Source organism: Lotus japonicus, chromosome 4 (genome assembly GCF_012489685.1).
Source record: "Lotus japonicus ecotype B-129 chromosome 4, LjGifu_v1.2".
NCBI lineage: Eukaryota > Viridiplantae > Streptophyta > Magnoliopsida > Fabales > Fabaceae > Lotus > Lotus japonicus.
The window spans coordinates 55,414,544-55,557,928 of NC_080044.1; the positions used below are offsets into that span (position 1 = coordinate 55,414,544).

General features: G+C 36.1%; 13 protein-coding genes and 1 pseudogene across 15 annotated transcripts; 9 read left to right on the forward strand and 5 right to left on the reverse strand.

The window, feature by feature from the left end:
- The first annotated feature begins 5,671 nt into the window (after positions 1-5,671).
- On the forward strand, positions 5,672-10,463 carry LOC130711174 (calmodulin-binding protein 60 A). Its single transcript, XM_057560676.1, has 7 exons — positions 5,672-6,299; positions 6,656-6,734; positions 7,522-7,574; positions 7,754-8,241; positions 8,749-8,909; positions 9,290-9,493; positions 9,584-10,463. The coding sequence occupies exons 1-7, from the start codon at positions 6,226-6,228 to the stop codon at positions 10,160-10,162; spliced, it is 1,638 nt and encodes a 545-aa protein (XP_057416659.1). The 5' UTR covers positions 5,672-6,225; the 3' UTR covers positions 10,163-10,463.
- A 3,180-nt stretch (positions 10,464-13,643) lies between these two features.
- On the forward strand, positions 13,644-15,248 carry LOC130716190 (LIM domain-containing protein WLIM1-like). Its single transcript, XM_057566393.1, has 5 exons — positions 13,644-13,962; positions 14,289-14,385; positions 14,474-14,514; positions 14,607-14,696; positions 14,858-15,248. Exons 1-5 carry the CDS (start codon positions 13,825-13,827, stop codon positions 15,065-15,067), a joined length of 576 nt encoding a protein of 191 aa, XP_057422376.1. The 5' UTR covers positions 13,644-13,824; the 3' UTR covers positions 15,068-15,248.
- Positions 15,249-22,574: 7,326 nt separating this feature from the next.
- On the reverse strand, positions 22,575-24,194 carry LOC130715444 (uncharacterized). The gene is made up of 3 exons (XM_057565541.1): positions 23,814-24,194; positions 23,544-23,677; positions 22,575-22,983 (listed from the first exon to the last, which is right to left on the reverse strand). Exons 1-3 carry the CDS (start codon positions 24,106-24,108, stop codon positions 22,861-22,863), a joined length of 552 nt encoding a protein of 183 aa, XP_057421524.1. The 5' UTR covers positions 24,109-24,194; the 3' UTR covers positions 22,575-22,860.
- A 9,452-nt stretch (positions 24,195-33,646) lies between these two features.
- LOC130711178 (nucleobase-ascorbate transporter 6) lies at positions 33,647-39,154 on the reverse strand. The gene is made up of 15 exons (XM_057560681.1): positions 38,776-39,154; positions 38,553-38,687; positions 37,570-37,667; positions 37,231-37,407; positions 36,671-36,771; positions 36,320-36,395; positions 36,173-36,232; positions 35,903-36,087; positions 35,375-35,471; positions 35,048-35,134; positions 34,864-34,922; positions 34,678-34,769; positions 34,496-34,573; positions 34,230-34,390; positions 33,647-34,131 (listed from the first exon to the last, which is right to left on the reverse strand). Exons 2-15 carry the CDS (start codon positions 38,668-38,670, stop codon positions 33,913-33,915), a joined length of 1,608 nt encoding a protein of 535 aa, XP_057416664.1. The 5' UTR covers positions 38,671-38,687; positions 38,776-39,154; the 3' UTR covers positions 33,647-33,912.
- Positions 39,155-56,361: 17,207 nt separating this feature from the next.
- Positions 56,362-62,818, forward strand: LOC130710679 (protease Do-like 9). Its single transcript, XM_057560023.1, has 9 exons — positions 56,362-57,148; positions 58,996-59,195; positions 59,291-59,471; positions 59,595-59,786; positions 60,073-60,305; positions 61,836-61,937; positions 62,026-62,076; positions 62,172-62,276; positions 62,362-62,818. The coding sequence occupies exons 1-9, from the start codon at positions 56,554-56,556 to the stop codon at positions 62,458-62,460; spliced, it is 1,758 nt and encodes a 585-aa protein (XP_057416006.1). The 5' UTR covers positions 56,362-56,553; the 3' UTR covers positions 62,461-62,818.
- On the reverse strand, positions 62,707-65,108 carry LOC130710680 (WAT1-related protein At5g40240-like; annotated as a pseudogene).
- Positions 65,109-66,270: 1,162 nt separating this feature from the next.
- LOC130710432 (RING-H2 finger protein ATL48-like) lies at positions 66,271-67,912 on the forward strand. The gene is made up of 2 exons (XM_057559709.1): positions 66,271-66,456; positions 67,526-67,912. Exons 1-2 carry the CDS (start codon positions 66,381-66,383, stop codon positions 67,696-67,698), a joined length of 249 nt encoding a protein of 82 aa, XP_057415692.1. The 5' UTR covers positions 66,271-66,380; the 3' UTR covers positions 67,699-67,912.
- Positions 67,913-69,256: 1,344 nt separating this feature from the next.
- LOC130710430 (ubiquitin-conjugating enzyme E2 4-like) lies at positions 69,257-76,067 on the forward strand. 3 transcript variants are annotated; one of them, XM_057559706.1, is made up of 7 exons: positions 69,257-69,414; positions 70,988-71,063; positions 73,924-74,003; positions 74,296-74,410; positions 74,738-74,790; positions 75,033-75,161; positions 75,664-76,067. In XM_057559706.1, the coding sequence occupies exons 2-7, from the start codon at positions 71,020-71,022 to the stop codon at positions 75,801-75,803; spliced, it is 561 nt and encodes a 186-aa protein (XP_057415689.1). In that variant the 5' UTR covers positions 69,257-69,414; positions 70,988-71,019; the 3' UTR covers positions 75,804-76,067. The 3 variants fall into 3 exon arrangements, with proteins under 3 accessions (XP_057415689.1, XP_057415691.1, XP_057415690.1); XM_057559708.1 differs by lacking the exon at positions 75,664-76,067 and adding an exon at positions 75,446-75,657; XM_057559707.1 differs by having other exon boundaries at positions 69,268-69,414; positions 70,991-71,063.
- A 1,123-nt stretch (positions 76,068-77,190) lies between these two features.
- On the forward strand, positions 77,191-80,535 carry LOC130710428 (probable inactive receptor kinase At2g26730). Its single transcript, XM_057559704.1, has 2 exons — positions 77,191-78,930; positions 79,501-80,535. Exons 1-2 carry the CDS (start codon positions 77,637-77,639, stop codon positions 80,079-80,081), a joined length of 1,875 nt encoding a protein of 624 aa, XP_057415687.1. The 5' UTR covers positions 77,191-77,636; the 3' UTR covers positions 80,082-80,535.
- Positions 80,536-81,943: 1,408 nt separating this feature from the next.
- Positions 81,944-83,486, forward strand: LOC130710429 (RING-H2 finger protein ATL46-like). The gene has a single exon (XM_057559705.1). It carries the CDS (start codon positions 82,193-82,195, stop codon positions 83,180-83,182), a length of 990 nt encoding a protein of 329 aa, XP_057415688.1. The 5' UTR covers positions 81,944-82,192; the 3' UTR covers positions 83,183-83,486.
- Positions 83,487-90,208: 6,722 nt separating this feature from the next.
- On the forward strand, positions 90,209-95,226 carry LOC130711064 (RNA-dependent RNA polymerase 2). The gene is made up of 4 exons (XM_057560518.1): positions 90,209-90,846; positions 91,556-93,465; positions 94,088-94,238; positions 94,329-95,226. The coding sequence occupies exons 1-4, from the start codon at positions 90,304-90,306 to the stop codon at positions 95,091-95,093; spliced, it is 3,369 nt and encodes a 1,122-aa protein (XP_057416501.1). The 5' UTR covers positions 90,209-90,303; the 3' UTR covers positions 95,094-95,226.
- An 18,900-nt stretch (positions 95,227-114,126) lies between these two features.
- Positions 114,127-114,936, reverse strand: LOC130714906 (uncharacterized). Its single transcript, XM_057564883.1, has one exon. The coding sequence runs from the start codon at positions 114,812-114,814 to the stop codon at positions 114,380-114,382; it is 435 nt and encodes a 144-aa protein (XP_057420866.1). The 5' UTR covers positions 114,815-114,936; the 3' UTR covers positions 114,127-114,379.
- A 6,564-nt stretch (positions 114,937-121,500) lies between these two features.
- On the reverse strand, positions 121,501-122,537 carry LOC130715665 (protein NUCLEAR FUSION DEFECTIVE 2-like). Its single transcript, XM_057565781.1, has 3 exons — positions 122,342-122,537; positions 122,176-122,234; positions 121,501-122,093 (listed from the first exon to the last, which is right to left on the reverse strand). Exons 1-3 carry the CDS (start codon positions 122,411-122,413, stop codon positions 121,685-121,687), a joined length of 540 nt encoding a protein of 179 aa, XP_057421764.1. The 5' UTR covers positions 122,414-122,537; the 3' UTR covers positions 121,501-121,684.
- A 10,371-nt stretch (positions 122,538-132,908) lies between these two features.
- On the forward strand, positions 132,909-134,582 carry LOC130715507 (F-box/kelch-repeat protein At3g23880-like). The gene has a single exon (XM_057565614.1). The coding sequence runs from the start codon at positions 132,939-132,941 to the stop codon at positions 134,097-134,099; it is 1,161 nt and encodes a 386-aa protein (XP_057421597.1). The 5' UTR covers positions 132,909-132,938; the 3' UTR covers positions 134,100-134,582.
- The last annotated feature ends 8,803 nt before the right edge of the window (positions 134,583-143,385 follow it).

A 143,385-nucleotide genomic window follows, 5' to 3' on the forward strand; every position in this document is an offset into this window, starting at 1 on the left:
TTGATATATAAGGAATTAATTTGATGGATTTAATTACTACACTTCTAACTCCTCACATAAATTGGAAGAAAAGAGTTATACTTTAGGATATGAATAACCATATTAACTAACGGTAATGATTACATTTTAATTAAACACACTCTTTTTGTAACTGCAAGTTCGTACTAATTGTATTTTGTATTTTTTATTCTAAATAGTCATTCACACGCATGCCAAACATGCACAATATTTTGCCAGTTTTAGAGTATCTAACTTCGTGGCCTGTCCCTTTCAATTGAAAGATAGAAGACACAATCGGTGCATGCTTTAATGTTAGTGGGAGGTGTAAAATCTGAATAATCTGAAACACTTTTGTAACCACGAAGATTCCTCGCAAATGAAACTTAGATAAAAAAAAAAAGGTTGACAGGTACCTTCTTCCAATGTAGAAAATATGACAAATAGTATTTATTATCTGCACTATATATCTTCCTTCCTTCATCAATTTTAAATATGGAAAACGACATTAATTAAGTGTCTGGTTAAACTTTAATCAAGTATATAACTTGCATGTTAAATATATTATCACAGGATGTAAACGTTTTTTTTTTTTTTTGAAAGTGGATGTAAACGTAATTATTATCACAGAATGACGTGATTGCATTGGGTTTATTGGGTTGAAAAATTATAATAAAAAACAAGAAATAATTTTTTGCTACATTGCTATTCCTATTACCATTTTTGTGGTTTCTTGCTTGGTGTTTGTTATTGCTGCAGATCTAATATTAATGTGTTTTGATTAGTTATTAGAAATTTATTATTTGATAAATAATCTTTAAATGCTAACATATTTGTTGTCGGATGTTAAACTTTTTTCTAATGATGATCCGATATACTTTTCACGCTAAGAAATCCTGTTGACAATTCAGATAAATTTAATTTGTAATCGGCCGGCTTGGTAGGCTTGTGAACTAGGTTAGCCTAACCCTCTTCTTCTTTTTTTGAACATGTCCTAACCCTCTCCAATGTTCTAAGTTTTTTTTTTTTTACATTTCAACGAGTTGGTCGCACCACCATAATAAGCATTTTTAGTATCATACACCCTCATGTGCTCTTTTGATCAGTTGGTCATGGTATGAATCGAAGACCAATGTTTAGCGGTTGTTAGGGACTTCTACAATGATGATCTCTTTGGAGAAGGGCTGAAACTCTACGACTTCGTCTACAAGCGGTGCTCTTCATCACGCCACATTGTTCGATTCAAGGTTTCAACATGGGTTTGAAGACTTTGGTTCTGCTACATAACTCAACCAAGTTGGTCATAAATTCTTATAGCATGTCCTCCAATATTTCTCCTTGGAAAGGAGAATCTGAAGGTCCTCCATTACGTATTTGCACCATGGTTTCTCATCATGTAGTTGTGGGTTCAGGATGAGTCCTGGGGAAATTTTACCATGTCCAACAGTGGGCGTCAATTGTTCATGAAAGCAAGGTTGGCTGGTTAAATGAGTCTTTCTGGCCTGCTAGTTTAGTGTTTAGTGTTCATACATAGTTAATTACTAGACTTAGACCAGACCAGTCAGCCAATTTGACTGTGACATGAGAATGTGACCAGTCCGGTCATAAAGTTAAATCGGGCATGTTATTGAACCAGTCAAACTCATATTTAATTGGATAAAAAACTGGATAGGGTTCGAACACCCACCTTGTAGGTAAAGAAATATAGCAACCACTTGACCAATTAAGATTAAGTGTTGTAGATTATGTAATACTTGTAATCTTCGATTTAATCGGTTGAACCAATGACCCATCGACCCAGTACCTCAATCGAGTCAATTAGGGTTGTCCAACGGGTGGGTTCGAGCCCAAACACCGGTTTTGGTCGGGTGAAAATCCACCACACCACCAGGTCGCCACCGTCAGCTGCCAGGCGACAGTTTGCTCGGATTCGGGTTGAACAGTACATGCTTACCTCGGGTGAGTTTATTCGGTTTATACATCCAGAAAAAATTCAAAAAAATAAATGATGATGAGAGGATAGAAGACAGAACAGAGGTATGAAAAAACATCATATCTATAAAAATACATAAGATCTGCAAAGAGGCATGAAGGATGGAGGCAAAGAGGACATGAACTCGTTTCTCACCCATACCCTTCTTCACTCCGCCTTTCCTCGCCGTCTTCCAGCTACTCTTGCAGGGCTATGCTCCAATCTCGGTCCCTTCTTCACGAAATTCAACCCCTAACAACGAGAACAACGACGAGTATTGACAAATTCTAGAAGCAGAGCTTTCCAAAACATCACAAATTGTTGACATATATCAGTTATTTCACTACATAAATTCTTTAAAATTATGTATTCCATTAGTTGGATTTGTTTTCTTTAAATTATATTATTACAATTGAACTGCAAACCAAACATAGTAAAATTGCGCCATTTTGAAGATGGCAACAAAGGGACTAAAGTAATGAAGTGTTTGAAAAATGATGGTTTTAAAATTCAAATACCATAACTTTATAAAAAAAGAAAATCTATTTTACAAATTAAAACTATAAATTTATTTTAGATATTTGAAGATTACCAAATTTTCAATGACTGGCTGATCTGCATGTCGAGATAAGTTATGTGATAAGTTTAGTTGAGAATCATTTTATGTGAAATTTTTTTCATGTTAAAATTTGTATTTGTCTCTCTTCACAAGTATATTCACTAAATAGGTATTGAAGACCCTTTAAATGTTTATAAAATGAAAAAAATATACACAAAATTTTCAATATGAAAAAATTGAGAAATACATGAGAACATATAAATTCATAAGTTGCATTTCCCTTAGTAAGTTTCCACCTTTTACCGTTAACAATGAAATTGCATAAAATATTTACGAAAAATAATGGTTGAGAAAAACAGCATGGTTTTAAATAAACCTGAACGTATGGCTGTAAAATATTACAAAGCTCATGGTTAAGAAAGACAATATATATATTTTTATGTGGCTGAGAATGATGGAATATAGAGTGTACGTGAACGTCAGCTAAGGGGTCAAGTACAATGCAAAATTCACAGTTTTATTATCCGAATGCAAAATCACGTCGTCGAATCAACTGGGATTCCAACAGCAGAGTTTGTAGTTTTCCCTCTATCTGTGTGCTGCGAATCATTTTTCTTTGTGTTTCGTTTAATACCGGAGATAGAGACCATGGAAGAAAAGCTCTTTCAAAAAGTAATAATTTAGTCAAGGCTTAATAACGAATAATATTGTATTCACCTTCCATTTATACTTTCACCTTGAGCAAATAAAAAAATATATATGTGAGAAATAAATGATATATAATTTGTGATGTGACAGAAAATGCAACAAAATATGGAAAAAAAAAAAAAGTGTAAAAATGACATGAAAGAGAGAATGAAGTGTAAATAAATCATTACTCATTACATTTTTATTATCACTTTATGCGAATGTACAAATAGGGTCTTGAAACGTAAAAAATCCTTGTTATAGTCCCTATGTTTTCTATTGTTTGTAGTTTTGACCTACATGCAGTTTTCCGTATAGTAAACCGAAAACACGAGTGAATATTAATAATTATCTAATCCTAAATATCAATGTCTCACATGATTAAGAAAAAAAATTATATAAATTTTAGGTGTTTTAGCGATAAATTGAAGTTAACTCTATGTCTAGCAATTAAAATTCTTAGGTGATGATCGAACTCTAATTCAAATTCAATACAGCACGTTGTAACTTTCTCACAAGTCGAATCAAGTAAAATATCCTCGGAGATCAATCTAAAATATCACATGAAGATCAAGAGGAAATCATAAACAAGAAATATGATTTTATATTAAGGAGAATCACATGTTTCTCACTTATTATAAAGAGCTCAACCACAAAACTATCGTAAAGATATTACTTTTCTCGCAAATGTACCAAACATAAATTACATTACCTTAACTCTCATTTACAATACTCGTCAAATTCAATTGTAATGGAATCAATTTTGCTACGCTGGCATGGTTTGGAATATTTGTGTGTGTGAGTTTTTCTTATAGGCAAATGTTAGTCGTTAGTTAATTTATGGTGTTTGTGGTTCGGTTTGGACCGATTTTAGGTAAAATCGGAGATCAATCTAGCTAATTAAAATTCATTGGTTCAGTTTCAATTGGTTGTTAGTAAAAAAATTCAAAACCGAACCAAACCAAATCGATGATGAACGATTTTGATTGGTTGGGTTCATCATTTTCCCAATTTTTTTTTTTGTGTTCATTATCAATTCCACAACTTTAAATATATAGCAATTACATATGATTCACAACTTAACAATGCATAAAAATGACAAATCAATAACTCAATAATAACTTAATCACAAATCCAATTATAATTCATAATCCATATATAATACACAACTTAAGTACTTAATAATGCAGAAATGCTTAAAGTAGTGTTTAATATTAGTACCATTACAATATATATATATATATATATATATAGTTATTTGTATCTTTTTTTAATAAATAGACATAAAGAGCGTATCAAGTGAGAACAATGTTTATTGTGAGGGATGAGCGTATCAAATCGTGACCATTAAATCTTACATGAATGGTCAAGATTAAAACATAAAACATAAAGTCACGTGACTTTTTAAAAAAGTCACATGATCATTTAATGACATTAAATCTCAACCATCCATTTATAATTGTATGGTCATGATTTGATGCACCCATGCTCTCAAAATACAATGCACTTTGTATCTTTGCATATATAAAGTTAAACAACATAAAACTATTTATTAAGTATGCGGTTAGTTTTATATTATTTCTTATCATAATCACATGCATGAGCCAACATCGATGACAGATCCACTCTATTGCTCGTTTGGTACGCCGTATTAGACATGATAGTATAAACTTATATAATACATTATGAACTTACATATTGTTTGGTGCTCACATTATATTGTATAAGCTTATACATCAATCCTGATCCACCAAACATGCACCAACATTGCCGCCACCTCCATCACCATCACTACCGTCGTTGCTGCCACCACCACGTCGTCGCAGCCACCCTCCACTACCACTGCCACTGTCGTTGGCCGTCGCCATCACCACCACCCTACACCACCACTGCCACCGCCACCACCACTGTCGCCACCACCCTCCACCACTACCACCATCGCCACTACTACCACTACCACCACAACTGCAACCACCACTATCCCCACTGCAACCAACCACCACCATCACCTTCCAATACCACCACTGTTATCACTACCATTGTTGCCACCAAATTATACAGTGTATGACCAAACGTTGTATAGTATTAAAATTTTATCAAACCTTATACTATCAGACCTAATATAATTCAACCTTAAACTATACAACATACCAAACAGAGATGTTCGGTGTTTATTCCATAATTGAGCTTCAATCTCCAAAACTCAATTCAGACTAATGCCACTACCTTATGTAGCTTCTTCATTCACACTGACAAGAGTGAGCTCAACCACCAAACATCAATTACTTCACTTTAACTTAAGCTTACCATCTCAATTCTACCAAATTCAATTTTATCAGAATTGCTTCTGATAATCAAAGAGGGCGTGTTTGTTGCGTGTGCGGGTGGCCCCAGCAGTTTTACCAAGTCATAGGTAGAAGTATAACGCGTTTCTGCACGGCCCCACTACTCCCTGTCCCAGAGCCTAAGGCTGAGGTGTTCCCTTCTCATCTTCCTCACTTTCATAATTCATTCCTCTCCCCTCCTCCAACTCCAACTCCAACTCCAACTCCAACTCCAACAACAATCAAAGGTCATGGTGGCGCTTCTTCATCTCCCGTGTCGTTTCCACAATTGTCTGAATCCAAATCAAAAGGTAGTAGTAGCAGTAGACGACGAGAGAGGTTGAAGGAAGCAAGAAGCATCCCACACCGAACAAACTCAAAACATGACAACATGAGTGAAGCAAAAAAAGTAGAAACAACACAAACATAGAAAGAAAGAAAGAACCCTATTTATTAAATTGGTTTTTGGAGTTTTACACAGTGGTGGTTGGGCACTTGGGCTTGTTGTCGTTTACCCGTTACTTCCTCTTTTTGGCGTCACAATACGCAGACAGATACACACACCGTATAAATATGCTGTTATTGTTCTGCTGTTTTTGTTCCTATCTTCCGAAGCCGCATGCTGATTGCTGATATGCCCATCACCGCCGCATAGCCTCTTTCTTTTTGCTTCTGGTTCTTCGGTCATGTCGCTCAAAAGGGGTGCCGATGATGGCAAGAGTTCCGATGATAAGCGTAGAAAACCTCCACCTTTCTCCAGGTATTGTAATGGGGTTGTTTCATTTTTTTCTGCTTTTGTTGTGTTGGCTGTGTGATGAGGAAATGGGAGTGGAATGGGGGGGAGGGGGTGAGAAGAGTTTTTTGAATGAATGGGATTGCCAAGCAATGTGCTTTGTTTTTGTTGTGAATGATGATAGTTTGATCCAGGTGCTGAAATGCACGATGCCATGATTTTTCATTGGTACTAGTGAATTGGCTGTTGTTTCATATGAAAAAGGACCAATGCCATTGTGTATTGATTGAATGTCGTTCTCTTTATGCAGTATATTTGATTAGCAGACTATTGGGTTTTTTTTTTGTTGACATTTAATTTTGGTTATGGTGAATGATGTTTAGTGTGGTGCGGGAGGTGATGAAGTTACAATCAGTCAGGAATGTGCTGGAGCCAATTCTTGAGCCCTTGGTTCGGAGAGTGGTATGTATGAATTTCCTAGTCGCTCAATTCACTTTCATTACATTTATATTTCTGGGGTTCAATTCTTTTTCTTTGTTTATGTTGTTTCATGGAGATTGGTAATGCTTGCTTTTTGGTTTTCTTGATGGTTTATGGACCTAATTCTTGCGTCTCAGGATAAGTGGATGCATGTAATTAGACAAATGCAGTGTTGTTGTGGGTTTGCATGCTGCAGATTGCTTTTCTGTTGATCTGTTGAGTACTTGCATCCAATTTATGGTGGCTATGGTTTTGGTCTGATACTTGGCATTCTTCCACCTTGTGGACTAGTGCAGAGGGCTTTTCTAACTAATATTTTGCCCATATGATGCATCTCCTTGTTTGTCCTTCCTCGTCCTGTCACATACTACTTCTGTGACTGGACTTGGAGCATGTCATGTCATAGAAGACTCGCAAACAAAGGAGACACATACAAATTCTACTTCATTACTTATTTTGAACACCTTGCGGTGACTGGCTTCAATTATTTGATGCACTGGAACAAGTCTGGAAATGTATAATTAGATAAAAAGCGGTCTACTCTCCTTGTGATATTGTGAGATAAATGGACTAACTAGATGAAGTTACGTTCATATTGTGCTATGGGTGTTTAATAGGTTTAGAAGTGATTGGATGTGATTTTTGAATTAATACTGTATGATAGTTCTTTTAGTGGGTTAGCAGGTTTTTATTTTGGTCCAGTAAATGTTAGTACCACTTTTCGGATAGTTAATATGAGACACCAATCATTTATGTGACATCTTTGCAGGTTAGGGAGGAAGTTGAGTTGGCTCTTAAGAAGCATTTATCCAGCATGAAACAGTAAGATATAATCTTCTGCTGATAATTTTAATTCCCATGGCTTAAATGTGGGGGTGCTTATGAAAAAAACTGGAGTGGATTAGGAAAAAATGCTTTAGCTGAAGGGTTTGAAATTGCTTTGCTTGAATCAAGTTTCTCAATGCATCTTTTTTTTTTTTTTTTTTTTTCTCACTTTTCAGGGCCTATGGAAAGGAAATGAATATTACTGAATCAAGAACTTTGCAGCTACAGTTTGAAAACGGCATTTGTCTTCCAGTATTCACTGGAGCTCGAATCGAAGGAGAGGATGGCTCCAATTTAAGGATAAGTTTAGTTGATGCCGTAACAGGGAAGGTTGTGAGTACAGGACCTGAATCTTCAGCTAAGGTCGAAATTGTAGTCCTTGAGGGTGATTTTGAAGAAGAAGGTGGTATTTGGATGCCTGAAGAGTTCAAGAGCAATATTGTGAAAGAAAGGGAAGGAAAAAAGGCCCTCCTTACAGGAGATGTAATTTTTTATCTAAAAGATGGGGTTGGTGTGGTGGGTGAAATTTCATATACAGATAATTCAAGCTGGACAAGAAGTCGTAGGTTCAGGCTTGGGGCAAGAGTTGTGGACTACTTTGATGGTATTAGAATAAGAGAAGCAAAGACAGAGTCATTTATTGTCAGGGATCACAGAGGAGAATGTGAGTATTTGTCTATAAATACATAAAACCCTTTTTCTGCTTATATGCATGGAGATCTAATGTTTGCAGATGCTATTATAAATGAGTTTTTTAAGACTAAACCTTAGATGTCAGACAGGGAGTTTAGAACATGAAAGACTAAGAAGCAAAGAACAGTATAAAACAAATGTGATTCACATGAAAGTGACAGGGTTTTCTTGATTAGTATCTTTTTTTTGTGGAAATTATATTTACAAAAACCTGTATAAATATACTATATTACTGTTTACTGGTCCTTAACTTTTATGATCTCATCGTATCCATATGTGATTTTCTTGTTGGTGCAAATGAATGAATTATTTATCTTTTGATGTGTACTTTTGGGATTGCCTTTTTTTTGGAAAAAGTACTCAAAACTTGTGACATTTAATTACAGTAAATAATAAGAACATATTTGAGCTTTTCCAAGTCGTTTGTTAAAACGAGAGCGGCACTAGACGTAGTTTAACATTTAATTTTTGGCTGCAGTGTACAAGAAGCACCACCCTCCAAGTTTGTCTGATGAAGTTTGGAGACTGGAAAAGATAGGCAAGGATGGAGCTTTCCACAAGCGTTTGAGTCGGGAAAAGATCTATACTGTTAAAGATTTTCTCACACTTCTCAATCTGGATCCAGCAAAGCTGCGCAGTGTAATTATTAATTAAATCGTATTTGAATATCTCTATATTTATATTTGCAGCTACTAGTCAATAGACCTGTCATTTTGTCTCATTTACTTCCAAATGGTTTTTGATAGATTCTGTCTTTTGAAAAGAATTTTTAGGAAAAACTTTCAGGGGAAAGTTTAGTTGTTTACTAGTTGTATCAAACCATTTAGATTAGCTTTGCCAATATCAAGTTTAACACCTCCAAGATAATGAACTTACACATCGATGAGCATTCTGTATCACTCTTTTGGTTAACCAAAGTTTTGAATGCTAAGCATTCTGTGTCATTTCTGGAAATAGTGAACCACTGCTTGGTTTCTATCTGGGGCAAATGAATAAATTCTTTGCTTGGGAATATGCAGATACTTGGCACTGGGATGTCTGCAAAGATGTGGGAAGTGACTCTGGAACATGCTCGAACTTGTGTACTTGATATGACGAGGAACCTGTACTTCCCTGCTCATTCACAACAAACCGGTGTTGTCTTCAATGCAGTGGGACAAGTGACAGGACTGATCTCTGAAGGCGAGTATGCCGATGTAGATAAGCTGTCCGAAACTGAAAAGGCAATTATCCTCTGATCACCTATTACTTCTTTACTCTCCTTCATTTCTCATTTCTCCTTATAACTTACCAATTTGATTTTCCACCATCAGGCTGATGCTCAAAACTCAGTTATTTCTGCACTTAACCAAGGGGATTTTGCCTCTTTTGAAGATGAAGCCTCCCTCATCGATCGGTCTTCGCACTTAACTAATGCACTTTACTCCCCAAGCTCTCCCAGGACCGAGGGATCAAGTGCAAACAAACTTTTGGGTCCTCAAAAGCCTGGAGGGTTCGATTACACCCCAGCAAGTGCCTCTTCTCCAGATATCATGTCGTCCATTTATTCCGTTGCTGGAACTAGTGGCTTGGATGACTATGGCTTGTCTAGTTTTGACAGCATGAGCCTTAGATATGATCAAGCTCTTGGTTTTCCAGTCTCCAACTCTTTGATCTGTGACACAGATTCAATGGCCCATGTTTTTAGTGATGAAGATCATTTGCAGTTTTTCGATACTGATCTCCAATCACAGTTCCACATCCAAGCAGATTTACAGAGTGCTGTTGATAGCTTCATGGTGGCACGCACTACGACCGTGGCCAATGGTAAAGCTCAGAGGAGATGGCGAAAGCTGTTCAACGTTCTGAAATGGTTCATGGTGAGGAAACGACCAAACCAGAGATACAGGTAACTAGTTGTGAAGAACATGAAGGTCCAGTTAAGCTTGTAGATTGTGTTCATGAGTGCAGCCCAAAAGAATGTTTCTTTCAGTTGAATGAGAAAAGTTGTGGTTTCTTTTATATGTAAATACATCTTTTGTGCATTGGCTCTTATTAGCCAGAGATCTTAGAGTTGCTAGTCTCTTTTGCTGTCTAAAATTAAGTTGTAAATACTTGTCTTTCACAGTTAGGAGAGGATTTCTGGTTGATGGCAGATGCTTCATATTTTTGTAAGCATGGTTGGTCCAATAAAATCAATTCCCCCCTTGTGAATTTTGGTTCCCTTTTAAGTTTTAAGTATTGATCCGATGTCTCCGCGCTCCCCACCTACACAGTAAATATCTTACATTTGATTGTTTTAACTTTTAATCCAATAGCTTAAAATGTGTTTCTTTGCTGAAGAACGTGAAGTTTTTTAACAACAATTCGAGAGTTTTTACTTAGTGTCGGCTTAAGTACAAGTTTGCTGTGTGTATATGCATGTTTCGTCCGGGATTCAAACACACTCTTAGTGCCCTAAGTAGGTATGACCGTATGAGTACGATAAAGTCCATAACTACTCAATGGCAAAGAAGATACAAGGCACCCTACCTATGAGGGAATTAATCATGCCAAAGAAACCTAGGTAATCAGTCTTATCCATGATTACAAACTTTTCAAGATAAATGAAAACATTAATATATTTATGAAATGTTTAGGAGATTTAAAACTATCATCAATGAATTGAGGTCACTTCTTTGTAACTACAACAATTTGGAGTCACTTGGAAAGCATATAACTAGGAGGATCAAGTCTTGTGTAGTTTCCCCATATATCAGCATCCTAACCTAGTAAATAGTAATCTTTCTCCATTCCATTGTTGTTTTATTGTCACTTTTAAGTCATTCCAATGTATTTGTATGCTTTAGTTATGATGCTTCAGGATGTTGTTATGAGATAGTAAAAATTTGTGGCTTTACCATCACTTTTGAGGGTAAGCAATTGGAAGATCAATAGAAGAGTTGACGATGATTTTTGAGGTGTTGGATGCAATTCTAAGAATTAATGAAGTTCTGTCTAAAATGTTTGTGAATGTGGATCAAATTCATATTGATTGGAATTGTTATGTGGTGCTGGCAAAGTTATTGAATGGCGGTTTATTTATCTATGATCATTAAGCCTGGGATACTAAAAGGGGAACATAGTGAGGATGATTCAACATTCTTGCTTTCATAATATGGGCGGCGATCTGATTGAGCTCTCTTATTCGACATCACCGACGTCGTGGCAGAATTGAATGAGGTTAAGTTCATAATACATTAATATCTCACAACTGACAAATACATAATGCTGCAATATTAATGTAATTCTTTGTTGGGGGAGGTCGGAGGTATATGAGTCACATCTCTTATCAGCCCATTCATTCCTAATCAATGTAAAACTCATACTCACACTTAAATTCTTTAGCATTTTCCCAACTTTCGATACAATGAGTTGTTATCATGATCACACCAACCATCGGCTTTGATAGCACTTGTTAAGGAGTTAGGGGAGCCCAAAGCACCAATGAGTCAATGTCGAAGACTACCAAGAGATTTAGACATCACATCTCCAAAAATCTTAAGGCATGGATTTATGAGTTACATCTCTTCAAGTCTTCACTTCACTCAATCTTAACCAATGTAAGACTACAATTCGCACCTAAATTCTAAACATTCTTATGGTTGGATGTGATCTGATTGACACCTAGGATGAGGGGCTTGAGGTGGGAGTAGGTGATGATGTCGAAGGCGGCAACAACCACCGCCGCCATTATATGATGGGCGGGCTGAAGTCTACCGCCAAGGAGTTTGAGGGGGAAGGTAAAGAGGAGTTGATGATTGCAGGTGGTGGTCGGTGATGGTGGTGAAGGGGGTGAGAGGGAGATGGAGGGGGGGGGGGGGGGGTGGGGTGGAGAAGATGAAGGAATCATGATGGCGATGATGATATATGTGTGATGAAATGGTAACTGGGGAATAAATTGAGTTTTTTTTTTTTCTATTCTTAATATTGAAATTGAGATGAGGTCAAATCCTCTGTCCCCAATATAGTGTCCTCAAACCTATTCCCCCAATCAAAATCTGTCACATCAATTATTCAAACACAATTATGCAAAGTCAAACATAAAATGGAATAAGAAAGGCGACAAGATCCCAAACCTGAAATTAAAATAGAGATATCTGCGAATTGGTACGGGTAAAAGAAAGGGGACAACAATCAAATCGGGACTGAGCCAGAAGAAGAATCATCGACCAAGAGAAGAGGGCACAGGCTTATAAAAAAAACAGAGATATGGCACTAGCTATGAGAGAAGATGCTTCAAGGTCTAATGTGTTTCCATTTAATGGAAAGTGGGTAGCAGTGTTAGAATCCATAAATGATTATGTGTCAAAATAATTGATGTGACAATTTTTATTGGGGATTAGGGAGGGAGACATATAAATGGGACAAATGATTTGAGACCAACTAAGTATTGACTTGGAGACATAGAAAGAGAAAGAGTAGGGTTTGTGCGATTTAGTTTAATACAATGAAAATGGAAGAAGGACCCTTATGGGGTTCTCTCAGCTAATCGAGAATTCATAAGAGATGAGACAACCCAAGAAAAATTGATCCACTAAAAGAACATGTGAGCAACAAGTCGGCTAGCCGTTAGAGTTTATTTTCAGATGAATAATCACATGATTCTGTCCTTCACATTATTGTGATTACACGATCTTCTCCCTCGCATTAAACACCATTTATGAGACCCTAATTATATAAAGAAACCTCGTACATATTGTATAGCCATGTTTCTAGGGTTATTAAGGTAAAACAAACATTCATTTGGCTGACTTTGTTATTGAGACTTTTTTATGAACAAAAGAGAAGAAAGGTGTGGAAAATTTAGAGACGAAGAGTGTGACTGTGTAGTGTGTAGTAGTGTAAATATAATGTTTGTGAGAGTACTCTGGTTTGGAAGTAAATATGTCATAAAGGATTCTTCTATACTCATGGCAATGGTAATATTGTAAAAGAGATTAAAACCATAAAAATTAAAGGTGTGGACAAAAATATAATTTGAGTGTAAAATGAGAGACTAATAAGTCTCATGCTTATTAAAAAGCAACATAACTGATTTTTGAATTTAGGACGAGGAGGCGCCTCTAAGTGACTCTTTTCAATTAATTCGATGGGCCACAGTCATTGGCTTTGAATTTGTGAATTGTTCATGCATTGCACCCACCCTTCTTGCTTTTCTTTTTTGATAAAACAATCAAAGATCTTTCGGCTAAGCATTTTTTTTTTCAAAAAATTAATAAGATGTAATCATTGGTCAATAGAAAATTGCCTTCCTTTTTATTAAACTTCTCACATATTTTAAAATGTTAAATTTAAACTTGGATAAAAGAAAATCATTTTATAATCAAATCTCCAAACTGGCCATAATGAGTACAGGCTGTACAGCTAACATTTGTTGTTATTATTTGACTAAAAAGACCAATGAACATGATCACTAATTTGTGATACCTTAGCTGAGCTAATTTAAGTTTCTCCCTCCCATACACAATTTGGAAAAACAGGAAGAGAACCACAAAGAGAGAAATCAAGAGTCTTTTATCACTTGAGTTGAAAGATGGCATCATTTGCAGGCACTACCCAGAAATGTAAAGTGTGTGAAAAGAAAGTGTACTGGGTGGAACAGCTCACTGCAGACAACAAGGTGTACCATAAATCTTGCTTCAGATGTCACCACTGCAAGGGCACCCTCAAGGTGAGAGCAGAACAAACATATATACCAGCACAATTATGCATGCTTTTAGCTTTCTCTGATTTGATGAATGCTTCTTTGTTTGGATTTTCGTTGGGTTAATGCGATAGCACGTACATTTGCCTAATTCAGCAAGTGCGTTACATTGGGTGAATGTATCATTGAAAAATCGTGATCTCCATTTATGAGATTTTCAACTGAAAACTAGACAATTTCTTGCTAACCATTTTGAAGTGACTTATATCAAGACATGTGGAAAATTTCTAAAATGTGCCTTATAAATAGGAATGTATCATTGATATTCTTTATTCATTTATCTATCCCTGCAGCTGAGTAATTATTGTTCCTTTGAGGGTGTTCTGTACTGCAAGCCTCATTTTCACCAACTCTTGAAGATGACTGGCAGTTTGGACAAAAGTTTTGAAGGTGAATGAATAGCTGCAATGTAGTGGTTAATTGTTTCTTAGCTTTTAGTTTTCTTCTTTCATCAGATTGTTACATTCATTGCTTCTAGGTGTTGCCAGAATTGCTAGAGTGGAAAGATCTTCCGATCAGGTTTTTATACATTCTTAATACACAAAATATTCCTTCAATTTTCATCTTCAGGATTCTTATTTAGTTCTTGTAAATGTGGGATTGATCTGCAGGTCCAAACCAACAGTAAGATTTCAAAATTGTTTTCTGGAACTCAGGAAAAGTGTGTTGGTTGCAAGAAAACAGTGTACCCAATTGAGAAGGTATGAATATTTTTAGTGAACTTCATATCTATTAACTTTTTTTATTTGCAAAGCAAATACATGTATATCACTATAACTCTATAAGCATATCAAGTCTAAAAATATTGTAGATCGCAGCATTGGGATCCAAATGCTTACATTTGCCAATGATATTTTTTCAGGTGGCTGTTGATGGCAAATCTTACCATAAGTCTTGCTTCAAGTGCACCCATGGAGGTTGTGTAATCAGCCCATCAAATTATGTGGCTCATGAACATCGTCTTTATTGTAGACACCACCATACTCAGCTGTTCAAGCAGAAGGGTAACTTCAGTCAATTTGACAAGCCTGAAATTGTCCAAGAGATCACTGAGGACACACCATCTGAGTAATGCTATAGAACTTTCACCATACAGTGGCAATACAAGTCCAGATGATGACTCTTTTTAGGCATCAAGTGGCACCATTACAAATCCCCTGTTCAATTCATTTTATAACATATATATGTTACTATGTTTGTGAGGCAAGTTTGTAAAGAGGACTTTAATTTAATTTGTTGCAATTTATTTTTTATTTGTGGTGGAGAATTGCAAATAATTAAATTTTTGTGAGGCAAGTTTTTAAAGAGTACTTTTTTGTTTCCCAAAATATCTTTACAGCCGACGGCTATGAAACTAATATTTTTCCATATGCACCCCATGAATCGTTGATACAAATATTAAAATATATGGTACAACAAGAAATATATATGATAATTTTAACAAGGTACGTAATTGAACTGGTTTACATCAATTAAGTAATTTCTGATGTTTCAACTCTTAAACATCATTAACTATATAATAAAAAACAGTGAATTTAATTTCTATGAATTCAACAAATACAAAAAATAATTGGCTTGCCGGGGCGTTTACTATGGGCCACTTTTTTGCGGTCTATAGTTGTACCACCCCCCTTTTGACCTGCTACTGCAGGTTTTCCGGTTTTTTTTATAAATAAAAATACATATTTATTAATCACAAAAATTAATTTGAGATATTTAAGGGCCTGTTTGATAACTGTTTTCAAAACAGTTTTCAGTTTTTAAAAACTGAAAACTTGTTTGGTAAGACCTGTTTTCAAAAACAGTTCTCATTTTCAGTTTTTAAAACTAAAAAACCAAAACAGGTAAAAGATGTTTTCAGTTTCAGTTTTTAGTTTTCAGATATCAGTTTTCTAAATGTTCGAAAACATGTCATTCAAATTGTTTTTTTTTTTCTGAAAATTGTTTTTAAGAATTGTTTCTGAAAACTATTTTAAAAACTGAAAACTAAAACTGCTATCAAACATGCCCTTATTAATTAGTTTTAACCTCTTTCTTCTTCATGACCAAACCTTCAATTTTTTCTTGGCACCACCACTAGCGAACGGCGGCGAAGTCGCCGGAGAAGAACCAAGGGCTGGTACCTCTTCTCCTCGTGGTGGGGATCATCGTGGTGGTGTTCGTTTCTTCAAAGGACAAAAGAATCGGCTGGAAAAGCCATTTACAGGTGGCGGCGGCCGGCGGTGGTGGAACGGTGATCTGACATGTGGGTTTTGTTGCGGACGGCGAGGGGAGCATGATGGTGGTGGTGGTTCCTTCATATGGCTCGTGGTTTGGCCGGGATCGGAGAAAGAAAGTCGCGGTGGTGGTTGATGAAACAAGGCCTGCAACAACCAAATCTGAAGAAGAAGAAGCCATAAACTTGGTAATGCATATCTCATAAAGGGGTTGTGCTTCCTGTCCCTCCCTCTCCATCACGGTTCTACTCTATTCATTCTCTACCTTAGATCTGAACATGGGAATTGATGATTTGGGTCAATTATTCCATGGGAATGCAACTATAGAAGGTTTTATTGCCCCTTTGCTCCCCGTTCAATTTGATTTCATTGTTCGGTGTTAATTGTTGTTGTGACTTCTCGGTTGCTAATTTCAGAAGGCTTTGCTTTGTTGGTTATGGTTCTGGGTTTGGGGTTGTTTCGTGCTGGGTTTCTGTTAACGTTAAGGGTTATGGCTGGTTAGTGTTTTTTGAGAAATGGGTTTTGTTTTTCTGGATTAGTCACGATGGGAAGAAGGTGAAGCAGGTGGGTGGGTGTTGGGGTTGAAAACTACGCGAGGAATCGGATGTCTCTAAGGAAAATTGAATTGCAGCTTGCAGCCTTGGTTGGTTGTTTGAATTCAATAGTTAGTAGTCTGATTGATAGTGTTTAGGATTAATGTGTTTGACCATTTAGGTTAAAAGCTAATTCAATTAATCTCATAATTAATTAAAGATTAAAAAATATGTTTTTTTATTTTTTTTTAAAAACTAGCTATTGTAGGTCAAAAGGGGGTGGTGCAACTTTGGACCACACAAAAGTGGTCCATAATAAATTTTCCCTGGCTTCCCAACTGGATTTCAGGCGAGTTCAATATGAAACTGACTCATTGCAATTTCAGAATTGCATTAATCTTTGTCGTTATTTTGATCATGTTAATCTTTCTTTTATCCTTAGCGAGAGCAATGTTTGTGCTCATTACATGGTTCGGAATGCCTCATCACTCAATGATGTTGTTTAGGTGGAGGAAGGGCCTCTGGGTCTCTGTTGGATTTGCTTCACGCTGACTTATTGGCTTCATTGCCCGCTCATTAATAATATTTGATCCACGTTTAAGAAACGAATAATTGTTCATTTACACCTAAAAAATAAGGTGGAAAGAGGTGGAGGAGGAAAAAGATAGGAAGAAAAGAAAAAGTAAGAGAGAAAAAGTATAAGATAAGATAAACGATAGAAGGAGAAAGATATAAAAATAAAAATAATCGGAAATGAAGTGTATAAGAAGTGATGTGTGTATATATCATTATTCTTCAAGAAACAAATACAAAAAATGCTCAAGGAGTCCTTCGTGAAACTCTGTGAGACTAAATTTAATTTGATAGGTTTGTCTATTTCGAACATTCGACGAAAGTATGGATTCCTTACGACTGAGAATTGGTTTCAATAATGGAAAAGTTGTCCTTTTCAATCATTATAGCAATTAGAATGGAAGCTTTACCCTACAAAAGTAATGTTCACTTTTTTTTCGCTAATTGGGAAGGCAAACGCCCAAAAGTAATGTTCACAAAATATTAGTTAGAAATATGAAAGGGAAATGATACATTTATACGAAGCCTCACATTTGAGCATATAGAGGTTAATACAAGCATAAAAAATATATGTTGCTCCTCAAAGTGGTGGGGTTTTCTAAACGAGGTGTATTAACATTATAGGTGGGAATCGAAGTATGGAACGTTTTGGGATTCATCAATCAGCCCAAGCCAATTTATCTTGAAAGATTTTCTTTTGCTGTGAAATCTTTCTCTCTAAGAAGCTTCCTTATCCTGCATGGCTTCAGAATGTTTGATCAAACAACTACTACAAAACTTGAAAATCATTACTACTAAAAAAACCTTGTAATTACTGCGTATAATTTCCAAATCATTTTGCAAACTATCGTAAACACAGTATGTATAAAATCCGACTATCTATTTATAGTTCTTATCGCTGATGCAACCTCCAAAACTATAGTCATACACATATAATAAATCTTTGAAATCTAATTAGTTGATGGTATAAAAAAACTTTACACTATCAATGCATTAAAATTAAACTCTAAAAAAAACTTGCTGATTCAACCCAATTTAATAAACCAGCCTTCTCGCTTCCGGGGACCGTTCATGAGACACCATCCTACGGTTCCCATCGCCAAGTAAGCACATGCTGACTCATGCTCTTCACATATGGGCTTGAGGACAAGCCAAATTTTGAAAGAAGAAAATTGATAGGCCTAAAAGAATTAAAAATAAAGAGAAATTAAAGTAAATTAACAAAGTGTTGGATGAAGCTTATCACTTAGGAATTCGCATTTTGTTTGGGTTTATGTGTGGTTTTCTTTATCTTGGAGCGTGCTAGTTTGTTCTGTATTAGATATGCGTAGTGATATGTGGTAGTGTTTATATAGAGTTTGATTCTTTTATTTTGTAAGTGTCGTTTAACTTGACTTAGCCTTTAATCTTACTACCCAGTTTTTTTTTTTTGACAATACCTCCAAGGAAAATTAGTTAATGTTGTGCTAAACGCCAAGATAAGAGGTAATCTTGTTAGTGGATGAAAATTTTGGTAACTTCTGTGTATAGTATATGTAGAATTCACATTAAGTTAAGCAATACAAAGTAACTTTACCTTTTCTCAATTCAATCTTTTAACACTTGTCCTATATCAGATACTACAAGTCAACAAGCAACAAGCATAATTACTTGTTGCTCCTCAAAGTGGTGGGATTTTCTAAAGGAGGTGTATCAGCTAACATAGGTGGGAATCAAAGTATAGAATGTGCTGTGATTCATTAATTAGCCCAAGCTAATTTCATGGAGTTATTATTCATGCAAAGCGATGGGTCACTAGTTATACAAGAAGTTACCAATACTGGGTCTCAGACCCTCCAAATTATCAAAAAAAAAAAAAAAAGAAGTTACCAATACTAATGGCAGCTTTATTCTTGTTAGCTTGATTCTTAGCATTTTTGTCAGTGCTGTTTAGTTCCTAACTCAAATATGCACAGTTCCTATTAATTTTTTATAATATTGTCTTATCTAGTGCCATTTAGTTGTAGCTTAATAATAAGAAATTTCATGTTTTTATCTCATTATTAGGCCATGGAGTTGGTCACCGAGGGTTTAGAACTTTATATGCAATGGTCACATTTGATTTAACATTGTTGGCATTTTAAAGTTTTAGAAAGTATTTACTGTCAAGTTAAGTTGTGTACTCACGCAACAGTATTTGCATGCTCACGCAACCCATCAAAATGAAGTGTCATGCTGCTAAATCGCGTATCTCATGCACTAGGATTGTGTGGTCATGCAAACCATACTTTTAGAGGGTTTTTACTCATTTACAAACTTATCAAAGAAGCCGAGAAACGATTTCTCTCCTTCCCTTTCACTTTCCCACTCTCATAGGTGGTTGACGATCTCTTCTTAGAGGTATCAAAAAGTAATATTATCTTCTACAATGGAGTTCTTCTCAATTTTTATTTTTTTCTTAATTAAGTTTTTCGTTCCTATCTTTTGCCATAAATCTGGTTTTCGTTCTTCCCTTGCGTAAGGGTGGGGACTGATCCCTAGCTAACCTTTGTATTAATGTTTGGTTTTGGTTCCTCCAATCGGTTGAGTGAAAGCTGGAGCTCTGTTTTACCTGTGGCATGGCCACATCCTTTAATGAGTCCACGTGGCTTTTTTTCATTTTCATTTAAAAAAATAATAATGCCCACCCATAATCCCCAACCACCATACCCATCGAAACCCCCACCCCAAAACTCATAACCCCAACCCACCGCACTTGAGATCGCAGATTTGGGAGATTTGGGCTTTGATTTTGAATCACCATTTTATGTGTGTGGCTCCAATCTAAGGTGATTTCTTCTCTATGGGTTTTGGGTGGTGGAGGTTGTAGATATGGGAAATTCGGGTTCTAAGGGTTGTGGGTTATGGGTTGTGGAAATTGCAAATTTGGAAGATGGATGATGATGATAGGTGAAGGGGATGAAGGAGAGCATGGGAATGTATCTCATAGTCTCGGCAGTTATGTAACTAATCTTTCAAAACTCTAGATCACGTTAAATGAGTCTCCCAACAAATGTTTTTCTATATGCAACATTAAATGATCGAACCCTTGGCTCTGCTTAAGAAATCCAACTATCTACTAGCTATATTACACCTTGTGGTCTCGTTAGGGTTTTAGTGGCTTATTCATAGCATTTGAAACATAAATAAAAAAATCATACATTATCATTTATCAGTCAACTTTTGAAGGCGGTTTCTTTGTCTACTAGCTGTTGGTTTCTGCTGTTCTTATAATGACTGTCGTCTCCTCTTTCTGTACATATACAAACTTTCATCCTAAGCAATATATGGTTGAACTTGCTAGCAACAAAGATTATCTGATCTCTTTGGAACCCACAAAACAATTATTTTGAAAACAAAAGAGATAACGTTAACATACATATATGCTCTGTATATACACATACGTGCTTCTCTCTGGTATTCTTGTGAAAAAAGATAATATAAACTCATGGTACACATATATAGCTGCAATCTGGAAAGAAAAAAAGGCATGTTTTGCTCGAAAATCGATGCGTATCCTCCATGATTGTTCATCATACACAGTAGGAAAATAAAGGTATTAAAAAATAGACAAACAGAAAAGCAAGAAGAAAAGAGCACAGTGGGTGCTGTTATGCATTTTTTAAACACATTTGAAAGCACTTTGAGAAAAAGTTTAAAGAAGCCAAGGACTGGTGGGTCATGGTGGAAGGAATTCTATGTACTGTTTGATGGAATCTGAAGACCCCTCGTGCAGTGCAACTATATAACTTTCATGCGTAGGAAGTGCACGAGTGGTGAGCTGGTTGCAATTGTCCTGTTCTTTAGTTTTATTCACATGATTTGAATCAACATCTTTAATCGTTGTTTGTTTGAATCAGCATTTACCATAATTGATTTGGATAAAATTTATACCGGTAAAAGTGAAATGATTTATGTTTGGATATGTTTATGGTAAAATGATTTATGTAAAGTAATATTGTGAAATTCAGTTGTGAAATCTCATAAATGACTATTTCAACTGTAGACTTCTACGTATAAATGATTTTGGAACCAAAAATTTATTCTCTAAGTAAATTTTTAAAAATCTGTATATTAATCACTTATAAGTGATTCTGACTAATGAGAATTGATTTTAAAGCTCTCAAATATGGAATCAAACACATACTAAGTGGAAAAGAGAACAACTATGAAAGACAAATGAAAAGAAGAAAAGGATCTTTTGCTTTAAAAAGTTGAGGTTCGAATAATGTTATGATGGGCCATGAGAAAAATTCTTCTGCTTCTAATGCAACAAAAAATATCCCTGGAGTGTCATGGATGTCTCTAAAGGGATAATTGCACAGGCACATTGATTGCTAGTGTTTTAAAAATGAACCTCATGTTGTGTCCCATCTTCCTTTCCTTTCATTCTTTTACTTTTCATTTGGACTCCACTCGTTTATCTTAATTACTGATTATTATTATTTTTTCAAATTGATTAAGGGTCATTCTATTAAATCTAGAAATACACAAATAGTTGAAAGACAACCAACCTCTGTACCACTTGCACTAGATGCTCACAGAAATGGATCTCTGATGTTAAAATTTTATATGATCTTGTCCCATTTGAACTGATTTTGATGGAATTCCACCAATTTTATACCCATTCAGAGAGACACACACAATAATTTCATATAATCTTGTCAAGTTGTCATGTGAAATTTTACTGAGAGGATTTATTTTTGTTTGTTGATACATTAATTAACACTGTTCAAATAATATGCATTTTCTTTGCAACATGCCTTGTGTACTTTTTTGGCTTATTGAAGACAAGAGACTTTGTTAAGCTAAAGCTTCAACTAACGAAATTAATAGTGTAAAACAATATTTGAGCATCCATGTTCTTATCATTATCTTTTCACACAATTTTTCTACACACATGCTCATTGGACCATACTGCCTTTGGTGGAGTGAATAGATCACTATGTCAGTACTGTGTGTGTCAGATGTAGATCAGTAAAAAATGGAATCAAAGTTTTTCTAGTTTAACATCACCCTTGTTCCCAAGAAAAATTTCTTTAGTTTATAAGAGAACCTGTTCATGTTCTATTAGTCCTAAAATCCTTGAAGTTGAAAGCTACAAACATCTATTAACTGCTACATGACTTCAGTTTGATGAATTTATGTCCATAAATTTTCCTTGGTACTAATTATCTGTCTGATGTGGACCTATTACTTGTTTTGAGCCATATGCATCAGAAAAATCACACAAGAATAATGAAGTTGTAATGATGAAGCCTGATTTCACTGGACGGCAATATCTGAAATACATTAATTGATGTCCAAAATGTCAACCTTTACTATACACAATTATTAAGCATGAACCCAGATGCTCAACTTAAGGGAATTTTATCATCATCTCTCACTTGGTTCTGATTTTCCTGAATTAATGTACTATATTTAATTTTTCCACAGATCTAAGCAATCATGGAGAGGGATTTGGAGGTTAGGGTGCTGCTTCTCTGTCCTCTCAGGTCACATGTGAATAACATTGAAACCACAGATCAGCTTGTTGCTTCAGAGATGCTTTTTAATGAGGGTTGCCATGTTCTTGACTTAGCTGTTGTGATAGCAGCATTAGTAGTTGATGCTGTTGTCCTTGACCCATGTCTTTCATTTTTGGCTTCCTGAAAAATGATATGGAAAAGAAGAATTACAAGGGTGAAAGAACCAATTACAGCTTACTATTGACCAAACCTCTCTCTCTTTCCCTCTTGAACAAAATCCAGTAGCTTAATTTCATGGAAATTACTTTAAAACTCAATGTTCCATTGGTTCATGATGAAATTTGTGAAGTGACCAGTTCTTAAACAATCTAGTTTAATTGGTTAGTATAAAATAAATCTGAGTGCATGTTTGGAAACTAGTTTGAAAGTTCGGGTGAGAACAAAATCGTGGTGAACAAAAGTTTTGTGGAATTGCTTCTGTCCATGATGAATTTAGTTTTACCATAATTTTCGAACAAGTAACCGAACATTTACTGAATTGATTAGCAAATCAACCCTTTTGAAGAATACAATAATTAAATTTACTGTTCATAAAAAGATATTGTTTCATGAAAAGTTGATTGCAATAGGCAGAACAGAACTACTATGCATCAAGAACCAAATTTCCTGTTCATGAAGATTATCAATGATAAACAACTCAGAAGTATGGCTCAAAAATCCAAATCTTTATTGAGATTTACCTGGTTTTCCTCAGGCTCAGACCTCCTTGCTGGTTTGTCCATCATTTCCTTCTTCTGATTTATCTTTGGTGCTGATTCTGACTCGTTTCTCTTCATCTTGGCTTGTTTCTTAGCCAACAGACCCTTCATAACCTCTGTATCCAAGAAAAGCAAAAAGGCTCAAATTGGGAAGAAAGCTCAAAACTTTTCAAGGGGGAGGAACAAAGTAGAGAGAAAAAAAAAAAACAAAAGGGTCAAGTTCAAAGTTGCAAGCTTGCAATTGAAACTGACCTTGCGCTGAGATGAGTCTATATACTTGGCCAAGCACAAGGGTATCTGTTGGCTTGAGAAGTTTGATGCGGGTAAGGCGAACTGGGTTGGTGGTGTTGCTGTCACTCTTCTTATTAGGACAGTTTTCACTGTCCTTTGATGTGCACAATGTGGTGGAGATGAGGAGAGCAACATAGTGACCAGGGTTTGTCTTCATCACTTCACTAGCACTCACAGGCCAATACAACTTCTCTTCTTTCCCATTGGGTTGCTGTATCACTAGAGTTGCAGTATCAATGGCTTGGCAATTTCCCATGATCTCTCTCTCTCTCTCTATGAAAGAAGAATCACAAGGAAGCTAGGAGGGAATGTTCAAGAACTTGAATATAATACTTATAGCTGCCACTCAATTCCACCACCACAAGTTTTCAAAGGGAAAACAAATTAAAGTGATATACAATATAGTGGTAATATAATAGTAATGGTACTTAAACATTCAAATAATGTGTAAACATCTTATATACATCACTTTTTTATATCTTTCCCTTCTTATAACATATATTTTATATGACATTTATTAAATTTTTTTTTTGACTACCTATTGATGTGTCGAGCATATGCTATGCGAATATCTACAAATTATTTTAAATATGCTATGCACACATGGAGGCTTATAAATACTGGTGAATGATGTTTATATGTTTAATGTCCCAAAAACTTTATAACCAAAATAACAACTTGTAGAATAAAAAGGGCAGTAGAAAACAGACATTTTGGAAAAAAAGATGAAATGGTACCCAAAGTGGGGGTGCGCCAATTTAGCCCAAGACATGAAAGAAGAAGAAAAAAGTGAAACTGTTACCAAACATGGATGGAGGTGGGAAGCAAGGATTGGAGGGGTAAGGAAACAGAGTAATGTAGAGGGGGACCTTGGCAGCTGAGATGAGATGATGTGATGTGCAGCTCTATGGTGTTACATTCCATGGTGGTAAATGAACTGTCCCTGTTGGCATATTAAGGTAATTCCCATGGTTGTCACCCACTCACGCATGGTAGGGGTTTTTTTTTTTTTTTATAGGTCAAATGTTAATTGTTAATTGTTAGTAAATTAGTTCCTTCGTCAGGATTCGAACCTGGGCCCTTCACCCTGCAAATCTCTTCATTCCCTTAGCTCACCAACTGAGCTACCCTTCCCCCCCGACGCATGGTAGGGTATTCATCTAGTTTGAATGAGTTTTACTTGATCAGCCAAACTTTGATTTTGATTTGCGATAATTATTTAGATTCAGATCTGATTATAGATCTTACTATAGACATGAAGAAAGTGATGATATATGATTACAGATAATTACCTGCAACACTTATTTCAACATTCTTTTTTCAATATTTTTTCATTAATCGAGTGGATAAGAAATTTTCTTTAAAATTTAAATAATTTGATTTTAGATTTTCTGACTCGTTCATCTTTCAGGTCATCTTCCATGTGACGTGGCAAGTGATATTGAAGTGTCACATGACGCTTCACCAGACATGTAAGCAACTCAGACTCCTGTGATGATTAAAATCAGCAAATTCAAAAATTTTAGGGGTTCAAATACAATTTTATTCTAGTAGTGACAAGCTGAATTAGGTTGCCAATAAAGTTAGAATGACAAAAAATATATTGGAGTTCACGACTTAAAGTGTAAAAAATCAACATTCAACTTAAGATAATTAAAAACATTTTAAAAACAAAAACAAATTGATAAGCAAGAGTGCAACTTGTAGGGTGCCAGTAGGGTAGGTTGAGTCAAGTTAGACTTTGCATAAATAAGTCTGGTCGGCTTAAAATCTTTAGCTCTAAGTTTGGTATGTTACCTATTATAGGTTTTTTTTTAAGTTTGGTTGACCTTCCTGAAAGTTTGGTCTGACCTGATAGCCTATTTAAAAGCTTGTTTCATATTAAAATCTTAACCTCTGCCAACAAACTTATATGTAAAGAAGGTAATAATAACATAATTATTTCTATAAAGAGTCTAGTAAGATTATAAGACACTTGGTAGAGACGAAAATAATCTAGATCATGTTAGTTTTTATAGTTTGAGAGTATTTAAAATCATACTTCATAATAATTATTTATAAGGTATTTAAATATTATGATTTTAAATAGAACATAATATATTTCCTTTTGTTAGGCTAATATCATCAAATCATTATATAATCTAACTTTTTAACTAGTTTAAATCAAGATATTATAATGAATTTCTATTTTAGGAACGACCATCCCAGTCAAACTGGTAAAGTGTCTGAGCGGTCTCTTAAAGGGACGAGTTGAAACACTTAAAACATGACTACACCACTGAAGCTCCACTTAAGATTTTCCTTATACCTGTGGAGACATTGAACACATATACTAACCTTATAAATATTTGTTTTATCGTTTATTGACATAACATGTTATTCATTCTTCTAAGACTCATGGATTTTATCATTGCTCACAAATTGACTTGAACATCAGAGTCTCTTTTGTAGGTACTCCCCCTAACGTTCAAGGCCAGCACCACCACACTCTCAGACGAATCACGGCCGAGCACCGCCGTAGAGCTTAAAGAGAACGTATAGAGAATGATAAAGAATGATATAAAATTAAAATTAGAAATTCTAATAGGTTTGTACGGTGGAAATGCTCTTATTATTTTCATTCATCTCGCTTTTCCAAAATAAGTTATATTATGAAAAATATTTATTTATTCAACTTGTCGGGATAATTCGATGTTGGTTTTAGATAAACATGATCAATTTTTCTTGACAGATAGTGATCAATTTAAATAATTGTATAAATGATTTAAAAATTTAAATAAGTTCAAAACAACTTATTTAGTGGATTTAATATTTGTTTATAATTTTTCACAAACACTTATATCCACTAAACATTTATGTAACAGGGTGTTATCATATTCTAAAGAAAAGTAAGAAAATAAAATATATTTATAAATACTTTTTTAATTAGGTTAAATATTCATATATAATATATTCTTTTTTTTACGGTAACATATATAATATGTTCTATAGTCCTTAGATGTTTTCAGAAAAGAAAAAAGAAATTGCTTAGACGATAGTTTGGCATAGTAATTAACGGAAACCGGCCATGTGTTCTCTTCTCTCACTGACGAACCACGGCGATTATGCCAATGAGATCCAAACTTCGATCATTATCTCATTAATTAGTTCATATCTTTTGTTTCTATTAGCACGAATAAAAGAGAATTGAAGAATCAGGGCCGGCCCAAGGGCCAAGCCACCCTGACAAGGGCTTTAGGCCTCCAAATTTTGTTTTTATTTACCAAGTAAAAAAAGACCTCCAAATTACTAAGTAAAAAAGGTCTCAAAAATTTTAATAAATAAAGATTTCTATAGATAAAAAGACCTCACTTTTAAAGTTTGTTTTAGGTCTCATTTAGTATTGGGTCGGCCCTGTCAAGAACTTTACTGGAAGAGAAGACTATCGCTTGCTTCACTTGTGTATCCCTAAGTAGATGATATGATACATGTGATTTTTCAGTGATACAGTGTAATTATATTAGATATAAGATCACATAAATATTCATTCTTATTTATAATGCTATTTAATTTTGTTTATAAAAATTAGTAGAACAAAAAAAAAAACATATCTAATCTAATCTAAACTATCGAGTAGGAGTCACTGACATGGTTAGTGTTAATTTGGTATCACTTGCTGAGAATTAAGCAACAGTTACTAGAATGGATGGATTGATAAGATTAAATAAAAAAATAGATGCAATTAGTAGTGAAAGAGACATAAGCAGCAACATGCGTGACGACGCGTCCATGTTTCATGTTTGACAACTACGTATCAGTAGTCCACTTCCACTGCCAATGAGTATCGCCAAATATTGGATTGCATGAAATTTTCAATCACTTGTTAGTGGTTTTTAACTTTTAAGACTATTTTCCATGCATGTTCATGATTCATAAATCATAATCATGCAGGAATGAAAATGTGCATATAGTCAATGGACTAACAGATAAATGATGTTAACTTGGGATTGGCATATGATTTATTTCCTGGACCACATACAAGACTTGAGAGGGGGAAGTGCCCAAGAGGGTTAACGTTCTCATATCTTCAATTATCAATTATGAGTAAATTTTTGAATAGGAGAATTTTAAATGTTCTCCTCATTTAGATGAGTGGAGTAAAATGGATGAAGAATTCGAAAATTTCTCATTCACGTCCAATTGCATTCAATTCTGTTTGGTTTAGTTGAGAAAGAAGTGAAAAGGATTTTTTTAGTAAATTAATCCTCCTCAGGGTTCGAACCCTGAATCATTCACTCTTCATCTTACCCAACCCTTATATCCCTAACTTTTACCACTTGAGCTATCATTCGGGCACTTCAAAAGTTGCAGTGTTACAGATACTGTAATGAGTTGGTGGGGGTGATCAAGGACAGTATTGATATATCTGGGTATTGGCACCACACAACAATTCAACTTAGGGATTTGGTTCGTCAAAGGTGGGAGATCAAGCTTAATCATATACCACACGAGAGGAACATGGTGGCGGATGACAGATTTGGAACAAAGGTGCGATATGCAACCCAGGTTGGTTGTAGACGACAGATTTGGAAGTACCTTCCCTTCAATGTTGTGCCTCTACTGTGCCAGAATGTGTTAGTGTAGTTTGTTTGTTTCTTTCCCTTTATAACAAAAAAAAAGACTTTTAGGGAAAAAGAGGAAAGAATGTTAAAATAGTTTGCGTGCAAATTTTTTAATCCCTTCAAAATGAGGAGACCACTAAAAGGTGGTCGAACCCACCTTTAAGTAGTGTCCCTCTTCATTCCTATAGGAGTGAGTCAACAACGTAATAAATGATTTCTTAAACAAGAGATTACTCGAGTAATAGATTATGTTTTTTCGATACAGGTTTCTAAGACACTTCAAAAAAAATTGAGAGGTTAAAGGCAAGGTGGTTAAGTTTAACTAAGGTAATGGAGAAAAACAGATAAATAAACAATTGGAACATAGCTAAAAGACAGAGCATAAATATTAAAGTAAATGAAAGGAATAAATTAATGGTTAAAATAATTAGTAGAGAACTAAGGAAAATGAATAGAGAATGCAAGAAATTTGTATGTTTAATTGTGTTTTTACAAATAACTTTATTCATATTTATAGGGAGGCTTCAGCTAACTATATCCGGGTGTTATGACGCGAGCGAGAGCGGCCTTGGCTTTAGGGGTCCAACTTGGTTTGGCTTTTGATTGTTCTGAGGAGGCGGCCCTTCAAGGCTTTTCCGCTTTTATTAGGGATCGTGAGTTTATGGAGAGGTGATTGTTTGTTTTGTAATTAGTGCTGGCATTTCCTGGGTTTTTCTAGTCTAGTGTTTTATTTTGTTATGCTTCTGATGAGGGTCTTTTGAGCTTTAACTTTTTTGGGGGTTATGTACGTTGGTTAGCTTTTTGTTCCACTAATCATCGCATCCCCTTGTATCCTTTGGTCTCTGACCTCTTTTTGATCTTTTATATACATATATATATATATATATATGTTTCCTTTTGCTCTAAAAAGAAAAACTATAACTACTACTCAGACACCTAACAACTAACTCACGTCATCAATCACATGTAAGCCACTACAACCATAGGGTGTTAATGCCCTCTCACTCTTAGTTAGTCTGTTATACTACTCTTCTATATATTGGTTCCTTGTTACTAGTGTGTGTGGATTGGATTGGTTCGGTTTTGAAGGAAATATCATCTAATCCAATCTCATCGGTTTTATGATTTTATCATCCAATGAATTTGTCTCAAAATTTAAATCCGACCCAATCTATAACAATTTGGATTGATTGGATTTTTCGATTTTTGTTTAACTTTTTCCCTTTAATGTTATAGTGTATAAATATTAAAAGTGTATAATAAATAACAAGTGCAACAATACATAATTTAACATCTATAAATAATAATATAGTCAATATTTTTTTAATTTATAATTATATTTATTCACTTTGACACATATCTATGCAAATAATTACTTAAAACTCTTTTTATTCAAATATATTTTTATAAATATGCACGTGCCATATAATAAATATTAAACATGTAAGGATGAATAATATGATATATGTACAAATAAAATAATATTTAGTTGCAAATGCTTGGTTTGGATTTAATTGGTTCGGTTTTGAGAAACAAATCCGAAATCCAATCCAATACAATAAAATAATTTGGTTTTTTCAATTTTTAATATTTCCGGTTTTCGATTTGATTGAATTTCGATTGTTTTTGGATTCATTTTTGGATTTTATTTAGATTGAATCTGTTATGAACATCCTACTTGTTACAACTACTCATATTTTAAAGGAAATGATTTCACATCCAATATCCCCCTAAAAAAACCTAGATTTTGAAAACACCTTTCCTTTCAAACCTAGCTAATGCTTTCGTCCATAAAGAATCTCGTCCAAATACATATTTATTCTTCAAGCGGTTAATTTTCCCTTGCCAATTCAATAGTTACCCTAACGTTTAATCTAAAATCCCAATGGCTAACTATGCTCCAACTATCATGTCTTTTCGACTTACCTTTATAGTTGTTGCAAATTTTTTAGCATGCTTAAATTACTCACGAGAGGTCTGTCGTTGTCCATGGTCGACGATGCTCCAGCGCGTTGGGCTCCCCCTATTTTCGGTGAGTACAAAATGAATACAGATGGGGCGTTTAAGCATGATGATAATCGAATGGGAATGGGTGGCATTGTTCGTGATGCCCATGGTGCTTGGATATCCGGTTTCTATGCAGGTAGCCTCGGAGGAGATGCTCTTCGGGCGGAGATTGCAGCTCTAAAGCATGGTCTAACACTATTGTGGAATGCCAATATTAGGAGAGCTACTTGCGAAGTTGATTGTTTGGATATTGTGGAAGCTTTGGAGAATGATCGGTATCAGTTTCATGCCTTGGCGTCTGAGCTCCTGGATATTCGTCTTCTCCTGGATCGGGATTGGACTGTTATACTCTTGCCTATGTTCCTAGAGAGGCGAATGTCGCAGCTGATTGCCTCGCAGGACTTGGAGCTAGCCTCCTTTGCCCCCTGACTTGTCTTGAGAGCCCTCCTCAAGAGCTTCAGTCGATTGTGGCTAGAGATTTATTAACTTTGTAGTTTTTGTTTCTTGTCTGTTTAATTTTCTGATGTACCAAAAAAAAATTGTTTATGTAGTACATTTAAACCCGGAAGGAAAATAGAGTTGTGTAGTTGTTTACTGGTGAATTTGGTAAACAAATAAAAGAGAGCGATTGTGAAGTTCTTTGGTGAAAACGCTATCAGAAGTAAAAGTTCAAACGAAAAAGTAAAATTTAAGGACAGAATTGATTTAAACAAAACGTTGAAGGCAAAAGTGCAGTAAAACAAAAGCGATGAACTGGAAAATAAATTTCATTGATGTTGAATAAAAGTACAGAAACTGGATTGTCAAAGACAACATTGCGTCGAAATTTAAAGGTTGGTTCAAACAACTACATACTCAGTGGCAAACTCTTGTGGCTCATTAGGTCTCATTGATTCGGACATTGGAGCTTTTGAGTGTTTCTGAGTCATAAAAATTGCGAACCCCTTTTCCTTACCTGATCCACCTATTTATAAGCCCTTTGTCTCAACCAACCCTCTTCAGAAATGTCCCACGATCTCCATCCGGTTTCCCGCTCGTTTGCCACTAAGCCACTATCCCACATTCTGATGCCATGCTCGCGTTCTGCGGTCGTGTGATAGGGATAACTGCCGGTCGATTTATCCCATTCGAGAACTCTTGGTTTAAACGGTTGATGGTGAACTCCGGTTTTTGTCAACATATGGTTGTCGAGAATGTTGCTATTTTATACTTGGGCATTTTTGTGGCTGCTTGATATTTCGACTGCTTCGACATCGATTTTGCTCCGACTTTTCGCCCTTAGTGAAAAATCCTGACTAACAGTAGTAAACGTACTTATCTTACTATCTAGATGGTAGATCCTTTAAAAAAATCAGACCATAGATAATATTCAGTTTATATATTTAAAAAAAAAAAGGATTTAATAGTGGCAAATTATTTCCCCTAAAAATGCAAAAAGAGGTTTGCAGAGATAATCTACAGTTTTAATATATAGTATTTAAATTTTCTCTCCTACCTCGTACTTGAGGGTTTTTTTTTTAGATAGCACTATAGGGACTATAGGGACTATAGGGATAGGGATAAAGGTTCTCCACAAACTGAACTAAAGTGATGGATATTGTTTTTTTATTTTAATAGATGGATTGGTTTGTTTACCATTTACTTTCAAAGCTGCCTTAATTACAAGTTGCAATGCAAAAGAAGAATCATCCGTTTGTGAAATGGTCCCAACCAAAATATTGATTTATCTCAAAGTCCCCACCCATTCAAATTGGCCTCACCACCGCTATATTCTTAACTGTTAGCTCCTCCAAGAATATGTTCCTTTCCTTTTCACAATTTATTAAGTTCAATTCTTCTTATTTTACTTATTAAATAAATACAACTTTGCTGGTGCCTGTACCTTTCAATCAATACTCACCCCCATGGACTACGGGGTTTAATGTAGAATGGAAATTGAGAACTGACTTCGTGTCATGCCTTTTGCTATACAGATCAACTTGCATATCTTCATCATTCACATGAGAACTAGTCAATTTTAATATTGTCTGGAATCTAGATGTCAAATCATTCAAAACACTATTTTTATAGGGTAGGGGCTATTCCTTATTTTTATTTTTTGGTTACACTCAATGGCATTATTTTAATATTTTAAAAAATATATATGATTGAAGACTGTGTCATTCAAATGAAATTTTATTATAATTTAGTTTCTAAAATTTCAATTTCTTAATTTCTTTTTGTTTTTTATTTATTCATACTATTATCTTAAAAGTATTTTTATAACGGTAAAAGATATCTGACATATATTTAACTCGATCAATGTTCAAAATAAAAACTCAATCAATTGCTTGAAACAATGTTGCTTTCTACCTCTTGGATTCAAATCGTGCTGGTTACCAAATTCAGTTTTCTAGTTTTGCACACGGCTTGTGTGGACATGACCAATGTAGCCTTTAGGCCAATAAAGGGTTGAAGTAAAGTAGTTTAGTCATTCAGCCTAAGATTCTAAAGAATACAAAATTTCCAAGCTTTGAGCCTTCAAATGAATGAGGCTTGAAGTAAAGTGATTATTAGCATTCTGGTGCGAGTTGGTATAATTAATTTATGTTCACAGAAGAAGAAAACCACAAGTACAAAATCGGTCGACAAGTGTTCTACATACTGCAATAAAACTCTACGACCTAGATGGATGAGCAAAGAAACTTCTATGTATTATTCAAGTAATTCAGTGAACATACAATGGGTAAGGGAGGCCCATTTATATAGTAGGTGAGCCCCCTAAATGTAGATCTGGGTATATTGTAACTGGTCGATTGATTAACTTGCGAGATTGAGTGTAGTCGGGCAGGAGACGAATTACTTGATTACAATTATGCAGGAAGGAAATCGGGGCGGCCTACTAATGAGGTCAAAAGGGGGCCTTATCAAGACAGGGATCCCAATAGCCGCTAGGTGTCTCACAGCTCACAGTTCTCTCTTTGGGTTGGGCCAAAGTTTTTTGGATCGTTTCATAATATCTCAATCAGCTGAAAAGCCCTTAAGGGTCTGATTTACCTTTTGTGCAGAGAAAATGGCTCCAATGTCTCAGACCAACAAGCTTGAACCGTTAATGGTGTTTGTATTACATAAGTTGAATGTAACGCCAAACACACTAAATAATAGTGTTTTAAAAGAAGACAGAATGAAGCAAAAATAATGAAAATATACAGTGAAAGTGATATATACCAAATGAATGACAATAAAACATGCACTAATACCAGGGAATCCACATTGCAGGTTAGCATTTACAGAATGAAAAACAATAGAACAAATGTTTCAGAACAATCTATAGCAAAAAGAGCACTTCATATAAGTATAGCCTGTAATAAGATTCAATCTCATATTACAAGATCATCAGATCATGACCTTCCAGAGTTTCTGGTGAAGCAATATGTCATGAAATCAGCAATTAGTTTACCTGCTTTGCACAATTACACAGATGGGAAGTACTTGTTCAGATTGAAAGGCAGTGAATAGAACTCCTCACTTCTTGTGTCAGTCTTGAAGGACCGGTACTTGTCCCACCAATGTTTTCCTCTGTCTTTCCTAATAGCAGATTCCTTCTTATGCAGTGTGTTATCCAAGAAATACGCCACAACCCCAGCAACAAATGCTTTTGATTGGAATGGTACATTGACTATATCATTGAACTGCAACACACATAAAAATGCAGTGTAATGTAAGTGGACTCCTCACAAAAGCTAAGAACAACTCCAAGGTTCTATATATCATATTTATAGTTCCATACCCATCTTGCTCCTGTGTGAACTGGACCATAACCATTAATTGCTGTGTACTCGTTGAAGTACTGTGGAATAGACAAGCCCAGGAAGATAGAGAAACCTAAAACGAACTTTGTTCTGAAACTATTGAGGTTGCAGAATTGAAGAAAACTTAGACCTCCAGCTCCTAATGATGAATGAAAGCAAAATATTACATGCTGTGTATTGTAAATATCAAATTTAATCAAAAGTCTGAATATGTTTTCATGAATATAACTTAAACCAGACATACCAACATAACCAAAAAACAAGCAATACAGTGCAGCAATCATGGGAGGTGGAATGGAGGCAAAAACTGCTCCGAATTTCCCTACACAATGAAGAAAAAATCGGTGGTGTTGAACAGAAGAAATGTTAAGGCAAAGTAGATATTCAAATTACAAACATTGAACTTAGCTCCATACTTCAACTCACCTAGAATTGAAAAGAAGATCATAAACCCAGCAGCTATTTGCACCACTCTTCGACTGCCAACACGAGTCAAAGCCAAAAGACCAGCATTCTCTCTACAAGGAAACCAACCAAATACCTTTTATCAACATGGAAGTTGTTTCCTCTTAATAGAAGCAGAGTATAGAAACAGAATGATTTCAGTCTTACACAGATACAGAGGATCCATTGCCGGTTCCAAACAATCCTGATAACAGTATGCCAACTCCCTGAAGAACGAGACAATGCGCAGCCATTAGTATCATCGATTTTGGCTTTAAACCACTATTATTTATAAATTCAATAAATTTCAATCAAAGACATGCAAATTTAAAAGTACTAGCTATTATTGTACCTGCCAACCAATACCCCGACTAAGAATAGATGGGGGTAATGGTGTTGCACTTGCAAATCGGTAAACAGCAGTAAAAGCTCCACTGGACTGCTTGTAAAAAATAAAACATGAGTTTATAACTTAAATCTAGTGAAGTAGTACTACTAAATGAAAATACAAATGAGAAACTGCAGATCACACTACTTCTCAGTTCATGAACAAGTATAAAGGCCATAGCAACATTATTATGCGACAGGCTGAATTTCAGTATAATTACATATCAATTGCAGGAAAGAGTTCTCATTCAAACTTAAAAAGAAATAGAGAAGATCTAAAGAAAGAAATTACCTCTACAAGAGCAACAAAGGATGCCATCATCATGGCAAAGGCCTCACCTGCATCAAATGAAGGTGCTCCCCATTGGAATGGATACGGAACTCGTATCCTGCAAACCAAAAATCTCACTGAATAAGAAACTACTATCTTGACAACAGAATAGAGGAAGGAAAAAAAAGTAACCCAATGGGTGATGGACAAATCAAAGTCAAAGCATCAAGAGGTTCTTCACATTTGAAACTCAAATGTGAAATTTGATGGAATCAACTAAGATAAATCTCTCCATTAACCACATGTGACATGTCCACAAAGCATCACTCACAAAAACAGTATACTCCAATGGAATTCACAAGAAAAAAATCCCCATAATACCCCTCTATAAATTTTAAATTTTACGAATCAATTATTAAGACATAAAATGATAAAAAAACTCAAATCATAAAATGTTATAGTGAGATAGCATGCCACTATTTAAGGATATCAGGTATTTGTAATAAAAAAACCATTTGAGAGTAAACAGTCAATGAATTTCCAACTAACCATGGGGCAGCATCGATTAAGCCAGCACGATCAGTGCGGCAGGTTGTCTGTGTTTTACGTGCAGCATGGTTATAGGCACCCCCAACAGTGAGGATATAAGCATATAACCAGACAATCGCAATTGTAATTAGAACAGCAAAACGGTCAAAGACATGCTTTCCTGAATGTAGTGCATGGGGTACGTACTGCAGAACAACCATTAACTGTGAATAACAAACTCACTTCCACAGAAATCATCAGTCTGGGTTTGTGACAGCTTAAGAAATCTACCTGTGAAACAAATACTAGAATTATAAGCTCCGGCAGTCCTATCTCTACACATTTAGCAACCTGCACCCAAGCCAGGCATCAATAATGAATTATTTTTATCAATTAACTTTGAACACGAGCAACTTAAATTTGTAACATGAGGCTTACCCCAGGAAAGCCTAACTCGTACAGTCCAAAACCAACAAGAGATACCAAAGGAACCACTGAAAGTGGACTTAAGAACCTGAAGAAAGAAGTTGAACTTAGGTCACTTGGGAAAATTTATACTCAACCTTTTCAAATTCTGGAATTATAGTCAAATACAAACTCCATTGCATAAATCACTCAAGTGCATTAGATGAACTCTAAACATCACTTCAGATTGGAGTAACAACTGACAACGAGCATATGTGGCAAAGAGATTCATATAAAGTTTAAACTTTTGCTTAGACATTTTCATGCCATACATACAGACATGTGAAGTACAACACAACAACTTACTAAGAACTTGAGACCAACCTTGCAACATTGCGCCACAGACCACTAAAGCCCAGTACTATTTGAAGGGTTGAAGCAACAATAAGAGCACCTTGGGTTGCCCGCATTATCCTCTTGAATTTCTGATTACAAGGGAAAAAACAAAGCCAAAAAGAAGGAGAAGAAAGTGATCAAACAGTTCATGTACGCCAAAAAAAAGCAACTAATCAATTCCATCAAGTAACCAGAATCTAAGTCATATTCTGCTTCTTGAATTCAATTTCCCCCTCCCCTCTTAAATTGCCCCATTCCAAGGCCATTAGGTCAAGGCATGCTACAAGGAAACTAGGAATTCAACCCAAGACTTCTGCGTTGACATAGTTCTATCCTACCAATTAACCGAACCCTCATTGGTAAATCCATGCAATTGAAAGCATGGTTGTTAGTTTTTCTGATGACAATTAAAAATACAATGGCTGGATTGAAAGTAATAACAATTCATATGATAATCTTTGTTTAGCTTGCATCTCATTTTCTTACAATGTAAATTAACAGAGCAAGCATATGAACAATGCACAATTTATAGCAAGAACTGTTGTGACCTCTATAGGATCTGGCTCATCACTGAACCGACCAGCAAGAATAATTGAGATTGTTGTTGGAACATAGGTATATGACCCGCCAATTACAGCCGGCAAACGAGTTCCAAACATAGATTGCAGTAATGTGTTGATTCCAGCCACAAATAGTAGTGTCTGGATAACTTTGGCCTTCTCATCCTGCAAAACAATGGACTTTCAATTCTTCTATTTTTTTAATAAAAAATAATTTTTGGCAGGAGAAAAGTGCAGCTTCAATCAGATTATCAGATATCCCTCAGAAAAAAATCATTACACATCAAAAATGGTTTCTTTGAGTGAATTTAATTGGTTAATGCTTACATTGCCACCTCCCATCTGGGGAACAAGAGCAGTTGGAATTAGCACAGTTGTGCCGAGCATCACAAGATAATGTTGAAAACCAAGAAGTATGGCCTCAGCTGCATCAGAATGCCCCCAAGTTTCTCATCAAATTAGGAAAGAAAAAGAAAAGCAGACGCCTTAGTCATATTTTCAACAACATAAAGCCCAAGGAAGAAGAGGGGTCCTTAAATTTTAAAATACAAACTACTTAGTATGATGACCAGAAATGGTATTTAGTTTTAACCATGAAATCGACATTGTTGATTGTTCAATCAGAAGTTGTTGACCACATAAACTCAGCGGTATCGTAAAATGTTCCAAAATTCAATAATTCAATAATATATTTAAAAAAAATCTTATTATTAAATTAGTAAACTACTAAAATGATTACATCAGGTCAGGGGACAGAGTTTATGAAAATGGAATGTGAAGTAGTTTTCCCAATCCAAATCAGGAAATAATCGGCAAGAACCTCAATATGAATGTAGAAATACAACAGAAGGGAAAGCAAGAAGTTCAAAAGAATCTCACTAAATTGGAAACAGGACTTCAATTATTACTTTGAAATTAGTACTTCAAATTGGTTCAAAATCTAATCATGCCATTTGCATAAACCAGAACCCTTATTTCCCCTATTATTACTTTGAAAGCGAAAATTTATGAGGCATGACCAGTGAATTAAACCATACAAAACCCTTTTTCCCCTATTCAGTACCCCCTCCCCCAAACATAGAATTATAATCAGCTTAAGAGTTAATTAACAAAAATAGAATCTTATCTTTTTCATAATAAGGAAAGATTTTAATAGAAAGCCACTTTAGACAAATGGATAAAAAGTAATCAAGCGCAAATAAATGAAGTTACAATAATAAACACTCTTCAATATTCCAGTGTATGAGTTAAGCTTCAAGAGGAATCAGGTTCCAAAACAACAAAGTGCTCAGAAAAGGAATCAAACTCACGCCATGGAGGAGGGCTTGTAATGCAGTAAGAAACATTGGGTAGCTGATCCTTCGGTGGATGTGGCTGTGGCTCATCAGCCTTCGGCGCCGGAGCTCCTCCGCCACCGCCCCCTGCCATCAGTACTTTGAGTCACTCTGAAACAAGCAAAAACTGCAAAGATCAAAACCCAAATCACATCCTCAAAGCAAAAAAAAACACTGAATGAAAAGAAAACTCAGATACCTAAAATGGGTAGCTACAAAACAGAGAAGAAAGTAAAGGGAAAAAGAGCAGTGAGTGTAGCTGTGAGTATGAAAGTAGCAGATAGTTGTATGTAATAGTGAGAATAATTGCAAGTTTCGAGCAAGGAGAATCAATTGGGGGTTGTAAAAGTCAAAAACTCAGGTCCATGAAAGGGTTTGGTTTGTTTGAGGATTAATGGAGTGGGAAAGGAAGAGAGAAAGGAAAGTGAGAGTGTGGTGTGGTGGTATGGAGGAGTGTGGTAAGTAGGAGAGTGTGGAGTAAAGGAGACTCCAAAGGGTTTAGGAAAGGAAAGGGTATGAGATTCACAAACGATAAAGGTGTGTTTGTGTGTCTGTGTGTGTGTGTGTGTGCGCACACAGAATGAATGAACCTACCTTCTCTCTCTTTCTCTTTTTACCAGAGAATATTGAACACACGGGTTACACAGTTGTGATTAACTCTAAATATGTAATATTAAGTTAATAATACAAATGTTCTTTAGTTTAATTAGTATGAAATTTTTGTGTAATAGTAGTTTAAGCATACAATCAATTGCTTGTTCAATTCTCAACTTGAAAAAACTCATAAATTCATTAGTTGCTCAGCTCCTACCGCTTAATTGCTGACTTACCAATCAATTGCTTGTTCAATTCTCAACTTGAAAACTCATAAATTCATTAGTCACTCAACTTCTACCGCTTAAAAGTTGACTTAGTCGCTGATTGTAGGATGAGTAATTAATCTCATAGATATCAATAGTGAGAATAGTTTAACTAAGACAGAGATATGTATACATATTGTATGTAATTGTTGATTTTACTTTTTTTTCTTAACCATGAGTATCCCCTACAGAACAATCATATTTGATTTTTTTTTTACAATAGGAAAACTAAAAGAAACAACAACTAGTCTAAAGCATCAACGCACAAGGATGCGATAATATTAGACGGGGAATTCTCCAAACTCGATAAGGAGAGCTCTCAGGCGACGCTTCCCTAGCTAAAAAATCAGCAGCGGTTTTATGTCCCTGAGAATTAGCTTAATTTTCACATTCCAATCCCAACCAAGCATTTGTCTAATCCTTAGGATGATATCGCGAGCGCTGAACGTCGCCACATCAACGTTGTTCTGAAGCACCCCACACATTAGCACAATTCGAGCGACACAAAATGACTTTAAATCCAAGGTTTCATATTTGCTGTAATTCCATCTCATAGCTAGTAACTTTGTTGTATATGCGCTACCGGGGCCAAAGCTCGCAGATACTCCGCCTAGCTAATTCCCACTCACAAATGCACATCTCGTTGTAATCGTTTCGACATTCATAATTGATTTAGATGTGATAAATATTAAATATTTTCCCAAAAAATACGTCACTATTAATTGAACTCAGATGTTCAAACATTAACTTTTAAGTACCAATTAATTATTTTCTGAACTTCATCTTTGAGTATTTCTTACGAATAATAAATTAATCTCTGCTAAATCTTAGGGATATCTATTACAATCTGTAATAACTTTCTTTCTTACAACAATTTCATGTTTATTTTATCATATTTGTTTTCAATTACTATAATTTTTATCTTCTCTGTGTTGTTCGGTTGCGGTAGTGGCAGAGTATGACTGCACACAGAGAAGAGAAGGAAAAAAAAGCAAGGGTCGTGGGGGTGACGGTGATGGTTGTTGCGTACTGAATACCGACAAATGCAATGTTTTTTAATGCAAAAGTAAATAAATACTCAAACGTACGTAAGCGTCGAGATTATAATGTACTACCAGCCTTATCCAAACGACACTGGAAATCGTCGTTTGTTTGTACAAAGTTATCAGATCTCAGCTTAGACCTAATCAACTTCTGGATTTATGTGAGGTAAAGGTTATATATATTAGGTCATATAAATACTGAACATTACTTATTTATTTGAACAACAATATTATAATTAGATAAATACTGCACGAAACACATTGATGCTGATTGCTGATGTGTTACTAATATATTATTACCTATATATTACCTATTTGATGAAAAACATGGTTGGGTGCCAAAAATAAACTATGAGAAAGTTCATCAATTCCTAAAGCTTTCATTTTTTCGGAGGTTTTCTTTTTCATTTTAATATGGAGATCCTAACACAAAGCATAATTGTTGTTTAAATTAACATAATGTTGAGTTAATTTGAAAATGTTAACCTAAATTGCTCAAGGTAGTATTGTTATACTAGTTTCTTCCAGTGTCTTTCTAATGTGAAGGAAAAAGAGGTGAATTAGAAAGTAAGGGAGGCTGGTTTGACCATATTGGGCATTGGGAGCGGGTTAGGGAGAAGGAAATATTGGAGCTTGGAGCCGCAAACCATCGAAGGGATTGAAATTAAGGAAAAGTATGTCATGATACCTTAATTTCATCAACACCAACATCAAGTGAAATAGGGAGAGAAATGAGGGTAGATGGTATATGTGATAGAAAAAACTAGTCTCAAAATTTATGTACCACAACGTACAACACTTTTAAGCAATTTTAATTTCATTTTATCTCTGTTAAATACTCCCTCCGTTCCTAATTATAAGACCTAGTTTCAAAATTTTCATGTTCCTAAATATAAGACCTCTTACAATAATCTAGCAAAAGGTTTTGTGCTCTTCCATATTTACCCCTCACATTAATTGTATGTTTTCAATTCCAAAGTTACCACCTACCATTAATTGCTACTAATCCAACTAACTATGTCTTTTGATATAAATGCAATGATTATTGGTGAGAGAAAAGGACAAAGGATAAATAGGGAAGAATGCATGCATTTTTAGAAAACCAATACTCTAATTAGTCACATTAAGTGCTTTCTTAATAAGCGCAATTTTTTGGAATAGGTCTTATATTTAAGAACGGAGGGAATATATATTTTATCTTTATCTTGTTATCACATCACTTAACATATTTATTATATTTTTTCTTCTCTTCATATATTTTAGTGCCTACACCAATAAAAGTGATTCACTAATCTTTATTGGAAAGAATAAGTCAAGAGATAGACAAAAATTATAAAAATGAGATATTGTATATATATAAGAGAAAAATATGTGTGAATATATGCAACCCTAAAATTAATCAAGCAATGCTTGTTTAGTTAATAGTATGTAAAACTATATATTAATTAAAAAAAACCTATGATGTTTTTTATGACTATGACTATTTTCTTTTGTACATGACTATGACTATAAATAAAGTAAGAAATATTATTTTAACGAAATAAAAATACGAAAGTAAAAAAACATGATTGAAATGCAAGGAAAAGGAAAGGACCGCCGACAAATGGTATTTTTCTTATAAACCACTGAATTGGCAATCCATGTTGGCCTGGCTATCCTTTATTGACTTACAACTGGCATCTCACCAATTTACCTCTCCTAAAAATATAAACAATAAACAAATGCTTTTTATGTGTAATATACATTAAAATATTATTTAGGAAAGAAACAAATTTTTGTTCACAAAAAAATAATTTTTTCCTTTTTTAATATTAAATGTATAAGCTTATCCATGGATTTATTACGCCAATATTATTTAAAAAATCATTTACTAAAATAAAATAATTTGAAAAAAAAATTATCCATATAGGTAATTAATTTCGCCAACAAAGAGATTATGGATGATGACCGGAGTGGAGTGAAAGTTCAAAGTTGTAATTCACCAAATGAAACATTGATGGCATCTAGATTCTAAAACCAGTGCAAGAGGTTGAGACAGGGCAGAGCATCATGAGAATAAGAGAAGTTATAATCAGAGACATATGCATTCATATCATGATAGATCGATTGCGCCCATAAGATTAAAATTTTGACATTTATTTGTAATAGGATATATATGGATGTTTATTTTTTAAAAAAAAAAGAAGACCTAATTTCACCCTAGAGGTTCAACACTTACACTCTAATCCATTTTGACCAACAAATAAAAATAAAAGACTTCAACCTCTATCTTCAATATTAATAAAGCAGCTACTTAAAAAAAACTTTACCCACCATACAAAACTTCTTTACCTCGCTGTATAAAACTTTATAACAACGCCTTATTTTTTAGTGCAAATCGCACACGCGATCATCCGGTCTAAAGACTTCAATGTCGATCATCTGGAGAAGAATGAAAAACTCACCAAACTACTAGGAAAGAGTTGAAGATTTTAGCAAGAAGTAGATAACATGTCCTGGATCATAGGTCTCTAAAGGCATATGCTTGAAAAATATTGAAAAAATAGGAAGCAGGAGAAATGGTGCCCAAACTCCTAATTTAAAGGTTACGAACCGGGAGAAAATGCGATCTTTCACTTCCCAAGTGAGGGAAAAGACAACCTTTCACACTATGCGACCCATCATGCGCCACTGTTAGAGAATCACTCCAAATAAACCATCTCTAATCCAGGAGTTTCATGTTTCGCTTACTCCATCAACGGTCAAGCCGTGATAAAGACACACATCTTCTGATTTTGGGACTTCAGACAAGGAGTCAATACAAAAGGTAAAGCCTTATGGCAATACGAATTTGACTCATGTCATCCCAGACACTTGAAGCTCTTAAGCTCATCTTGGATCACGAGTATACTGCACAGGTCATACCAATAATCTCATTACCTCAGGACAAAGACTATCTCGGATCTTGATAGTACTCCAAGCATCCTAATGTCTCAAATACTCAAACTAGGAGTAGTTATTACGAGATAAAATGATAGACTCGTGTACTTTGGCCAAATATTGGTAGCGCCATACGCATATAAGAACAAGGACTCCTAAATCAATGTAACATCATCTCATATTACCACATAGTATTTGTTATGTCTTAACATATCTCTATCATATATTGGCATGATTCATTTCAGGTTTGCTACACCCTAAGTGTACAGGTACACATCAAGGGACACTCCCCAAGTGCATATTATACCTTCTAGCACTAATCTTTATTTATCCTTCGGTTTGTTGACTTGTGTGTCAGAGGGCCTTACAAGTATTAATCACTGAATATGAGAAGACAGAGTTCTTCCGATCCATTAGGAACGGTCCAACGAAACAACCATTTAACATAATCAAATGTTCTTTTCCGACCCGACAATCTCTTATCATAACATATATGTATCAATAAAATTAAAATCAAAATACTTTCAAGAATTAAAGAGAGCTCAAGAGTTAAGAATTGTCTTCCCATATATAAACACTCCATTAGCCACATCTCTAATTAATATGAGACTTAACAGTTAACACCCCTCAGAAATCTGGATGTGTGGAGGTCAGTGATCATGCTCATATCTATATCCCTCATGGGATACTGTTTGAGCGTGTTGGGTAACCCAACAAGACAAACTCTAATACCATATAAACAGTGGCAGAGGTATTGGGGGAGTGGGGGACAGACTCATGCCATAGTCACCCCCATATTTTAAATATTACTTACTTACACTATGTAGAAATTTATCTCGCACCACTCTAATTAAGAATTATATTGATGCGGACTTGCGGAGCAATTACAGCTACAGTATCTCCAAAAGTTGGAGCACCAGAAAAAATCCCGCTGATTGACTTCAGTTTTACGTTTATTTATTTTAATTTCATATCTTAGGGCTATTTTGATTTTATTAATTTCAAATCTCATGATTATTTAGGATTTTAGGATTTACTATTTAATTAGGATTTCGGATTTACTATTTAATTAGGATTTGCTATTTAAATTTATGATTTACTATTTAATCAGAATTTACTATTTAAACAATTGTTGTTTTCTTTTATGAGACAGTTTGAAGTTTTAGAATTTTTGGAATTAATAGAGAAGTTTTCTCTTTGTCTGTCAACCTTCGGTATTTTCCGGTATTCTCCGTGAAAATCAACGAATCTTATTCTCCAACCTTCGGTATTTTTCGTGAAAATCAACGAATCTTGGCCTTTGAATTCTCGGTATACTGCGGGTATCAAGGAGAGTTTGAATTTATCCTTCTTTTCCCACGCACGTTGCATCAGAGTGGTATCAGAGCCTTTGATCCAGTTCTGCCCTATTTAAAAAAAATACAAAAAAAAAAACACAAACCCAGTACCTCGGGAAATCCCATCTCACGTTGCTCATTGTCTGCGCCGTGCACCCCCGCTCCTTCGCCTCTAGTTTCCGTTCTTGTCGCCGACGTCCTTCCTCTCCCGTGTGCCGCCAGCGTCTCCCACCAACCCCGCACCATGCCGCCCCGGCGACCTCGTACGCCTCTTGTTGCGCCAGCAAACGTGTTCAATGTGACGCATGTTATTCCTTTTGTTGGTGACTCTTCTTCCGACGATGACACCGCTTCGGATTCGAGGGCGAATCTTTTCGACCCTGGAGGGAATGATGCGGAGTAATTAGAGCTACAGTATCTCCAAAAGTTGGAGTACTCGAAGAAGTCCCGCTGATTGACTTCAGTTTTACGTTTATTTATTTTAATTTCATATCTTATGGCTATTTTGATTTTATTAATTTCAAATCTCATGATTATTTAGGATTTTAGGATTTACTATTTAATTAGGATTTAGGATTTACTATTTAATTAGGATTTGCTATTTAAATTTAAGATCTACTATTTAATTAGAATTTACTACTTAAACGATTGTTGTTTTCTTTTACGAGACAGTTTGAATTTTTAGAATTTTTTGAATTAATAGAGAAGTTTTCTCTTTGTCTGTCAACCTTCGGTATTTTCCGGTATTCTCCATGAAAATCAACGAATCTTGATCTCCAACTTTCGGTATTTTCCGGTATTCTTCGTAAAAATCAACAAATCTTGGCATTTGAATTCTCGGTATACTACGGATATCAACGTTTGAATTTATCATTTTTTTCCCACGCACGCTGCATCATATATAAATATTACCTGTAATGAAAAGTATTTTAACTTCACAAGTCCCTTCTCAGTGCATTTAATTCGTAGCCTTCTCAAATATCACATTTCATCCTTTTCATTTATTTTTCTATATCCATGATTGTGAGTAATACGTCCTGCTCCCATATCCTAGCTATCTATTTTAAATTATTTTAAGTTTAGGTATTCGCGTTTAGAATTTAGATTGAACAATGATATGCTGATACTCTATTTTCTCTTCCATTTTAGATTCATTTGTTTCTTTTTATTTCTCACATCAATATATATTAGAAAAGAAGAATTTCATCAGACTGATTTAATTTAGTGACGTGTCATTCTCACATTAATTTTTAATGACGTGTCATTCTCATAAAAAAATTCCTCATGTCATTCTCATAAAAAAAAATACATTTTTAAATTTTAGATTTGATTAGGATTTATGTTGTTTATTTCTTGATTTTATCTTAATTTATCTTATTATTTATTTTTAGAGTATTAATTAATTTATGGTATTTTTATTGAATTTTTGGATTTTTAATTAATTCAGGATTTTATGAGTTTTTATTGTGATTTGCTAGATTTTGATAGTTTTTATCTATATTTATTTAATACCTTTTTAAATTTTAGATTTGATTAAGATTTATGTTGTTTATTTCATGATTTTATCTTAATTTATCTTATTATTTATTTTTAGAGTATTAATTAATTTTTATAGTATTTTTATTGAATTTTCGGATTTTTAATTAATTCAGGATTTTATGAGTTTTTATTGTGATTTGCTAGATTTTTGTAGTTTTTATCTATCTTTATTTATTACCTTTTTAAATTTTAGATTTGATTAGGATTGAGGTTGTTTATTTCTTGATTTTATCTTATTATTTATTTAATGTTAATTTCAGGAAATACTTTATTTTATTTTAGAGTATAAATTAATTAGGATTTAGGTTGTTTATTTTTATCTTAAATTAATTAATACTCTGAAAAAAAATATCACGTGTCATTCTCAGGTTAATTCTCATAAAAAAAATTTCACGTGTCATTCCATTTGATAGATTCTCTTATATTAATTGTGTTATTTTATCTTGAAACCGAATTTTAAAAGATTTGCCCTAATTATCTAAGATTTACCTAGATTACTCCTTACTGAATTTATTTCCAAAACAAATCTTGAAACTGTTTTTATTATTTCTCTAAATTAAGAAAAGTCTCAAGCCTAATTTACTACATATTTACAGGAATTCCATGATTTCTCCTTTTATTCTTTCTTATAATCCACAATATAAAAAAATGTAATGCTGAGATTATAATCAATTAAAATTTAAAAGATTTTTCCTAATTATCTAAGATACAGCATGAGTCATCTCCTCCTCTATATATTAATACTCCCTCCGTTCCTGATCTTTTGTTGTTTAAGGTTATGCACATTGTTTAAGAGTGCAATCATTGATATATTTGTTGACATAAGCACCCCTATTTAATGTTCTCTTATAGTGAAGAGAGAGAATTATAGTTATTGGTTAAGAAATTTGTTATGATTTTGATTGGTGAAAATAAGAGGTGGTAGGTGAGAGGTATAGTATTAAATGAGGGTATATATGGAATAAATTGAGAAAAAATGCATTGGATTTGTAAAACAACAAAAGTTTTGGAATTTAGGCCAAAAGTTAAAACAACAAAAGATTAGGAACGGAGGGAGTATATATTAGAAAAAAATTAGATAACTTATCTTTTGTTGACACGTGTTTTCCAATTCCCAAAAAGATCTTGAAATCGAATTTTAAAAGATTTGTCTTAATTATCTAAGATTTAAACAAACACGCATAATCACATCAATGATTAATTGATATATCAAATACAATAGACATATTTCTCGTGCAACGCACGGAAAAAAACACTAGTTTTTTCTTATAACAATACACAACTTGTCTTTTAATGTGGACAAGTTCATTTTCCTTTTAGATTAGCTTCTAAATAGTTTTATCATTTCACTTTTGCAAACTACTCCCACGACTTATCTTTGTCTGCGTTTCTTTCTTCTGCGTATGTACTAAAAAAAATCCATTGCATTTTTCTCCGTTGTTGTATATGTTAGTTTAGCAACCTGAAAATTTGAGCTTATTGTTGCAGATTGGAGTGCTCCTCCATCTAACGATTTTTCTGGTTCATCTTGTTCACTTTTTCCCATTTGTAGTCAGCTCTTTTAGCCTTCTTGGAACTAACCTCTCATATTCTTTCCTTTCCTAATTTTTTTTTCCGATGCAAGGACGCTAATTATGTACCGGTAAATATTTGTTTTACTCATTCTTGTATATTTCTTATTCTCATAAAGATGTTAGGTATATATCAAATTTGTTGCATAAATTATGCATGTGGAAATTTAAATTTTCTTAGAAGTTATATGCACTTTAGTCTTGGTCACCCTAAAATTAGAATCATGCATGTGCCACAACATATAAAGATAATCAATACAAAGTGAGAGGTGTGAAAAGAGAACCAATCGAAGAATGATTAATATGCTAGGGTTTCATTAGAAACAAATATGAATTATGTGCTACAATAGAATCTAATGAATAAATATAAATAAGCAATAATTAAAAGATTATATTAACATAAATTATTAAATACTATATAACTTAACAAGAGATATACTCATAGCTTAAATACATAATATTAAACGTTAATTACCATATATACTCTTGTACTTGAAGAAATATGAAAGTCCTTTTCAAAAAAAAAATTGAAAGTCATATAGGTTGATTAATATTATATTTTTCAGATAACCACAAAAGTAGGTATTAATATGATGAGTTTTTTTTTTTTTTTATAAGCAATATGATGAGTAGTCTAATCTTATATATACCAAAAAACAAATGATAGAGGAGTAGTTGGAATTAATCAAACCTTAGTCAAGGATCACCACGTGGGTGAATCCAAAAAGTGGTGACGGTTGAAATGTCGTCATCAGTATCTTAAAAACAAAACAGAAAAAAATGTCCTCATCATAATCCAAAGGAATAATATCAAAAAAATGTAGGTATGTGATGAGGCAAGATGCAAAAGAAAATGGAACTCACGTCGCTGTTGCTATCAGTCTTATTAGGGATGCCCCATATATAAACTCAAGCTATATATCTCGGACTCTCATGGCAACATGGCACAAAATCACTATCGGTGTATTGGAACTTGTTAGTTGAAACTTGAAAGAAACTCATATAAGTATATGTGAGATAGAATTGATTTTGAGGAAAAAGGAAATTAATTTAAACATGTTATAAATATGATTGTTGTTGCACTCTCTAAACATGTTATACAAATGCAACACGAATGTAGGTGGTGATCGAACTCTAAGCTCTTGATTAAAGTTAGCAATCACCACATCATACTTGTACGTGGTTGCAATATTTCCATGTTCATTTGTGAGTAACTGACCCCAATCATGTATACTGGAGTGGTTATTATATTTCAATTTTCTCTTTCTCACTAAACATGTGATAAGGATTTCACAGTTGCAAAAAGAGCACCATTTAAGACACTGATTAATTTCAAATTTTCAATAATGAATAGACCATGTCACTATCATCAAGCCATGAGTGAAAATTTTATTGAATAGCCCTACGTCAATTATTTAATGGTAGCGTATTCCAACTTGCGACACCAAGAGTTCATTATTTTTTCCTGATTTCGTGGACATACCCAATCTATTGAGCAATTTAGTCCTTATTTCTTTGATAGAGACGTAGAGTTCGTGTCTGAGTTGCATAATTGCAATGTTTTAATAGAAAAAATCCCATCCACTCAACATGTCTTTTTTTTTTTTTTAGATAAGTGTCCTCCTTCGAAGGCAATCCTATTTGAGTCGGGAACATCCACATTATGGTGGGGTTAACTCTTCCAGTGATGCTTTTTTCCATCCACAAGACTCGAACCCGAGACCTTACTTATGAGGAATCGAGCATGTACCACTTGAACCAACCACAGTTATTTCACTCAACATGTCATCGACATTAATTCCCTTGAAAAGATCTTCTTATATACTATGAAAGAAATACGACTAGCAAATCAGGTTTAGTAATATAACACGGGTAGGTGTATGTTAATTTGTTTTATTGCTTCTAGTATGCCAAATGGGTTTTGGTGTCATTCCAATGCATAAACACAAAAAAAGTTAGTGGGTGGATTGAGATAAAATAAAACTTTTGTTTTTTAGTTTTGTATGGCCAAATAACGAATTTCATTCTACAATAGGAGATGAATACACATTGTCAAGCAAAATAGCTTCTAGCTAAGACCGGATGACTATCCTCATTCCTCTTTTTTTTTGTCATCCTCTAACCAAACTCAAAAATGAAAACTCAGTGCGAACTTTGACATGAAGTCAGCTTCTAAATAACACCCTTATCATCCTTCCACAAACACAAATCATACATTCGTATATTGTATGACATTTTCAAATTTAATGATAATGTCTATAAAATACTGAAGAGATAAAATATTCAAAATCGTAAATGTGCATTATGCGCGGAGATAGAGATTTTCACATGGTGAAGAAGAATATGAAACACTTTCAAAAAAAAAATTATGAAACTTCAATCATACATACGAAGAGTTTTGTCAAGGCCGACCCAACGTTAAATGAGGTTTAAAGCGAGGTTTTTTTATTTAAAAAAGTATTTTTTTATTAAAACTTTTTACGTAAAAATAATTGCAAATGTAATAATATTTCTTTATTAAAACTCCAAACTCTAACATTAAAAGACTATTGGATTTTTATTTGAGGGCCTCTTTACAAAAAAGACTATTAGACTTATCACATAATGGGAAACCTTTTTTACATAGTAATTTTTTTTTGAGGCCTAAAGCCCTTGCTTAGGCCACATGAGCCTTGGATCGGCCCTGCGTTTTGTCGTCCATAATGATCTTGCCTAGCTGGAAATTCCAGAACAAATTCTACAACCAAAAAATTGGAAGAAATCGTATTTACATCTACATGTTTTATATAGTGTGTCAAAACTCGAATTCTTGAATTTCCATTTTGCAGTTATGAAAACTTTACCTTTGGTAATAGAAATGTTTTAACTAACTATATTAAAATAATAAAGTTCAAGGAGGATGAAAAAAAAATTAACAACAAAAGGTTATTTATTTTCTATTCTTAAGGATGGTAAGGATTTGGTTTTATTTTTTTCTAGTTTTCGTTTGTCTTTTATTAAACGATCCGGTAATTCTGTAGCTGATTACTTGACTAAGAACTCCTCAAAGTACCCCAACTGTGTCTGGATTGAGGAGGTTCCCCGGATTGTGTTGGTTTGGTTGCGTTTGATGGAACAAACAACCTCTTTGGCTTCTTGATTTTTAATATAATGTTCCACTTTCAAAAAAAAACATAGAAAATGTCATATGGCACATTTTTTTTTTTTGGTCAAAACATATGGCACATTGAAATATTAGCATACACGAATGATTCAAAATTTTTAAGGGAACCTTTTTCTTTTGGGACCTTAGAGTCCAGTTTGGTTTAGCAAGACTTGTGTTCGGCCCGATATAAATGGACTATTTTTCGACCAAAGAGTAAAAACCAATGGGCCATTTGAACCGAGGTCTAGTTTATGAGTGGATTTGAAAAAATATGACTTTGACCAAAAAATATATGACTATTTCTTTTGCACACTCTAAAATTGCTGTTTACATATACCCACTCATATTCTAAAAAAAAATTAATTCCCAAAATACCTCTAAATAAAAATGATCATTTACATATTTTATTAAGACATTTACTGATTTACATTCACACTTCCGATACTTATTAAAAAAAAAGCACTTCCGATACTTGAAATTTCAGAACTATTAAAGAAGAATCATATGAAATACACTTTATAAAAGATAAAAAATTGCAGTTCCAGAAGTAAGAAAATAGTTTCTACAGTTTGAACTTCAGAAATGTAAAAGTTTCTTCTTTTGAACTACACTTCCGAAACTAATTTTCAGAAGCAAAAAATTATACAATTATGAAAGTTGAGATTCTGAAGTAAAAAAAATAAATAGTTGTAGTCAACTTCCAGAAGTGTAAATTTTGTTTTCTTATGACTTACACTTTTGGAAGCAAAAAATTTACACATTCAAAAGTTCATGTTCTAAATATAAAAAAATAATCTTTCAAAAAAAATATTAAAAAAAAAACACTTTTCAAATTTGAACATCAACAAGAAAAAAAATGGTGTAAGTAATTTCCATTTCCACTTTTAAAATTCAGAAAGCATGAAAAAAGTCATTTCCAGAAATATAAGTAATGAGAAAATTACACAATGACATTTTAGAACGAATTTTTTTAGGGTATGCAAATAAAATGTTCACATTGACTGATTATTTGAATAGACTCTTACTTCCTAAGGATGCATGAGTACGGGTACGTTACCGGATACATGTACGATATCCGGTACGGGTGCATCATTTTTCTAAAATTCCTAGGTATAGGTACGTTAGTATTTTTTTGGTTACAGGAGGAAAATTAACAAGACAAAACTAGCTAAAGCGCATCTAAAAACAAAGAGTCATAAACAAAGGAAGGTGGGTGCTTCCAAACTTGGACGGGAGAACCTAGACGAACAGCTTCCCAAGCTAACTTATCCGAGTGTTATTCTTGACTCGATCAATCTGTTGCAACCTGACATCCTGTAAAGTAGCTATGATGTCGCGGATAGCTGGTTATGTTGGTGCCTGCGTGCAAAGCTTGCAGTGCCTGCGAACAATCAGATAAACAAGAGACAGATTTGTGCCCAATGTCGAGTGCATGACGGAGTCCCAATTCCACCGCTAGAATTTCAGCAAGAAATGTTGAGCCATAGCTGTAGCTTACGGAGGTTGCAGACAACCAAGCACCACGAGAGTCCCTTACTACTGCTGCACATCCCATTCTGCCCACTATAGGGTTCCAACTGCCATCAACGAAGATAGTCACAGAAGTCGTAGTCCCCATACTTCCCAGGTGATCATTCTGCATTGAAAACTGAAGAGTATTACGCCAGAGAGCCTCATCCCGGAGAATGAAACGCAGCACCTGGTTCAGAGTGAAGTTCTGAGTAGCGAAAATTCTCTGGTTTCTCCATCGCCAACACCACCATAACACCGCGATAGCCAGGCTAGCATGGCGGTGAGACAGTAACTGAGCAAGCCAAGGACTAAACTCCAAAGTAGCATTGGTGGCCGGCAGCGCCCTCCTGAAGCTGTGCCACAAGTCTCTCGAGTTCGGGCAACCCCGAAACAAGTGATCAAGGTCTTCAACGTCGGCATTACATCTAGAGCATGCTGCATTGGCTGCAAGGTGGCAGTGCAAACGCTTTGCATTGGTGGGCAAGGCGCCATGAGCAAGCAGCCAGAGAAAGAAACGAATCTTTTCCGGTACTTGCGTCTTCCAAATCTTAGTATATATATATTTAAAGATTATATTTTCAACATATTATGAGAAAATCTGTACCATAAAATCTTAAAATTTACATTGTTATCAAAACTAACAAAGTAAATGGAAGAAATTAAGATTTTGAGTAATAGATTGATGCAAATTGAAGATTAGTAGAGTATATAGGCTTTTATGTGTGATAGAAGTAGAGATACAAAAAACATGTACAAAAAAAGTACCCAAGTGATACCAAAAAACTATCCAAGTAGTACGCAAATTTCGGTATGTATTATGTACGCAGTTTCAAATACCCATGAAGTACCCAAGAGTACTAGTACTGGATACGTACCGGGTACGAGTACGACGACCAAACTAGAGTACCCATGCCATTAGTTTATCAATGCGCCTCCTTCAATAGTTGTAGGTAGTTGCAAGTCAGATTTCCTCATCTAAATTCCTATAGAGGGTTTGCTCACCCAGACTCAGTTTGTGCTGATAATGACTCCCTTTGCCGGCCCTTGTAATAGTGCAACTTGGGTTGTAGAGCTGCAATAAGTAGATCTACCTTTTCTATGTTCTGTAATATGTGCCATGGATCTTTTTTGAAACTTGCAATTGCAATCACTTCCTCTTTTATAATTCAACGCCCTAATAACACAATTAATGAGTGCTAAATCATTCCTTTAGGATTCCTTGATCAAGGCCCTTTAACACACACCCTACTACTTATGATGCGATAAATGTAAGAAACAACCTTGAAAGCCCTCAATCCCTCATCGCCTTAATTGATTGCGGATTTCATGGAATCACGATCATTGAGTAATACATGTGAAAACACCAAAATTAGGTGCTCACGTCACTAGGTGGATCATTTATATTTTGATCCACCGATGAACCACTAGTTAAAACCCGTTAGATTTAAGATTCTAGTAATATTCTTTGTATCATTTGAGCAGATTGAAAGAGTGATAAGAGGGTATAACGATTAATAAACTTAACATCTCTCTCTCCTCCAAAACTTATATTTCGTCATTAGCAGCCACAATATTGGCGTGATTTGGTGGTGGGTTTGGCCTACGACCATGTTGTGGTTTGCGACGGTGACGTTCGCGGAAGCTTCTTGGATGATGACATGGTGCAATAGTGTGATTGAGGCACATACATCATAACTGCAACTCTACTTGCAAATGGGGCAGGTTTGCTTCTTTGATCTCGAACAATACTCAAATCACAGATTGCACACAAATGGAAATAAGGGTAATGAACGAAACGAAACTTTGAAAGCATACCCTTCTATCAACGCTTGAAAATGCAAGAAGGTAAGAAGAGATTTACCAAAGGTCGTTGAAGACATGGCCGCCGATGGAGATGGGTTGGAGATTTTTCGTGACGGGCTTGAGATGTTCGTAGTAGATGTAGCAAATGGTGCCGACGAATTCCCCGCCATCTACCATTTGTTGCAATCTTTCTCACATCAATTCTTTCTTTTTAATCATTTATGGGTTTTGAAAAAGGTTGAAACTTTATGGGTACTTAATCACCGCCATGTGCCATTTATTTGTAAAAGTTGAAACTGTTCATTTTTATATTTTGGGCGATTAATTTCAAGTGTTTCTCAATTGGGTCTTTTGTGCCTTCGACATAGACATAGGAGGAAGAGCGGGATGATGGAGCTGGGGCCGAAGCTTGATGGCAATGGAGGTAGTGTAGGAAGTGGTTGTAGAAGGAGGAAAAGGGATGGTGGTAGCGGTGGACCGGTGGTTGGTTGGGACGAGGTGGGAGAAAGAAGGGAAGGAAAAAGGAAAAGGGAAGGAGGGAGAACATTGTCAAAATTGTCCTTAGGTCCACCGATAGACACAAATATAAATAATCCACTCTAGTGGGCGTCTAGAAATTATGTTGTCAAAAAAGTACTATGTGAAAATGAAACTTTAAGGAATGAAGTTTTTTTTTATGCAAACTTCGACTTTCATTAAACAATAACAGAAAATACATCCGCTAAAAGCGCAGTAGAAACATAAACAGGAAAATGATTCCACCAACAACGGTTAGGAAAATCACTCGCCAAAGAGGCTAATATGTGAGCCTTATTACAATCTCATTTGGCATGAACCAAACTAAATTGCATAATTCAAACCGCAAGCTCCCTATAATCGTGCAGAATAGGCTCGAGCAAGGCATTACCTCTCATCTTCCAAAAGCACTCTGCCACATCCAGAGAATCTGATTCCATTACCACGACATCCAATTCCAGTGCCAAATGCCAAAGCTTTTGCAAAACAAAAGGGTGTACCCTTGTCGCTGAAAAACTTGTTTCCACATACATACATTCCCCAAGATGATCCTGCACCACCCAAGAAAAACCTCCCCCCCCCCTCGCGTGTCCAACCTGCATCAAAGTTAATCTTCATCATCCCTTCTTGAGGCTTACTCCACCCCGCGCACGACTGCTGTAAATCCATCCCGATACTTCTTGTCCCATCTCTTATAGAGCTTGCCTCACACCAGTCATTCCACACATTTAAGGAATGAAGGTTTTTAAATATTCGTTCAGGAGAATGAATATATAGTACTCTTAAGTTTTAAGTAATTCATTCGCTTCAAATAATAACATATTCATTCATTTAAATGCAGCAGAATATTGAAAGTTAATAATGTTTTAATATATGATTTAATGTTTTGATAAAATCTTATTGATCACAATTAGCTATGATTTCAGTGAAGTGCATATTGAAATTGTGTTATTTATTATTGTAAAAATCCTATAAAAATTCTAAATGGGCATGAACAAAAAAATCTTTCATATATGACCACAAACACAACATATTATTTATTTTTTGTCAAGTATAAAAAATAGCAACACAACACATTAAAGAACGAACATATATTTTATTGGACAGAAATTTAATTCGAAAAAACTACTACATCTTTGTTAAAAGTATAGGTGCACACAGGCCGAGTAGATTTGGTCAACCCACCCAACCCGACCTGACCTGAGTGCACAAATGTGTATTGAATTGGATAAACGAGCATGATCGAATGAATTTGCAGGCAATCAAACCATGTTCGGTTCAGGTATAAAATTCGCAAATAAATTCATCCGGACCACAACCCGAACAATAAATTTAATAGCGATCAATCAACTCATGTAATCCAACCTGATCGATCTTCTTCAATTTAGTTAACTTCGGATTCAAAAGTAAAAATACATGAAATTCAATCAAAATAAACCCGAACAATTTTAATCGGTTCAAATTCTTTAAAAACAAATCCGTCAAATCCAAACCCTTTTTGCCTATAAAGGCTCCTCTCACCCCAAGGAAATCCTACTAGTCCTAGTCCTAGAGAGAACAATCAGTTTGTTTTCTTTAGGCTCCTTCCTCATTCTTTCTTCTCTTCTCTATTCAACATTTCCCACCTCTTCTCCTCTCATACCGTGTCTCACTGGTTAAAACCAATTTTAATTCACACCATTTTTTCCCATACATAGATTAGGGTTTCTTTTCCTCCGCGTACTCAATTCTAATGCCCAGAGAGATGGGAGGAGGAAGCAACAACAAACGTAAGAGAGGCCGCAAACCCAAAAACCCCGCCCCCGAAACCCTAGACATCCCCGCCACCACCACCACCGCCGCCGCCAACAACAACAACAGCATGGACGACGTCTTCTCAAACGGCTCCGTCGACCTCATCGACGACACCTCCTCCCCACACCTCCGCCGCCGCCGTGGCCGACCCCGGAAGACCCCTGCTATACCCGATAAGCCCCCCGGGCGCCGCCTCCCCCGTCACGTCGATGGTAGTGCCGTCCCGGCTGAGGTTGGGGTTGCAACCATCATGGAACCGGACCCGGTGTTTGAGGGGGTGGCTGCGAGAGTGTTGCCGGCGATGGACCCGGTGGTGAAGGTGTTCTGTGTGCATACCGAGCCGAATTTCTCGCTGCCGTGGCAGAGGAAGAGGCAGTACAGCTCCAGTAGCAGTGGGTTTGTGATTGCTGGGAGGAGGGTTCTCACCAATGCGCATTCTGTAGAGCATTACACTCAGGTTAAGCTAAAAAAGCGTGGCTCTGATACCAAGTACTTGGCTACTGTTCTTGCCATTGGAACAGAGTGTGACATTGGTAACCTCTTTCTCTATGAAGTTCCTTTTTATGTTTTTCCTATGCATATCGAATTGGAAATGGTTTTAGCATTGGAATCAATATTTAATTGCGGTTTTTTTTATTCATGGCATTGGAATATTGAATGTGCATAGTTGTTTTTGGAAGGCAACAGTCAATGGAGTTTCATGTTACATTTTTTTTTAGTTAATCTTACTGTTGTACGCAAACTTTTCAAATTTGATGTGCCTAGTTTCGTCTGTGAAGACGGAATCATTTTGTGTAATTTATTAACTTGAATTCAATGTTATAGAAATGAGGAATAGAGGAGTGAAGTTGTGAAAATAGAGACTAAGTGGGATACATCAGTGTTGTCAAATCGCGACCGCGGACCATCACAGTGAGCCAAAAATCTGCTATTTAGCGGCGAATAGCGCGCTATAGTGGGCAATAGCGGCGTCACGATTAGCCGAAAATCCGCAACACGCGCCGCTATAGCTGCTATTTGATAACACTGGATACATCTGAATATATTTGTGACTGTATAAACTCAATATGTAGGTAAGAATAAGATTACCATATGTTTACTCAGTTAAATTCTATCCGCATCGCAACTCTTTAAGAATTGATAAATTGGATTTACCAAGTGAATGAATGATAGTTAAAGAAACTTTATTCATATTGAGAGGTATCATATGAAATTAGTTATAGAATCACAAAACTATAATTGTGAGGATATGAAGAATAAGCTGTGTGGTGCCTTGTCATTATGTGCTTTGGCTTTTATCTATCTATAACAGGGTTATTAATTGCGAGATATAGTGGTGGCACAGTGAGATAGTGGTGTTGCAGTGTGTTGTGAGTGTTTTTGTGTCATGTTTTTAGCGCTGTGATTCGTGGCCATAATCACATCCATTCTCAGAGATTAATGCTGTTATTGCATGATGGAGGTCAAAGCCCCATTTTGTCCCTTTTCTGACTTTTCTTGCCCTAATATTTTGTTACTGTTGTCACTTTCCACATCAGAAAATTGGATACCCCCCTCTATTCATTTCCAGCCTTCATACATGTATGAAGCAAGCCTTTGTTGTCTTTTCCACTCTCATGGGCTCATGCCACTGATTGCCAGTAGTAGGCATTTTCTGGCACCCCACTGGTTGCCTGTGTCCCTTGCTACTCGATTTCAGTTCTCAACTATGCACTTTCTTTCCAGTCTGTTACTCAGCCTGTGTCACAGCTTGCAGATCCTTTTTTCATCCCATGTTCTGCTACTCAAGCCCCCACTATTCTTCCTTTTTCGACTATGACTAATTTATGTGGAACATGTCTTTAATTTTTTTTATAGAATTAATACATGTATAGCATATTTAGGTGGAAAATATAATATTCAATATTGTGGCCATCCTGCTATTTGCTATGGCTATAACATTTAGGGCCGATATTCTATGCTGTCCAGGATTGGTAAATATGATTTATAATATATGATATATAAATGATAGTAGATTTAGGCCGAGAATATTTTTGGGGGGTGGGGTTTGTCATAGAATTACTAATTGACTGTATAAAGTATTTGATAGAAGCAGGTATCGTTTTAGAAGAAAATAAGGATTAATCCAAATTACAAAGGTAGGGCACCCTTACAATTCAGAACATTTAGGATCTGCACCTCCTAAGGCCCAAAGGCCCCGATTCTCTCAAAATAACTAACCCCCTTAACCCCTCATTCTATATATAGGCAACATGCCTTGTTCATTATTCCAAATAACTAACTATTATTCTATTAAATACCTATCAGTATCACAAAGTACAATTTTTGCTGAACTTTCTAATATGAGTTCTATGTCATGCATTTTATTTCACTTTTGCAGCCCTGCTTACAGTTGATGATGATGAGTTCTGGCAAGGGATGTCTCCTGTAGAGTTTGGGGATTTGCCCACACTTCAAGATGCAGTCACTGTTGTGGGCTACCCAATTGGCGGAGACACCATCTCTGTTACCAGCGGTGTTGTTTCACGCATTGAGATTCTATCGTATGTCCATGGTTCCACTGAGCTTCTAGGTTTACAGGTTAGGCTGGAATCATTGATCCCTTCAACCTTTATCATTTTGTTATGGTCTGTGCATCCTATCATGGTTTCCCTTCATCAAGGTCGTTTTTGCAGATAGATGCTGCTATAAATTCTGGCAATTCTGGTGGGCCTGCATTTAATGATAAAGGAAACTGTGTGGGGATTGCATTTCAGTCACTTAAGCATGAAGATGTGGAGAATATAGGTTATGTCATTCCGACGCCAGTTATCATGCATTTCATCCGTGATTATGAGAAGAATGGGAGTTATACTGGTAATGTGGTTGCTGTGAACTAAGATGTATATTTCACTTCCAAAGCTGTTATCTGAGCATTGTAAAATTTAATATTATTGAAGTTTTATCTGCTTAGACTTCTCCTTTTTAATATGCTGTTAGGTTTCCCTATTCTTGGGGTTGAGTGGCAGAAAATGGAAAATCCTGATCTACGAAAGTCAATGGGCATGAGATCTGATCAGAAAGGTGTGCGTATTAGAAGAATTGATCCTACTGCTCCTGAATCTAAGGTTTTGAAACCATCAGATGTTATTCTTAGCTTTGATGGGGTTAATATTGCCAATGATGGAACAGGTGAGCGGTTTTCCTTCGGTTTCTTTATACATGCATTCTTTGTAGCTTATTTTTGTTTAGGTGCAGTTTGACAGCAACTATCAAGATAGATTTGTTTTATTGGTCCTATATCTAAAATCAGCTAGGTGTCTAGATTAATGTGCTTGGTGCACTGTTTTCTGTATGTGTTTTAGTGGCAAAAGTGAGACCTAGGGTAATTAACCACGTCTCCTGTCGACAGCATTAAACATAGCATGAGCTTCATAGTCTGTTGTATAACGCTTTTTACTCCTGGTGTTCTTTTCAGTTCCCTTTCGTCATGGAGAGCGCATTGGTTTCAGTTATCTCATATCCCAGAAATATACTGGTGATAATGCAGTGATCAAAGTATTGCGGAATTCTGATGTTTTAACATTTGACGTTAAACTCAATAGCCATAGAAGGCTTATTCCAGCACACAGCAAGGGCAAGCCTCCCTCGTATTATATTATTGCAGGATTTGTTTTTTCAGCTGTTTCAGTTCCTTATCTTCGTTCGGAGGTTTGTGTTTAACCTACCATTCCCCTACGCTTTGATAACATTTAGTGTCTGGGTGATACCATTGATTTTGTTACTACTCTTTTTTAATATAAATTGTTTTTCTATGTGTCTTCCTCGAAGTTGTATTCAAATACATGATAAACTGATACTTGTATTCTTGGCAAACATAATCTGTGTGAAATGGAAATTTTTCATTATTGCTGCAGGAATCCTAATACATGAATACATGATCATTATTCTAAGGAGGTTATTGAGATGTTTAGACTTTAGAAGTTTCACATTATTTCTGATATTTACATTTTTTATACTGTAGTGATATAGTGAATTTTGCTAGTGATTGGTGAATTTATCTTGGGTTTTCATGGAAAATCGAAATGGTTCAGTTTTTATTGCAATATAGATTATGTTCTGCTATCTGCTGTATTTAAGTGTGTAATGGGCTCTAGGCAAGTGATGTGGTCCTGTATGAAAGTTGGAGCCTGTGGTTAAGTTGATTATATGGGAAAATGATGAGTTCAGTAGATAACTTCATGTATTAATCTAATATAAGTCTACTCTGTCTAGTGGTTAAGGTTTCACTTTTAGGTGCAACTCATGCAAGGTACTCAAAATCAGGGTTATGCCTTTAATCGGGAAGAGGATGTTAATTGTAAATCGCATAATCATAAGGTTTAGCAAAATTCCTATCTGCAGCTTAAATAATAATACTAAAAGCACATTAAGTAACTAGAAACACTTAAATAAAGTTGTACTCATAACTTGTAAGTCATAAAGTATAACTCATAAAACTGCCATCTTCGGTACCAGCCACAGTCCCAGAAGCACCACTTGACTGACTGCCATCATGAGGAGAAGCCATATTAAAACAGGGATCAAAGCTAAAATAGGGAAGAGGCCGGAGAGTAGCTTCACGATCAGAGCTTCATTGCCGGTGGAGGAGCCTCGTCGATGATGTCGGAGCGCCGTTGGTGTAGTGGGGTGGTGGGGGGGGGGGGTTGGGCTCAATTGCAAAAAAAAGGGTTTTTGCAGACCGGGTTGCATTTAGGAAACGGGACAAACCTGCATCACATGGGCAGAGCTTAATCACATAATCGCAATTGATGTGTGATTATGTGGTTTTAATCAGGATTATGATCTCTTTCAAAAAAATCAGGATTATGGTCTGATATAGCCAAAGAAGGATTGTATGACTGATTATAATTTGCCCAGATGCACTGTAATTCCGTAGTCATAGGATTGTGCAATTAATTGGGGTTATGACTACCATGATAAGGTGTCACTACCTGAGCTGTGTATATGATATGATATAGCTCCAAAGTTGGTTTCAAATTTGTAATCACCCAATTTACCCCCTTCTTGGCCCTCTTGGGTCATGGTTGCCATGGCTAATATAATTTCACCATGTAGCTTGTAACTTTATGATTTGCTGTACTTTTGGCATTAATTTGTAAATTTATTAATACAACGTCCATTTGCTATGCTTTCTTGTGGAGCCATTCTTTTCCAACTCATTTTGTCATGTATGAACAGTATGGAAAAGATTATGAGTTTGAAGCTCCAGTCAAGCTTTTGGATAAACTGCTGCATTCAATGCCACAATCACCAGATGAACAACTTGTTGTGATCTCTCAGGTAAAGTCTCTCTATTAATTTTTCCTTCTTCTGTTTGTCTCAGGTGTCTTATCAAGTCTGATATCTCTTTTTTTTTGACACATTCAAGGTGCTGGTGGCTGATATCAACATTGGATATGAAGATATTGTTAACACTCAGGTTGATAATGGTTTTCATATTATTGCTTTCCTTGCTGATAACTTTATTGGCTTAACCACTTAATTTACTGCCTTCTATTCTGTGTATTTGTGAAGGTCCTCGCTTTCAATGGTAAACCTGTGAAAAATCTCAAAAGCTTGGCCGCTATGGTAGAGAGCTGTCGTGATGAATATCTAAAATTTAATCTAGAATATGATCAGGTGCCTTCTTTATCCCTCACTCTGTTTTGTGTGCTTATGCGAACGTGAAATTAGGCCCTTTATTAACTAATCGTCTTCTATGCAGATAGTGGTCCTTCGCACAAAGACTGCAAAAGCAGCTACTTTAGACATTCTTGCAACACACTGCATTCCATCCGCAATGTCTGATGATCTTAAGTCATGACCTGGATCTTAATGTAGATAGATTCTACAGGTAGATCGCTGTTTCATGCAGTGTCCGGTCAAAGAAGTTGCAGCTGGGTAGGCTTGACTTGAGTTTTTTTGTTAGATTATGTCCTGACATGGTATTGGGAGTTATGTAATGTTTCTTTTTTGTGCTTTAACTTATTGGGAACTGGTTATTCCACATTTTGAAAGGAATGACAGATAGCTAAGCAGGATTCACACTTATTTATCTTCCGTTATTGAATTTTGGGGGCAAATGAGCAATGTAAAGAGTTTCCATTACTTTCACCAATGTGGTGGTATCTTATATACTTGCCCAGAGCAAGGAATACAAAACACAACTCTTAAGAATTTCATATCTGGTGTCTGTTCACTTTAATATATTGACTAGATTACTAATATACTCCTGTCAATGGTTGCTTTTCATGGCGATTCTAGTAGAGGGCTTGTCTGTGACGGGGATGAGAGTCTATCAGCTTCGAGGCTTTTCACATTTGTCTCTTTGGATTGTGCCCACAGCACTGTAAAATCCGATGGCGATCACTACTGCGCCAATGACACTGGGAGTGTTAAAAGAAAGAGAGAAATGTTAGTTACACTAAAATTTCAAACACCACACAGAATGCCAATGACACTGGGAGTGTTAAAAGAAAGAGAGAAATGTTAGTTACACTAAAATTTCAAACACAACACAGAATCAGTGAGAGCTGTCGGTGGAATCAAAGGAGTGTGGTGATGCCATTGTGTAGTTTGTGTTGCATCTTTTCTATGCAACTACATTTCTAACACTTAATGCATTCTATTGTTGACAACTTGACATTTGACAAGAAATTCCCATCATGAGTGAACATAGCAAAGGATATTTTCAAAGTGAGAATTACCTGCCAACATGCAGTGTATCACCAAGGAAGAAAGAACTCATAAACGCAGCAACGGCAATCCCCACAGGCTTGAACATGGCAACAAATACAGGTCCTTTCCTATTTATACACCACGTCAGTACAGAAAATGTCACCACACTTCCGAAAATTGCCTGCAATATCGTTTTTCATAAATGAATTAGCTTTTGCAATAAACCCTCGATGAGTCAAAACTTCAAGTTGTTTCTTTCTTAGTTTTTATTTTGGTTGCTATTTTTGTGCTTACTGAATAGAATATGGAGATGAGCTCAATGCCAGGTGTAATAATCCAGGCATTTGTATCTCTGACTGCAATCAGAGAAAGTATTGCACATTGGACCGTTCCAAACAAGCAGTAAAAAGCTACTATAGTCAACTGAGCAGGATATCCTTTAAGAATTGCTGCCTGCAAACATGTTCAACCAAATTATACAGACACATTGTCAATTTCTCATTCATTATCAGTAGAGTTGAAGATCTACTAAGTCATGTAGTCTATCTAATCAATCAAAGGCATCTCACTTACCTGAGCAATATTCCAGAGCGCAAGAGATAAAGATGCAGCAGCAAAGAAGAGCCCCCCAATGACCCAGTTACTGGTTTCTGCCAACAGAAATGGGAACGTTTCCAACGGAGTGAGTTGAATTTTGAAGCTGCCAATGGGAGCGCCCTTGTAAAGGGTAACAAGTAATGCTCCTGAGATTGATAGCACTGTGCCCACAATTTTGATTTGGCTTACTGAGCTTCTAATGTCCAACTTCTCCATCCTAGAAGGGTTTTTAAGGAAGTAAAGTAATCCAATAATCCAATAAGTTATGCACTATTCTAAGTTTACCTTGTCCTAATAACCTAAATACAAACATAAATTTGATAAAACCCAAGCTATAAGTGTAAACTCTATCTTACAACATGTTTGGAGAACAATTTATCTATACAAATAAAAACCCAATTACCTAAAGATGATGGCTAGCACAAAAGTGATTGCTGGAGTCAAGTTGCTCATAGCAGATCCAAGAGTGGGAGAGCTGTAGTTTACGCCAGTGAACACACAATTCTGCATCACAGTTATGCTGCACAAAATGAACAAGGTTCTTCATTTCTGTTCAGTGCAGTTGACTTTTTTTCCTACCACATAAAGGATTAAGAACAATATATATAAATAATGCAATTGCATACACAGTTACATACCCAACAAGTGAAAGGAGGAAGAATTTGCTGAGAAGCGAGAAAGAAAGGGGTGGTCTTGTTGTTCTGCAAACAAGAGGAATGGAAAATTGATGATGATAGTGAGGACTGACTGAGGAGGAAGAGTGAGAAGAAGGTAATGAGACCTGTTGATGAGGAAAGAGGAAGGGAGGAGGATCAAAGTGGCAAGAGCATTGGAGTAGACAACAAAGACAAAGTGGCTCATTCCTCTAGACATGGCTGCTTTGCTCAATGTGGTTAATCCCACATCGAGGAACTCCACAATCACCATGGCTGCAAATGGAGCTGATTCCATCAAATAGCTTCTTACTCCCATTTGATCTTTCTACACAGATACTTTGGACACTGAATTGGGTATTAAGAGATTTCAATACTGAAAATTGAAATAAAACTAAGCAATTAAAGTCTTGAGTGTTGTTGACTCAGTAGGTAATACTGGTAGCTACCCCCCCATCCACAAAGCAAGGATTCAGATATTTTCCTTTCCTGTACGACTGACTATAGCATTGCCATTGCATTGGCACCTACTTTTCGCATGAGGAAGTGATGATAGAACAAAATAGACACGAGTTGAAAAAACCATTAATTAATTTATCACATGAAAATCAACCCAAGTAAAGAAATTATTAACTAAGATTATAAAATGTAGTAAATGATAGGTATGAATTTTTCCTCTTAAGGAAAATAAAACTTCAGGGCCTTATGATTGGTCGTGGTGAAAATGGAGTCTAGGGACTTCTCTTTCTCCCAATCTCATTTCCACACATTTTTTTTATATCCCTCTTTATATTTTTTGACACATTATAAATCATATCACTAATTTCTCTCTTTTTCCTTCTTATTTATTTAAGGTGGAGGTGAAAATGAGATACCAACCCACCATTATTTGTGAAAATGTTAAGATCATTTTCACTTTGTTTTTTTTTCTTCAATCAATGATGGGCAACGTGCAGAGTAGCAACACCATAAATTCAATAAGGTTGGTGTGAAGGAACCGTTTTCTTTGCCCTTCATCCAATCATAAACTCAAAAGGAAAATGATGTATATTTATCCATCATATAGTTGTGCAAATATTCAACTGACATATTTAGAGTTATTCAACTGACATATTTAGAGTGATAAAGAAAATAGTAATTTATGTGATATGGAGTGTATGATAGAAGCCGTGACGAATCCAGAGATTTTGAGTTACAAGGGCAATATACATACACACATATATATAAATAAGTAGTGAGTGCAAATAATACATATAGTATTAAGAAAATAATTTTTTGTAAGGAAAATAATACAAACGATACACAATATTAAGAAAATATGAAAAAGTTGTGGGGGCATTTGCCCTCATAACTCATAACGTAAATCCGTCCTTGGATAAAAGAGAGGGATACACAGAAAAAAAAAAAAATGAGGTGTTGTTGAATGTCAACCCTACTTGTATGTTTGAGTATAATATATTATTATTGAAATTTTGATTACTCCGGGTAGTCTTAACTCTCAACGAGTAGAAAACCTAATAAGAGACGATTAAGTTTCAAATTTCAATTGTTTAAATAATTTAAATTAAAATATAATAAAAAATTTAAATTTCACTTAAATCATTTTTTAATTTGATTATAAAAATATTGAACTACGTACTAAAATAAAAACTTTACCTTGCTGTTCCATTCATGACTCAACCGTTTGAGAGGCTGCATCTTCATATATATATATATATATATTGATTTAGCGTATACAATCTGATTCGGTTGGTTCCCTTGTTCTTAGTTCTTACTGGTTGTTCTCGAATTAGGGCTGAATCAACCTGGTATCAAGATGGGTAGTTCGGAACCCAGTTTGGAAGATTTACTGCAAGACAAGAAGCGAGTCAGGAACCCTTTCGTCCCCGTTGGTATCAAAATCATCTCTCTCTTTTTTGTCATGGATTTCACGCTTTCAATTTGAGCTGTTGAAATCTTTTTCTGCTTATATTCACATACCCTTTTTCATATGTCAATTTAATTTCGGATTCTATCTGATGTTTTTTGCCCCAATTTTCCTTCAATGGGATTGAGAAAGAGTTTACAAGCTTTGTAGTTAGGGAAATGCTAGGTTTATTTGATGGATTTGGGGAGTTAAGGAAATGCTATAACATGAACTGGGAAGGGCCTATATTCTAGGGTTGTTGGGGCGGGAAGAAAAGAGGGTAAAGATGAAATGGGAGTTAAAATGCTGGCTCAGGGTTTCGAACCCTGTGGAGGTACTAATTTACTAACATTACTAACAATTAACATTTGCCTATAAAAAAAATTTATGTGTGAGTCATTGATAGAGAAGCTAAGATTTACTTGTTTTAGTAGGTATCTTAATGTGCATGATTTTTCATTTTTTTCTTGATCGTGAATCTGCATACAAGTGATAAGTAATAACTAGTAATAAGGATTAATTGCCTGACCGTTTGTGAATGATGATATATAGTTGTAAGAAGTTTACTGAGGTTGTGGACTTCTATCCATATTCCATAAGGCTTGTTACTAGATTACTGTTGCTGACCATTGAATACTTATGGATTTGGGATATGAATTCCATAACTTGGATATGTCAGTTTTCATAGGATGTAGTGGTGGAAATCATCTTGATATTGAATACTATCTTGCATCCTGCATGCAAATTTGGAAGTAAAATTGGCTCTATTTGCAATTGCACAGGATGAAAAATGGAATTTGATGTTTTTAAACTTAAATTGTCACATGCATTGAAGTAGGATACAGCAACGGTGGAACATCAATTTTCATGGTCATTGGAGATGATTAATCTTAGTGTTTTTCTTTTGGTGATTGGATTTTGTTTTTCCTTGTGATTGTCTTTTAGTGGGAGCTTTATTGCACCTTGACTGCCCTATTTTTTGGTCTTGTCTTGTGCTTTTCATTAAAAATTTGTTTTCTGGTTTGCTCTGATTGACTTTGCTGTGTTAACCCCAGGTGCACTTATTACTGCTGGTGTGCTTACGGCTGGCTTAATCAGTTTTAGGCAAGGAAATTCTCGCTTAGGCCAGAAGTTAATGAGGGCTCGTGTGGTTGTCCAGGGAGCTACAGTGGCTCTCATGGTTGGCACTGCCTATTATTATGAACAAAATCCTTGGGGATCGAGATAAACTTTGAATACCCTAAAAAGGACCTTGTAATTGCTTTGTTTCATGCTACTTTTAGTTCTGTTTATGTGAAGTGGAATTTGGTCATTTGAGGACCAAATTCCTTGCCAACTACTTGCTTTACTTTTTACCACAAGTGCATAACATTTGAATTTTTATGAATGTACACCGATATAATAGTGCTCTCAATGAAATAAGCGACTCTCAGTTGACTTGACTGTTGGTATTCAGAGGAAGCAGGATAGAATAGGAGGTTTGCACAGGGATTATGATCCTCTCACGTGCAATCGTGCAATCTAGCTGTGTCAACGAATTAGGATTCTCTAATGTCACATGACAATGTCAAAATGTCAAGAAAGATGAGCTCAAAGTATCAACATGAGGAAACATAAGAGGAACTGCATATTAGAGGATCCTAATCTGGTTACACATGGAGAGAATTGTCTTCATTATGTAAGCCAGGTTTCCAAACCAGTTATGTTATCATTACACTTCAATATTTTTGCACTCTTTCAAACACCTATCATTTTACAACTAGATAACTGGTTCTCTTGTCTTATGAAGAGAAGCCACTAACTCTTGGTTTACCCTATTTAACTTCTAAATGATGCTAAATGGCTTTCTGTATCTGTAGTTTCAATTACTCATTGAGATATTTTTTAAAAAGATAGAGTATTAGTTCGTGATTCGGTCATGACTGAGTTATGATATACGTGCCTCTCAACTCCTTTTCCACCTTATCTATTTTTTTTTTCTCTATCAATTAAATCACATATCACATATTTACTTTCTCTCTCATTTCTTCATATCTCTCTCTTCCCCCACCTTTCCACACTTAAAAAATGGAGGCGTGAAGATATAATTATTTGTCATGACTTACATATTTGGATCGTGATACACTAATAATATTACTAAATAGATTCTAAATTCTGATTCACAATAGTTTAATTAAATATTTATTTTAATTTAATATTTGTAATCTGTTTAAAAAAATTGTAATAAGTATTGAAAGATCAAGAGACCAAAAAAAAAAGTAGTATTAAAGATTATGACATGCAATAATAAACTTTTACTACTTTGCACGACTATGGGCTTTATCTATAAGATCTAATTTATGTTTTCAGGAACGAATTGTCTACAACTTTACGAAACTTGATACAGATCGATGTAAGCATCGTTTTACTTAATTTCAATTTCTAGAGATTGTAGAGACTTAGTCTCACCTTTTATTTTCCTTTAGTTATCGTTTGTTTGTCATACATACTAATAACAGTGACTGATCACTTGGCTAAGAATTTTTATTTTTCCCAATTTTATTTAGATTGAAGATAAGGTTAAAAACAGACCCAATCAATATCTAGAATCGAGTGAAAGATAAGTTCAACCCGTCCAAATCCGTGTCACGAACACCCGTACATTAGAGTAAACTAATTTCCGTTTCGTGCTAATCAAGCTTTCCTAATTACCAATTAACACTTTATTACTCGAATAATGGTGAAACTTGATGATCACGTTGCCATAGGGTACTCACAACACGTGGTATGTCCCACGTGGGCATCCTTCTTCACCCTCCCTACCCTATATATGTGTTCCTCCTCATTTCACTCTCTCCCTTTCTCACCTTTTTTCTTCCTCTCAAACGCAATTACTCTCTCAATCACAACCAACACCATCGCCAAAAGGGTTTCAGAAAAAGCCATTCTTTTTTCACTTTCACTTGTGAGATTCCATTCCCACTTTCCCCTTTTTTTTCATCTTCTGTGTCTTGATTTTGCTGTTATTTGAAGCATAGATTGTTTTTCTTTGTTTCTGGGTAATTGGGTCGGTTTTAGATCTTTGCATCAGAATCAATATCAATCTTTTGTAACATGGGTCGGTGAAATTCTATATTGGTATTGTACAGCACTGTTGTTTTTATTGATTCTTCTCATTTTGCGTTTCTTTGCCGCATTGGTTGTTCTTGCCAAGTTGATCAAAGTGAAATGAGAATTTTGGGGTATTCATCTGTGTTTGGAATGGATTTAGTAGTTTTCAGATGATATTCACATTGATATGTTTGTACTTGGTGCCAATTGAAGCATAAAGTTGTGCCACACTGTCACATTGTGTATCATGCAGTTTCTATCACTCTTTTTCAGATATATGTTGATTTCTTATGAGACCCTTTTATCATAACTGTTGTTTAGCGTTCTCATTTGGGCCTATTAACTTTGTCTTTTAATACAATGAAGGATGGATATGTTTCATCCATGCTTGTGTCATTGTAATAGAATTTTTATTGGAATTTAGTGTAAGTTTTCTGATGAATTTCTAAGGGTCTATTCTGTGATGACCAGGGCTATATACCTCAAAATTGGTCTGTCTATCTTTCTGACAAGTTTGTTATGTAGTCTCTAATCTTTGAAGTGTTTTTTTTTAATCTTTAGTTAATACACATAGTAATGTACTACAAGAAGGCAGAAAATGTAATCATTGCTATAGCATTATTTCTTTACTCATGCCTGATGTGATTGACTAGTTGGTGATGCCAACCTTTGGAAAATTAATCGGTCCTTCCATAGTCTGGATTGAAACTTTCTTTGTGCTCTTTCTTTTTCGCTTTAATGACTTTGAGTGTCATCTCGATCATTCATGTCACTGAGCAGAATATTGGATAGTTTGCCTTGTCCCGTTTGTCCGCTTTTGCGGGTCCATTAGTGAGTGAATATCATTGGTTTGTCTTATCCAAGTTGTTTTGCTTGGTATATATCTTGTTTGGATCCACATTATTGAACAAAAGTCTGGTTTGTTGTATTCAAGTAATGCCCTTCATTTGCATCTTATTTTTAACTTTTGATTCAGTAAGTTTTTCCGTTGCATAGTGATATTTTTAACATTCAATCTAGAAGCTTATATTTTTTTGTATGGTATATATTTTTGTTTCTATGTATGGTTTCTTTCATGGATCGATTGAGACACATCTGTTGATCCTGGTTTTTGATATCAAATCAATTTCATGATTTCTTATACTTCGGTTTTCTGCTTCTCTATGTAATTTATCAGCATCTTGTGAATCTTAGAGGAAAAGTTATGTGTTGATTTGATAGGTAGAGACACTGCAGCAGATATATTGTTCTATATTGACAAACTCCCATCCTCTTTTAAATTTAATGAGATGTATTGAGCTTGTAGGCTGCATATTAGAAGTTGCTTTTGTTTTTCAACCTTCTATTGTGGTGAAGGTGGAAACAATTATGTTCAAAACAATTACGTGCATTTGGCAAAAACTAACTTTTCTTTATTGTCCTTGTAGCAGGTTGAAATAAGTGGTTTGTCATAATCAAGATGTCATCTCCAAGCAAGAGAAGAGAAATGGATGTAATGAAATTGTAAGTAAATTGTTTTACCATATGTTGATAGTTAAACTCTTCTAATCTGTTTTTGAATTTTTATAGTTTTTTTTTTCTTCTAAGTTGGTGTAAATCATTATACTATCAGACTACTTGAAATATGATATGGTTGGAGTTTGTTTTAACTATTGATATTGATACGGTGAAGAAGCACTTTTGGCACATTGATATAACTATATCTATTGATGTGTCATCTAATCTTGAACCCAATTATTTTCCTAATGAAACCTTTTGATCTTTCAAGGATGAAAATTTTCATATTTAGGGACTAAAATGACCAACCTCCTCCTTTAAGCACCAAAATAATGATTTACCAAAAAAAATTGCACTAAATAAGATGTTATGGCCCTTTCTGAGAGAAAAAAGATGTATCCCACAAGTAAAGGCACCGTGGTGATATTTGCAGAAGGGCAATGCCTCTCTGCCTCTAGGAAGCCAAGCATTCCCCTTCAGGCTTAATCCTGACAGTATCTCCATAAAACTAAAAATAGAAAACATACATAGCACACACACACACACACATGAACCAAATGACAAGATTAAACTTTACAGGAACAACAACCAAGCTTTGGTGCACTAGGTGGATTCGACTGCATGAATCAAACAATGTCATAATAGTACGGTGTTATGTATTACGTCATAGATAAACTATTTACCTCTAAATCTCTCTTAATGAATTGGCATTAGCCTATAGTTTATCTTGGTTCCCTTTACATTTAATTATTAGACTACCCTCCAAATGATCAACACTTGTTACTAAAACTTCTATGGGTCTTCTTCACATGACCAAACCCCATCTGAGATGAGAGTCCACCATCTTTTCTATAATGAGAGTTGTCTCGACTTTGTCTCGTTCATAATCTTACTTGTTTAATATTGTAATCACTCATCTCTGTGATGCTGTGCTTACTTTCTTGTTGTCTCTTTATTAACCAACATTGAGCCCAATTCAACATTATGCATTTAATAGTTATACGGTAAAATTTACTCTAAGCTATTGTACTTCTCTGTTACAAATTACACTTTAAACATTTCTTCACTTCATTCACCTCAAGAAGATTGCCAAAGATTAATGCAGCATTTATTTTGTTTGTTGGGGGATGGGGGTGTGACAGTTGTCATACTAACATTGTTTGATATATCGTGCTGTGATGAATTCCACTGGTTTGAAAACCTCACTTCTCATATGATGATTTTTTATTATATAAACTGACAAGTTAGAATTTTGGCTTCTGCCATAGATGTTTATAAATGAGTAATATACATGTTACCTCTATTAAGTGTAGCCCTTTCCTGACTTACCCCAAAAGTTTCCTTTTAACCTCTTAGTCATCTTATTGTAAGGTTTTAAGGTTTAAGAGAAAACATTACATTACTTTTTCAGTTCAATCATGGGGCACTTTAACACCCTGTAGTTTTGCCCTTTTCCAAAATAACCTCTTCAACTATTTTTTCTTTCCTGTATTACTTAATGCCCACAACTTTTGCTTGAGTTGAAAAGGTTAACCTTTTAGTTAAATTTAACAGTAGTTTAACATTTTCCCAACCTATTCCCCAAAGTTTATTATTTTTATAGGTTACGTATAAGAAAGAATAACTTTAGGGGGTATGCTTACAAAATATTAAACCATAAGGGGGCAATATGTGATATAAAACCATAGCGGAGGGTGATAAGAACCTTGGGAGAACCATACCACAAAAGCTAGCTGTTGTAGTTGGAGAGCCCAAGGCCTTATTAACCCCACATTAGAATCCCATACTTCCAATGTGGGACTCAAGTCCCATACCTTGCAATTGAGTTCCTATCAGAGGGTTTTGCGTGACAACAAAAAGGTGAGTAGAAGGGAGTAATATGTAATATAAACCATGATAAAAAACATGATCAATTTAATCGTAGATGACAATCCTCTTTCAAAGACTGAAGTGACCAACTACATATTTTTCAGGATCAAAATAACTATTTACTCAAAAAAATATAATACAGAATGATTAAAATTAGACTGCAACTATGTAATTTCTCAAAGTAAATTCTCATTATAAATGATTTCCTTTTGTTCACTTTGCTTTTCTTCTCCCTGAAAAGACAAACCAATCTTAATCACATCTGATGCTGCTTTACAAACTTAGTCATGGATCTTTTTTCCCCAGTTATGATACACTTTTCCCTTTATAGAGGTTTTTGACGATCAGAATTAGTGCTACTTTGTCAATCTTTTTATGGGGGAAAGACAGGCTGTTGACCGAGTAATAGTGATATATTTGTCTCTTTGGTGGAAATATCATTTGGGCATGATCTTGTTACCTAAAGAAAAGTTTTTTGTGGAGAAAGATGCACTATTTGTGCTTTAAGGTTCTTATAGGCTATCATGGTGGAATGGTGGGCGTTGTAGATACTTGATCAAAGTGCAGACACAAGGTTAAATTAGTGACTAAATTTATGGATAGAATAGCATGGTTGAAATTGATAATTGTGCTTAGTAATTAAGGCATACGGGATAGACTTAATGTAGGTATGTAACTAGAACAAAAATGTCGAGCAACTTTTACACGCTTCAAATGCATTGCTAAAATATTGAGGCTTATGAAGTATATGTGTTCCTACTGGGACTGAAAAAGTAAATGAAGAAGGCTTGGACTTTTTGTGGGATTTGGCATTGCTCAAACAATCCTACTTATTGATTCCATTATTATTCTGCAGTTAGAAAGCATATTCAAGTACTAATTTGTAGATGCATGATCGTCGTAGTTCCTTGTTTTCACTCCCAGTTCTTATGTATGCGTGTTCACTTAAAGTAAAAATTTGCGTACTCATTTCTCAAATATTTCTTCCCTTTTACAGGATGATGAGTGATTATACAGTGGAGACGATAAATGATGGACTCAGTGAATTCAATGTGGAGTTTCATGGCCCAAAAGAAAGTACTGTTCTAGAGCAAACTCAGTCTTTGGTTTAATATAAATGTGCATTATATGAATAATTACTTTCTGATCAAATGAAATTTAACTTGAATTCCTTTTTCGGCAGTTCCTTTACCTTGTTAACATGAATTTGCATGTAACGTTTGCATGCTCTACCTCTTCATTTTAGTCTGATTCTGGTTTCCTTACTTTTAAAAGGGCTGTAAATGCAAAGACTAATAAGTAATAACTCATTTTTAAGCTATCTGGTTCTTCCTTGATTTATTTCATTTGTGAATTGTGATTGTTGCAGGCCTTTATGAAGGTGGAGTCTGGAAAGTTCGTGTTGAGCTTCCTGATGCATATCCCTTCAAATCTCCCTCTATCGGCTTTGTGAACAAAATATTCCACCCAAATGTTGATGAGTTGTGAGCACTTCATATGCTATTATTCTAACCTTTTTTTGTGAGCATTCTTGTGTGCAATGTAGTTTCAGCACTGATCAAAGTTGGCTGTGGATTTGATACTTTTAGATTCGGGTCCCTTGATATATTCCACACAACTGCTTTCTTTTATTTCTATAGTTTTCAAACTGCTTTTCTGTTGTTTTCCCCCCATCATTTTGGTATTTTGTACAAGAGGAAGTTGAAATTTCCTATAAGTATTGAAGTCACAGCAACAACTTTGTATTGGTAAGGAGTTTGTGCATGCATGGATTATGGCTGATTCTGCTTTGTACTTTTTGTCAACTGCAGGTCTGGCTCTGTGTGCTTGGATGTCATTAACCAAAATTGGAGTCCAATGTTCGGTAAATTCTGTCATACACTTTTCATAGTAAAAGTTTCTAAGTATCATCTAAAGATTCTCTTTGTTTTTGTCCTAGTCTTGTATATGTTCTCAGACATGTAGGCTAACATTTGTTTGTGTAAAAATTCAACATGATCATACGGAATATCCACCTTCATTAATGCCCCCTCTCCTTTTCCTTTTAATATGTTTTGCTTGCATTTATATTTTTATAGATGACCAAGATTTTTGTTTTTTTTCCAGATCTTCTAAATGTGTTTGAAGTTTTTCTTCCACAACTCTTGCTTTACCCGAATGCTTCAGATCCTCTCAATGGTGATGCAGCATCGTTGATGATGAAGGACAAAAAGCTGTACGACCAAAAAGTTAAAGGTGAGCAAGCATATTGTTTATTCTGGGACACTTTTTCTGATAATTTTAGACCAAAACTTAAAAGTGGTTTTTCTATATCCATGATCCCACGCTGCCTAGAATCTGCTATAGTAATCCTTAATATGAATCTCCTAAATTATTTCTAATTAAATGAATAGCTTAAATATCTTGGGCAGAAACACTGATAGTATAACGATGATGCAATTATAAAACCATCCTTGTGCTCTAGAACCATGTGGAACATCTCCTGATTTGTTGAGTTTATTTTTTTTGTTTCTCCTAAGGCCTAGCAAGTTACATCATGCAATGCTTCATTTTGAGCAAAGGCTGAATTGTTCAAACAAACATGATGATAGTTTTTGTCCTCGAGACTGGTTCATGAATCATGAATATCTGAAAAATTGGATTTTTTGAATAAGAAATTATGGTCTTTTGGTGAATGGGGGCTATTTTGTGGTGACGAAAAGAATGTAAAATATGACTGTGCTGTGTGTGGGGACAGAGTACTGTGAGCGGTATGCTAAGAAGGAAAACATTGCCAATTCTACTGCTGATGATGAGAGTGAAGATGAGGAGGACATCAGTGAAGAAGAAGAAAGACAATCCAGTGATGATGAAATTCCAGGTCATGCTGATCCTTAAATGGGTTTTGGATTTATACCTCTTGAAAGGTCTCCTTGTAGTAATGTCAATCAGCACTATTACATATTTACTTGTTCAATTCTAAGACTTAGGATTATTATTTATACTATTTTTTCTGCCTGTAAAATTTCAACTTTTATTCACGAGTAATTCCGTGCATAGCTATGAAACAATATATAGTTAGGTTTTAAACTTTTTTAGTGTATTTTACATTGTCATTCAGTGTTCGAGGAAACAAGAAATGTGATAGATGCCTATTGAAAATTCAGTTGTTATAGTTAGTTAAATATGTAATCTACATTTGTTGAAATATATTTCTTGTCATCTGAATCCTGATACGTGAAAGCTTTTTCTTTCACTCAAATCTGTGCAAGTGTATGTAACCACTCTTGTTTTGCCAGTCAACTTCAATATCAATTGAATGTAATTTGAATGAATTTCATTGACTTGTGTGTGATAATGACAATGTATATATGCATGGAAGTCAATGAATATTCGAACATAAAGCCAGTGAGTTACGGTTAAAAGTATGAAAATGAAAAAATAACACACTACAATACACTTTTTGTTGAAGCAACATTTATCATCATTTACAGTTTTCGTTTTGTTTGGAGGCATCTAGGGTGTAGGTTTAAAGAAGTCTTCTAGCGTGCAAGATGAAAATTACATACTAAGTTATTTATTGTTTGTGCGTGAGTGAAATTGTTATACTTTCATTCTAGGCATCGCCCTTTTGTTTATGATGTTTATATGTGCATGAGTCGTCATTTTCTCTATTTGTGTGGCCTTGAAAACTAGTGTGTGATTTGCTATACTTGAAAAACTAAACATCCAACTTGACCACAAAAAAAACTATACATCATGAATGATAAAACAAAAGATGATCTGACTTCGCTCTTTTCCAATTGTTAGCATATGAATAAGTCTTTGCTGCTGCTCCTCAACTTCTCGTATTCATCGAATTAGTTTTGTTTTATATGCAAAGGGTATCAATATATATCAACTATGGGACAAATTCATGAAAATTATTTAAAGTTATTCATAAAAAAATTATTTAAATACATCTAAAAATTACTCAGATGGATACAAAATGTACTGTATTATTCATGATTTTTTTTACTCTTATTATAATAGTTTTTAATGAAATCTTACTTTGAAAAGTCTTTCTATAAATTGACCAATAGTATACTATTACATTGTTTAATGTGATTGGTTTTGAGAGAAATTGAAAATGTAAATTGTAATATTGTGTCTATCTCTCTTTTTATAAATATTTGAAACATTCACCTATTTAATAAATGTGAAAAGAGAGATAGACACAAAATTGTATAATTTGAGTTATATTCATAGTTGCTTAACATATCCCATTGGGCCCAGTAACTACACAGTTAAAAGGCCTCCTAATCTTAATTCTTAACTGAAACTGTAACAAGAGATTAATACAAAAAGTTGACCAAAGAATTATGGACTAAAGCAGCCAAGCCTAGCAATACCAACTTTTTGTAAAGCCAATAAAAAATTCAGGGTAAAACCCTCCAAATATTGATGAAGGGATAGAAGAAACTCTTTGAGAAAGTCATGGCATCACCATGTATGGCCCTTTTATGATGCCGGCAGCTAAAGTTGTTACCTTCTCCTTGTCACTGTCATCCAGAAGAACAGTACATTAACTTGTTGTTTCATTAGCCAATTGGCAGTGTAGTATAACTGCTAGCCTAAGCTACCATAAATCAGTTAACCAAAGAAGTTTAAAGCTAATTTCACTATTCTGATCAAGAACAGGAACCTAGCACATTACCCAACACTGCTGCTATTGCTGCTGCTGCTGCAAGAATGTGTGTAAACCCCATCTGGATAAGCTTCATTGTCATCTTTTTGTTCTTTCCAGTGACCTTCTCAGAGGATGAAGTGGTGAAGCGGGCACTGGTGAGATTCATGGACAAACTTGCACCAGGGAATTCACAAAGACATGCCAAGTACTGGGGTTGGAACCTTGCTTCAGATCCTTGCAGTGATAACTGGCATGGTGTGAGCTGCATAAGAGGGAAAGTTAACACCATATTTCTTGATGATTCCAGCTTGAATGGGACTCTAGACACCAGTTCTCTTTGCATGGCAAAGTCTCTTCAAAGCCTTAGCCTAAAGAGAAACAAGTTACATGGATTGATACCAGAGGATTTAGGAGCTTGCAAGTCTTTGACTCAATTGTATTTAAGTGACAACAGCTTCTCGGGTGATCTTCCCAATTCTCTTGAAGAATTAGGCAATTTGAAGAGGCTTCATGTTGCTAGAAACAACTTCTCTGGAGAGCTTTCTAATGTAATTCATCTCTCAGGGTTGATATCTTTTCTTGCTGAGAAAAACAAATTCACTGGGGAAATTCCTGATTTTAACTTCTCTAAGCTTTTGGAGTTTAATGTCTCCAACAACAATTTAGAGGGTTCAATTCCTGATGTCAGAGGGGAATTCTATGCAGAAAGCTTTTCTGGAAATCCCAATTTATGTGGAACACCACTTCCAAAGGCTTGCTCTCCTACTCCTCCTCCACACTCAGAGAAAGAAACAGAATCCTTTATTGATAAGTTGGGTGCTTATTCTGGTTATCTTGTTCTTGGTTTAATTGTCCTGTTTTCGTTAGGCTGCATTTTGGCAACGAAATTCAAGACCAAAGAAGAAGCATTGATTGTTGAAAAGAAGATGAGAAGAGAAAACTCTATTGAAACTAAGAGTGGCACTGAGACCAGATCCAAGAGTTCAATGTCATCCCTTGAAAATGGGATGAACATGTCATCATCGTCATCATCATCATCAACTCTTGTTGTTTTCTCACGCCCTGAGTTGAAGCGATTGCAACTTGAGGACTTGCTGAGAGCTCCTGCTGAATTGATTGGGAGAGGAAGACACGGAAGCCTCTTCAAGGTGATGCTAGACAATGGAGTGCTTTTGGCAGTCAAGAGGATCAATGACTGGGGGATTTCAAAACAAGATTTTGAGAGAAGGATGAATAAGATTGGTCAAGTGAAGCATCCATATGTAGTTCCACTTGTTGCATATTATTGCTCACCACAAGAGAAGCTATTGGTGTATGAATACATGGAGAATGGGAGTCTCTTCCAAATGCTTTTAGGTAAGTTGTTAAGTAATATGTGAATGCATGCATTTGGGATAATAAGTACAAATGCCTAAGTAGTCCTAACAAAATGTATGTCCATTAAAACCAGAACATATAATGAGGATAAAAACCAAAATTTGCATACATACCAAATACTAATAGAATGTTTGGATCACCTTTTCTTTCAACAGAATTAATTATGAAACCTTGAGGCTACTCACAGAAGCTTTACCCCAGAAATGATTCTGGCTTTAGAATAATTGTAGAAGGGTTTCCAAACATGCACTAAATGATGAAACCAACACATTGTGTAGATGTTTTTACATAATGATGCTCAAACTTTTGGTCTTTTTGCTTATTTCCTTAGGGACACTTTTTCCCGACATGGTTGAGAGCTTGTTTGTATTTCAGTTGGGTTAGATGTGAAAGTCCGTTTATCCAATCCTATAATTTTCTTCATTCGAGAATATGTGGTTTTTCTTCTTTGGAACATGTGATTTAGATTTCTCAGGTTGCAACTGGAATGTAGTCTCACTGGATGCATATCTAACAAAATGTTTTTCTACAATTTGATTGACATGTCAGGATCTCCAAGTGGCCAATCTTTTGAGTGGGGAAGCAGACTTAAGATTGCTTCTAAAATAGCTGAGGCTTTGGCTCATATCCATGAGGAGCTTCATGGAAGTGGTATAGCTCATGGTAACTTAAAATCAAGTAACATTTTGTTTGGAAAGAATATGGATCCCTGCATAAGCGAATACGGTCTGATGGTGGTTGAAGATCAAGCTCAAAGTGAAATTTCTCACAGAAGAAGATTCAAAAACAAGAATCTAGCTACTTCTCATGCATATAGAACCTTCAAAGTTGATACATATGCCTATGGTGTGATCCTTCTGCAGCTTCTGACTGGAAAAATAGTCCAGAACAATGGGCTCAATCTTGCTGAATGGGTGAGTTCAGTGATCAGAGAGGAATGGACTGCAGAAGTTTTTGACAAGTCATTGATTTCACAAGGTGCTAGTGAAGAGAGGATGGTGAACTTGTTGCATGTAGCACTGCAATGTGTAAATTCTTCTCCAAATGATAGACCAAGCATGAGTGATGTTGCAGCAATGACAATTGCATTGAAAGAGGAAGAAGAAAGATCCACAATCTTCAACTCATGAGCTGAGACTTTAATTACGATAGTAAACTTCTATTCTTCATATCAGCTCACAAAAGAAATGTTCTATAATAGTATATAACATGCATATAAAAATCGAGTTTCTTTTTTATGTCGGGAAGTGTGTGATATGTGATCAGTATCCTTCTGTATGAAAAAAAATTGATTTTGATGATAGGAGAAGAAAATGGAAATATGTATCCATTCCTAAACCCAAAGTGTAAAACTTAAAAGAGAAAAGAGAACAGAGAAAAAGAGGCAAAAATAAGGACAGCCCACTAGTATTTTGGGCATTTCTATCAAAGAGGATCTACAAATAAGTATTTCTTTTCTTCAATGTTTTCGTCCGAAAGCCACCACAAATGAAAGAATGCAATACTTATTAAGGTTTTAAATTACGGTTGCAACTGCATTGCAGAATTACGAACAAATGAAGATTTGAAACGACTGCAATTGGAATCGCAATGCCGTTGCGAGGAGTTCAAAACCCGGTACGTTGCGGGTCACAATTGTAGTTGCGAAACACAATTTGAAACCCTGATACTTAGACACCACGATTTAAGAAGTTAGTTTTATTTTCTATTGCAGGTTATTTAAAAAAGTACATTGTTTTCATTTTATTTTGCTTTGATTTGTGAAAAAAATGGAAATGGACAATGCTTTATTGTTTGCCCTATAAATTTTATGCCTCTGTTTATTACCCTATATGATTTGGTGGTTTGGTCCTAGAAAATGTTTGATTTTCTTTTAGTGAAAATGATGTTATCACTGTTTTGTTAAGCAATAAATGGTGGAGTACCAACCGATGGTTGATTTAGGTGATATATGCTTGATTTTTCTTTCGGGTTAAAGTCTTGTGTATGAAAAAATCATCGCTAAAAGAATTATCTTTACTAAAATGTAAATGTTCTCGACACAAACAAAATTATATCTCGTGAAGAATACTTAGCAAACAATAAACAGCTGAATGCCTTGCCTTAACAGAGATTTCTCTTTTTGACTTCTTGTTGGTTGGTTGGCCTTGGAGCTGGACACCCACCATTTTGCTTGCACTTGCACACCTCATTGAACAGACAAAATAATAATTTAATTAGTTGCCATGCGTGCAAGAATTTGGGACCCTACCATTAGGATCTACATAATCATAATGTGACCATTTACAAACGGCGAAGATTGACCATTAGGATCTATTAGCAACATTAATCATTTCAAATATGGCCCAAATGCTTGTATGATATATCAAAGCACGCCTATATGATAAGATAATCTGGAAAACAAAATTCAATAAATAGGAAAGACATATAGGTTTCCAGATTTTAATTTGGAAGATATAGTGTGAAAATGTATTGTATTTAGTATATCCACAAACACCTTCAAATATAGGAATATGTTTGCCTATCAAAAAAAAAAAAACATGATTGAAAATGCATGTATTCAAAAGTTAAGACTAATAACTTTTAATGATAAGTAATTCTAGAGCATTTTGCTGTAGAACCGAACCTGCTTCAAAAAACAATCAAAAATGAAAAAGAACCCTTTTTTCTATAGTTTTTATCTTCCTCATCCATCAGCCATGAATAGTTATTTTGCTGTGATCATGACAGAGACAGGAGTGGTATGAAATGGCTTGATTTCAGGAGCATGTTACCCGGCATTATTATCTGCAATGAATTTGATCATGAAAAAAAGAAGCCACCCAGCAAATAGAAAGCTTTGAGACCTAGCAGTATCAAACTTTGTTCTATAAGGTCAACACCTTAATCATTTAGCTATTTTCTTTCTCTCTTTTTGGTCTTGCAGCTTTCATATTAGTCATAGAAAAGTTGCTTCATATATTAGTGACTATTACTATTACCAATAAATAAAAAGGAAAGAAATTTGCTTACTGCACAATCTGCATAAAGAACCATATATTTTCTAATACCCCATTTCATGAGCATATTGACTCAGCTGAACTTGGATCCTCCTTTTAAGTTCATAAATTATAGCCAAAATCTTTGTTCCCTTCTCCACACTCAATGCTAGAAAATGCCACCTGGGGAACATTTAATTTGCACCTATGAAAACCAACCAACTAACAAAGAAAACCAGTTTTGTTAATCTCCATCTGCTAAAATGCGCAGCATACCACTTGATTTGAAGCACTCATCATCATCTCAGCCTCCTTTCTCTGCATTTCAAACATTTCATGAAGCTAATGTTAGCAATGAGAATGAAGCATCACCATCACCACCATCATCATCGTCGTCTCTTATTGGAATTAGTCCACTTATTTTGCTGGTTATAACAGTTCTCTCAGTTATCTTTTTCATCTATGGCCTTATCCATTTGGTTCTGTGGTTTCTGATGAAAAGACCATCATCATCCTCTTCAATCCTCTACAATTCCAACAGATTCCAAGAGTCCACCACGAGAACCCGCGCTCTTCAAAGACAGCTTCAAAACCTCTTCCGCTTGCATGACTCAGGTCTAGACCAGGCTCTCATAGATTCTCTTCCACTTTTCCACTACCAAGATTTACTGGACTTGAAGGAACCCTTTGATTGTGCTGTGTGTCTCTTTGAATTCTCAGAGCACGACAAGCTGAGATTGCTTCCAATGTGCAGCCATGCCTTTCACATGGATTGCCTTGACACATGGCTTCTCTCAAACTCTACATGTCCTCTATGCAGAGCAACTGTGGAGAAGAGTCCAACATTGAATGATGATAACAACAGTAACTCTTTGGTTGTTTCAAATAAGGAAGAGAATGGTAATGGGTGTTCAGAATCTGAAGAGAAGCAAAAAATTATGAAGAGGGTGCTTTCTGTGAGGCTTGGAAAATTCAGAAATATTGGATTGGAGGGTGGAGAAGGAATAGAAAGTGGTGGTTGTAGTTTGGAATTGGATGAGAGGAGATGCTACTCCATGGGTTCATATCAATATGTGGTTGGTGATATGAATCTGCAAGTGGTGTTGTCTCAATCTGGTGAGGAAGGTGAAAATGAGAATGTGGAGGGAAAGAGGATAAGGAGCACCACCAAGGGTGAGAGCTTCTCTGTTTCTAAGATTTGGCTTTGGTCCAAGACGAGTAAATTTCATAGTTCTAATGCTGCTTTCCCTTGATTTTTGTTTCAATGTTCATGTTTTCAATATCATACTATCTATCTATCAACAACTTACATAGATTTATGCTTATGCTTGTTGGTATTTTGGCTGTAGTTATGTTTTGTTCTTTTTGGTTAGTCTCTTGACTCACCATTTGAATTGGGACTGGTCAAGGTTGAACTGTAAACAAAGTAACATAGTTGAAATTCCAACAGGTTCAAGCCAGAAGAATTCAGAGAAGATAGAAGGAGAAGAAAATTGTATTCCAATTTCTCAAAGTCTGAATTACAGTGATATGATATCTCCTTATATGGTGTTCTCTGCTAACTAACCTATTGTAATTTGCTAATAAGTAATTAGCTACAACTTAATCTGAAAGTAACTCCTAAACTAACATAACACTAAACTACTACTTGAAACTAACTGGATAACATCAGCTGATCAAACATTTCAAATTCAAGCATGTTATGTTGGTCTGGCTCTGCTAATCCGATCGTTTTGAAGTTGATGGATTATTGGCTTCAAGCATAGATTCCTTGGAACAGCAGTCACCTACAAAATAGTAGATAGAAAGAGTGCATATCTTAATTGTTTCAGGTGACCCCATATTAATCAACAATGTTGTTCCCTAAATCATTTGTCCTCTTTATCCGGATAGACCAGATATTCGACAAGTGATTTTAGGAAATGAGGATCCTTGATTCGGACTGACATCCATTGCATTTGGGCCATACTGGCCCAATTATGCTTGAATGTGGGGCTGCTTGGCTAAGCCGACATGGGATTTAAAGACCTATATTTTTCGTAATATAAACCATAACCGTTTAAAACATTTTCCTCCTCTATCTCTTTTTCTCCCATGTTAACTTGCACAAGAGATTTTTCAATACTAATATGGGATTATCCTTTGGATAAAAGTTATTGATTGGTAAAGTAACTTTGAGTTAACTTATTGTGCTTGTCTTTTGAGCTGTTGAGGACCTTTAATAAGTTTAATTAGAGATTTTTCTCTAAAAGAATTGAGATTAAACTATAGTTAAGTGAATTCAACCATCCAACTAAACAACTAACCAGAAAATTGTAATTGAGGTATTGAAAACCTTTGATATTTGGCCAATTTGAATTGATCAGATTTCAAAATTTTATTTTTGGTGATTATTTTTAATTTGATAAAAGTAAATCTTATTAATCATTTATAATTTTATATATAAATTTCACTTTTTATTAAATTTCCATTTGATAACATATAATATAAGCATTTTATGTCAATTAAAAAACTTATTTGACTTCACTTATGAATATTTTGTTAAATTAATATTTAATATATTCATAATATTAAAATATATTTAATTACTATAGATTTAATCACAATTGAAGCACATAGTTAATGAACAATGAGCTATGCCTTCACCTATTTATTATTTTTACCAAAAAAACAAATTTAATTTTAAAAATATTCAAGCACAAAAATGATAAATCTAAAAGCTTTAGGGGATAAATAGCTTACTCGAGAGGCAAGTTCCATTGCAAACCCTAGCAGTCATGTAACACCCCGATTTCCGGGTGTCACTTTAGTAACTCAAAAATAAAATAAAGCGGAAAAACGTGAATATTTTTTTTTTCGTTTGGTTTAAATAAAATGACTTGTCGAAATAAAGACTCAACTCAATCGCAATTAACAGCGACTAATATACAATATAAATACAGCCCTTGCTGCAACTAAAAACATCGTCACGAGTGTCCTCAAGAGACGGAAAGTAACATCAAGTAACTGAAAGTAGTGTCCGCAGGCAAATAAGTGCGACCCATAGTAAGAGTCATACGTTTAATAAATACAATCCTCCAAGAAAGTAAGTCAGCCCAGAACGGCCTCCAAAAGACCTCCTACGTCCGACAAACTCCCTGTGATCCTCATGGAAGAGAACCACACAAAAAGCTAATAGTCGGGGACTTACCCTGCCCCAAAATAAGAAATGACAATTAGAGCTATGACAACGACACCCCATATACTACACCCCTAACATCGACCATCATCTGATCCTGCATGAAGTCCGGGTCCACGTCGAAGGCTCAGTAGTAGTCATTTCGCTCCGAGTCCTACCCGAACGACGAACCATCACGAATCAGCTGTTGAACGTCTGGCAGCAGGCCGATCGCCCAAAGACAAACATAAACACAAAGCTACAACGCGAGGGTCAACTCACAGAATATAATAGATAATACAAGAAACATGTGATGAATAAGGGGGTATATATATATATGTTGTATATATAAATATAAGTTCTGTATTGCCTACCCTAAAGTATATACATGACATGTTATCGAATCTCTAATAACAACACAATATTCAATATCTCAACAATTCAACAAATAACATAAAGATGTTCACCAATATCAATTCATCAAAATCTCAACATATGAAGTTAGGTAATAAATTTAGTCAAACAATGTATCGTCCTCCCAACGCACAAGTGTCTAACTAAACAAATCTTCCCTGTCGTTTGCCCTAGGGTAAACGACGATGAAATCTCACGCTTCCATGAAGTCTCACACTTCAATGGAGTCTTACGCTTTCACGAAGTCTCACGCTTCAGTGAAATCTCACACATTCACGAAGTCTCACGCTTCAGTGAAGTTTCGCGCATTCACGAAGTCTCACGCTTCAGTGAAGTTTCGCGCCTTCATGAAGTCTCCCGCTTCAATGAATTTTCACACCTTCACGAAGTCTCACGCTTTAGTGAAGTTTCACGCCTCCGCAAAGTCTCCCGCTTCAGCGAAGGTTCCCGTCTCCACGAGGTCTCCCGCCTCAGTGAAGTTTCTGCTTTCACGAAGTCTCACGCTTCAGTGAATTCGCACACTTTCACGAAGTCTCACGCTTCAGTGAAGTTCCATGCTTTCACGAAGTCTCACGCCTCAGTGAAGCTTCCCGGCTCATCCTTTGGATGGCTAAATAAACTGCTCAAAGCGCGAAGGAGTACCAATGTACTTGGAAACTTATAGTTCCCCAACTTATCCTCTAGATAGCCAAACCACAAACTGCTCATCGAGCGAAGAGTACCAACATACTCAGAAACTTATTAGTTTCCCGGCTTATCTTTTAGATAGCCAAACAATAAAACTGCTCATCGAGCAAAGAAGTATCAACGTACTCAGAAACTTATTAGTTTCCCCAAAACTTGGATTCGGCGACACTTCTCATTTTCCAAAACTAACATCCAAGCCCTAAGCTTTCATCTGACATTGTTATCATTATTTAAAGGGTTCAAAGGTTGTTTAGTGTATTATTAATTTTCCTTGTAAAATAGTTTCCATTTAGGTTTATCTCTAATCTTGTAAGTTTAAAAGATCCCATCATCCTAAGTAACTTTCAGAGAAGGTCTCGATCCACTAAAATAATAAGGGTCCGAACCTCGGTTCGTCCCATCAAACTTTTTCCCAAATTCTCATCTTGAGTATGGCATAACTACCTGTTTCCCCACACTCTGACGTTCCACAAATATTCGTATAATTGCACAGCATAATAAATATAATCCAGCAAAACATGTGCACAAGTATTCACATAGCCTATGATTATCCATTTAGTAAGTACAACATATGAATCAATCAATGGCAAATCAAAGCGATAAATAAATCTCAATCACCGATGTCGGTCGAAGCCTCAGAAAATGGAGGCACACGTCTCAATTAGTTCACTCGGCCGAAGCCTTCAGAAAAACATTTCTCAGTCAATCACAATCAAGTGCATAAACAATAAATCAAGTCGAATTGGTCGACGCGTAAAACATTTGCTAGCAAGGTAAGTTGCCCTCACCTCTAGTTCCTCCAGAATCACAGTGTAAGTCACACTCACAAGCTTGCTCAGTCAAGTCCAAGGTTTCCACAAACGAACCTTAGAGCAAACAAAGCAAAAATCAATCAAAATAAGTCAGTACAATCGAAACAATACTAACTAACGTTAGACAAAGCTCAAGAAGCTTCAGAGTACAACATCTAGACACGAATGGAAGGACTTTCCTAAAATGGATGAGTTTTGACTCGATTCAAGTTTTGTACAAAAACACTTTATTCGCTAAAACGTTCATAACTCGAGCTACAGAACTCAGAATGACACGAAATCAAAGCCAAAATTTCGACAACGGAGAGAGCTACGCTATAACTCAGGTCATACAGACCCAAAAATTATTTTTGGACACGGTACCATACCAAATAAGTTTCGGCCACTATCAAAATAGGGTTTCCCGAACTTTTTCTTCGATCTAATTTAATTCCTAGGTATTCTTAGGCGATATCTAGGCCAGGGAAACTCTCAGAAAAATTATCGGGTCGAAAACTAACACATGGGTATTTTGGTCAGTGTTTTTAGCCCGAAAACTCAAAGTCGGAATTTTGAAAAATAAATTTGATGAGCGTGTTTCTAATGACATTTATAACAACTAATCCTACTGACGTTAAGCTCAGTCAGGAGTTTTTGATTCAAAAAGCGAAGCTTTTACCCAAAAATGGGGTTTTCCAGAAAATTGTATCTCTGCGACGATTCGGCGAGATTCAGCAGAAAACAACCGGATATTCATGCTCTTGGGCATGTAGGCAATAAGTTTAGATACTGAAATCAAGTTATTTGGACACTTTTACAAAAAGCTCAAAACTTTGAGCACAGAAAGACATAGAGAAAAGCAACAGAATTTGCGATCAGAGGTAAGGAATAGCATCAATACCTCGAGGTCTACGCGTAGCAACGAGCAGAGCGACGATCAGGCAAGAATGAGCGAAAATCTCTTCCTCCCTTTCTCTCCTCCAAGCTGGCGGGTTCAATGGGGTTATGGGTTTGGATTTTTTGATTTCTCACCTATTTGTAGGTGAGGGGAAATGCAGGAAAATGAAAATTTCGCGATTCCGATTTTTCCTGTGCATTCCTCTGTGAATTCTAAGATAGGTTCTGGCGACAGAATTCCAGAACTCGAAACAGGTTTATTGGAATTAAGGCAAACGATCCAAAGTCGGTGTAAATCGATTTTACCCGAAAAACTACTTTTTGCAATTGATGTCGGATGAGAAAACTTCTTTCTGAAGAAAGATTAGAAACATCGAAAGAAATGAGTGTACGCGTGTGGAATCTTCGTTTGAAGCTCCGAATAGAAAAAGTCTTCACCAACAATTTACTTTAAGGTTCTTGAGCTATGAGAGATTCAGTTTCGGCAAACTTCCGAGAATTGGAATCGGACGTTCGTGTCGAAAGACTTGTCATGGAAATGAAATAAGAGAAATTCTTATATCTTTCTGAAGATTTTTGGAATTAGTTCCTATAGTGCTTTAAGAGTAAATTAGTCGTTTACTAACGCTCTTGCCCTATGCGTAAGCGAATAAGATTCGCGTTATAACTTATATCGATTTTAATACTATTCTTAGTCTTTTGCTGAACTTTCTCCTTTATAAATTTATTCCATTCGGTAAACACTTGTTCAGGTTTCCCATCACGATACATCGAACCTAATCGTGAATAAGAATTTCATTAATTTATTCTAAGCTTAAAAACTTGGATCTCACACGTCACACATTCTCTCTATCTCGTTGCTGCAGAATGCTTTACCACATGAATCATGATTTGAGGTTTCAAGCTCCAGACCAAGGCGATAAATCTTTGATGGGGTAATCAAGGCTCTATGGCAACTCATTATGGTATTCTCAGCCATACTTTTTTGCGTTGATGGAAGAGGCCTTCTCCTTTTGCTGGTCAACACGTGCTATTGATTGTTTACAAATTTAAGGGGCTCATAACAAGTGGAATTGAGTTTGTGGAATTTCTGAAAAACCATGGCCTTGGTTTCATCTGTTAAGCTTCCAAACAAGTCAATCAATTCATCATCCACTGAAGCAAGACTGATTTTCTGGGTATGAACAAGGCAATTCAATTGGAAAAGATCCTCATAAGGCAGCTTGGAAGCAGGGCAACACTTCACCATCGTAATTGTTTCTATGGCAGAGCATAAATATTTATGATGTTTTAGAGTTAGATCTTTCAGACTTTGTTTGTCCAGTGGAAGACTTTGAGAAATATCCAAAGAAGATGATTGTTCCTCAATTTCTGGAAAAAAAAAAAAAAACGATGTGGAAGCCCAATTGACTTGATGGCTGAGCAGTATGTTGTGCGCACCTGATGAAGGATGATGGGCTCCCTTACCACACCACCTTCGGCCGTCACCACCACTTTTGTCTCTCCTACCTCCGCCTCCTCGCAATTATTTTCCAGTAATTACATTTCAGAGAATGAGATTACCATGAATATTTTCAAATTTTATTTAATTCAAAATCAAAAAATCAAAACTAGAATACCATGTAATAGAATAGGGATGCCCATGAGTTGGATTAGATGAATTTTCAAGCTAATCAGGATCCGAACCGATCAAAACTGTTTGAGTTGGATTTCGTGAATTTTCACCCACGAATCCGAACCAACCCAATCTGACAATCTTCGGGTTGGTTTGGATGGATTGATTGGATTGCTATATTAAAATAAAAATAAATCTAAAATATTAAAAAATATTAAAAAATAAGTAGTCCAAGTCTCTAACATATAATTACATCATATGTTCATAACTACCGTCTACACACATCTATACAACACCACATAACTAAATAAGTACTTTAAGTATTTAAATATGACAAGTAATTACAAACAAATTAGTCTGAAAGTCTCCTAAAAATTACTCTAGTAGAAGACTTCAAGTCCTCCATAAATTATATACGCTAAGGTTAGGTAAAAGTTAAAATTATTAAAAATATATATTAAATATTATATGATTAGATTTTGGGTTGGGTTGGATGGATTACTATGGAATTTGATCTAAAGATGTTTGGATCGTAATCAATTCCATCCGATTAACCCGTTTGCCCAATCTAACCCGCATTTTTATCAATGGATAGAATTGAGTTGGATGGTTTCATTGGGTTGATCCGGCCTATATGCACCTTTATAATAGAATATGGTAGAAGTAGAACTTCCATCCATTTTTTTAGTATAAATTTTTTGTGTTGTATTTATAGCTTCTACCAATTGCAGAACTACAATAGAAAGTTCAGGCAGTCAAAACCCTCACTGAACTGAACACTTCCCTAGCCAGCTCCTCCTCCTCTCCTTGTCAATGGGGGTTCCGACTGGTAAACCCACCGTCCGCATCTTCAACATTCCCCAATCCGCCACCGCCAAGGACCTCCTCGCCTTCCTCAAGTCCACATTTGGTCCCTCCTCCATCTACGCCCTCGAAATCTTTTCCGATTACTCCAACTGGAAGTCTCGCGGCTCCGGCCGCGTCCAGTTCGAGGACCTCGCCACCAAGTCCCGCGCCCTCTCTCTCGCCGAATCCCAGAAGCTCATCTTCAAGTCCCACTTCCTCCGCCTCTCCGAAAACTCCGATGATATCATCCCCCGGCCTCCGCTCCCCCAACACCGCCTCAACAACACCATCCTCAATGCAGGCTTCACCGTCGGACCTGACGATTTTGTTATTCTCGACACCTGGGATGGTGTTCAGGGGTGGATCATGCCAGAACGGAGGAAACTTGAATTCTGGGTCTGGTTCCAAGGGGAGTGTTACAAGCTTGAAATCCCTTTTGAAGATATTTTGGAGACTGTTGGCTATGCTTCTGGTGATGATGGTAAACCCCCAGATGCCCTCATCTTGAAGGTAGATATCTCTATATCCTTCCCTTGTTGATTTTGGAATTTTGATTATTTCTTGTTCATGCTGCTTTTCCAATTTAGTTAAGCAATTACTCAATTACTTATGTGAAGTTGTGATTTAAATGGTTCATAATCATAATCATGCAAGAACGCCCGGTTTGGGAAAATAACTTAATTAAGCACTTATGGTCATAAGGAACCATAAGCGCTTATGCCATAAGCGCTTATTCATAAGCTATTTTAAAAAAATATTAAAATAGATTGAAAATAAGTTATATATAAGCATAAGCTCTTTTTCATAAGCTATCCTGAGTAGCTTATGAAAATAAGCTCAAAACAACTTATGGTAGACCATAAGCTGTTTGCATAAGCTCTCCCAAACACTTGCACAAGCGCTTATGCTATCAGATAAACTCCAATAAGCTCTCCAAAACGAGGCCTATTTCTAGTTCATGCTGCATTGGTGCTTTTCCAATTTAGATAAGCAATTAGTCAATTAATGATGTGAAGTTGTGATTTAAATGGTTCATGATCATAATCACTCAAGATCATTTCTCTTCCTGTACATAATTGTTGAAAAGTTTGTCCAAATTGGCTCTTTTTCTGTCTGAGTTTTGTTATTGGTGATTTTGTTGTATCTATTTCTCTTATATTATTTATCAATGTTGGTTTCTACATTCTCAGTTGGTTACTTTCTTTGTCTTCCTTTTCAGCTGAAATATGGGCCAAGGATATATCAGAGGAAATCAGGGCCAGATATAGCCTCCAAGTTTAAGGCTGATAGGTACCATTTCTGTAAGGATGATATCGAGTTTCTTTGGGTGCGAACAACAGACTTCTCGCCCATCAAGTCGATTGGGCACTCCACATCGTTTTTTTGGGAAATTGACGAAGAATCATCTTCTTTGGATGTTTTTCAAAGTTTTCCATTGTACAGAGTAAGTCTGAAAGATCTAAATCTGGATCAGAAATATTCATGCTCTGCCACAGAAACAGTTCCGCTGGTGAAATGTGGTCCTGGTTCCAAGCTTCCTTATGAGGATCTTTTCCAATTGAATTGCCTTGTCCATACTCAGAAAATCAGTCTTGCTTCAGTGAATGATGAATTGATTGCCTTGTTTGGAAGCTTAACTGATGAAACCAAAGCCATGGTTTTTCAGAAATTGCACAAACTGAATTCAACTTGTTATGATCCCTTAGAATTTGTGAACACTCAATTGCACGTGCTGAGCAGCAGAAGAAAAAGGCATCTTCCATCAGCGCAGAAAAGGTTGGCAGATAACAACATAATGAGTTGTCATAGAGCACTGATTACCCCAACGAAGATTTATTGCCTTGGACCGGAGCTTGAAACCTCAAATCATGTGGTAAAGCATTTTGCACAGTATGCTTCGGATTTCATGAGGATTACTTTTGTTGAAGAGGATTGGAGTAAGCTTCCATCTAATGCGGTATCAACTACTGTACACAAGGGAATCTTCTCAAAGCCTTTTAAAACTGAAATATATAAGCGGATATTGACTATTCTTCGAGATGGGATTGTGATTGGATCAAAAAGATTTGAGTTTCTAGCCTTCTCTGCTAGTCAACTGCGGTCAAATTCCGTTTGGGTATTTGCTTCTAATGACCATGTGAAAGCAGCAGATATCAGAGAATGGATGGGATGTTTCAACAACATTCGTAGTGTTTCTAAATGTGCAGCAAGGATGGGTCAGCTGTTCAGTTCTTCCAAGCAAACTTTTGAAGTCCTTCCTCAAGAAGTGGAAATAATTCCAGATATTGAAGTGAACTCTGATGGTGTAGACTACTGTTTCTCTGATGGCATTGGAAAAATTTCCCTATCTTTTGCAAGGCAAGTTGCTCAAAAGTTAAAATTGGATCAGAGTCGAATTCCATCAGCATTTCAAATTCGGTATGGTGGATATAAAGGTGTTATTGCTCTGGATCGCCATTCCTTTAGGAAGTTATCATTGCGCGGCAGTATGCTTAAGTTTGAATCCGACAACAGGATGCTCTGTGTTACTAAATGGAGTGAGTCAATGCCTTGCTTTCTCAATCGAGAGATTATATCCCTGCTGTCGACCTTAGGGGTAAAAGATGAGGCGCTTTTGGCTATGCAACAGGAACAGTTGCATTTGCTTGGAAGGATGTTGACTGATAGGGAGGCAGCACTGGATGTTCTGGAAAGTTTGAGTGGAGTTGATTCAAAAAGCATTCTGGTAAAGATGTTGCATCAGTTTTATGAACCAAACAGTGAGCCTTATCTATCGATGATGCTTAAGGCTCACTATACGGAGCAATTATCTGATTTGAAAAGTAGATGCCGTATATGTGTTCCCAAGGGTCGACTCTTAGTAGGTTGCTTGGATGAAACTGGTATTTTAAATTATGGCCAAGTGTTTGTTCGCGTTACTGTAAATAAAACTATGGAAAATTCTGGAGATGATAGCTTAAGGAAAGTGGATGGTGATGATAGCACACGCATAATAGTGGGGAAGGTGATAGTCACCAAAAATCCTTGTCTTCACCCAGGAGACGTCAGAGTCCTTGATGCTATCTACCATGAAGAATTGGAGGAAAATGGTATGAGGGATTGCCTTGTATTTCCGCAAAAAGGACATAGGTATGTGTACAATTATTACAACCTCCTTTTACTTGTAATCATTTGTTTTATTCAAGGTAGAATTATTACATATTTTTTACATTTATCCGCTTATTTATGGTGTCATTAGCTTCTATGAACCATTAATCATGTGCTAACATAAGAAGCAGGCATGTCCAGTGGGCCGTGAGATAAAGGGTGGAAGAGGGGTGTCATTAGCTAGGCAATTGCATGCATTTAAAACATCCAACATGTACTTGCTATATGCTATTTTTTACTTTTGCTAAAACAACCGCTGTTCCTGTTATTTAATGAATTTGATGCCATTACTCATTAGTCATGTTTTGTTGATTACTATCTAATGGTGCCAGTTGGTTTTAGGTTGATACTAGCCTCCCTTAAATTTCTGTCCTGGTGTGTGAAAACTGTTCCTAATATTTATTATTTGGATCTTTTTTTTATTCTAAGTCCAAGCCCAACCTGGATTTTAAGGCAAATCTAGATTCTAGAAGTAACTTTGTAGTCTGAAGACCTAATTTTTTTCGGGCTGGTAGTGCCGTGGACTTTTATTTATATAAAAGTCAGTATCCTTTTTTTTTATTTATAATGATGCTTATTATGTTCATACTTGCTGCGCCTACAGGCCTCATCCAAATGAATGCTCGGGAGGTGATCTTGATGGAGATTTGTTTTTCATTAGCTGGGACAAAGATCTGATCCCGTGTAAAACCGAGGAACCAATGGACTACACAGCAAGGAGGCCTCGGATAATGGACCATATGGTAACACTAGAGGTAATGTTCAACAAAGTTACATGGGGTTTTTCCCCTTAAAATTGATAAATGTGAAACTTGCTTCTTATTTGTTGTTACCTGTGTGCTTAGGAAATCCAACAATTTTTTGTTGACTACATGATCAATGATACTCTGGGCGCTATCTCCACCGCACATCTAGTTCATGCTGACCGTGAACCAGATAAAGCCAGGAGCTCAAAATGTCTGGAGCTGGCACAGCTTCATTCCATGGCTGTTGACTTTGCAAAGACCGGTGCGCCTGCTGCGATGCCTAGAGTTTTGAAACCAAGAGTTTTTCCAGATTTCATGGAGAGGTTTGAAAAGCCTATGTATATCTCCAACGGGGTGCTGGGAAAACTTTACCGTGCCTTAGTTGAGTCAAAATTGCAGGCAAGTTCTAACGTTGTCTGGTCAGAGAAGCTTGCTGAAGACGCATATGATCTTAATCTTGAAGCTAATGGTTTTGAGGCCTTCCTTGAAACTGCATCAAGTCACAAAGAAATGTATGCAGAGAAGATGACCGCTTTAATGAAGTTCTATGGTGCAGAGACTGAGGATGAACTGCTAACCGGTAACCTGCAAAACCGAGCTTCGTATTTGCAGCGTGATAACCGGAGGTATACAGATATGAAGGATCGGATTCTGATCTCGGTGAAGGATCTTCAGCGTGAAGCCAAAGAATGGTTTGAAGCTGATTGTCAACAGCATGAATATCAAGCTATGGCGTCTGCATGGTATCATGTGACCTATCACCCAAAATATTACCATGAAAGCTCCAGTTTCTTGAGCTTTCCGTGGATAGTTGGTGACATTTTGTTGCACATTAAGTCTGTAAACAGTAAAGTACTCAGTTGATGTCTCTAATTAATGATAGTAAACTCAGTTGTTGGTTAGCTTTTCTTTCTTAATGATTGGCTTAACCACCTGTTAATTCATGAATGTTTTCTCATCCATAATTTATATTATTATGAGGTATATCGATGGCTTACTTGAAATGAATGTTATGATTAGGTTGGCCATCACTAATTTAATATCTGGTATCGATTTAACTGATGCAGTGGGCTGGCAATTTGGCACTCAATTTGCACCATATTTTCTGTCACTGTTGGTTTAGTTTATGATAATGTTCATAAAAAATAGTGAAAGTTTTTTGTGGTTTATCTTCTATCATTTTTTAGTAGGCATGATGTTTTGTATCACAAATGACACTATACATTGGAAAACAGAAACATTATGATAAAAAAGCAATTACAAATTATTTGTTTCAATAAAAACTTTAGTCACTACTTCCCTTGATATTTTAGTCATAAATCATAATGATATAATTTGTCAATTACATATTACGTAGACAATGAAATTGGGGGGTATAACTTACGAAGAATTCAAATTCATCAAGTTCCACATCACAATAGCATCTTTGTGAATCTACCAATGACATGAAATAGTAATACAAATGTGTAAACTTAGACCTTCAAGCATTTTGGTCATACAGCTACGTATTTGTATTCATATTCAACACGACTCAAAAGAGTTAAGTCTATTCACTACATTGGAGGGACAATACGGACAGCCACAGGGTCAGGGCCCTGTAAACCAATACGAGAGACATGCCGACATGCTGCATTGCATTGTACGCATCTCAGCGCAGACCGCGCCCGGCCCCAAACAGAGACAAACGAACCCACAATTATTCTATTTTTCTTTCTGTTAAAATAAATAAATAAATATATATATTTTTTCTTTCTATTTTTATTTTTATATTATATATATATATATATCTATTCAAACAGTGCTTTTTATTTTCTATAAATAAAGAGCCCCTCTTTTGTTAGAGCATCTTCAATGGAGTCCTTATTTTGGGACCTTAAAATAAGATCCAGATCTTATTAGATCCTACCATTGGAGCTATCCTACATGGCATGAGATCTTAGCAAAAGCTAAGATCCGTGCCTTAGCTCAGGTACTCTCAAATATGGGATCTTAAATAAAATAATATTTTTTTCTCTCTCCTTCAATACCATAATCAAAGTGAAAATTAGGGAGGAAAATAAATAATATAAATATATTGAGTACTGTGGGTCCAGACAAAAGTAAAATAAGATCTCAACCACTAGAGTGAAATGTGTATGAAGACCTTATGGGTGTCTTAAATCCTATGTGGCAATTTGGGCCCACAAGAATTGAGTTAAGTCCCAAAATAAGTTCCTACCATTGGAGATGCTCTTAAGAGGCGGAACTAGGCGGAGAGTTGGTCAGAGAGTTAGATAGAGATAAGCTGTAAGCCTCCATCTTTTCTTTACTTTTCTTTCAATCTTTGCTTTCAATCTTATAATCGTAATCTTACAATTTTCAATAACAAATCTTTTCTTACCTCTTGATTAATAGAAGGCTAAGCCTCCTATTTTGTTATATTATGTCTATGGAAGGTTGAACCTCCTTTTTCTTGTTTTATTTTTCTGCGCTTTTATTTATTTATTTTCCAGTTAGTTTCTTTCTTCTGCAGTCTGGCTGCATCCTACTTCTCTTATCTGTTGTAATTCTTATCTCTTAGATTTGCTTCCGAACCCGTCTGGTATCAGAGAGATAGAGGCTTAGAAGTTAGAACTTATCTCTGTCTAACTCTCTCTGACCAACTCTCTGTCTAGTTTCGCCTCTTAACAAAAGAAGGGCTCTTTATTTATAGAAAATAAAAAGCACTGTTTGAATAGTTTCGGTCAAGAACATGAACTGTTTGGTACTATAGCTACAGTAAAAAGTCACTATTGCTACAGTAAAAATTACAATTATTGGGTTGGAAAATCAACAAAGTTCATATTCATTGTCTTCTAGGCCGTCTGGAACAAAACTGGAGTCAGATTCTGATTGAGAAGGAATCCCATGCTTTTCCTTTTCGGGCAAAAATTTATCAAATCCAGATGGATAAAACAATTGCTAAAACTTCTTTTTTGACAGTAGAATAATTCTGCCATGGTCAAGAAGGATCCTCCTCATGATAGACAAGCTTGAAATTGAAACATCTTTCTTGCTTGTCAAAAATCTAAAAAGCAAGGTGATTATTGGATCACCCTTCATAAGAAAGCTTTTCCTTTATTTGACAAACAAAGATGACATTACTGTCGAACATCTAGGACAACCTATTACTTTCAAATTTTCCAAACCTCCTTTTGTCAAGAATTTAAATATCATTTCTTACAAAGAGAGATAGATTAATTTCCTAAAAAATGAGATTTCTTACAAGAATGTTGAAGTTCAATTACAACAATCTTCAATCCAATTAAGAAAAGATTTGTTATTGAAAATTGTAAGATTACGATTACAAGATTGAAAGCAAAGATTGAAAGAAACGGAAAAAAAAAGATAAAGAAAGGAAAAGATAGAGACTTACAGCTTATCTCTGTCTAACTTTCTGACCAACTCTCCGTCTAATCCCCATATAAAAGCATATGTATTGTAAGTAAGGACATTTAGGCCCAGTTTGGAAGAGCTTATTTGAGCTTATCTGGCAGCATAAGCTCTTATGCCAGTGTTTGGGAGAGCTTATGCAAACAGCTTATGGCCTGCCATTAGCTATTTTCAGCTTATTTTCATAAGATACTCAGGACAACTTATGAAAAACAGCTTATGCTTATATACAGCTTATTTTTAATTTATTTCAATAAATTTTTAAAAATAGCTTATGAATAAGCGCTTATGACATAAGCGCTTATGACCATAAGCGCTTAATTAAGCTGTTTTTCCAAACGGGGCCTTACTCCTTTCTCCTACAATCAAACACATAGCAACACATATGTTCACCTAAATTTAGCGGAATGGACCATTAATGAAGTCAAGTATTTTTTTATTGTACGATATTTTCAGTTTTTAGTTTTTTTATTTTCTTTAACTAGATCCATATAGGAGAGGCTCATGTAGGATGTCATGTAATTAAATTATTTTAAAACGATGCGCTTTAAAATATATGCACAACCCATTTCTAAACACACAGCTCGCCACACCGCTGCAAGAGTTGGCTCTCCTATGGGAGACTCATCTTCCTGGATAGGGAAAAAAGAGTGAATGAGATGGAATGCGTAATATGTATTATAGATATCTTCATACTTATGAGCCCATTTATTTTTTTCCAATCAAAATTTATTTATCTCTTTGTTTTAAAAAATGTAGGTTTTTTATTTTTCTAATTTTTTCTGCCAAGTTGATTGGAAACCAAACAAACAATAAAACTTCTAAATACTTGATGTTTTTTTATGTTAGGTTACAGAACCATTATTCACATTTACACATCGTTTGATTAGTGATTTGGTGAGATCGAATCAATAAAAAGATAGGTCGTGAAGTGAGAGGTTATACACACGGGATCCATACACTCTTAGGCTTCTTCGCAAATTACGAAGAAGAAAGTGGATGGTTGTTGTGTTTTTTACTAATGTGTCTTTGAAACAAACCACAAGAAATAACAAAAAAATACCCCAGTAAGTTTTTAGTGGGGAAAAATGTCTTTTGATAAAAAATAAACTTTTTTTTTTTTCTGTTATTTGCTATCCATAACATTTTTTTATCATATTAAACAGAAAAATGTTTTCTTCACACCTATATATGATAGATGATAAAATGAGAGAGGTAGAAACAAAATAGGTGAAAATGAAGTATTTAAAAGATGAGGTGTGTGTTAAGCCAAAATTACAAGCATTACAATTATCGACACCATGGTACAAAAAATGGTTTCTCGACAGAAGGGGTTGGACGAAGCCGGCAACTCAGCACACGATGTCCCTCAAGGACAAGTTAGTAAAAGCCATAACTCGACACACTCAGAAGATGAAGAAATCTCGATCACCTTAATGGAAGAGGCAGTTACCGAATAACAAGCGATTACAAGCACGTGCGTACACCCACGATGCCACGAATAGCAACGGTTGCCCACGACTCAGAACCACCCACGTGGCAATAGAGTCACGTGCGCGAAGACCATCGGCTAAACGTGGGGTATGGCGCCAAAATTCAAAACCCACGAAGCCATCGTGCATCCAAGGAAAACCGCCAAGAACATGGGCAGAAAGAACAATATAAATAGAGGAAGCAGCAGCAGAAGAAGGGGTTCCCAACTAGAAAACTCTGAAAACTCACTAAAAGCTCTAAACGTCCGCATCAATGAGACTTCGAGAGCAGAACGTGATGATGGAGGAGTATGTTGCAGAACCAACGCTTTAATTTCCTTGCATTTCAGTTTGTTAATTCCCAGTTCTTATGTGTAACTTGTTTTGTCGAAATTTGCTTTCATGTTATTTTGGTTTGCTTAACTATTTTGTAATCGACTCATATTCAATAAAATCCAGTTTCGTTTGAAGTTGTTTATTGTTGTCGAAAACACATCCGTCCACACACTACACTTTGGCAAAACGTTTTCTCAAAAGGACCCTGAAATCTAAACTTCCTTTAGTCGAACTAAGAGGATATTTGTTTACCAAAAATCCGTGTAAACAAATTGTCACACCTGGTGGGACAGTTTTTGTGAAAACTAAGTTTTACAGAAGTGTTTTGTGTGTTTTGTTTGCTGCATGCTATTTGGTATTTGCTACTTGCCCTGATTGTGATTTATATGCATCTGAGAAGTGGTAAGAGTTTGAGTATGGCAAGCAATCGAGGAAGAACCTCCCCTCAAGGATCTAACGTGGGTAATTAGAGTAGTCCCGGGGGAAGTAGTGGTAATAATAATGAAGAAGTGTCTACTGGAATGGGGCATGGCACCAGTATGCCAACCCAGAACGTGGCAATTTCTGCAGTTGTAGAAATGCCTGTATCTACATCAGTACAGGCACAAATTGTTCCAACGATTACGAGGGACATGCCTTATGGTATGCCTACATCTATGATGCAAGGCATACAAGGCACGTATTCGACGTTCCCTGAAAATGTTCCCCCATTCAGCATACCCCCTTTTGGGGCAAATGGAACAATGTTAAACCTGGGAAGTCGCGTTAGTCCCCCTATTCCTGGATCTAGTTCACAAATTTATTTATCTACAGGTATGAATAATGGTTCACTTCAAGCCATTAGGCAGCAAGTAGATGATAGTAACCATGAAATGGTTAACATGCTATCTCGACAGATAGGTGAGCTAATCAACCCTGTGCTCCAAAATAATAATGCCAATAATCAGCATTTGGCACGACAGATGGATCGTTTGGCGACAGCCCTGGGGGCACCAGTCGAAATCCAACCGGCACCAGGGATTAACCAAGTCCCGTTGCCTAACCATGTCCCTGCCCCGGTGCGCTATCAGGCGCCGCAACACCAAGAGATGAGGGCAAACCCTTTGTACGAGGCAGTGCAGCCACCATTGCAAAATGTGTATATGGTAAACAGGGAAGAACACGCTGATGGTGTGCTAGAAAGAATTCGACACCAGAACGCTGGGGGGCAACAAAATGTTGCTGCTGTGGTGGAGCAATTGTTGAACCAACATGGTTTCAACGTGGGTTTCGCGAATAGACCCCATTTTGTGTCAGCCTTTACAGAGGCGGTTCTCGAATCAGAACTTCCTCGAGGCTGGAAGGTCCCCAAATTCACTAAGTTCTCAGGGGATTCAGGAGAGTCCACGGTAGAACACATAGCCAGGTACCAAATCGAAGCAGGAGACTTAGCCATCAATGAGAATTTGAAAATGAAGTACTTCCCGAGTTCTCTAACCAAAAATGCATTTACCTGGTTCACCACCCTCGCTCCTAGGTCAGTCCATACATGGGCCCAGTTGGAAAGAATTTTCCATGAACAGTTCTTTAGGGGAGAGTGCAAAGTAAGTTTGAAGGACCTGACTAGTGTCAAAAGAAAGCCAGCAGAGTCTATTGATGATTACCTAAACAGGTTTAGGATGCTTAAATCTCGATGCTTCACCCATGTTCCTGAACACGAGCTAGTTGTCTTAGCCGCTGGTGGTCTAGAGTATTCTATTAGAAAGAAGATCGACACTCAGTATATTCGAGATATGTCTTTGCTCGCAGATAGAGTGAGGCACATCGAATTGCTAAAGGCCGAAAAGTCAGAGGAAAGGGCCAAGACTACTAAGTGGCCAAAGAAGGAGAAGGTAGCGTATATAGATGCGGATTCAGTAGGTCAGAGTCCATGTGTCTATCGAGAAGTCCCTGCGGACGTCGATTTGAATGACGTCAATCTGGCTGAACTTCAGCCAGGGGATCCTTATGTGTGTAAAGCATTGAAACCACGTGAAAACAAACTTGGGGAGGAAAATCCCAAGAACACGATTCCTGCTGTAAAAACTTATACTTTTGATGTGGCCAAATGTGATGCAATCTATGATATACTTGTGTCTGATGGTTTGCTTGTGGTCCCCAAAGACCAAAAACTTCCTTCTCCTGAACAAAGGAAAGGGAAGAAGTATTGCAAATATCATAACTTTTTTGGTCATTGGACCTCACAATGTGTTCGTTTCAGGGACCTCGTGCAGGGGGCATTGGACTCAGGAAGGCTCAAGTATGACGAAAAAGCCAAAAGTCAAATGAAGATTGACTCCGACCCACTGCAGGTAGCTGAAGCCAACTACGTGGAACCTTTCTACATTGGCATGGTTGACATTTCCGAGAAGCTGAATCTGGGCCTGACACTCGAGGAGGCAAAGGAGGAAAACACGGCTGTCGAAGAACCAGACGTCGTGAAAGAAGTGAACTTGGAAGAGGTTTACCCCAAGGCTGGAGAAACCCTTGTCGAGTTTCTATCCCGCAGCAAAGATGGCGAGAAAGAAGTTATGCTGTGCCCTCGATGCAGCGCTGTTTTCGACAAATCCGCAGCCAAGGCCTATCAAGATTCAGAAATGAAAAGGCATTATCAGAGGAAGGCTCCTGTATCCAGGAGACTGAAGTACCCTCACGAGGAGTGGGTCGAAAGAGACCAGGAACTCGATGGCCATAAAGGCCAGAAAACAAGCAGTAAAGACAAAACTTACCTCCCCAATGCTGGATTGCCAAGAAACCAATGGTTCAGGCCAACGCCTCCAAGGCCAAAACCATACCCTAAGTGGCAGAAAATCGACTTAGGCCAGGGATCCTCTTACATCAACAATTCTCGTGTGTCACGAAGCTACTCCTATGGCTCTGAGAACTACTATGCTCCCGAACAGATGACCAGGACTCAGTTCAGGCGTTTTTTGAGGAAAAGGAAAGCTGAGAGGGAAAGAGGTGGCAAGTTTCGTTCACTATGGGACATAAAGCCAGAAGACAACTCTCGCAATGAACCTAGTGTGGCGTCGATGATCAACCAGCTGGATCACGCCATCAAACAGGGAACAACCATACCACCAAATCCAGCTAAGGAAAAATGGAAGGATGTCGTCGAGGATGAGGATGAAGACATGCTCGAAGATTTCGACGACAGTGAGGGAGAAGAGCTCAACATCATCTGCATCGTGTCCATCCTACCTGCAGAATTCGATAGAATCTCAGAGGTCACTGAAAGCGAGGAAGACTACTATGTCGACGACGAACCAGATGACAATCCTTTGTGTTATTATGTGATGCAGAGAGGATCCGTCGAAGATGAAAGAGCTATCTTCCAAAGGCCAACCGAGCAAATGAAGAGCCATTTGAAACCGCTATTTGTTTGGGCCAGAGTCGAGGAGAAGGGTGTTAACAAAGTCCTTGTCGACGGGGGAGCTGCAATTAACCTCATGCCCGGATTTATGCTCAAGAAGTTAGGAAAAACTGAAGCGGATCTAATCTCACATGACATGGTGCTTTCCGATTATGAAGGAAAGACAGGTTCTTCCCTAGGGGCAATCATGTTGAACATAACCGTAGGAACAGTAGCCCGTTCCACATTGTTCATTGTGGTCCCTTCAAAGGCCAATTACAATTTGCTGCTGGGAAGAGAATGGATTCATGGCGTGGGGGCAGTGCCTTCGACCTTACACCAACGTATATCCATTTGGAAAGCTGATGGAGTTGTCGAAAATGTACAAGCAGATCAAAGCTACTATTTAGCAGAAACAAGCTACGTTGGTAAGAAGAATTTCGAGAAGAGTTTAGCCACAATTGCTCCTTTAGACACAGTGGCTAGCCAGTACTTCAACCCCTACTCAGAGTACTCAGTAACGTTGGATCCCATCCGGGGCCTAAACCTCAATGAAGCATGTAAACCTGATGCCATGAGTGGATGGCACAGTGATGAAGAGAAAGATGCCACTGATGGGTGGCAAGCCAATGATAAAGATGATTAATTCGAGCATGGCTCGAATTTCGGCTTACGCAGCCGAAAACAAAATAAGAACGGCCTTGGAGGCCGAGAGGATAGCCAAAGAAATGGCTATAGACGAAGCTAATGTCTCAATCCTGCCTGTCGAATTGACACCTCAGGAGGAGGCAACAATAAATAAGGATGACCGTGCATAGAAATAAACGAGCGGAGTGCTGAGGAATGCGGATTCGAGGACCTTTGCAATCTGAGGCTAGATTGCATCTATGATGACGGCCCATTAGGCTTCGAGAAGCCAGTGGTCGAATTTTCCAAGAGAATGGAAGCGCAAGACCCTTTAGAAGAAGTAGACCTGGGTGATGGCTTAGAAAAGAGGCCAACGTATATTAGTGCTCTCATTGACCCAGAGCTAAAAGACAGGATGGTGAAATTACTCAAGGAATTCAAAGACTGTTTCGCTTGGGATTACGATGAAATGCCTGGCCTCAGTCGAGAAGTGGTGGAATTGAAGTTACACATCAAAGAAAACAAGAAACCAGTCAAGCAACTGCCCAGGAGGTTCCATCCAGATGTGTTGGTGAAAATCAAGGAAGAAATCGAAAGACTCCTCAGGTGTAAATTTATCAGAACAGCTCGATATGTGGACTGGTTAGCCAACGTGGTTCCAGTAATCAAGAAGAATGGAAATATGAGAGTTTGCATAGATTTCCGAGATCTTAACGCCGCCACTCCAAAAGACGAGTATCACATGCCTATTGCTGAGATGATGGTGGATTCAGCTGCAGGTCATGAATACTTAAGCTTGTTGGATGGTTACTCAGGCTACAACCAAATCTTCATAGCAGAAGAGGACGTGTCGAAAACAGCTTTTCGATGTCCCGGTGCCTTGGGGACGTACGAGTGGGTGGTCATGCCATTTGGGTTGAAAAACGCTGGCGCGACCTACCAAAGGGTAATGAATACCATTTTTCATGATTTTATAGAAACCTTCATGCAGGTTTATATTGATGACATTGTGGTGAAATCCCCATCAAGGGATGACCATTTGTTGCATCTAAGGAAATCCTTTGAGAGGATGAGAAAATATGGCTTGAAGATGAATCCCCTTAAATGTGCCTTTGGTGTTATTGCAGGTGATTTTTTGGGTTTTGTGGTGCATAAAAAGGGCATCGAGATTAACAAGAACAAAGCTAAAGCCATTCTCGACACTAGTCCACCAACTAGCAAGAAACAACTGCAATCACTATTGGGAAAGATTAACTTCCTAAGGAGATTCATTGCTAACCTCAGTGAGAAGACCAAGTCATTTTCCCCACTTCTTCGACTTAAAAAGGAAGATGCGTTCCGCTGGGAAGCAGAGCATCAAAAAGCGTTCGATGAACTCAGAGTGTACTTGTCTAGCCCACCTATAATGGCACCACCCATAAGAGGAAAGCCAATGAAGCTGTACATCTCTGCCACGGATGGAACCATCGGAAGCATGTTGGCTCAAGAAGATGAAGATAGCAAAGAAAGAGCCATATTTTACTTAAGCAGGGTGTTAAATGATGCAGAAACTCGATACACCATGATCGAGAAATTATGTTTATGCTTGTACTTCTCTTGTGTAAAGCTGAAATATTATATAAAGCCAATCGATGTAATGGTTTTTTCTCATTATGATATAATAAAGCACATGTTATCCAAACCTATCTTGCATAGTCGAATTGGTAAATGGGCTTTAGCCCTAACCGAGTATTCACTAACTTATGCCCCACTAAAGGCAGTTAAGGGACAAGCAATTGCTGACTTCCTGGCAGACCATACTTTGCCTCAAGAAATCATAACTTACGTAAGCATCCAACCTTGGAAACTATTTTTCGACGGTTCTAGCCATAAGAATGGCACTGGGATCGGGATGTTCATCGTATCCCCAAGGGGCATCCCCACGAAATTCAAGTTTAGGATTAAGAGTAACTGCTCAAACAATGAGGCTGAGTGTGAGGCATTAACATCAGGCCTCGAGATCTTGATAGCCCTCGGGGCAAAGAATGTCGTCGTAAAAGGGGACTCTGAGTTGGTAATAAAGCAACTTACCAAGGAATACAAGTGCATTAGTAAAAATCTAGCTAGGTATTACACGAAAGCTAGTAATTTGTTGACCAAGTTCGACGAAGCTAGGCTAGGTCACGTTTCCAGAGTGGACAATCAAGAAGCCAATGAATTGGCACAAATCGCATCAGGATATATGGTCGATAAATGTAGGTTAAAAGAGCTTATCGAGGTCAAAGAAAAACTAAACCCCTCTAACCTCGACATCCTGGTCATTGACAATATGGCACCTAATGATTGGAGAAAGCCAATTGTCGATTACTTGCAAAATCCTGTGGGTACTACAGATAGAAAGACAAAATACAGGGCAATGAGCTATGTCATCATGGGAAACGAGCTATTCAAGAAAAACGTCGACGGAACACTACTGAAGTGTTTAAGTGAAGACGACGCGTTCATAGCGATCTCGGCCGTTCACGACGGGCTATGTGGTGCACACCAGGTAGGAATCAAGATGAAGTGGATCCTATTTCGACAAGGGATGTATTGGCCTACTATTATGAAAGATTGTATGGAGTATGCCAAGAGGTGCCAAGATTGTCAGAGACACGCGGGGATACAACATGTGCCAGCAAGTGAACTACACTCGATCATTAAGCCTTGGCCATTCAGGGGTTGGGCTTTAGACCTAATTGGCGAAATTAACCCATGTTCTTCTAGGCAGCATAAGTACATCATAGTGGCTATAGATTACTTTACCAAGTGGGTAGAGGCAATTCCTCTACAAAATGTGACCCAAGACACGGTGATCGAGTTCATTCAGAATCACATAGTGTACCGCTTTGGGCTACCTGAGTCACTTACTACAGACCAAGGCACAGTGTTTGTAGGCCAAAAGGTAGCATCATTCGCAGAATCTTGGGGTATAAAACTCCTAACCTCGACCCCCTATTATGCTCAAGCGAATGGTCAAGTCGAAGCGGCCAAAAAAACGTTGATCTCCTTGATTAAAAAACATGTTGGTCGAAAACCTAAAAACTGGCATCAAACGTTAGGCCAAGTGCTTTGGGCTTACAGGAATTCACCTAAGGAATCTACCGGAGCAACGCCTTTTCGACTAGCATATGGTCAAGAAGCGGTACTACCAGTAGAAGTATATTTACAGTCATGCAGAATTCAAAGGCAAGAGGAAATTCCAAGTGAAGATTATTGGAGTATGATGCTTGACGAATTAGTCAATCTCGACGAAGAAAGACTATTGGTGTTGGATACCTTAACCAGGCAAAAGGATCGCATTGCTAAAGCTTATAACAAAAAGGTTAGAGCTAAATCTTTTATGCTTGGTGATTACGTATGGAAGGTCGTCTTACCAATTGATAAAAAAGATAAACGTTACGGAAAATGGTCCCCAAACTGGGAAGGCCCTTTTTCAGTCGAGAAAGTACTTTTAAACAACGCTTATTCGATTAAGGAATTAGGAGGTAATCGACAAATGACGATAAATGGCAAATATTTAAAAACGTATAAGCCAACATTGCATGAGATAAACATCGAATAAAGAAGTAAAAGAGAATCAATTGCCAAATGCGAATGTTTTATTGAATAGAATAGAGCATTACAACTATGGCAAAGAAATTTTAAAAAGGAGGGTTGGCCCTACAACTATTGTATCTGGCCCTAAGAGGCTCCATGCGCCTCAAGACATCTTCTTGTTGGGATTCCAGTCGCGATTTCTCCTGTCGAATATCCAGCTCTTCACGGGCAGTAGAAGAAAGCTTGTCCACCAAGGGTTTCAGAGCTCCCACATTCCCCTCGAGTTTCGCCTGGCTAAGAGCAGCCTTCAACTCTTCATACTCCTCCATCTTCTCATCAATCTGGTGCTCAGCAAAGAACACTCGAGCAGTAAGCTCCCGGTGTTCTTCATATAGAGGTACAGCTTCGTGCAGGAGGCCCTAGAACTCCTGAAGAGGAATTCTTACCGAGGCAATAATATTCCTCGAAAGAAGTTGGTTAATGAGCCCCGTAAGCTCTTCAGCCAAAGGGAGGAAAGAGTGCAACTCCCAGAATAAGTCTTGACCAAAAGCCAAGTTCCGGATCTGGTTAAGAACACGACGGCTAGCCATGACTGAAGGGAGTTATGAAAGCAGGAAAAGAATTCTGGAAAAGAAACAAGGGAGAGTTTGGAGAAGTTACTGAAAAGGAGCAACCAAAAACGCTCCATTTATAGGGTAACAACCAAGGAATGCATTAATTAGTAGCAATCAGTTGCCAACTCTTCATCTTACGGTTATAGGCCATGCAGATTACCACCACCATTGTGAATAGCTTTGGCTTTTAATGAACAAAGACTTGCATTGAATCAAGAAAACGTGGTATAAGATTGCAATAAATTGGTTCATTCCCCAGAAACAAAGCGACGACTGTGTGAGGGGGTGCAAGGAAGTTTGAGCGATGCAACAATAAATGAATAGCCGTCAAAATAAATGCGTAGTGGAAACTGAAAAGACTTGGCAAATTAAACGTCAAATTATATGGCTTAGGTGCCAAAACCATTGTCGAAATATTACACGCAATTGGCATCGAAAGCCATGGTTAGAATTGTGCCATCATTACATATTAATAAAAAAAAAAAAAAGTCCTACAACAGGGTCTTAAAAGAGTTCAAACAATCAGCAAAGGTGGCAATCTTGGCATCGAGACCCTTCTTCACAGCCTGATCAATCTCCAATTCCTTGATAACCTCTTTTGTCGAGATGATCAGAGCCTTGGAGTCTTTAGTAAGCACGTCCAATTGATCCTTCACAGCAGGGCCTTCCTCGACCAAATCAGCTCGCTTTTTCTCCAGTTTGGTAATCTCTCGATGCAGCTCTTCAAGTTTGATGTCGACTTCAGAGATTTCATCTGCGATCAAAACCTTCCTAGCAGTGAACTTCTTGAAGTCCTCTTTCATTGCTGCAACTTGAGCTTTACCAGCAGAGACTTTTGCTTCCTTAAAGCTGACAGCTTGACCAACGTCCTTGATTTGATGAAAGGTGGCCGAAGCATCCACTAAAAAAGATTGAAGGTTAGCCAAAGCAGCAGCCTGTTGAGAGTCGAGTTTTTGGCCAAGAAGGAAGACAAGCAATTCCTTAGCAGCATGGCTTGCTTGAGGATCAGCTTGGATCTGGTCGAGAAACCCATTGGCGAAGACAATAGCCTTCAGCCGACTCATACTCTCCTCGATCTGCTGAGAATTGGCTACCCCACTTGATTGAGCAGTCTCAGCAGTAGCATCAACTTGACGGGGTGGAGAGTCCCATTCCAAGGTGCCATCGAGGAAGCTATCCAAAGCTGCCAGCGGGTCCTCCTCAAATAAAGTGTCGAGCTTTTCACTAGACACATGAGATAAAGAGCCACCCTTGTTTTGAGACGAATGCTGCACAGTGGCAGTCGATTTTGGAGGAGGCATAGGGCTGTCATCTTTGCCTGGAAGGGGCTCTGTTTCGCGGATGGGAGAAGTTGTACCCTGAGTCTCCTGCAAGAAAAACCCCTTTTATGTCCTTTCGATAAAGTAAAACGCATATTAAAGGAGTCAACAAAACATGAAAAATATAAAGATACCTGGCAAGCAGAGTCTTTGGAAGGGCTCGAGTTGGTGGAGCTTCTGGAACGACGAGGAGACTTATGACGAGATTTGCTCCTGACCTTCCTCCTTCCCTCAGATGAGGAGGTCTTCTTAGCTGAGGATGCGGCCTTGGGAGGTTTCTCGACACCTTCAGTTTTGGATTTTGCAGGAATGGGAGCTGGGGAATTCTCACGGGATGGAGGATTGGAGGTAGAGTGCTCATGAACATCAGTCTAAAGGAAACAAAACAAACAAGAGATGACTCAGATTAGGAAACCACGGGTTAAAAATATCACAAGGTACCCTCGAGAATGGAGAACATACCTGAATGGCGGCGCCGCCACCACCCTCTTTGTCAGCGACTTCTGTTTGAGCATCAGATGCCAACTTAGAAGCCCCACTAGGGGTGGAAACACCAACCCCCTTGGCCCTCTTCTGACTGGCCGAAGCAACAGGCTTAGGTTTCCGTTTCCGGCTCTGTCGAAATATACTTCAGCCCATAATCCAAGGAAATCGAAAAGGAAAAGGTAAAAGCATGAGGAAAGTACCTTGAGCTTGTCAGCAAGACTGACATCATCATCCTCATCATCATCATCATCATCCTCAATCACGACCGGCTGGTCCTTGGAGGAATGAGCCACTGGGGAAATAACTTGAGGAGCTGGTCGAATAATGACTTCAGCTGCAAACAAAAGAAAAATTAAGAAGTAAAACAGGAAAACCAAGGCCAAGTCGAAGTATTACCTTGACCAATACGCATGTTCAACGATATGTGGTTGAAGATTTCGACGGGCACATGATACGGAAAGTTCCATAGGTGGTACTTAGTCCAAGTCACTCGCTTTCGAGGAGGTAGAGCTTGATTGGCCAATACATTTATGTTTACATGGTCAACCCATTTAGGCAAGACCGGTGGAAAAGCCAATGCAAACTTACTCGTAGGCAAAGACGGGAACCTAAAGCCAGTTTTTCGAATAACAAAAGATAGACCTTCCTCACCAGGAGGAACCACTAACTTGGATTTCTTGGCTTTAAGTTCCCATTTTTGCCTTAATACTTGAGCTGCTTGCGCAACTGTATCTCGAAGGCGAAGAGTTGGGTAATATACCACACCGAAGAACTCTTGAAAAGATCGAATTTCTGCCAGGTGCATACCTTTGGTCTTCTTCGGGTCCTGCTTCTGCAAAAGAAAAGCATCTGTCATGCATTGCAGACAATCGACGAGGGGCTTCGAAATTTGAGCCCAATACTCAGACCACCAGGCTTTGAAAGCATTAGTGGCATAATATGAAGGAGCGTAAGTGAAGGGGCTCAGGTTGAGGAGTTTCTTGTTATAAAATTGAACGGTCTTGTCGAAAACAGAAACCCTCTTAATAGTTCCGGGGTACAGGACTAGACTCTTGTCAAATAAAGTGTTGGGTAGAACTTGGCTAAGCCCAAACTGTCGAGAAACCAATTGAGGGTTGTAGCCACATAGAGTGTAGTCACTGCTAGCAAAGCCCACAGTTAAAACCCTAGGAGATAAGAGGGTCCTCCAAAGTGTGATGTGGTGCTCCTTGGGCAACGCAGAATCAGAGGCATTAGGATAAGAATTCCTCAGCCAGAAAGGGCCACGAATAGCCTTGCTGTAAGGAGAGAAACTGGAACGGTAGTGTTTCAGCTCGAGAAACATGGTAAAGTACTTCCTAAAGTCCGCTTCGAAACTCGACGCATCATAAGCAGGGGTCAGGGTCTCGAGCCTATGGGCATCAATCCTGGTGTTAGAAGCAGTTAGAGGATTATCTTGTACCGGCAGAAGAGATTCGAAGACTGCATTCAACCAAAGTTGAAACAGCCAAAGTGGTCCAGCCGCATTCAGAGAGACGGTCTTGGTGTACCGGATATCCTCGACAACTTCATTCAGCATTTGATACAGGTTGCCAAGGACGAGCCTAGCCATAGCAAGTTGTCGACCCTCGTGAAGCAGATTGGCTAAAGGCAAAAGTTTGGCGGGTATGCGCAAAGATTTGGTGCAAAAGACATAAGCAGACAGTCAATACAGCAAGAAAGCGACATGCTCAGCATCAGACACCTCACCACTCTCGACATAATGGTCCTTAATGAATCGACTAAACAAAATGTTGTCAGTAGGAATCGAGATGGGTTTAACAGGAGCAGGTGCAGAATGATAATCATCACCAATGGGCCACAATCCGGTGATAGCAGCAACATCCAAAAGGGTGGGGGTGATCATACCAAAGGGAACATGAAGTATCTCCCTCAACCCTATCTAACCATTTCAGGTAGGCCTTGTCGTTAGCAGAAGGGTTAGGAGGGGCCGAACGAAAGGCTCGTTTCGGGTCAGAAAGAAATGGCATACGGTAAGAGGGTTGAAATGCCAAAATGAGCTCCTCTCCCCTAACGCTAGGATGAAATGATTCATGTTCTTCAGGGAGACTATTGGGCCTATCATGCTTCACTACTTTCAAAGGGCCCAAAATGGCGCGTAAAGTACCATTAACAGAGAAAGGAATGAGTACCTGGGATTTCCAGATAGCTCTCTTCTCTGCTTCGTTGGGAGGTTCTGGGATTGGCACGCGTTTGGACTCATCCAGCTTAAGCTCGGTGGCCAACGGAATGGTTTGCTCAGGATTGGAAGCCATTGAAGGACGCAGCAAGTGTTTCAGAGAAGACGGAAGAAGATGAAGTGATGAAGTCTGGAAGAAGAAGTTGCAGGTTGGATGAAAGAGTAAAGCTTGAACAAGGAATACCAAGAGGGTATTTATAAACGGAAGGGGAAACGGAACCCAAGCCGCATTGAGCAGCAATTTATAAAAACTTTGGGTTCCAAGCGATTATTTTATTAATTAATTCATGTCACCTCTCAGCTTTTTGGCATAGGTGAAATCATGGCCCTAAAAAGGCTATAACTGTCAGCTAGTGGAGAAGTCACCAGACGTTATGGCTGCCGATTGGACTTGAAGATCGAATGGTCGAGAGCACAAAGCATTTGAATCGTTGGAATTGAACGGCTGCGATAAGAAAAAATGCTTGGTGTCTTTGAGCTAAAGCAGTCGACAACCAACATTTTTGGGGGGCAACTGTTAAGCCAAAATTACAAGCATTACAATTATCGACACCATGGTACAAAAAATGGTTTCTCGACAGAAGGGGTTGGGCGAAGCCGGCAACTCAGCACACGATGTCCCTCAAGGACAAGTTAGTAAAAGCCATAACTCGACACACTCAGAAGATGAAGAAATCTCGATCACCTTAATGGAAGAGGCAGTTACCGAATAACAAGCGATTACAAGCACGTGCGTACACCCACGATGCCACGAATAGCAACGGTTGCCCACGACTCAGAACCACCCACGTGGCAATAGAGTCACGTGCGCGAAGACCATCGGCTAAACGTGGGGTATGGCGCCAAAATTCAAAACCCACGAAGCCATCGTGCATCCAAGGAAAACCGCCAAGAACATGGGCAGAAAGAACAATATAAATAGAGGAAGCAGCAGCAGAAGAAGGGGTTCCCAACTAGAAAACTCTGAAAACTCACTAAAAGCTCTAAACGTCCGCATCAATGAGACTTCGAGAGCAGAACGTGATGATGGAGGAGTATGTTGCAGAACCAACGCTTTAATTTCCTTGCATTTCAGTTTGTTAATTCCCAGTTCTTATGTGTAACTTGTTTTGTCGAAATTTGCTTTCATGTTATTTTGGTTTGCTTAACTATTTTGTAATCGACTCATATTCAATAAAATCCAGTTTCGTTTGAAGTTGTTTATTGTTGTCGAAAACACATCCGTCCACACACTACACTTTGGCAAAACGTTTTCTCAAAAGGACCTTGAAATCTAAACTTCCTTTAGTCGAACTAAGAGGATATTTGTTTACCAAAAATCCGTGTAAACAGTGTGTATATATCATTACTCTATTAAACAATTTATAAAATCTATTTTCTATTTCTCAGTTTTTTATACGTACTCTACTCATCTCCTCCCTTCTCTCTTCCTTCATTCATTCTCTCCTAAACGGCTAACAGGCTAACCAAACAAAGCATAAACTCTTTCTAGTTAATTTATGATTTTAAATCATCCGTGGTAGTTGCTATTTTGATTACCTGAACCTAAAAAGACGATTTAAAAGCGACCTACTTAAATTTGTTTAAGAAATTAATAATTATAATCAACATAGTGATAGATTCAAGTATCCTAACAGTATCTTTAGCTGATGTACACAAAAATAGTAATATCTTAACCTACGGATAAGAACACTTTATCCCACTACCTGTCAATATCCCTAGCTCACTCCCTCCACTACACTACACCCATTGAAGTTCCCAGAAGCCTGCCAAATTTGCTCCCACCCCACCCAAGCAGTACCACTCCTTGGTTGTTCCCTTCCCAAATCAAAAAAGAGACCTGAGTTTGACAGATAATTCATTTCATTACGTGGAAGCCTTGTTTTATTGATTAATCTCAATTGCTATTCGGAAGGCAAAACCCCACCACCCCCCATAGGTCTCCCCAAGGAATAATAATCATCATCATCATCACTACCCATTCACTGAAATGTGGAGAATAATTGTGATTTACAAGCAAATGAAAACCTTCCAATTACTCCCTCCGTTCCTGATCTTTTGTTGTTTAAGGTTATGCACATTGTTTAAGAGTGCAATTATTGATATATTTGCTGACATAAATGCCCCTATTTAATGTTGAGTTAGAGTGAAGAGAGAGAATGATAGTTATTGGTTAAAAAATTTGTTATGGTTTTGATTGGTGAAAATAAGTGGTGGTAGGTGAGAGATATAATATTAAATGAGGGTAAACATGGAATAAATTGAGAAAAAATGCATTGGATTTGTAAAACAACAAAAGTTTTGGAATTTAGGCCAAAAGTTAAAACAACAAAAGATTAGGAACGGAGAGAGTACTTCTCATGAATGCTTTCCTTCACTATAGCACCAAACATCAAAAATATGATTAACAATGAAAAATTATGTACACACATTAATACATATTGTGACCGGCAACAAATTAGTTTTTACTGTCGGCAATAGATATGTATGCTTAAGCAAAAATATCCTTTATATGAAAGAAACAGAAACATATACATAAAACTAAATAATTACTCATGGGCATGAAAGGATTGGAATTAGGCAAAGGGCCAAAGAAACAGAAAGTGAGTGTCCTTTTTCATGGTCACCAAACAAACAAACCCCACCTTAACGCGCAATGCCAGTATTCATTCCCAATCCCACTCTCAATTCCAGCTCACAATTCCAGCGCACGTTAGCCCACACGGCGTACTTACTCCCTCACTCACACAAAACGGCGACGTCAGACCCCTTCTCCGGCGAAGAAACCGGCTTAACGGCGGCGACGGCGTAGCGCGTGGAGAAGTTACGAAACCCGTCATCAGGGAAATCCCCGTTCTGCCCCTCGTCGAAGTTCAAGGCGTAGCTGAAGGGGTCGTACTGATACTTGGTCATGCGTTTATGGGAGCGGTGGTGGCTGAGCCGGCGGATGAATGTCTTCCATCTGGGGCCCGCTAAGATCTCCGACCACTCTCGGACCTTCTTCAGCGCCCTGATGCCGCGCGACCACCACCTGTCGCCGGAGACGGTGGAGTGGGACGTGCGGACGCGCTGCCACCACGAGGAACGGCGGCGTGGGCCGAAGCAGAAGCAGAAGGCGTTGGATCTCTGGTGGCCGGTGGGTGTGGTGGATTCAGATTCGAGCTCGATGGACATGTCAGGAATCCTAGATCGATCGAGATGGTTGATTGATGAATGATGATGATGACGATGAATTCGTTTGGGAAAATGGTGTATATGCAGAGAGGGAGAAGACAGAAGCTGAGAAGAGGGTTTTCAGGTATAAATAGGTACATGAGGGTGGGTTGGCTCAAATATATATAATTCCAATTATAACCTTATCATTATACTCGTCTCTTACTCATTTTTTTATATATTTAATATAGGTTTGAGTGGTTCGGCTCTGGTTACTACTCACTAGTAAGGGTCGGGATATGCCACATGAATTATACGTCGTTTATAAAATTACTTACAGTTACAGATCACTCATCAACACATGTCACGCATCAATAACAAAAATTAAACATACAATCTTTTAAGGAGAAGTGATACGTCTTTACCAATTGAGTGAAATACTCTTGTCTTCTAGTGCTCACTATTAAATAACAGTTAGACCTGCCTATAAAAAAAAAGCAACAGTTAGACCTAATTTATTGTATTAATGATAATTATTGGCACTAATCCATTAATAAGTGAAGATTAGAGGCCAGCTACTAGTGCCAGCAGAGAATCTCCCTGGATGATTTTGCTAATAAAGTAATAGTATTTTTTGTGTTTTATTGTTTTTAATTGTTTATTGCCCCTATGAGTTGTATAAGATCACAATAGTAATTGAGTAGTGAAGTGGAGTGATATATAAAAAAAAAAATCATTACTCTATGACTCTATCTACTGATATTATTGAAGGCTATGAGCGCCCACGGAAAGAGAAAACAGCAACCTCACACTCACACGTTTGATGCACGGATATCTCGTTATCCAGTAGTGACACTGTAAGGCGCAGGTCCCGCGACACTGTTGTGCTGATTTTTGTATTTATTTATTTTTTAAAGTATAGACTTTATCTCTAAAACGGAAAACCATGTCACGTTTTCCTTTGGGATCGTCTCATTTCAATTGACTTTTGACCTACTGGAGAGTGGAGACCATACTGTAATTTTATCCTTTTCTCTTTTCTTCTATGCAAATAAAAAAAATGTATATCAACCAACTTAAGTATTTTTCTTAGGGATGGCAATGAGTCTCGGACCCATAGGCTTTGTTTGGTTGGGTGGAAGGAAAGTGGGAAGGAAAGAAAACACGGAAACCGATGGATGAATTAAGACTACACCTTAGTCTTAATTCACTCCTCGGTTTCCGTGTTTTCTTTCCTTCTCAGTTTCCTTCCACCCAACCAAACATAGTCATAGGGTACCCGTAAAAAATGCTCACTATGAGTAGGGTAAAAACCCGCTAGATGGGTATGGGGTTGGGTATGGGTAATTACCCGTAAAAAGTAATGGGTATGGGTGCGGGTATGGGTACTATAGTACCTAACCCGCCCCATACCCGCACACACATATTATTATTATTATTATTATTATTATTATTATTATTATTATTATGAGCAAATTAACTTAAGCTATAGCTTTCAAACTTAATTATTTTAAAAAATAGGTGACTATTTAAAGTATTCATAATTATTGCTAATTTACTCCCACTTATTTTTAAAATTAGTAAGTTAATAACCTACAACTTTAGGACTATATTATAAATCCAAAATTAAAAATTAAGTTATATCTTTCTTGCTTATTCGTTCTAAAAAAAAATATTCTTAGTTGAATGATTTTATTTGTTACGTAGATAATCTTTTGTATTTATATTAGTGTTTTTTATTTAAAAAGTTAGTTGTATTTTTTGTTTTCTATTAATAAAAATAGTGAAAAATATATTTTGGTTAGCTAAATTGCGGGTAATGGGCACGGGTACGGGCATATAGGTACCCAGAGGGTACGGAGACGGACATTCAAGTTGCTACCCACGCGGGTATGGGGACGGGTACGGGTAATTTTTTAAAACGCGGGTATGGGGATGGGTACTATAGTACCCTACCCAGTCCCTACCCATTGCCATCATTTTTTGTTGAGAATGAGAATAGACCAATTCAGCCTTTCTATTTAAAGTAAAACATTAAAAAAAAATAGTTTAGTTTCATATTGACTAACCTAGAAAATCTAGTCTCTTTTTCACGCATTCCTTCCTTCTTTTTCTCATAAACCAAATAAAACTTTAATATAATAAAAGGTAGCATGTATCATGTATGACTTCATCTTGTAAAAAAAAGGTAACATGTATGTTAACTTGTATATCAATAAATGATGTCATTTTAGATGTACCAAAAAATACCAATAAACTAGAAATTAAACCCGTGCAACGCACGAGTTTGTTTTTAAGTTATGTGTCTATTATTTGTAAAAATAATTTATGTAATATGAAAAATTATTGAATAGTAGATAATTAAGAATATGATAAGCATATGTAATGTAATTACATTAATGAAGCTCAATAAAAAAATTATTGTACACTAATTTTTTAGCTTTTGTTTTGGTATAAACATTTGGTACCGGTCACCCTTTGAATATACCGACAGATTCGAGATTTAGTCACAATTAAGACTCTTCATCCCTCCCCAGAGTGTATTGTGTGGGGATCGAATCTGAGAGCTCTTCACACACTCAGTCTGCGTTGCCAACTGAGCTACCCCTCTTGGGTTAATTTTTTAGTATATTAAAGCACATATTTTATATTTTATATTTCTTTAATAAAAATTATTTTCAATTTATTTGGTGAAATTATATGTTTAAATATTAATGCACTCTCAATATTAAGTAAATTGATGAAAATATATAATTAGAGTTGAATACAGTGTTTGTGTAAAATCATCTATAAAAGTAAAAAGACTTTTATAAAGTGGTATTTATCTCTTGCTTTCATGTTTTGGCCATAAAATTAGTGTTTTCAGTTGAAACTTTATGGAAAGTGTGTTAATGAAAGTTTAATGTTGAAACATATTCTTAGTAACACATACAATTTATACAATTTATTGCATAATGAGTATTTAATTAGTTAATATGCAGTTTGTAAGAGCATATATTTCTTAACTTAATTATGAATTAAGATAATAATTTATCTTATTCGATAAATTTTTATAGTTTTATAGAAAGTAAAAATTTATAAAACCTCATAAAACAATTTGAAAACACAAATCGTTCAACCTAATGAATGTCTATTACAATGGTTAAAATTAACTCTTTGGATCCCTGAGATTCCGTCTGTATTATGATAGACCTTTAACTTTCACTACACTTGAGTAGAACATGATTCTCTCAGTAGATGATACATGTGGTTAACACAAATAAATTATAAGGACTTAGTTAAAAAAGATTCTTAAACTCGTGTAGTATAATAATCTGCAAAAGTGAAAGTTGATTAAGAATGATTGTGATTTTTTATCAATGAAGAAACATTGTAGATATATCAAATATGATTTCATTTAGGAACTTTATTAAATACTTCATTGCATACTACATTTTGTCTATTGTATATGAGTGCAACAATGATAAATCTCATAGGAGATTTAAACTCATATTAAATATTATTAGAAAATTTATTTTAAATCAAAATTATAACTACTATCGACCAAAAAATTTAAAATTAAACAATTTTGACAAATAAATTTAATTAAATTATTCTATTATTTTTTATAACTAACATGGCATGCATAGCATATTTAATATATATCTCCTAATTTAATTAGATTAGTTTTTAATATATTTAATTTATTTATCATCATATATGTAGTTAAATAGAAAAATTACTCTATGATAATTTTAACTATCGATAATTATTTAATAACAAATATTTCTTAATTTTAAATCTATTTTGTCTATATTAATTAATTATAAATAATTTTAATTCTTAATATTTGTCAACTCAAGTTATTTTTTAAAATTATAACTATTATTATTTAATATAGATATTTTTGTGAATATTTAATGTAGGTAGTTGAATAGCTTGACAATATAATTATTTTTTCAGTTTTTAATCTTATTATTTAATATATTTATTACAAAGATAATTTGTTGTTACTTAATGCATTATAATACATGCAATTTTCACTAATATATTTAATGTAATGGTTCAAGTGTGCTTTACTTATATATATATATATAGATAATGCGAGTAAGAGAAGCAAGTATGTTCTCTCCACTTGCCTTTGTTAAGAGGATCACAGAGTGGTTAAAATGCCTTGAGGTTTTGAAATATCTATTGATATTGATAAGTGTTAGCAACATATTCTTTTAAAATATACGGTGTGTCAACATGGAACAATTTTTTTGTATTCGTGTAGCGAAAACTCAATGCTGAGATCTCTCACAAACATTCAATTTCTTCTAATTTGAATTTTGATAAAAGGGAAAAACTAACCATTCATTTGATAGGTGTCATTGTTTGAAAATAGAAGGTACATACTACATAAGCGTAGATTTTTCTGTTAACATGTCTTTGTGATTCTCATGATATGTGAGGCTCTCGGCCATCTTGGTAGCTTAACCTCTTCCTTTTGCATAAAAGAGAGGGTGCACATCATGTTATGAATATGATGAGGTAGGTGACTGAGAATGGACACAATAGCCATGGCATCATCCTCACAAGAAAGTCAACCTCATCCATCACACTACTTGATTTCTACCAGAATTTATTTCACAGTCAAATGCTCTAGAATCAATTCAAGTTGCTATATGTTTTAACTTTTACATTAACGTGTCTTGAATTTTGTGCAAATCATGAAATTACACATGTAATTTACTGTAATTCGAGAAGGTACCGTCGTACTGACAAGAGAAAGTTCACCCCTAAAAGCTATAATGAGAATTATAATGTACATAGAACAGTTTAACCTACTCAATTTAGTGTGTTTGGTTCCCATCAAGCAACCTTAGAATCAATTATCATTCGATAAAATCACTTTTTGATTGTTACATAAATGTTTGGAAATCATCTCCTTGAATTTTTTCAGTTCAAAATCAATTTGTGAAAAAAGCTAGAGATGGTAGAACCTGAGGCATACACAATTAATTGTGAGATTTCAAAACTGAAACTCACAATACTATCTACAGAAATCACTTTTCTTATAAATGTATCGAAACATAAATCACTTTATTTTCAACTCCCTTTTATCATAATTCATAACTAATTCAAGCCAAAATCAATCCTCTCAATAACGACCGCAACATGCACTTAGGATCAAGGTTATCTTGAATACCCTTCTCCCTCTCTGAATAAGGCCCTACCTGTTTAATATCTAAGGATCCATTCCTGTATTATTACCATTACTACAAAAGTTGAGATGATATAAACACAGAATATGTCAAGTAGACTACAAGGACAAAAGACAGGACACAGCGGAATATGACACAAGTCTAATACATGTCCTCAATGTCTTGGACACTAACACAGCATGTTCTTTTTAAAATCTAAATTCTGGTTAAACAAATAAGCACCCAAATTTTACAGTTCAAAAATTGCAATATTGGTAGTTTCAACACAAACTTGGCATTTCCTTCCTTCACATCAGATTATTTTCACACAGTTAGTTGATATTTTCACATCATTCTAATAACTAATCTAATGGGTCAATCACTATCTAATGGATAGCATATTAAGATCTCACATTTCTTCTCCAAACTGTTTCCACATTTTAGCATTCTTGTGAACATGAGTTTGGATATGAAGAAAGAAACCCATCCCAATACCTATTTAACCTGTTGTAACAATTTGTTCAAATATTATTTTGGCACATATGGCTGTAATGACTCTAATCTGATGGTAATTTCATCATATGTAAAGGTGTTTCATTATTAAATCCTAAGGACTAGTGTCCTCCCCCCCCCCCCCAAACTTCTAAAAAGTTATCATCTAAAGATAAGAGGGCATAAAAAGGGCTCAGTAAAATCATTGGCTCCACTTTATCTACATTTTGATTTCAGCCCAACATACCTCAGTTTCTTCACTGTAATTTTAGACAATCGAAAGGTAACATGAAAATGAAGTTTTTCATGAGCATTTTCACCCATTACTCATAGTCTTGTTACAAAGTAGCTTGAGGAGAACTAAGAAAGATTTACCCGAAAAAAGGAGTGTCATGTGGTAGGAAAAGATTCAAGAAAGACATGCAGAGTTAAAATGAGCAAATAAGTGTCCTCCAAAGTCCAAACTGCAGCCATACATGGACAACCAAGTTGCTCCTCCACAGATTTTGAACATCAATTTGGTCCTTCATTATGTAACCTAAGCATCAATTTAAGGACCAACTAGATGTCCAAAAATATATTAAGGGACTCAAGCAGATGTCCTTTTAAACATTAACAGACAAAATTGATATCAAGATCTTCAGAAGACCAACTTAATTAATGTCCCACTCCCACATACCTTCAGAGCACCAATTTGATCATTCAGTGTTAACATAGCTGGCAAAAATTAAACAATTGACAGTAAGCACCAAATTGATGCCCTACACTTACATATCAATGTCCTTCATAACTTCAGTGTACCAATTTTAACTCTCGCAATTACTAGCACAACAAAACAATTGGCAGTAGATAAAATACTTCATAAATAGAGAGGAATGCTAATATCACACTCTCTAATGCACTATTTTATATTGAAATTCATGCGTGTCCCACCAAATTGGAAGCGATAACCTATACGAGTTAATGGATTCCACGTGAATCTTCACCAATAAAAAGAACGGTGCTGCTAGCATTTCTCTTGAAGACTAGAATATATTAACAGCAACAAAATTGTAAAACAGACAGAAGTACTACTGCATCATATATCGCGATTCACTGCTTCACAACCAGTGGTCAAGTACTAAAACAGTTAATTATACATACTAGAGACTATAAACAACTAATACGCGAGTCATAAAGAAGTATCTTAGGCATCAAACACATGGAGAAGACTACTGAAAATTAAACTAACATATCACAATGCTGCAGCAACCCCAACATCACCAACACCATGAATGGTCCAGAAAACATTACCGGCATCATCCGATTTCCCAGTATCAATAGCAATAGCACCAAAAATTGCCCGGAACGCGCCACAAACCACAGCAGGGGCAGAGGAATTGGTCTTAGGCGAGACTCGAACCACCTTGTGCAAGCCCAAATACACTCCATCAACAGCACAGGAAGATTCCACATTGGAGACCTGGGACAATCTACGGTTAAACTCTTTGGCAGAAATATCAATGTCCTTGGAAATCAAGTGAAAAGAAGCAGATGTTTCAATGACAGCAGCACCCAAAATGCTCAATGCTTTGTTGTTCTCCTCGGAGAATGAAGCGTGGGTCATCGCGCGACGAAGGAGACTAATGGTCTTGAAATTGTAGCTGATCAAGATGAAAAATAGCAACATATTCAGCAAATAAAAAAGAAAATGGGATTAAGGATGTGAAGTAAAGAGCATGATACCCTAGTTGTTTCTGGAGGGTTTCGAGAGCTGATGGAAACGGCGACAGTAGTGAATGCCCCTGCACAAGAAAAAGTGATGAAGAGAGGAGATTGTTGAGGGAGAGTTAGGTTTTGGAGCAAAACGATGGATGTAAATGAGGAAGAAGAAGAAGAAGAAGAAGAGAACCTGGGCATGGGGGAGGATGGGGATGAGGATGAGAGTGAAGAGGGTGAAGGGAAGAGTGGCAGAGGATCGCATTTTGGAGTCAGATTATGGAGGTTACTGCTTTCTTTCTCTTTGCTCTCTCTCTCTCTCTCTCTCAGTCACACTCGGAGTTTACTGATTTCTCTTCTCTGAAATCGCTTTAGGCCAATTTCACTTTACTTTGTTGATAAGGAATAACACCTTTTTCCTTTCATCTTTTAAACGACGACACATTGCATCTCAAAATTAAGCCCCGTTTGGAAAAACAGTTTAATTAAGTGTTTATGATCATATAAGCGCTTATTCATAAGCTATTTGTAAAAATTTATTTAAATAAATTAAAAATAAGCTGTATATAAGCATAAGTTGTTTTTCATAAGCTATCATGAGTAGCTTATGAAAATAAGCTGAAAATAGCTTATGGTAGACCATAAGCTGTTTGCATAAGCTCTCCCAAACACTGACATAAGAGCTTATGCTGTCAGATAAACTCAAATAAGCTCTTCCAAACTGGGTCAAATACAATGGAGTTATCTATATACTATATAAAAGAACAACGTTATCAACAAGAATTAGACACGTGAGACGTGACATTCCAAGGTTCACTTTAATCTCACCCCCTCACTGGCTGATAAGTGTCACAGCCACAACAATTCACACAAATTCATTAATTGCATTGATTTCCCTATAATTTGGTTTTGTTGTTCCCCATTAAGTGTAATTTTCAAAATCATTTCCGATAAATCAACCTTCTTATTGTTGATTTCATCTCATATTCAAAAGGTGTTTTTGCCATCCTTATTCTGCAACTTTTTAGTTTCAACCTTCTCATATCAAAAGATATTTTTTTCGCACTTTCTATTCATTTTAGTTGTTAGATCTGAATTTTTTTATGTTTTTTCTCACTATCCATTCAACTGTTAAATCTGAGTTTTCTCCGTTAACTAATCCTGAGTTTTTGGCCTTTTCAATTGCAGTTGTTGAATTGACAACAAAAGATATTTTTTCACACTTTCTATTCAATTGACATGTTAGATCTGAATTATTTCTGGTTTTCCCACTATCCATTCAATTGAACGGTTAGATCTGAATTTTTTTCGTTAACTAATACTGATTTTTTACTTTCTCAATTGCAGTTGTTGAATGGACAACAAAATGTATTTTTTCAAACAAACTTTTCATATCAATCGAATTTTTTGCATGCAAATTTTTATCAATCAACCTTCTCATATCAAAAGGTATTTTTTCCCACTTTCTATTCAATTGACCAGTTAGATCTGAATTTTTTTTGTAAACTAATACTGAGTTTTTATCTTTTACAATTGTAGTTGATGATTACCAACAAAAGGTATTGAAAGTTGTCAAGAAAGTGAAATAAGCTTTTGAAAGTTGTCAAGAAGGAAAAGATATGAGGAAATTATATTCTTGTTTTTTTATGTGGATTTCGTTTTGACCATACGTGGTCTAGATTTAATTTTATTTGTTGACCTATATCATTATCGTTGTTTTGAAGTCTGCTGGCCATATGTGGTCTAAACTCAATATCAGTTTTTCTTGGTCTAATTGCCTACTTTGATGTCTTTGCCTGGCAATTAGTTATTTCAATAAATTATTCGGATTATGGAATTCGCAAGTACTTCTGAGTTCAATTTCAATTTACTATGTTTAATGAGGAATACCTTCCAAAAAACATTAGATTTAAATTAGTGTTCAATATATAAAAATCATTTACGAAAACCATTTTTTAAAAATATTCAAAATTTAATCATCTAATTTGGTGAGTCTGATTTGAAGGAGAAAATTAAAGTTGAGTAAATGCATTTCCTTTCTAAAAAAACGGTTTTAATATTGTAAAAATAAATTGATAGCTTAAAATCCACAAATTAAGGACCTAATGTGTATATATTCTCCTTACATAATCTCACCCCCTCACTGGCTGATAAGTGTCACAGCCACAACAATTCACACAAATTCATTAATTGCATTGATTTCCCTATAATTTGGTTTTGTTGTTCCCCATTAAGTGTAATTTTCAAAATCATTTCCGATAAATCAACCTTCTTATTGTTGATTTCATCTCATATTCAAAAGGTGTTTTTGCCATCCTTATTCTGCAACTTTTTAGTTTCAACCTTCTCATATCAAAAGATATTTTTTTCGCACTTTCTATTCATTTTAGTTGTTAGATCTGAATTTTTTTATGTTTTTTCTCACTATCCATTCAACTGTTAAATCTGAGTTTTCTCCGTTAACTAATCCTGAGTTTTTGGCCTTTTCAATTGCAGTTGTTGAATTGACAACAAAAGATATTTTTTCACACTTTCTATTCAATTGACATGTTAGATCTGAATTATTTCTGGTTTTCCCACTATCCATTCAATTGAACGGTTAGATCTGAATTTTTTTCGTTAACTAATACTGATTTTTTACTTTCTCAATTGCAGTTGTTGAATGGACAACAAAATGTATTTTTTCAAACAAACTTTTCATATCAATCGAATTTTTTGCATGCAAATTTTTATCAATCAACCTTCTCATATCAAAAGGTATTTTTTCCCACTTTCTATTCAATTGACCAGTTAGATCTGAATTTTTTTTGTAAACTAATACTGAGTTTTTATCTTTTACAATTGTAGTTGATGATTACCAACAAAAGGTATTGAAAGTTGTCAAGAAAGTGAAATAAGCTTTTGAAAGTTGTCAAGAAGGAAAAGATATGAGGAAATTATATTCTTGTTTTTTTATGTGGATTTCGTTTTGACCATACGTGGTCTAAATTTAATTTTATTTGTTGACCTATATCATTATCGTTGTTTTGAAGTCTGCTGGCCATATGTGGTCTAAACTCAATATCAGTTTTTCTTGGTCTAATTGCCTACTTTGATGTCTTTGCCTGGCAATTAGTTATTTCAATAAATTATTCGGATTATGGAATTCGCAAGTACTTCTGAGTTCAATTTCAATTTACTATGTTTAATGAGGAATACCTTCCAAAAAACATTAGATTTAAATTAGTGTTCAATATATAAAAATCATTTACGAAAACCATTTTTTAAAAATATTCAAAATTTAATCATCTAATTTGGTGAGTCTGATTTGAAGGAGAAAATTAAAGTTGAGTAAATGCATTTCCTTTCTAAAAAAACGGTTTTAATATTGTAAAAATAAATTGATAGCTTAAAATCCACAAATTAAGGACCTAATGTGTATATATTCTCCTTACATAATTAATTATTATTCTTTATTACCGAATAAATATAAAAAATGAAATGATGACCTATATCAGGTTCAAATTGAGAATTTAGTTTTTTTTTTCGATGGTTGTGGTGGGCTCAACACCCAAAACTACAAGCCTCTAAAATACACGGTTGAGGCATTGTCAGCCAAAAAAGGAACCGAACAGAAACTAGGAAGGGAATCAAAGACACGAAGCCCCAGTCCTTGACTCATACCATGCTTAGCCAGAGCATCCGCCACCGAATTTGCTTCACGAAATACATGACCCCAAGACACGAGTTCAAAATTCCCTAGCAACTTTTGTATTTCCCCAGGACATGAGAATTTAGTTAATACATTATGTTTTCTTGCATTAATTTAAAAAAGGAAAATGATTGATTATTCTTTGCCTAAATCAACTTTAAATCAGGAGAAAAACTTTGGGTATTAATGTTTGATTGATTCCATGTTCAAAATAAAAGAATTTCGTTATTCAATTTGAGATTTTTGATAAATAATCACTGTTTCCTTAATGAGATACAAATTTTCGTTTTTTTATATTTTATTAAAAAACTGAATTAACACATTTTTTTTATTCAAAATCAAATATCACTATTATTTGTTTCAAGTTAAAACAAAAATCGGAAAAATTCTATATCAGAGCTTCACTAAGAAAAATCAATGTGTCAAGTTAAAAAAAAGTAGTATACCTGAGTATGACGTTAAAAATATACACTCAATATTTTGCTTAATTTTTTTAACAACATATTGAGTGTTGAGTTAAAATATACATTATTAACTTAAATTAGGAAATTATATTAAATAAGGAAATTAAATTAAATGAGAACTATTGAGTTTTTTTTTTTCATTTTGAGAAATAAAATGCATTTACTTAACTTTAATTTTTTCCAACAAATCAGACTCACCAAATTTTGATAATCAAATTTGGAATGTTTTTAAAAAATGGTAGTATTTTTAACGTAATCAATTAGGACATCCAGCATCACACTTAATTAAATACAATACTTAGTTCAGTGGCCCCATAGATATACAAAAAAAAGGGACCTACATAATAGCGCTAACACATAATACCCAACTAAGCCATATCCACCATCAAGTAATGAACCTCTAAAAGCCAACAGGTTTAAACTTAGGTTCAAGATTTTCCTGGGCCTTGAACCCAGCAATTGGTAAAAAATGACCCTCGCAGTTGGACCCCCCCATCAGTTATCTTAATTGCCTTCAAGCGATTAATTTCACCTAACATTCCATCATCAGCATTGGCCAAGTCATGACGACTGATTTCTAGCTTCTCCACCACGTGTGTTTCAACCTTTCATAACTTGCTATCTGCATCTTCATAAAGCTCACTCCCAGACACTTTCAGTTTTCTTTTCACAATTTTTAGGAGCACTATCATTGATACTTTCTCCATATCCAGCAACATGGGCAGCATGTTCTCCCTCACCATCTGTCACCTATGAGTTCTTTTAAAAGTTAGTAAATGCTACAAAAATTCAAAGATGTCACCTATGTTATAAAAATTGACTGTTTTAAGATGCCCCATAAAAATTAGGTAAGCAGAGGATAGATATGATACATTCATAGAGACAACTCATTCAACTTATGAAAACAAAGAGATATGTAAAAGATTAGGAACTTTGATGAACACAGAGTCAAAGAAATAATTAAATGACTGACATAACCCAAACAACTCCACAGAATGAGAAGACAGTTCTCACCTAATATTGAATAAGATCCATCCCTGATAGAAGTAACAACATCAATGACTCAGGTGCTACCGCATGAATTTATTGCAGGAGGAGTCAAGCTAATTTCTTGTGACTGTTTGTTTAAGATTGTATTCTGATTGTTGATTTGTTGTGCATTGGCGGGTTTCACTCAAGTTACCTATGGTGGGGGTATGTTTTTTTGTTGATTTGGTGGACTGCTCAGGTTGGAGGACAGATCAGATTTGATGCATGGAGAATAAATGTAGAAAAATGTTTGAGTGATCTGGAATTGATGGAACATAGGTTAAGGAAAGAAGCTAGCGGATGCATGAAGGAGCGATCTCATGTGACTTGAGGCATGCTGGGTTACAAAGTATGGTAGATATGACACTATTGTATGGCAAGGGAAAGAATACATATATTTCAATGGGTAGGGAGCTGTATGTTTTTACTTGATTAACTCTTGATCTGTGTACTTTTTTTCCCTTCCTAATGTTTTTTCCCACTGGGTTTTCCTTAGGGAGGTTTTAATGAGGCACAGTTTCTTAAGTGAGGTTGATTACTTGGTGGGTGTTTCGTATTGTACTTTTGATATCATGAGAAGGTTTCCTCATGACTTCCTTATATCAATAAAGTCTTCTCTTAAAAAAAACATGATTAAATTTACTATAAATAATAAGTACAGAAGTTCCCAGTCCCAATCAAGATATCCCATATATTTTGATTAACTTGTAACTAAGGGGTACTCAGAAGAACGGTACAGCAGTTTTGAGTCCCTATAAATCAAAAAATTGCTACACTTTAAACTACTGATACAAGGAATGATGTCAAGCTAATGCATCAAAGTTCAATACATAGATAATTGAAATAAACTAATAAATTTGTGATAGGTAAAAAGAAAATAAACAAGTTGAAACATTAGACGAAGAAAGCAAAATAAAATTGTGCTGCATCCTTCATGTAGAATTGAGTACGAAGGGGTGACTATAACATATTAAAACAAAGGACTAAGATCAGATGAAGGACAAAAGGACAGCAATATAAAAGAAGTACACAAACAAAAGTTACCCTTGACTTCTTTGCTCCAATCAACATCAGAACCATCGCTGGACTTCAACAATAACAGCTGCAAAACCAGAGATTATGAACAAACATGTAGGCTTTAAAGTTTACATGCTAAGGAACAGTTGACAGAAACAGGGAAAATTTTATTTGAGGGAGGGCTTTTCTTTTACAACCCAAACAAAGCAGAGGGCATCACCTGATTCATAGCTGAAGCAAAACGAATTGTGAAATCATCATGCTCAGCACGGATGGCTCCAACATGATTGATTATCACATAATGTCTCTGATACGTGTCTCATGTCAATGTTTTTTTCACAAAGCACAGCAGGAAGTTGCTTCATAAATTTATACAAATTTATCACTTCAGAAGTAAAAGGATTTATCAATAATTTTTTAATAGAAATTACGTGAGACAAATTAACTAAAACTTTATCTGCAATGCATCATATGTTACAAGAACATAAACTTATGAAGTTTTTTATACACTCCAACACCGAAAAAGAACAAACTTTTGCCCCAACAAAAATAACTTTAACCCCAAATGTTTTTATGGTTTTCAACTCATGTATAATTCAACTGACTGAAATACAATATAATAAATTGGTCAATGATCATACTTAGAGCGCACATGAATTATAAAAATTCAGACAGTTAATTCTGTTGTTAGAATCTGTTACAACAGACTCAAAACTACACTGGAGTTCAGTTTCTCAACAGACTATATAGATATGAGAACTCTATCTAGAGTTCATTTCAAGATTTACAATTACTCAGATTACAGAAACTCTCAAAGATTCAGTTCAGAATTTTGTGCAAGAAAAGATAACACCGGATTGAAGTAAAAGGATGAAAGCGGGGCACCTAAACAAATCATCACAGTAATAGGCAAAGAAAAATGCGCCAACGTTTTCAACTACTGATATAATGTTCATTTAATTTTTAAGAATTATAGTTGTGCTTACTGAAGCTTAAAAGAAGTTAGTGGTTTTAAAAGAGTGCTATCAAATATCCGCCAAGGTTGAATCTCATGGAGGAATTCTAGCAAGCTACCTTGGCCAATATTCCGCCATATGCTGCCAAAACCCGTCAACGCGACCACTATTTGTCAAACTCAAATGTGACCTGTTTATGGCTTTCCGCCATAATCCACCATCCGCCATTAACCTCACTGTTTTAAAAGGATCAATATGAGGTGAAGTACTTGAGGCATGCTTACTAAACACATTCTAACCGTTAGGATTTTCTGTTATTGCAAAATAAGTTGTTTGCATTGCAGACATCATGCATCATAGGTCAGAGTTCATGATTCACATATAAACAACAGAATTAAACAAAAAACAATTCAGCCTCATTATTTCATAAACAAATTATTTTGTCTGAAAATTTCATAATTGAACCGTAATTTGCCAATATTCAATCTTGACACACGATGGGTGTTATGATCATACTACTCTCACCACAGAATGCATCTGGAAGTTCATCAGTGAGATAAGGTTTCCAACCCTCTGAGATTCTTCTGGGAACTGTCATAGGATCATCTACAGTTTCCTCAGTTAAATGCCCAGATTCATGGTCCATTATTGTTACTTTATTTTCTTTTGCCACAACTTCCACTGTTGGTTGTGCTCCTACAACACTATAGCGACCCTGCAATCAATCCAATCCCGAATTTCACTAAATAAACAATTAAACCTAAAACTCAAAATCATGGAAATGCCATAGCACACTTACCACATTCGTGGACTGAAAATTTGGCTCTGCAGATTCAAAGAGAAAGCTAGGAGCCTCCTGGTCATCTTCAATAAACCAAAAATGATGAAGAAAAGATGCTCCATACTACCCAACTAAGACTTAAATCCCAAATTTGCAAGTGACTCCAAATAAATCAAATGTAGTCTTATAATTTAAGAGATGAATCTTCAATTTATTGGGGGAATTTAAAAATACTAAACCAAAACCAAAACAACACAGTAGCCAAAAATCACTGACCGTGAGCTAAGCTTGGAAGTGCAGAGCACCTCAATGTGGCAGCTCGAGTGAAACTCCGGTGAGCCTCGGCGGAGAGAGACGGGTGCCGGAAGGAGCAATGTGGCGAGAGAAGGCTAGGGCTTGCGTTGTGGAGGCATTTGCAGAGAGAATTTTGGTTGGGTTGTGAGCTCTTCTTCTGGTGCTTGAAGAATCGTTATATTCATGCACTGAATGAAAACGAATTAAAATTAAAATTCAAAATTAAAAATTCAGCTTAGAGTATAGGCAAAAGACCTGTAAAGCAACTTGGACAGCTGTTTTTTGGCAGCAAGAGATGATGACCTCGCTGTAGGTTGTAGGAGATCCAGAGAATCCAGAAGATGATGATGATGATGATACATGTAGGACAATACAACGTATAGGTAGGGAAGGCATAGCCGAAGGAGGAGGAAAAGGTGTTATTCTGCAGCTAGAGATGGGAGGCAAAAATGGCTTCGAGATGGGAAGCTGATTGCATATACAAACCATGCCCTTTCTTCAAGAATCCTTGAGTATCTGCAAAAAAAAAACGTCACAACCTCGCCAAAGACGTCCATAGGCCAACAATAGAACCTGAACACACCTAAAGAAGTAGGAAGGGGAAAGGCAAAGCCAGCGACCGCATGATGACAGACATGGTTGCCAACGTCGACCTGTGAAGGGATGATGCAATTGGGTTGTGTGAGAACAAAAGAAAAATGTAGTTGTCCCAAAAAAAAAGGCCCGTGAACAGTAATCAGGATTTAGAAATTAAGGATAGAAGATTTGGCTTTAACAATAAAATACCAAATTTTATTTCAATTTGGTAAAAGCAAATAACATATTGGGCAAAACAAAGGCTTTGACAATAAAATACCAATGTGCCAAACCCATTGTAAAATAAAACCAGGGGAGGGATAGTAATAGGTTGTTTCCTTTCAAATGTCTTAATCAAATTCAAAACTTGATCTCTTTATATGTCAATCATACTTCCAACATCTCAAGTGTGGCGCGATATCACAATTCACAATTAAATAATAATAATGTTATACCTTACCCTGTGAAGATTCATCATGGACACTAATATGGAAACCTGAGTAGCAAAAACATAGGACAATCACACTTGTTCTTGGTGCTATTCCAAACAGTCAGATCAATTCTACAAGTCACCCTAGGTGAAAAAAGCACCTTGACCTGCATTATTAGTGCATAGAGAAAAGTAAAATCATAGTCTACTTCATAATTTTTGAAAGTATTAAGTAAACTTAAGAATTAGTAGTAGTACATCTTTGAAAACACATCTATGTAAGACAGAATAGAAATATACCTCTTCAAATGTATATCCTTGGCCAGCATTCCCACTATCTACTCAGGAACGTCTAGAATGTGCTTCTTCACCTCCTTTTGCCCCAGGACAAGCTGACCAGCTCGACCTGGCAGGCCATCATCTGACTTAGTCACAGCTGAAACAGGCTTTGTAATCTCCTCCACCTTCCCAGGAGCAGACACATTAGATTGAGGCTTTGTATCAGCAGTTCTATTTGCAACCTCCATATATCAGGGAAGCTGTGTACGCCGAAAGAAAAAGCGGAAGAGCAAAAGTTGGCATAGTCTGTGAAGGAAATGGCAGTCCCCAATAAGTCTTACTGCCGGTGTTCCTGTATTAATGCTAATAGGCATAAATGTTGAAGGACCACTGATGGGGTTAGGAGCTGAATTGGACCCTCCATCAGTACTGTAGTGCTACTAATCTTGGCAATAGCCCCTTGTACCCATGTTTGCAACTGTGTGAGCTAGTGGTCCCATTTTGACCTGGAAAAATATTTCAATCATTTCAGTTAGGTATGTAAAACAATAACAATCACGCTAATTCAGGGTAGGATAATTGAGCATGAGTATTAGAAGAGAAGAAGCAAACTAATTTGCAATTTAAAAGTGTGGATCTATACTTGTTTTTCAATGGTTAGAACTGTAGCAAGGATAGGCTGCACTAATACTAATACTACCAATCTTAGTGTTATGGGCATGCCAAGATCCCAGAGGAGCAGTAAAAGCCCAACCAGTGGATTACATCCATTGATTGTTTTCTAATGCCATAAGAGGAGGTTAATTAACTATCCTATGGGTGCCTAAGGATATCCATATAGAGGCATGTTATTTGATAAAGCAAACTATGTAATGAATATTTACTTTAAAAAAAGGTTAATTATATTATTTGTTGATCCTTTTCTTTGTGAATTTCTCAATAGGTCATTTCAATTGAAAATCTATCAATTGGTCTCTAGTTTCAGTTGCAAAAACACTTGTAATTGAAGACTGGATTCAAGGAATCAAAATCAAGGGAATTGCACGACGTCAAGCCTGCCATCTCAACCAGAAACATCAAAACTATATGAAGGGACTTTCTTGTCATCATATACACATTTAATTAAATTAAAAAAAATAACTTATTTAAATTAAAAAAACAGAAAATATAATTGGGCCTCACCTATCTATCTAAGACCCACAACACCGACAGATTGCACTATAAAATCGGGGGGAAGCTTAAGAATTTTAATCATACAAAATTAGGGTTTCTAATGATGAAACTTGGTATCGAGTTTCTCCCATGGGAAATTCAAGTAGAAATCTTGTCGTGGCTTCCGGTGAAGACCCTCATGCAATTCAAGTGCGTTTGCAAATCATGGAAATCACTCATCTCTAACGACAAATTGTTCAAAAAAAATCACCTGCACAAATCGGCCAGAAACAACCACTGCCTCTTCACCCTACAGGTAGGCGAGGGCTGCTACCACGATGAAGACGAGGACCACTGCCTCGTTCCGTGCCCGGTGCGTCGTTTGGTTGAGGATCCGTCATCCTTGATCGATGAAGACGGGTGCTGCAATTTGAAGGGCAAGTACTGGCTCATTGACTCATGTAACGGCTTGGTCTGTTTTCGCTACACTTGGGGTTATACTTGGGGTTATGATTGCCTTCCGGGCAGGTTCCGGTTCTGGAACCCGGCTACACGCTTGTGGTCTAAAAAGTCGCCAACCCTTATCATGGACAGAATGCTCTTTGGATTCGGCTATGATGATTCAAGTGACACTTATAAGGTGGTGGGAATTGCGATTTCTCTTCGGGGCCAAGAGTGGCATTGGGAGACAGCGGTTTATTGTATGGGTGATAGTTGTTGGAGAGAGATTTCGAGTAAACCTAGTTTCGGACTTTCGCCAAGGGGACGCACTGGCACTGGACTGTTTGCGGGTGGTTGTCTTAATTGGTTAGCAGTTGAGGAGTTGAAAAGGCCTAAACAAAACCTCCAGCGGTTGCCATTGGTGATTCTTTCATTTGACATGCATAAAGAGACTTATAGATCTTTTTCATTGCATGAAGATATTAGTGTTGTTAATACACACCTTAGTGTTTTGGGAAATTGTCTGTGCCTTTTTCAAGACCGTAAAGGAACCCATTTTGATGTGTGGCAAATGAGAGAGTACGGTGTTCGAGAGTCTTGGACTCGATTGGTGAGTGTCAGCTATGAACATCTTGAAGCTGATAACTGTTCAATGCTTAGGTCGTGGCCGCTGATCTTCTTGGGTGAAGATGGTGACATCCTAATGCTCATCAGAAATAAAAATCTGGATGTTATGTTGTGTAATCTAAGTGATAATAGTGTGAAATATGTTCAACGTCCTGCCAACAAACATTGGAGGTGGGCCCATGGTTATGTAGAAAGTCTAGTTTCACCTTATTAAGATTAAGGTTATTGTCATGATTTGGGTTGAAGGTTGGACCTGTACTGGTTTGTTTTCGAATCTGATCTGCTGTGTATGCTGCTAAATCATCACTGCTCAATTGGTTCCTTTCAATCTGCTGCATTGTATCTGTTAATGGTTTTCTGTCTTATGCTGAAGGCTGGACCTGGACTGTTTTCTACCCTGTTCTCCTGTGCCTGCTGCTGAGTTTGAGTGCTGTTTGTGAACTCGCTGGATTGGGGCTGCCTTTGCGTTTTCTTTGGGTGGATGTAGCTTCTGTTCTTGCTTTTTTCTCCTTTTATTGTTCCTATGTATCTTTGTTTACTTTATTTCTTTCTAGCTTGCTGTCAAGGCTTTGGCCTTTTTATTTTCTTGTCATTCCACTGATGCAGCGCTTTGTATTGTTTTAATTTATGCTTTTTCTTCATGTAATCCCTTTTCGGTGCTTAAACTCTTGCCTACTTCATGAGAAGGTTGTTCTCATGGCTTTTCTCATCAATAATATTTCTATTTTCTTGAAAAAAAAGATTAAGGTTATTGTCTCCTCCTTGACTGACCCAAGCAGCTCACTTATGGTATTGCTGAAAGTGACTGTTATTTTTGGTATTTTCATTCGGTCCCATTCCAAGTAATTTTTCTTTCATGTTTCTCTCTGGTATTGCATTATTCTTTTGTTGTTTGGTCTGTACTGATTTTGCAAACCATTAATCCTCTAAGATAATTGAAACTTATACATGGCAGATAAGCCAGAATTGGCATATTCTGGAGCTCAAATCTGAACGCAAGGCTAGCATAAATTTTGTCCAAACAAAGCCCTAAAACATTGACTAAATGGTTGTGCAGTAAATAAACTCAGTATTACAGTATATTATATTCTGGCAAGCTTGATGTGTAGATTACAAACTCATAATCGATCAATATTCTTTCCACTGTTTAAATGAAATGGTTCTACACAACATCAAGTTGCACCCTAACTATTCGCTTTTGATCATTGTTTTGAACGATTAATTAACTTACTGGGTCTTGAGTCTTCTGCAACTGATAACTGAGCTGCTTCTTCAACTTTATAGAACATTTCTCTTTTTCTATTCCCTTTTTTTAAGAATCCATATGAAGAACTTATATTAGCAACACTAACCTTCAATTTCAATTTTCAAGTATGAATTTAACCTTTTATACCTGGTTGAGTACATGAGTTCTTTCTTGGTGTTGAATTCTTTCATCACTTTCTTCCTCCACATTCTCTAAAATTTGTTTCAGAATCTTTTCTTCCTCTGCATCAAGATTTTGCATACACTGTTCAAATGCAGATAACAGCACTGGACTAAATATAGAGTCCTCACTGGACTCATCTGACTGATTTGCCTACTCATTTTTTCAGGTGATTGATAGATATAAAGACTTGGCATTCTCAGAGTATGCAAGGGTAGGAAGAGCGCTGATTCTGTATGAAGTTGGTGACAGAGAACAAGCGATTGCAGAGATGGAAGACGTTTCAATATCTCTCTAAGAGGGTATCCAGGTATGTTCACAGGCTTAGCATTTTATAATTATGCTGCAGAAGGAAAATATTCACCTTTCTCTAATATTATTTTTTTTCCCTCAAGCAGAAGTACATGCAGCTCTTGCAGCAGCCTTATCTTGCCCTACCAAAATCATGGCAAATTATTAAAAGTATCTCAACAGCTCTCTCACTGTATTCTTGATCAGATACCTTGAAAACCAAGTTGACCAAAGTTTTGATACCATTTGGGTGGTTCGTCACCCTCTTTAGCACTTTCTAGCTCCAAATACTTGTATCATTTTGTAACGTTCAGATTGATTTCTGTTCTAAATTTGTCTATGAGCGAAAGTAACTCAAACTTGATTATTAACTTTTCTCTTTTTGGAATCACTTTTGAATCCTTTTATCATTAAAAAGTGGTTTTTGATTCCTTCTTGTATAAGATTTAGTGTAAGATTGTTTTGATTTCTAAGCCAGAATTAATCTGTTTCTCCTTAGTAGCCCTTTGATCTAGATTTGTATCCATTTTTAGTCATAGTTTGTATTTAGTCTGTTTGGACTAATACACATCATGCATCCATTTTCACTCATAGTTTGTATTTAATATCTGGTACTCTCTTCAATATTTTTTTTTTCTTAAAAAAAATTCCTCCATTATTATTCATCAGTAAAAGCATGAGTACAAATACTTAGTTTATAGAACTAAAAACTTCTTTAATTCCAATACAATAATACACAAATACTAGTTTAAAGAACTACGGAGTTCTTTAATCCTAATACAATAATACAGATTTGAGATGCATACTAATCAACATAAAAAGTAAACTAACCACGTAAGAAAAGTACTTCAGGATAACATATCACTCTGTTCGGTCTTGGGCATGAGATTGGTAGGTTCATGTGATCGAAACAAAAGCGAACTTCTGTTATCGTATCTGGGCTATTAGTAGGGCAAATGACTTGAACATAATAACCATATGTATGCAATAGATTTTGCTCAATATCAAATAAGCTATATGTGTTTTGGTTACTAGGCATACAATTTATTGCTGACTCCACGCGTGAACGTTCATGTATAACCCTATATAAATCTAGGGCTAGCCAAAAGTAATCAAATTGACTGAAATGTTGGTGGGTCATACATCTTCCGTGCTCGTTAAATTCCATTTCCCAAAACCCATTATCCCGATTTTTGTTCAGGTCAGGCCACACATTCTTAAGGTTAATCATCAAATTCTGAGTCTGCGAAAAGAAACATTTAAATTAAATCAAAACATGCAAGTTTAACCCTAAATAATTAGACACAAAAAACAAAGTATTATAATTATTGACTCACTTGTGCATCCCAAGGATTATATCTTGGGGTTGGGCAACTCCGTGGATGTGCAGTCCTACTATTTGAGGGCCAAAGCCCATGTATAGTAAAACTGTAATAAATATTTGCACAAATTAATTATCTTGTGAACCAAATAATATATTTATAGAGCCACCAATTACAAAAGTTTTACAATACCTTCCCTTAAAAGCCACAAACTTTCTAGGGTCACATCCATTGTTGTTGTTCTCTCCACAAAACCCAGAAGCCCACGTTAATGAAAATGTGAGGTAGTCGAATTGTCCATTCGCATGAACAAAATGAGAGATAAAAATAAGTAAAAAAAATTTATATATCATGTTAACCTGATTAAAATCGAAATGCTAATTAAGCAATTGATTTTTTTTTTGAAGGGTAAGCAATTGATATTGCTCATAGCTATTTATAGTTATATGAAATATGAAATGGATGACACTTTTTATCATGATTTATAACCTCTTGATGAACCTCTCAAATTTGCATGACAAAACAACAACACTTAACCTATGTGTAAGACCCTTAGAAATAGTCCAAGGGTATTTAGGTAATTTACTTTATTATTATTAAAATATATATTATTATTATTATTATACATTGCTTGACTCTATGAATATTGATTGATCTTAAATACTAGTGAATTGTATTTCTTTAGAAGAAATATTAGGTTGGTTTCTTTATCAAGTTCTTCATTTTCTTCAAAACGTTTTCCGTCCTCAAGGTTTAGAAGAGAAGACTTCTTCGTTGGACTAGTTTTACGCTTGGAATAAGTCAAGATGATTGTACTCATCGTTGAGATAGAGTAAGCCTTGTTCATGATGGATCATTTGTTGCGGCACGACGTTGGAGGATGTTGTTCTTGATATGATGGATGTTGTTCTTTATATGATAGATGCATGTGGAGCCTCTTGAGTATCCTGTATGACTATATCTTTAGTTGGTTTTTTGGGTTGTGTCTGTAATCCTCAAACCATTTACTTTTCAGTTCTAGGGTCATCACCGTCCTTGAAGTTTCTGCTTCCTCTGTGTTGACTCGGGAGGGATGACTTAATTTCCTTATTTCTCAATACTTTGGATAAAAATGCCTTCGTAGCTCTCTCTTACTAAAGCTTTTAATTAATTCAAATTTTCCGCTATCTTTACTTATACAGTATTATTTATTCTTGCAATATTATGATTTTAACTGTCAAGAAATCAGGGCGTTACACTATGCGTGCTATAGCTAATAGAAAACCAAAACAAATCCAATGGAGCACATGCGAATTCGATTATTTCATTAGAGTTTTTTCAAATTTCTTTTCCACAACAATGTCTTGCTTCCATGTCAAGATTTATGCAATTCAAGAACGTTAATTCCAATGGAGCACATGTGAATTCGATTATTTAACAATTCAAGAACGTTAATTCCCATCAACTTATGCAAGAAATCAAATCAAGATCTAAAAGTTTTAAAGAAAATTGAAAATACGGCTTCCCCGTGTTTGATAGGTTCACATCATAAAAATTGCTCAGACCGGGAGATTGTTCTCATAGAATTTTTGGAAAATCATTTTGTTCAGACAATGAGTAATTAATTTAATTCAATTCCTATGTAGTTTCGGAAATCAAGAACTCTCATGACTCTAACATGTGGTTCTATAAATTTGAGGTAATTCTTCTCCATCAAATCATATCTTATCTTAATCTTAATCTTAATCTTAATAATATATAAAGCTCATCCACCAAAGTGGGCCACATTGCTACATAATTTCCACATGTTTGCATTCTATTGGTTGTTGCCATTGAATTTCCAAATGACATCGTCTGATTGGTCCACATTGTTTAATTTTCATTGGTCAAATTTAATGAGTCAATAAATCAGTAATTAAATAAATCAATAAATGTTGACATTCCAAGTTTTTCCAAGATTGAAGGCTGAAATTATTATCGTCGAACCTATCATCGTCGTCGAATTCGAACGCGGTGGTTCCAGGGAAGTGCACATGTGGTCGCGATTGTTGTCTTTTCCAACAGCGTTTTGCTGTCTTCATCATCTTCATTGCCAATTTCTAAAGGCAATTAAATTTTTCATGTATTCTTTCGGTGATTGAGATTGAGCATTTCAAATGTTTTGCTGTTGTTGAAATTGAAGATGGAGCATTTCGATAATTGCTATTTCAGATTTAGGGTTCAAGGTGGATGGGATTTTATTAAATCTGATGTGGAAAAAGAAATCCAAAGTGGAAAAAAGAAATCCAAAATGTCAAATTTTGATTGAAAAACAGTAAAAACTGGACCTAAGCAACTGTATGTAAGTTTTGCCCATACACTGGAGGCTATTAAAATGATAAACACTTACATGCTTGACATGGTAGCTGCACCATAACATGAATATCTGAGCTCCGACTCTGCCTTGTGATTTGATGAAGATTCTGAAATTGAGGGTGAGTGGTTTATAATAGAATTTTTGAACAACACTAAAAGCTTAGAAATCACTAACCACAAACTATTATTGAAAGTAGGTACTCCAATCATTCTTTTGAGAAATATAGACCAAGCAGCAGGTTTACGCAATGGAACCAGGTTAATTGTGGATGAACTTGGTGAACATGCTATTGGTGCAACTGTTATCACGGGAACACATGCTAATGACAAAAGTACACATTTCAAGAAGGAACCAAGTCCATTCTAATTTCATATTTCCAATTAAATTCAGAAAGAAGACAATTTCCAATTGCAGTATGCTTCACGATGACCATAAACAAATGCAAGGACAAACACTATCTCAGGTTGGACTCTTCCTTCTGAGGCCCCTCTACACTCATAGTCAGTTATATTTACCTCTCTCTACAATACATTCAAGAAAGAGTCTTAAACTTTGTATACTGGATACAGAGATGGTACCCGCGCTAGGTGGGGACGAGGAGGGTCTCCCCACTCCCCATCCCCGCATCCCTTCTCTGTCCCCATCCCCACTCCCTATCCCGTAGCGGGGTGAATTTTCACGTCATCCCCACCTCCCCACAGCTCCCACGGATCCCCATTGGGATCACTAATATATCATTAAAAATAAAATAAAAAATGCATAAATGTATACCTAGACCTCAAAAGTTTAAATATATAAACCACATATTTTTTACCTCAATAACATCTTTATCTTCATTAAGAATATGTTGTTCAAATTGAAATTTTGAAGTAGTGCCTAATTGGCTACGTTTATGCTCCTTTATATTTTTTATTAACTACTTGACTTTATTATTAAGGGTATTAATGAATTTTTACCTATGCACATGGGGCGAGGAGGGTGATCCCCACCCCCACCCTCACGGAAAAAAAATTTCCCAAGATCGGGTCCCCAAATGGGGTAATCCCCACATGCAGGTGAAAATTTTCATCCCTAACTGGATGATTCGGGCAAACAATAGACCAGTACTATAAATGTAGTGTTTAAGAAGTTTTTTGAAATTGTTTGATATATACAACATAATTTCATTTATTTATTTCATTTTTCTCTTCATATATTATTATATGGTTGACTTATACACGATTGACTTATTTATAATTTAAATTATATATATGAAAACTAATTTATTTATTAAAAAAATATAACATAAAATTAATTTATTTATTAAAAAATATAACATAAAATTTCGTGCAACGCACTAGTCTTAATAATATATAAAGCACATCCACCAAAGTGGGTCATATTGTGTTTTAAATTCTACATGGTTTTCAACTATTGGTTGGTACAATGATTTTCCAAATGTTTGATTTTGATTGGTCAATATTGATGACTTTTCATTGGTGCATATTGATGACTCAATAAAGTAGAAAATTAAAAAATTAAATTTGTATTATTAGGAATATACTTTTGTTTTCAAAAGAATGTTCCTTTGTAAGAAAAACGGTTTTCAAAAGATGTGTCACACGTTTAATTCATATGTTTTTCCTGGGTATGCGTTTTCTCATTCTCAACTCCTCTCCCTGCTCTGCGTTTTCTCTCTGTGTCAACTCTTCAACTTCAATCCTCATCATCTAACCATGCTCCTCACCGCCGTCATTGTTCTCTCCTCTTCGTCACCGCCATCACGTTCTCTCCGCTTCGTCCTCTAATGCCTCAAATCCCTTTTTTTTGTGACAAATCCATGATTTCGATTGTGGATGACAAGGTATGACTCTTTGTTGTTTGAAGTGTTAATTCTAATCTCTTTATAATTTTTCAGATTTTATGCTTTTGATAATTTTGAGTTTTTTTCCTAATTTTCGAACAGCTTAGAGGTTGAAAAATGCAATTCGGTCGCCGCTTACTCACAGTCACACTGAGCCGCCAACATGTCCTTCAGAGCTACTTCAAAACCTAATTTTGGAACTTTTTCAGGCTGAATAAGAGCCCCATTAGTGTCTCCGTTATAACACACAGGTACCATGAACATTACTAAGAATTTCTATTATAATATGGTCTTTTAATATGAAATAGGAGCTGATTTCAATCTTGCCATATTTGAAGTTATTCAATCAAATTATCTTGATGATAGTTAATGTAGGAAATCATACCATTTATACATTGATACTCTTAGTCGTAAATGTATTTAAATGACTATTAAATGTCACATTCAATAAACATTATTATTGTAACAATTTTTTTAGAAGGCAATTTCATGATGGAATCATGGCCTTATTTAGTTTGAATTGAATTCAATAAATTGATTGGCAGATGTGGTACGCTGGCCTATGAGCTATATATTTACATGAAAGTTAGGCCATTGGTTTTAATCTTCTTTATTTGACTGTTTCAAATTTCTGGCGGTGGTGCTTGCTTCAATGCAGTGGCAAGGAAAAGAAGAACTGACATAGCAGAGTTGAAGTTTAGCTATTACGAAAGAAGCTATGGCTATAACAAAATAATCTCAAAGCAAGCACTACCCCCTCCATTCTTTCATGTGTTTTTTTCTTTTATTTTCCTAGCTGTATTTCCTCTCTGGCTAACTATCCCATGCATACCTTGCTTTTCTAAAGCATTAGTTTTCCATGGTAAATTATAATATGCAAAGTGCAATGTCACTGCAAAAGGAGAATGTGTTGGAAATATAGTGGGATTTTCATTTGTGATACAAAGAGACAACACTATTTTGAATTTTATAGTGCTTTTTAATTGTTAGGCTATGAGTATTGGAGCTAGATTTGGTGGGAGTATGAACTATCAGCACATTTGACGCTTCACAAGAATGGAGGGGGTGCTCAAGGCCAAAGGTAATCAATCTTCCCTTTTCACAATATTGTATTTTGTTCGATAAGAATTATTTTTTCACCCCATTGTTAGCCTCATAAGTATTATAACATTGTAGAACATTTGAACATTTTGTGGTGTTGCATTTTTTTTTTTGTTGCCTAGATCTTCTTTTTGAATAAAACTGCAAAGTCCATAGTATGTCACCTCCGGCTTGACTTATCCTTAAAAAGTAAAGCAAGAATTTCTTCCACGGCCTTTATTTTAGGATAATACTTTGGAATACCTAATAGTTCCTTAATTTTATAACTGCCGTGTAATTAGGATCATTACTTGAATTTCACTTGTGATTTTCCCGTCAGGATGTAATATACTACACGGAAGGAAGAATGCCGAAAATTGTTTCCTCTAATTGGAAGTGGTAGATCACGATGGGATTGGTTGAATAGTCAGCCAATTCAAGATCCATTATTTCTGTCAGAAACAAATCAAGCGAAGGGATTGGTTGTACTTCCTCCATATAATAATAGGCCCTCAAGTAATGTGTTAATGCAATTTTAGAAAACGAAACTGGTGTCTATTTAGTTGGAGTTGCTCCTGATGTTGTTTTGGGGGCTTGGACCTAGAAGCATTAAAGTCCAAAGTTTAAGGGATTGATTAGGAATTCTTTCTCAAGTTGCTTAAATGAGATTAAGTTTGAGAGGATTCTTTTCTATTATAATAGATGCATCAAATGGTGTTTCGCAATAACCTACTAAGTCTAGGTTAATTGTTTATTAAGTATATTATGATATTGCAGAAAACCAAAGAAGGGTTCATGTTATCATGGGTGAGAGAAAATAATTAACATTCTTTACTATATGTGTTTGAACTTTTGACTGAAAATTTAAGCTCATTTTATGGGTATCTTTGTTGAGATTGTGGCTTCAAGGATAGTTACGCATGTTTCTGCTGCATGTGCATTTGGAATTGGAGCTGATATTTGGTACTGAAGAAAAGTGTGAGGTGAGAGCTAAATCAGCAGTCACATGTGTAGTTCAAAGCAACATTAGAGTAACTGACATAAATATAGATGATATGCTTCTTGAGCATTGTGTGCTATTTAAATAGATGTTTTCCTTAGTAACGAAGTGTAGAAGGAATAATGGGAGGAAACATTTTTTTTCATTGTGATCAAATAACAAAGGATGATGTGGATGGTGCTTCTACTTAGATTTTACTTATT

Excerpts from the sequence above, each read along its gene's own strand:
- LOC130710432 (XM_057559709.1), top strand. The coding sequence starts at position 66,381 with ATGGGTAGTTCGGAACCCAGTTTGGAAGATTTACTGCAAGACAAGAAG. Across the intron at positions 66,457-67,525 it reads GAACCCTTTCGTCCCCGTTG|GTGCACTTATTACTGCTGGT; the intron begins GTATCAAAATCA and ends TGTTAACCCCAG.
- LOC130711064 (XM_057560518.1), top strand. The coding sequence starts at position 90,304 with ATGGGGGTTCCGACTGGTAAACCCACCGTCCGCATCTTCAACATTCCC. Across the intron at positions 90,847-91,555 it reads CAGATGCCCTCATCTTGAAG|CTGAAATATGGGCCAAGGAT; the intron begins GTAGATATCTCT and ends CTTCCTTTTCAG. Across the intron at positions 93,466-94,087 it reads TTTCCGCAAAAAGGACATAG|GCCTCATCCAAATGAATGCT; the intron begins GTATGTGTACAA and ends CTGCGCCTACAG.
- LOC130711174 (XM_057560676.1), top strand. The coding sequence starts at position 6,226 with ATGTCGCTCAAAAGGGGTGCCGATGATGGCAAGAGTTCCGATGATAAG. Across the intron at positions 8,242-8,748 it reads CAGGGATCACAGAGGAGAAT|TGTACAAGAAGCACCACCCT; the intron begins GTGAGTATTTGT and ends TTTTGGCTGCAG. Across the intron at positions 9,494-9,583 it reads AGCTGTCCGAAACTGAAAAG|GCTGATGCTCAAAACTCAGT; the intron begins GCAATTATCCTC and ends TTCCACCATCAG.
- LOC130710428 (XM_057559704.1), top strand. The coding sequence starts at position 77,637 with ATGTGTGTAAACCCCATCTGGATAAGCTTCATTGTCATCTTTTTGTTC. Across the intron at positions 78,931-79,500 it reads TCTCTTCCAAATGCTTTTAG|GATCTCCAAGTGGCCAATCT; the intron begins GTAAGTTGTTAA and ends TTGACATGTCAG.
- LOC130711178 (XM_057560681.1), bottom strand. The coding sequence starts at position 38,670 with ATGGCAGGGGGCGGTGGCGGAGGAGCTCCGGCGCCGAAGGCTGATGAG. Across the intron at positions 35,135-35,374 it reads CCTTTGTTGCTCTTGTAGAG|TCCAGTGGAGCTTTTACTGC; the intron begins GTAATTTCTTTC and ends TTTTACAAGCAG. Across the intron at positions 34,391-34,495 it reads CTTGTTTTTTGGTTATGTTG|GAGCTGGAGGTCTAAGTTTT; the intron begins GTATGTCTGGTT and ends ATTCATCATTAG.
- LOC130710679 (XM_057560023.1), top strand. The coding sequence starts at position 56,554 with ATGCCCAGAGAGATGGGAGGAGGAAGCAACAACAAACGTAAGAGAGGC. Across the intron at positions 59,787-60,072 it reads TATTGCCAATGATGGAACAG|TTCCCTTTCGTCATGGAGAG; the intron begins GTGAGCGGTTTT and ends TGTTCTTTTCAG. Across the intron at positions 60,306-61,835 it reads TTCCTTATCTTCGTTCGGAG|TATGGAAAAGATTATGAGTT; the intron begins GTTTGTGTTTAA and ends ATGTATGAACAG.
- LOC130715444 (XM_057565541.1), bottom strand. The coding sequence starts at position 24,108 with ATGGGAAATTGCCAAGCCATTGATACTGCAACTCTAGTGATACAGCAA. Across the intron at positions 23,678-23,813 it reads TAGACTCATCTCAGCGCAAG|AGGTTATGAAGGGTCTGTTG; the intron begins GTCAGTTTCAAT and ends TCTTGGATACAG. Across the intron at positions 22,984-23,543 it reads CTGAGCCTGAGGAAAACCAG|GAAGCCAAAAATGAAAGACA; the intron begins GTAAATCTCAAT and ends ATCATTTTTCAG.
- LOC130715665 (XM_057565781.1), bottom strand. The coding sequence starts at position 122,413 with ATGCGATCCTCTGCCACTCTTCCCTTCACCCTCTTCACTCTCATCCTC. Across the intron at positions 122,235-122,341 it reads CCATCCTCCCCCATGCCCAG|GGGCATTCACTACTGTCGCC; the intron begins GTTCTCTTCTTC and ends TTTCTTGTGCAG. Across the intron at positions 122,094-122,175 it reads ACCCTCCAGAAACAACTAGG|CTACAATTTCAAGACCATTA; the intron begins GTATCATGCTCT and ends CATCTTGATCAG.
- LOC130715507 (XM_057565614.1), top strand. The coding sequence starts at position 132,939 with ATGATGAAACTTGGTATCGAGTTTCTCCCATGGGAAATTCAAGTAGAA.
- LOC130716190 (XM_057566393.1), top strand. The coding sequence starts at position 13,825 with ATGGCATCATTTGCAGGCACTACCCAGAAATGTAAAGTGTGTGAAAAG. Across the intron at positions 14,386-14,473 it reads TTTGGACAAAAGTTTTGAAG|GTGTTGCCAGAATTGCTAGA; the intron begins GTGAATGAATAG and ends CATTGCTTCTAG. Across the intron at positions 14,697-14,857 it reads CAGTGTACCCAATTGAGAAG|GTGGCTGTTGATGGCAAATC; the intron begins GTATGAATATTT and ends ATATTTTTTCAG.
- LOC130710430 (XM_057559706.1), top strand. The coding sequence starts at position 71,020 with ATGTCATCTCCAAGCAAGAGAAGAGAAATGGATGTAATGAAATT. Across the intron at positions 74,004-74,295 it reads GTTTCATGGCCCAAAAGAAA|GCCTTTATGAAGGTGGAGTC; the intron begins GTACTGTTCTAG and ends TGATTGTTGCAG. Across the intron at positions 74,411-74,737 it reads CACCCAAATGTTGATGAGTT|GTCTGGCTCTGTGTGCTTGG; the intron begins GTGAGCACTTCA and ends TGTCAACTGCAG.
- LOC130714906 (XM_057564883.1), bottom strand. The coding sequence starts at position 114,814 with ATGTCCATCGAGCTCGAATCTGAATCCACCACACCCACCGGCCACCAG.
- LOC130710429 (XM_057559705.1), top strand. The coding sequence starts at position 82,193 with ATGCGCAGCATACCACTTGATTTGAAGCACTCATCATCATCTCAGCCT.